The 144,179-nt window shown below is 38.3% G+C and overlaps 3 protein-coding genes and 1 long non-coding RNA gene across 5 annotated transcripts; 2 read left to right on the top strand and 2 right to left on the bottom strand.

The window, feature by feature from the left end:
- Nucleotides 1-29,978: 29,978 nt before the first annotated feature.
- Nucleotides 29,979-36,259, bottom strand: LOC104112101 (KH domain-containing protein At5g56140). 2 transcript variants are annotated; one of them, XM_009621937.4, is made up of 7 exons: nt 36,024-36,259; nt 34,735-34,820; nt 32,629-32,774; nt 31,718-31,837; nt 31,517-31,645; nt 30,734-30,877; nt 29,979-30,613 (listed from the first exon to the last, which is right to left on the bottom strand). In XM_009621937.4, exons 1-7 carry the CDS (start codon nt 36,128-36,130, stop codon nt 30,464-30,466), a joined length of 882 nt encoding a protein of 293 aa, XP_009620232.1. In that variant the 5' UTR covers nt 36,131-36,259; the 3' UTR covers nt 29,979-30,463. The 2 variants fall into 2 exon arrangements, with proteins under 2 accessions (XP_009620232.1, XP_009620233.1); XM_009621938.4 differs by having other exon boundaries at nt 31,517-31,633.
- A 31,778-nt stretch (nt 36,260-68,037) lies between these two features.
- On the top strand, nt 68,038-79,264 carry LOC138896497 (uncharacterized). Its single transcript, XR_011409705.1, has 2 exons — nt 68,038-68,247; nt 78,692-79,264. It is a non-coding gene; the product is annotated as an uncharacterized lncRNA (long non-coding RNA).
- Nucleotides 79,265-99,104: 19,840 nt separating this feature from the next.
- Nucleotides 99,105-105,553, top strand: LOC104114814 (THO complex subunit 3). Its single transcript, XM_009625347.3, has 11 exons — nt 99,105-99,304; nt 99,475-99,570; nt 102,273-102,402; nt 103,034-103,125; nt 103,470-103,538; nt 104,242-104,299; nt 104,380-104,479; nt 104,748-104,834; nt 104,917-104,995; nt 105,082-105,214; nt 105,287-105,553. Exons 1-11 carry the CDS (start codon nt 99,239-99,241, stop codon nt 105,319-105,321), a joined length of 945 nt encoding a protein of 314 aa, XP_009623642.1. The 5' UTR covers nt 99,105-99,238; the 3' UTR covers nt 105,322-105,553.
- On the bottom strand, nt 105,285-107,593 carry LOC104114813 (uncharacterized). The gene is made up of 2 exons (XM_009625346.4): nt 106,688-107,593; nt 105,285-106,479 (listed from the first exon to the last, which is right to left on the bottom strand). The coding sequence occupies exon 1, from the start codon at nt 107,398-107,400 to the stop codon at nt 106,744-106,746; it is 657 nt and encodes a 218-aa protein (XP_009623641.1). The 5' UTR covers nt 107,401-107,593; the 3' UTR covers nt 105,285-106,479; nt 106,688-106,743.
- Nucleotides 107,594-144,179: the final 36,586 nt, after the last annotated feature.

The raw sequence follows: 144,179 nt of genomic DNA, 5'->3' as shown, positions 1-144,179 counted from the left end.
TTATTATTTTAAATCATTTTTAGTGCACAAATAATATTTTTGTTATTTATTAATTACTTTTATAAATTATTTGTGATAAATTTTGAGTATTTAAACAACAGCCCAATTTTTAAACCAATTTCGGACCAAATGAATGGCCCAAACACTCAAATACCTAGCCCAATTACACCAGCCCAAAGCCAAACGACCGCTTAACCCAATACCCGGTCGCGACCCGCTTAATAACCTGCCCCGCTGCCCCGTTCAATCTTGGCCGTTGATCTTAAATGATCAACGGATAGTAATTAACCTACCCTTTCCTTATATCCCAAATACCCCAAACCCTAGAGGCAAAAATCCCCACCCCACCGCCTCTGTATCCTCACACGCTCTCATCTCTCAAACCTAAACTCTAGCCATCCTCACTCAAATCTCGGTTCCAATCCGACATTACATGGAAACCATCCACGATTCCTTTTCTTTCTTGCATACGCGGAGTTACTTACCATCTTTTGAACGCTACAAGTACTGGTTACTTGATTATTTATGGAAGCTAAGTCATTGTGTTTGTTTGATTCATATTATGTATCATCTTCATGTTTCTGACTTGATACATTAACTATCAGACCCTTTGGCTTCGATTCAGCGATATTTTGGCCATTTTTTGTTCCTCTTCTAAACTAGGGTTTACCCGTTTTCCCTCCTAAATTGATCTGAATTGATTTTGCATGCTTTCTTTCCTTATTTTGGGTTTTTATTTACTTTTTTTCCTTGTTTATTTGTCTAATTTTGCTACTATATAAACCCCTTCCCTTTCCCCTTTGAAGGAGACGGGAATCGATATACTTTCACTAAAAAATTGGAGCTTTGTTTCCCTCATTCTCTTGTTCTGTACTTCATTTTGGCCGGCTGAAAGCCAAGGCCACTGAGATTCTGTTATTTGAACTTTCCCTTGGTGCGAGCATTGCCCGGAGTTCTTTTGAAGCTCTTGGGAACCTTGACACATTGAGATTCTGGGTTCTTGTGGATTTTTTGTTCTTTGTTGTTGTCCGTTTAACTGGTAAGTCGCTTGATCTTTTGCAATTTCATTTTTATATGTCTCTGATTTGCATGTGTTCTCGCTTCTGAAATCTATGGCTTAATGTGTTTCTGGGCTACTTTTATGCATAACTCTGTTAGCTTTACACTCGTTTTAAATCTCTCTAGCATTTAACTCCTCCTAATGTTGCTAGTTTTGATATTGTCTATGTCTAACTTAGATAATCTGAACCTTCCCAAGCTCGTTTAGCTAGTGTATTGGTGTCTGAATGTTCATGAATATGCTTACCTGCTTTGTCCTGAATCTCTATAATGAATGCCTCACATCTGTAGTAACCTGTGTTAAGACCTTCCCTGTTAACTATGACTTGTTTCTCTGCTATTATGTCACTCAGCATGCTCACTTGATCTCATACCCCTTTAATGATGGTTTTAAATTATAGAATAGTTATCTCAACTTGTTTTCCCTACCATGTTTGAACTGTTTTAAGACGAATCCCTGGCATAACTTAGATTTTTCCTAGTTAAGTAGTCTACTGGTCAATACTTGAATGCCTACATTTGCCATTTGACATGAGTTTATTTTCACTCTATTCTGAACCTCTGCAATGATTATCTTGCATATGTAATGTGTTCTAATCCGTGTTAAGATTTTTTCTATCAATTATGACTTTGCTTCCCTGCTAATATGTCCCCCAACATGTCTTTGGCTCACTTAATTCCTTGTTCCTTCAGTGATTACTTGACTTGTCACAATGTGTGTTCCCCTATCATGTCTTAATGTTGTCTTGTTCCCTGATGAGAGTTAACATGTCTGTCTTATGACACTAGGATGTATACTTAGCATAATTTGGACCTTTTAGGTTTCAATTTGTTAGTATTATGCACTTGTGCATGATAATCTTTGTCAATCTTGCAAACTTGTTTCCCCCTAACTCTTTCAATATGTGGCCGTCTATGTGTTCTTTTACTAAGTGTTGAACTTGCTTCTAATTCCCTGCTGAACCTATGTTTAATTTTTGTGACCTGTTTGATTAGTTGCTTTGTGTTCTCATCCTTGCTATGTCCACTTTAAGTTATAAGTGTATTCCCTCAATTCTTGCCCCTCAACCATTGTCCACTCTCCCTCATTTGTTATCTATGCCATCTCTAACTTCTCATTCTTGGCCGGCTGAAAGACAAGGCCACTAAAGCTTTTCTCTATTAACCTCCCTAGTGTGAGCACTACTCGGGGTCCATTTTGAGACCCTTGTGAACACTGAAACACTAGGGCCTGAGGTTCTTTGGCCATTTTCCTCACTACCCAGTTCTGTCCTTCTTTCTGCCTGTTGAATGTGCAAATTGACTTGTGTAAATGGTTGTTTCCTGGAGCCTATGATCAAAACATGGTTGTTGGGTTTGGTTCGAGTTCTCCTATGATTTTTGGGCTATGTTGAGATCAGGGTGGAGAAAGAGTTTAGTTGAAGGCTTGTCAGTGTTGGGTATCTTTTGGGCCTATGTTTTGGCCTATTGTTATTGCTTGTACTACTTTGTAATTTATTCATTATTGGGCCTGTAATAATTCTGTAATAACAATTGGGGTGATAGTGGAATTGGGAAATGGACATCTCCTAATACTTGCATGAAAAAGGGTAGAAAGCATGTTTATAGGATTTGTGTGATCTATTTGCTATTCGACCTGTTATATGTGAATCTCTTTGTGCACTATTAGAAATCATGTCATTAGGGAATCACACACTCGCATAATTAGTATGTTGTCAATGCATGAGTATTCTATCTATTCTTATGTTTACTGCTATGTGTTGCTAGACAACATGCCTATAGGAAATAATTGCTAATGGCTGCTCCTTAATCTGTTCAATAGATATCATGCCCATAGGGTTTTAACTAATTAATTCCCTATTGCAATCTCCTCGAAAGCATGCCTATAGGAGCTAATTGTATGAGAATCAGTTCCAATCGCCAAGCTTTAGAAATCATGCCTATAGGACATCACTACTCGCTTTTCAAATGTTGTTCATCCACGTAACTATTAGGAAGCGTAATAATTTTGAGCACTTCTATTGAGTTTCACTGTTCCTTATTGTATAAATCACCTAGAAATCATGCCTATAGATTTGTCCACTGATAATCTGTAATAAGCCACTTAACAGCATCTGGCACTTACCAACTGGTAATTTAGAAATCTTAGGTCTAAAGTGGCTTGCACATCTGAATCAGATCATCTAGAAACCATGCCTATAGAGTTTAACAACTGCAATCCCTTCAATTCTGAAAACTACCTAATATGTAAAATCTGTTTGAGTGCATTTGTTTGCCTAATTGTGGAGGCTAATATGAGCCTTTAATTGGATTTAATTGCAGTCCTATTTGTTTTGAATTGTCGCTTAGTTTTAGCATTTTTGAGCAGCCTAAGTCAAGTCTAGAACCACCCAAAAAACAGAGGTCCAAATGCCTCCTGGACCATAGGCATGGGACGGGTAGTGCACGTATAAAGCACGATCTAGAATCAACGAGTGCGCTTTAGGTAATAACTTAAAGATAGTAATCGGGTAGCAGGAGATGATAGTTTGTGCCCGTTGAATAATACTAGTAACACCCCATCTCGAGGGAGTTACGGAGTATTATATATATTGCATGGGGTGATCCTTTAGGCTAAAAAACTTAGGACCCCCCATTTATCTTTGAATCAAGTGTTTGTATTTACTCAAGGCCATTGATAATCAAATTTCCCAAACTTCTTGGTTTCTCACTCTTTGTTTATCTGAATAATTCATATAATTCAAGTTCGGCCAGGACCTACAGTTGTGGACCTCGAAGAGTGCCTAACACCTTCTCTTCGAGGTAATTTCGAGCCCTTACCCGATCTTTGGTGATGCAAACTAGTCAAACCCGAGTCATATGCAAATAGGTGCCCTAACGCACCTTAAACCGTTAGGTAGCGACTCCCTTCTTTTAATACCTCCTTTAAAAGAGTTGTCACACGTCGAGTCCCGCTTCCGCCAGAAAAATGAGGGGAGACACTAACCACTAAGAAACAAGTCCAGAGACTAACAATTTGAATTGCTGCCTTGTCTAGATCATCTCGAGATCATCTGATAGGTGCCATATGTTCTTCAACATACTCAAAAAGGATAATGGCCTCGAATGGACGCTTGAATAGATATACGCGTTGAAGGAATTCACGGAATACCTATCATCACCAACCTTGCTCTCAAAGACCGAGCCCGGGGAACGTTTCCTCGTCTACCTCACTGTTTCAGAAGTAGTGGTAAGTGAAACCCTAGTTCAAAAAGACAAAGGTACGTAATCTCCAATTTATTATATCAATAAAACACTAATCGACGCGGAGACGAGGTATCCTCACCTAGAGAAATTAGCCCTGACCCTTGTCGTAGCTTCACGAAAGCTTAACAATACTTCCAGTTCCACCCAATCTCGGTCATCACCATATTTACTTGAAGAAGCATATTGCACAAACCAGAGATGTCGAGGAGGCTGGCCAAGCGGGCGATCGAATTAAGTGAACACGCCATCACTTATCATCCTCGCACAACAATAAAGTCAAAGGTTCTCGCCGACTTTGTTGCGGACTTTAGTGCCAAAGTGATACCCGAGGCTGAGAAGGAAACCACTCAAGCTTCTCACCTAATACAGGACCTCTGGGTCTTACATACTGATAGCGCATCTGACGCATGCGGGTCCGTATTGGGACTCATGATCGAAGTTCCCACCGGTGAAGTCATTAGCCAATCTATAAGGTGCCCAGATATAACTAACAAGTTACGTTGCGACTCTCAGCTCATTGTCAACCAAGTTACCAGGACTTTCCAGATCAAAGAATAGAGGTTGCAGAAATACCAAACCGAGATATGCAAATTGCTACCCAAATTCGACGAATGCTAGCTTGAACAAATTCTAAGAACTCAGAACGTCAAGGCGGATGGCCTCGCAAAATTGGCCGACGTAACAAAAAGCATAATTCCTGGAGATAGGCACGTGGTGCCTCTTCTAAACTAGGCATTATACCATATTGAGGTAAAATGTGTAAACCTAACCTGGGAATGGCATGATTATATTATAAACTATTTGCAGGACGGTACCCTCCCAAATGACAAAAGGAAGCCAGGAAGCTAAGAATGCAAGACGTCAGGTACAACCTCCTTTACAACGATTTGTATAAGAAAAGGTATGGCAACCCCTTAATAAACTGTTTGGGCGAATCTGTCATGACCCAAAATCCAACTAGTCGTGATGGTACCTAACTTAACCCACTAGGTAAGCCAATTAACAACTATCCAACTTAATGAGCTTCTAAGATATGAGACAAATGAATGATAAAATTACTTAACCTTTATACATTTCCCAAGGACTGGTAGTACAAATCATGAGCTTCTAAGATTTAAAATTTACATAGCTTGTATGAAATAAATACATCATCTATTTGAAATATACATGAACAGATTAAAAATTCTAAAGCTACCAAGGACATGAGGTAGCTATGACCGGGACGCAGGTACATCTTCAACTCCAGCTCCCGCCATACACAACAATATCAATATCCAACATCTGAACGTAAAGTACATAAGTGTAGTATGAGTACAACCGACCCTATGTACTCAATAAGTAACAAACTTAACCTTAGGTTGAAAGTAGTGACAAGCTTGGACAAGGGTCAGAGTCCAAAACAAATAGCCAGGAATAACTCATAACAATATAACTAAAGCGGTACAAGTAATAACTCAAAGATATAATGCTCAATTCGTTCACAGATCCAGAAAATAGGCATGTTTTTCAAGTATAATAGTAAAACCGAAATATTTTACCGAAATCACCAAAATATGAGTAAGTTTGTAAAATTGTGATTTTTCCCAAAAACTTTCAACAGGTAAATATTTCATTATCAGATGGCATGAGGAAAGTACATCTCTATGCCGACATGTCAATGTGTATGTGAAGTCATTAATGACACAATACCGTACAGAATGAGGAAAATACATCTTTACGCATGTATGTCAAGTGTGCATGTCGAGTGCAATGCAACACCATGATAAAACCATATGCATACTCTCAGAGTATCAATTCACTCAGTCCTCCCAGTCACTCAGTCCTTACAGTCACTCAGTTCTCCCAATCACTCGGCACTCGCTCTCGACACTCACACTCAATAGGTACGTGTGCGGATACCGGAGGGGCAGATCCAGCCCAAGCGCTATAATAATCCAATAATGGCATGAATAAATAATACATGTTGCGGCATTCAGCCCAATCCTATCATGAATCAATAATACATGTTGCGTCGTGCAACCCGATCCCATCAATATTCTCACAATCAGGCCCTCAGTCTCACTCAGTCATCAATTTCTCCAGTCTCTCGGGCTCACAATGTCATGAAAATCAGCCCAAAATGATGATGTGATGTATCAATAAATGGTAACAAAGACTGAGATATGATATGAAATGAATGCGTATGACTGAGTATGTAATTGCAATGTAAGCAAATAACTCAACATCTGAAATGACTTCAGTGGGTCCCAATAGGATACACATATAGCCTAGACATAGTTTCTAACATGGATCATACCTCAATTACTCTAGCACATAGAGATTTCATAGATACAAATAAGATTAGGTAACTACCCAGTACCACGGAATAACCGAGTCACAATTCACATGGTGCACGCCCACACGTCCGTCACCTAGCATGTGCGTCACCTCAACACCAAACACATATCACGTATATTCATGGGTTCATACCCTTAACACCAAGTTTAGAAGTGTTACTTACCTCAAACAAGCCAAATCCAATACCGAGCGAGCCAAACTATGCTCCAAAAATGCCATCCCGCGCGTACCGACCTCATAACGGCTCGAAACTAGCCAAAAGCAACTCAAAAATTCTAACATGGGCCCACACCTCGGAACCTGATGAAACTCACAAAATCCGATAACACATTCAATTACGATTCCAACCATACTAGTTTCACTCAAATCCGACTCCAAATCGACGTTCAAAACTCAAATATTCACTCTATGAAACTTTAGACGAAAACCCCAATTTTCTCTTTAAATTCATAATCCAATTACCAAAAACAAAGATAGATTCACGAAATATAATAACCACAGAGTTAAGAATTCTTACCCCAATTCGTGTGGTGAAATCCCTCTCCAACGCCGCCCAAGACCGAGCTCCAAATCTCATAAAAAGAACCAAGACCTCGAATAAAAATAGAATTTGTCTAGCCCTTTTGCTTCTCCGAATAATTGAGCCGCTTCTGTGATGTGAAGCCCGCTTCTGAGGAATAAGCTGGAAAAATGACCCTTCGTACCTGCGGAAAACATCGGCTCCTGCGTAATCGCAGGTGCAACAACTAAACACGCATATGTGCATAAGACCGCTCCTGCGCCCAAAGATTTCGCTTCTGCGCACACGCAGGTGCGCCTCTTCCTCCGTATCTGCGATGATCCCCTAGACAAGCCTATTTTATCTTCTGTGACCAATTGTCCGCATCTGCGTCCATTCTTTCGCAGATGCGGAAACACCAGAACCAACACTCCTTCAACAATGCAACATGGGACAAAATGATCGGAACCTTGTCCGAAACTCATCCGAGCCACTCGGGACCCCGTCCAAATATACCAGAAGTCCCATAACATAACACAAACCTACTCGAGGCCACAAATCATGCATAACAACATCAAAATGATGAATCGTGCCTCAAATCGAACTTAATGAACTTTTGAACTTTCAACTTCCAAAACTCGCACCAAAACATATCAAATCAATTAGGAATGAAATCAAATTTTGCGTATAAGTTTGAAATGACATAACTAAGATATTCCAATTCCCGGAACCACAATCTGAATCCAATATCCTCAAAGTTAACTCTCGGTCAAACTTATGAACTTTCCAAACCTTCAAATTTTTAACTTTCGCAAATTAGCGCCGAAACCTTCTAGAAATATTCAAATGCAAATCCGGGCATACGCCCGAATCCAAAATCACCATCTGGACCTAACAGAACCATTAAAACTCCAACTCGAGGTCAAATACTAAAAGGTCAAACTTGGTCAACTCTTCCAACCTTAAAGCTTCAATAATGAAATTCATTCTTCCAAATCAATTCCGAATAACCTAAAAACCAAAACCGACTATTCACCCCAGTCATAATACATCATACGGAGCTACTCATGCTCTCAAACTACGAAACGAAGTGCAAATGCTCAAAATGACCGATCGGGTCGTTACAGAATCATACCCAATGCATTCTCTAGAAAGTCCACGAAGGTCACTATGGCAGTCATCCCGGCAGCCGAGCACAAGTCAGATGCCTCATACGGGAGGGATACTATTGGCCCACCAGGAAAAGGATGCCCTACAATTCGTAAAGAAATGCGAGAAGTGCCAGAAGTACGCCCCGATAATCCACCAAACAGGTGAACACCTCCTCTGTCACATCCCCATGGCCATTCATTAAGTGGGGCATGGACATCGTAGGACCGCTTCCACCCGTATGAGGTAATGTTAAGTTCCTTTTAGTTTTAACTAACTATTTCTCTAAATGAGTGGAAGCAGGCATATTCGCCCAAGTTCGCGAGCAAGAGGTAATCACCTTTATTTAGAAAAACATCATCTGCCGATTCGGCCTGCCAAAAGAAATAAGCTGCGACAACGAACCTCAATTCACAGGAAAAAAATCCACCGAGTTCTTCAAAAAATGGCACATTAAAAGGATACTCTCAACCCTTTACCACCCAGCCGACAATATGCAAGTAGAGTCCTCCAAAAAGTCAATCTTAAACATCATGAAGAAGAGACTAGAAGAGGCCAAGGGACTGTGGTCGAAAATACTCTTTGGAGTATTGTGGGTGCATAGGACGACCCCAAAAACTAGCACATGAGAAACATCTTACTCCTTAGTCTACAGGACTGAAGTGGCCATACCATTTGAGGTAGGAGAACCCATCCTAAGATATAACAATGAGAGCGGCAACGATAATGACGAGAATAGAAGACAAGACCTCGACGAGGTCGATAAGCGAAGGGACATAGCGAATATATGAATGGTCGCACAAAAACAGCAATCAAAATGATACTACAGCAAAAATGCCAAGGTACGATTACTCACGATAGGGGACTACATGCTCAAAGCTAAGACCCTAGAAGAAAGAGACCTCCGAGAAGGCAAATTAGGAGCCAATTGGGACGGACTGTACAAAATCATAGGCAAGGTAGACAAGGGTTCATTTCAACTATAGACATATGAAGCAAAATCTCTTACCAAACAATTGGAACATCAACCATATCAAATACTTCAAATTTTGAGTAACAAGGAATGCCCGTAAGTTGTACTCATTTACCCTCACTTGAATTTTGTCCCACTTTTCTCAGGGAGGTTTTTAACGAGGCAATGGACAGTACATTTTGAGTTTTAGTATGTGAGAACAGACATATTTCATTGCCTAACTCCTCAATAATCTCCGAGCCAAACAATGAAGGGACTAGATATATTGAGACTAGGACTGGAATGCCAGTCGGCACCCAAAACTTATAATTGTCTCCAAAACGCCTCAGGGCGAAACGATGTAATCAATACAATGCTAGTGGAATAAATGAGACCCCTGTTTATTGAAATTGCTCTCCTAAGTCTCTTAACAAAAAGGTATGTTCGACTAGATCCAACATAACCTATCGGCCCTTAGCCACAACCTAACAAAAATGGAACGTTCGGCAAGCTCGAACAACATATATCGACCATTGGCCACAACTCAACTAAAAGGTACGTTCGACCAACTCAAACAACACCTATCGTCCCTCAGCCTCGACATAACAAAATTGTATGTTTGACCACCTCGAACAACACCTATCGGCCCTTGGCCATAACTTAACGAAATGGCACGTTCGACCAGCTCGAACAAACACCTATTGGCCCTCGGTCTCGCCTTAACTCAAAGGTACATTCAATCAGCTCGAACAACACCTATCGGCCCTTGGCCTCGAATTAATAAAATGGTATGTTCGACCAACTCGAACAACACCTATCGTCCCTTGGCCACAACTTAACAAAATGGTACGTTCGACCAGCTCGAACAAACATCTATTGGTCCTCAGTCTCGACTTAATGAGATGGTATGTTCGACCAGCTCGAACAAACACCTATAAGCTAACTAATTCGACCAAAGGCCGATATGACCCATCGCCACTCAACCCCATGGCTATCGCGACCTAAAGGATAACAACAAAGAAAGAAGGTGCAGAAGCAAAACACACAAGTACAGAAACAAGACATGCATATATAAGAAAGGTGCGTATAAAACAAAAACCAACTTTGATTGATAGATAAATTTTTTACGAAGGCACTCAAAGATGCCAACAAAAAGAAGAGTACAAGAAGTTAAACAAAAATAAAGGTAGAATATCTAGTGGTCATCACCAGCCTGGTCTCCGCCCTCTTCTCCATCCTAGCCTCGATCGTAGGCAGAGTCACACTAGGCACTGTCCTCGAGCTGGTCAAAGCCTCTTTCATCATCACCTTCAGCGTTAGGATGAGGCATGGTGGGGTCATAACCACAGGCCAACCGAGCTTCACGAGCTTTGACTCAGGCCTCCTCCATGGCCATCTCAAAGACAAATCCCGTCTGACCCAGCTCTCGAATCACTTCCACGCGGGCTTCAGTGAGGATTCACTCTTCGTACTTCTCTCGAGGAATGGTAGTAAACTCAGAGGCGTGAGATGTAGATGGGTGGTCGAGCGAGCATTCTCGCCCTCAATAGCATAAACTCATTCAGGAAGCTCGAAGTTCTCTTTCTCCAATTCGCCAATCCTCTCCTCGATCCTGGCCCTTGTGGCTTCAGCCGTCTACTGGACATTGTCCCGGACAATGCGAAGGGTTCTGTTCTCCAACTTTAAAAGAGAGGCCCTTTTTCGAGTCTCCATTTGGGAGGACCCCGCCCCCTCAAGCAGTTGTTGTTTGTCAGCGACCTCTCTCCTGAGCGCGTCCATTTTGAACTGACACCCATTCAACTGACCTTGAAGATGATCAACCTGGCTCTTAAGGTCATGGAATTGGGCCGTTACGCCCTTGCTCATCTCGAGCCTCCTCCTCCATTCTCTTCAACGCCCCCCTCGATAGAGTTGAGTCGCTCCATAAATGCAAGAAACTCTTCGTCATTCTTTCTCATCTCCTCCCTCAGGGAAGGCATGTCGCCCCTTTCGCGAAGCTGCCTATTAGCTTCCTTATACTTCCTGTGGAACTCATATTTCGTCCGTAACTTATGATAAATCTCTTTTCGCTTTTTCTCTCTCCGCACACTCTCGAGCTTTAGGATGATGGTTTGCAAACACAAGCAAAGGAAATAAGTAAAAGTAAGACTTGAAAAGTAGAACAAAAAAAAGAAAAAAGAGTGATAAAGGAAGGAAGAGGTTTACCCTGAGAACGAGGCCGGTGATGCCCTTGGACAAGTTGTTCTCATTCAGCTCCCTAAGAGTCCTATGCTCGGCGTCAGAGCAAAAAGAACCGAAGGCATGAATCACATCTTCAGTGTCCTTGAGAAGATAATGATTCACTGGAATAGTTATGGTCCTCGACCCTCCTTCTACCTTAACTTCGACCCGAGTAGTCCCACTATCAATCATCTCATGGCCCTCAGGGTCAAGGTCGGAGTCAGACTCATCGCTGACAAGTTCAACTCGCCCATCATGCTTCTCAACGGGCATCTTATTTTTCCCTTTATCAGCATGAGAGACATCCTGAGCCGGTTTAGAAGATGAGGCCTCCCCGTGCCTAGGATGCGTATAACTGTCACCAGAGGCATCCATGGCGGCCACCTCTTCTTCAGGTCGCAAAGGAGCGGCAACACCGATCTCTTCTAACCTAGGCTCCTCAGAGGATGCCCGAATTCCCTCCTCGATAAATATTGTCGTAGTTTCTCGTACCACAACCTCACCTTCAAGTAAGTCGGTTGTCGTGGGAACACCTGTTCCCACGTCGAAAACCTTCCTTTTACGAGGCCCCAAGTCCCGTCATATGGATAAACTTCCTTGTCTTCAACATGAGACGAAACTAATGAAGGAGCGAAGGCGAGGGTAAAGGAAACAACAACCCTCCCTCTCCTAAAGGAAGGCGTCGGTGCCATATTCCTCTTTGCCACCTCCTTGGCGAGTCCTAAAAAGAAACGTATAAAGATAAGCACAATAAAATGGGCGAGTACAAGCACAAAACCATCCAAAAAATAAGGTTACCTTTCGGGAGAGAAGTCGGCTTGTACTTTTGCCAAAACCTCGACTAGTCACATATCCCCGTAGTGCAAGGAAGGATTTGTCTAACCCAATCGGCGAAATACACCACTAACTGAAGAGGTCGAGGAGTAGCTGCAAAATGATAAGGGTTAATTTATGAGCTCGAAGTATATGACTGCGTAAAAGGGCAAAGGTAAACACGAATGCTTACGAGTATGATTTTAAGCTTCGGGAAAATCTGCGATGTCGGCCATGATGGCCTCGGTCTTGACAAAGCAAAAGTCAAGCCAGAACTGTCGGCTACCCTTATCGTCTATCTTGACGATGAGGGATTTGCTTCCCCAATGGTGAATTTTTAGCATCGTACCGCGATAGAAGATTGGAATAAACAAATGCACAATATGTCGAAGAGTGATCTCGACATTGGCCAACTCGTAAAACTTCGACAACATTTTGACCACCTTGTAAACCAAGGGTGCGAGCTGGGCCGGGCAGAGGCGGTAGTTGCAGTAAAACTCCTCCACCAAAGGCGGGAGAGGAACAGAGTAGCCTATGGTGAATGGGTAGGTGTAGAGGGCACAATATCCTGGATGGTGGGTATACACGTCGTCCTTGCCTGCGGGTACAAGCTCCACTTGGTCAGAGATGCCATACTTGGCCTTGAACTCTGTTAAACGAGTGGTCGTTAGAGAGGATCGGAAAATCTAGGCCACCACTACAAATCTGGTTTTGCGTTAGGGCTGCAAGGAATAATCTCTTCCACTGAGGGAAGAACCTCCGCTTCAACGGTGGAGATGGCGTCTCCTCCGCTAACAAAGGCTACAACAACCAATGGAACATCATGAATCTCCTCATAGGAATGAGAAGTTAAATTTGACATGATTGTAAAGTTTGAAGAACGTAAGAAGGAAAGAGTTGAGAAAATGGGAAACAAAGTTATAATATGATGAGCAAGAGAAGATAAACGAAAGCAAATGCAAGTTCAAATAGCAACAGTGACGGTAAAATTTTAATACTGATGATCATCTCACTTTTTGTGGAGGAGGAACCTCAAAATTGGAGCGGTTCACCATAATGGAAGCCAAAATCAAAATGACAGAACCAATTCAAAAGCCATTTGTGTCCTGACGCAACGTATCGGGAATACACATCATCATGACGAATGACGTCATGACATCATTTCCCATCCATGACACGCTTTCTCCAGAAGCCACCCAAGAAGATCAAGGGTTTAAAATACATGACTCTTAAAGCTCCATGTCATCCGCCTTTCACAACGACCATGACCATTATTATCCACTTATCAAGCCTGCCCATGAGGATGACCTTAACAAGTAGAGGGACTAACTCTATGGGGAAAAAACCTTATGTCATATGTTTGACCTGGTCAGCGGAGATACAAGCCTTCGAAGGTTACGCAGTACTGGTATTACGACGTATCAAAAGGTCGAGGTCACGTAATAAGGCAAATCATCATCGAGGTTGATGTGACTTAATGGGAGACGAGGATGAGGGTGAGCATTTGTCCTCGGTGTGCAGTAATGGCTAGTTTAGGGGTTTAGATTTCCTAGAGAATATTCTAGTGAATATTCTTTTCTGTTGTACTATCTAGGATTTTGTGGCCCATGTACCGTTATAAATAGGAAGAGATGTAGTTCTACGAAGGGGATTTGAACATTTTTGTAAAGAACAACATTGGCATTCTCTTTCAAGATTCTCTCTTTATTTAATACATACAAAGTTTCCCTCTACACCTTTTTCCCTCTATCTTTCTCTCTCGATACAAGAATAATCTATATATTCAATTGCTTATCATCATCCATCATTATCAAAAGGCTCAGTGGAAAATCTCACCCTTGCCGGGTGACCCTTGTTCCATTTATTACTTAAATGTCATTTATTGTAATCTTTCACATTCTTAAGCCCTTATTGATCCATAATTGCTTTAAGATTGTCATACCTAACATCATACGTTTAATATTCTTCATCAAATTACTATATCTTCTACTTGGATATTAATATTGACTTAGATTAACCCTTTTATCTATAAATCTAATTGTATAAAAATTTAGATCAAAATTTTGGATTATACAGATGCTGTAATGACCCGACCGATCATTTTGAGCTCTAGCGCGTATCTCGGTGGTTCGAGGTCTTGAGTAGTTCACTTCATGTTTTATGACTTGTACGCATAGTCAGAATCGAATTTCGGGAAGTTCAGAGTTGATTCGGATGGAAAATTCTAATTTCGGAAGCTTTAAGTTGGAAGAATTCACTAAGGTTTGAATTTTGCGTAAACGACCTCAGAATCGGGATTTGAAATTTCTAGTAGGTTCGTATGATGATTTTGGACTTGGGCGTATGTTCGGGTTGAGTATCGGATCGGGCGGCAGCATTTCGGCACTTATTATGGAAAGTTGGCATTTTGAAGGTTTTAAAATTTTCTAAGTTTGGTATGAGGTGGACTTTGGTGTTATCGATGTCCGTTTGGGGTTCTGAGCCTTGTATTAGGTTCGTATCGTAATTTGTGACTTGTACATAAAGTTTGGCATCATTCTGGAATGTTTTGATATGAATCGGACATGTTCGTCGAAGTTTGGATGTTTGAAAGTTTAAAGAAGGTTTCGACCATCGATTCATGATTTTGATATTGTTTGGTATGATTTAAGGCCTCTAGTAGGTTCATGTTATATTTGGGACTGGTTTGTGTGATTGGACGGGGTCCCGGGGACCTCGGGTGTGTTTCGTATGTGTTTGGATTGTGTCACGCTCTTATTTTATGTTTTGGCGTCGTTTCTTTGGTAATAAAGGGATCTATATTGAGAAAATGACCTTTTATTTTTTATTAGATTAAAATATAAGATTCGTATCGTAATTACAGAGCCATAGCAACAACAATTGCCGAATTCTGATGTCGTATGAGAGAGTTATGCCCATTTTCGTGTAGGACAGAATTGTTAGTTTCTGGTGCGAAGCTTTGTTCTTCGCGAATGCGGGGGAGGTTCCGCGAACGCGAAGAAGGATTTCTGGGTTGACCGGTCAATGCAAAAAATTGCTCTCCGCGAACGCGAAGGCGATGAATAAAAATCATCCGGACAATGTTTTAAACCGAGAATTTTAGTATTTTGGGCATATCTTGAGTTCTAGAGCTCCGTTTAAGGTGCTTTTCGCAGCATTGTTCTCGTCTCAACAAAGGGGTAAATATATTTCCTTTATTTGGATGTTTATCTATTATTATTTCTATTGTTTATTATTTTTATCCGTATTTGGATTGTAGAAACTGGGATTTTGATCCCCAAAGTTGAGAAATGGTAAATCCTTGATTTGAGGATTGATTCATGAACAAAATTGGATGATTTTCTGGATATAGACCATATGAGTTATGGGTAATATTTATTTTATTTAATTTTTGGAATTCGGGCACTTGGGCCCGAGAGTTGACTTTATTGACTTTTCGAACGGAGTTGGGAATTGTTATAAATAAATTAATTATGATGTTGGAGTATATTTTTATTGGGTTTTCATGATTGTTTAACTAGTTCGGATCGATGGGCATTTGGTTTGAGGAGTTAGAGAGGCGTTGGAGACGGTTATGAAACTTCGGAGAGATGTAAGTCTCATGTCTAACCTTGTGAGGGGAAAATTACCCTGTAAGTGTTGTATTCTTATGTGCTACATGTTGTGGGAGCTACGCACGTATGAGGTAACGAGTGTCCGTGCGTATGCTAGAATTCCTGATTATGTCTCGGTAGACTTAGGTTCACGCCATGCTATAATTATACTATTTGATTTATCTTTGCTTGTTTAAATTTCTTTATTTCGCGTTACGACTTGAGACTATACTTGCATAGGGTGATAGACTCGCTATTGTAGAGATGTGACGAGCTACTTGATATGTCACGACCCAATTTTACCTATAGGTCATGATGGTGCCCAACACTACAGCTAGGCAAGCCAACAAATAAATTAAACATATATCAATTATTTTCAGAATAATTTTCTAAGTAATTTTATTATTTTTCTAGAAATATTAAAGAAATTTGAAAAGATACTGATTAACTTAAATCCAAGAAAATAATACAATTCCAAATTCTACCAATGTGTGTGCCAAGACCTGGTGTCACAAGTGTATGAGCATCTAGTAGATTATACAAAACTCCAAATACTGTTTGAAATAAAAATAGACAGAATAAAATGCAAGAAGAGGCACTTGTAGCTGCAGAACGGCTCAGAAAGGCAGCTCACCACTACGCCTCTGGATAACGTGGATGTGCGATGATAGGTCCTCCACTAGTGCATGTCTCAGATCCTGCACTAAAAGTGCAGCAAGTGTAGTATGAGTACGTAAACAACGTATACCCAGTAAGTATCAAGCCTAATCTCGAAGTGGTAGAGACGAGATGGTCGACTTTGACACTCACTAAGGGTCAACAATATTAAATAGAATAAAACATAATTTATTTAACTCAACATGATTCACAAAGTCAAAAATAATTTTATTTAATTAGCAGAAATAATTAAATTCCCTAAAATGCAACAATTCTCAATATATTAATTAAATTCCTTCAATTCCAATAAATTTTTAATTTATCAAGTAGCTTTACAAGCTGCAATAAACTATCCAAATATCGTGCAATTATTATTTTTAGGCACGATTTCTGCCAAGGGACGTGCGGCGCGATCAATAGATGCATCTATCATGCCGAGGCGTTCGGCCCGCTCCACAAGAAAGGAGGACATTTTCATATGTACCTCCGGAAGGAGAGTATATTTATTATAAGATAAATTCGGGAGGAAGAACAATTTCTCTTAACAATTAATTAATTTAAACAGAAAATCAAGCATATGAGATTTCCATCCTTTAATATTTTTATCTAACAATTCACAATATATATATATATCAAATAATATTAATTAAACAAAGAATACAATTTACACAAGTAATTCATGCTTTGAGTCCTAAACTACCAGGACTTTAGTATTAATAGTAGCTACGCACGGACTCTCATCACCTCGTACGTACGTAGCCCCCACAATTAGAAACAATTATTACTCTAATTACCTATGGGGTAATTTTCCCCTCACAAGATTAGATAAGAGACTTACCTCGTCTTGCTCTAATTTAATCCACTAGTAGGCCTTTTTCTCCATTATTCAACTTTGATTGGCTCGAATCTAACCAAAAATAATTCGATATAGTCACCAAAAATTATAGAATCAATTTCATAAGAAAATACTACATTTGCAATAAAAATTCCAAAATTAATTAAAAATTCGTTCGTAGGGACCACGTCTCGGAATTCGGAGAAGTTACGAAATCTGACAACCCATTCAATTACGAGTCCAACCATACCAATTTCACTCAAATCCAACTCCGAATCGATACCGAAATCTCAAAAATTAGTTTCTATGAGATTTCAAAAATTTCCCAAATTTTAATCTCAAAACACTAATTAAATGGTTAAAACAATGATATATTCGTGTATATTGACCAAATCCGAGTTAGAATCACTTACCCCAATGTCTTTCCTTGAAAATCTATCAAAAATCGCCTCTGCTCAAGCTCCAATTTGTTAAAAATGGCGAATGGGACGAATGCCCTCCTTTATAATTCTACCCAAGCAACCCTCGATCAGGACCTCGATCGTGGCTTCGATCATGGCCCTCGAGCCTTTGCCTTCGATCATGATCCTCGAGCCCTGCCTTCGATCATGATCCTCGATCATGTCCTCGATCTTGGGTCTCGATCCTGGGCCTCGATCTTGGGCTCTATCACATCCCAGAATTTCTAGCAAAAGAAAAAAATTACAGCAGCTGTTTTAAGTCCAACTTTTGATCCGTTAACCATCCGAAACTCACCTGAGGCCCTCGGGACCTCAACCAAATATATCAACAAGTCTTAAAATATCATACGAATTATTTGAAACCTCAAATCACATAAAACGACGCTAAAACCACGAATCATGCTCCAATTCAAACTTAATGAAACTTAAAATTTCCAAGTTCTACATTCAATGTCGAAACCTATCAAATCAAGTCCGATTGACCTCAAATTTTGCACACAAGTCATAAATGACATAACGGAGCTATGGAAATTTTCAGAACTAGATTCCGACTCCGATATCAAAAAGTCAACTCCTGGTCAAACTTCCAAACTTAAATTCCTATTTTAGCCATTTCAAGCCTAATTTAACTACGGACTTCCAAATAAAATTTCGAACACGCTCCTAAGTCCAAAATCACCATACAGAGCTGTTGGAATCATCAAAATTCTATTTCGGGGTCATTTTTTTTAAATATTGACCGAAGACAAACTTGGCCTTTTAAAGCCAACTTAAGGAACCAAGTGTTCCGATTTCAACACAAACACTTCCAAATCCCGAACCAACCATCCCCGCAAGTCATAAATCATAAAAAGCACATACGGGAAGTTTCTTTTTTAGGGAATGGGTTCTAAAAGTCAAAATGACCGGTTGGGTCATTACATTCTCCACCTCTTAAACAAACGTTCGTCCTCGAACGGGTTTAGAATTATACGTGAAGTGCTGAATAAGTGTGGTTATCTGCTCCGCATGTTTTTCTCGGCCTCCCAAGTCGCTTCCTCGACTGGTTGGCCCCTCCATTGGACTTTTACTGTAGAAATCCTCTTGGACCTCAACTGGCAAACCCGTTTATCAACAATGGCAACTGGTTCTTCTTCATAGCCCAAACTATTATCTAGCTGAACTGTGCTGAAGTCTAACACATGTGATAGGTCGGCATGATACTTCCGAAGCATAGATACATGGAAAATAGGATGAACTCCCGATAGACTGGGAGGCAAATGGGCCTATAAAACTTGGGCTCAACTTGCCCTTCTTCCCGAATCTCATGATTCCCTTCATCGGCGAAACCTTCAAGAGAACTTTTTCACCCATCATAAAGGATAATTCACGCGCTTTCTGATCTGCGTAACTCTTCTGTCTGGACTACGCTGTACGAAGTCATTCCTAAATCAACTTTACCTTTTCCAAGGCATCCTTCACCAAATCAGTACCATATAACTTAGCCTCACCGGGCTCAAACCACCCGATGGGCGAACGACATCGCCGGCCATATAAAGCCTCAAATGGAGCCATCTCGATGCTGGATTGGTAACTGTTATTATAAGCAAACTCGGCCAAAGTTAAGAAACGATCCCACTGACCTCCAAAGTCAATCACACATGCCCTGAGCATATCCTCCAAAATCTGAATTGTCCGCTCTAACGGCCCATCGGTCTGCGGATGAAAAGCTATGCTGAGCTCTACCCGGGTCCCCAACTCACTCTGTACTGCTCTCCAGAAATGTGAAGTAAATTGAGGGCCTCTATCTGATATGATGGAAATTGGCACGCCGTGCAACCGAACTATCTCCTGAATATAAATCTGGGCCAACCTTTCTAAAGTATACGTAATCACAACCGGAATGAAGTGTGCCGACTTGGTCAACCTATCGACAATGACCCAAACTGCATCAAACTTCCGCAAGGTCCGCGGCAACCCAACTACAAAGTCCATAGTGATGCGTTCCTATTTCCACTCTGGTATAGTCATCTGCTGAAGTAAGCCACCTGGCCTCTGGTGCTCATATTTAACTTGTTGGCAATTTAGACACCTAGCTACATACTCAACTATGTCTTTTTTCATTCACCACCACCAATAATGCTACCTCAGGTCATGATACATCTTCGTAGCACCTGGATAAATAGAATACCGAGAACTGTGTGCCTCATCTAGGATCTTTTTCCTCATTCCATCCACATTAGGAACACATAGACGATCCTGGAGTCACATAACACCATCCGCTCCAATAGTAACTTCCTTGGCACTACCCCGTAGTACCGTTTCTCGAAGAACCATTAAGTGTGGATCATCATACTGGCAAGCCTTGATTTGTTCAAATAGTGAAGACTAAGCTACAACACATGTAAGAACTCGGCTGGGCTCTAAAATATAAAAACGCACAAGTCTGTTGGCCAAGGACTGAATATCCAAAGCTAATGGCCTCTCCTCTGCTGAAATGAATGCCAAACTACCCATACTCTCCGCCTTTCTACTCAAGGCGTCTACAACCACATTTGCTTTGCCTGGATGATATAGTATAGTAATATCATAATCTTTCAGTAACTCTAGCCATCTGCGCTGCCTCAAATTTAGGTCCCTCTGGTTGAACAATTGCTACAAACTGCGATGATCAGTGTAAACTTCACAAGACACTCCATAAAGATGATGCCTCCAAATCTTAAGAGCGCGAGCAATCGCAGCTAACTCCGAATTATGTACCGAATAATTCTTCTCGTGGGGCTTCAGCTAACGTGAAGCATATGCAATAACTCGCCCTTCCTGCATTAATACACAACCCAAACCAATGCGTGAAGCATCAAAATATACTGTATACATCCCCGAACTAGAAGGAAACACTAACACTACTGCTGTAGTCAATGTTGTCTTGAGCTTCTAAAAGCTCACCTCAAAATCATCGGACCATCGGAACGGAGCACCCTTCTGGGTTAATTTGGTCAAAGGTGCTGCAATAGACGAAAAACCCTCTACGAACCGACGATAATAACCTGCTAAACCCAGAAAACTCCTGATCTGAATCGCCAAAGTGGGACGATGCCAATTCTGAACTGCCTCAATCTTTTTGGGATCAACCTTAATGCCCTCGCCCGATACAATATGCCCCAAAAATGCTACAGACTCTAGCCAAAACTCACATTTAGAGAACTTAGCATATAGCTTTTGTTCCCGCAATGTCTAAAGCACCACTCTCATATGTTGCTCGTGCTCCTCCTTACTGCGTGAGTAGATCAAGATGTCATCAATGAAGACAATGACAAACGAATCAATATATGGCCTGAATACCCTATTCATCAAATCCAAGTTGGGGCATTAGTTAAATCGAAGGACATCACCAGAAACTCATAATGACCATATCTAGTCTGTAAAGAAGTCTTCGGAACATCTGAATCCCGAATCTTCAACTGATGGTACCGAGACCTCAAGTCGATCTTATAGAACACCCTAACACCATGCAACTGGTCAAATAGATTATCAATACACAGCAATGTGTACTTGTTCTTAATAGTGACTTTATTCAATTGGCGATAATCAATACACATCCGCATTGTTCAATCCTTCTTCTTCACAAATAATAATGGTGCACCCCAAGGCGATACACTCGTTCTGACGAACCCTTTGGCTAGTAACTCCTCAAGTTGTTCTTTCAATTCTTTCGGAGCCATGCAATACGGGGGGATAGATATATGCTGGGTATTTGGAGCCAAGTCAATACAGAAATCAATATCACGATCAGGTGGCATACCTAGAAGATCTGAAGGAAATACATCGGAGAACTCCCGAACTACATGCACTGAATCAATAGCCGGAGTCTCTGCAGTAGTATCCCGAACATAGGCTAGATAAGCCAAACAACCTTTATCAACCATGTGTTGAGCCTTTATAAAAGAAATAACTCGATTAAATGAACTAACAGACGAACCCTTCCACTCCAGCTTAGGTAATGCTGGAATAGCCAAGGTAACAGTCTTGGCATGACAATCTAGAATAGCATGATATGGAGATAACCAGTCCATACCCAGAATAATTTCAAAATTGGTCATCTCAAGCAATAAGAGATCTGCTCTAGTTTCATAACCACAGAATATAATAATATAGGACTGATAGATCGGGTTCATAACAACAAAATCGCCCACAGGAGTGGACACATAAACAGGAGTACTCAAGGGCTCACGAAAAACACCCAGGAATGGAGCAAACAGAGATGACACATATGAATACGTAGATCATGGATCAAATAATACTGAGGTATATTTGCCGCAAACAAATATAATACCTGTAATCACGGCATCTGAAGCCTCTGCATCTGGTTTGGCCGAAAAAGCATAAAACCGAGTTGGAGCGCCAACTGGCTGACCACCACCTCTAGGACGGCCCCTACCCACCTATCCTCCTCCTCTTGGTGGTCAGATAACTGGTCCGGTAATCATAGGCTGCTGACCCTGTTGCACTAGTTTACCCCAAATCCTAGGGTAGAATCTCCGTATGTGACTGGGATCCCCGCACTCGTAACAACTCTTTGGTGCGATGGGCTGCTGACTAAGAGTCTGGCCCTGGGGAACTGAATACCCACTGGGAGGACCCTGAATAACTGGTGGGCGATAAGAACTCTCTTGTATAACACTGAGATAGGGTCGCACTAGAGCACCTCGAGGAGGCGGTGGTGCTAGATATGGGGGTCTACTAGACTGCCCTATCACGAACTGACCTCTGCCCCCAGACAGAGCACCTCTGAACTCTCCAGAATACCTAAATCGCTTATCTCTCGTAATATGCTCTCGGCTCCGCTGACGCACACCCTCTATCCTCCGGGCTATCTCCATGACTTGCTCATAAGAAGTACTCATCTCAACCTCTCGAGCCATAGTGTCTTGAATGCTAATATGTAAACCCGCAACAAACCTCCGCACTCTCTCCTCCTCAGTAGGTAGTATCATAAGTGTATGATGAGATAACTCAGAGAACCTCGCCTCATAATCGGTCACTGACATCTGACCCTGCTGGAGCTGCTCAAACTGAAACCGCAACTCTTCCCTCTAAGAAGGTGGAATATACATGTCGAGGAAAATAAGGGTGAACCTGTCCCAAGTCATGGGAGGAGAATCTGTTGGTCTGCCAAGAACATAAGACTGTCACCATCTACGAGCTCTACCCTCTAGCTGAAAAGTAGCAAAGTCTACCCAATGAGACTCCAATATCCTCATGTTGTACAGTCTATCCTTACACTGATCAATGAAATCTTGGGGATCCTCATGTCGCTCACCCCCACAGATAGGAGGATGTAGTCTAGTCCATCTGTCCAATAGTTTCTAAGGATCAGCGACTGCAGCTGGCCTGGGCTCAGGTGTAGCTGCCGCCACTGGCTGGGCTCCACCCACGGGTAGTGCACCCTGGGTCTGATATACAGTAGCTACCTGTCCATGAGCATGTGCGATAGGGGTTTATGCTCTCCCGCCCGCCTGGGATGTGGCTGGGTCTGCCGGAAATAAACCGACCTGAGTCATATTGTCCATGAACCGCAACATACGACCCATAACATCCTGGAATCTCGGTGCAGATGTGAAATCCACCGGAGCTGGCTCTGCCACAGGAACCTCACCCTGTTCCTCAATAATGGGATTCTCCGCTGGACCCACTGGCGGCATAACTGGGACAGTCCTCGCCCTCTACCACGGGCTGGAGCCCTACCTCGGCCTCTAGCAACTGGGGGAGTAGCTCTTCCCTGGTCTGGAACCTCATTAGAGCGCGTTCTCACCATCTCTGAGAGAATAAGAGAAGGATATTTAGTACTACATCAATTTCACGATGGAATATGAAGAAAGTTAGTTTCCTAACACCCTATAGCCTCTCGAAGATAAGTACAGACATCTCTGTACCGATCCGCAATACTCTATTAGGTCTGCTCATAACTTGTGAGACCTACGTGAACTTAGTGTTCTGATATCATACTGTTACGACCCAATTTTACCTATAGGTCATGATGGCGCCCAACACTACAGCTAGGAAAGGCAACAAATAAATTAAACATATATCAATTATTTTCAGAATAATTTTCTAAGTAATTTTATTATTTTTCTAGAAATATTAAAGAAATTTGAAAAGATACTGATTAACTTAAATCCAAGAAAATAATACAATTCCAAATTCTACCAATGTGTGTGCCAAGATATGGTGTCACAAGTGTTGTTAAATTGTACAGGTTGATTTGTAGGTGCCTTGCCTTAGCCTCGTCACTACTTTATCGAGGTTAGGCTCGACACTTAACAGTACATGGGGTCGGTTGTACTGATACTGCACTCTGCACTTTCTGTGCAGATTTTGATACCGGCTCGGGTTGATCGAGATTTTGCTATTGGCCCGCTATCCGGAGACTCAAGGTAGATCTGTCGGTGTTCACAAACCTTGAAGTCCCCGTCTATCTTTTCTGTTCTACGATTTCTTTCATTCAGACAGTTGTATTTCTTTTAGACTATTACTTGTAGTAAATTCTAGAATGCTCATGAATTGTGACTTCAGATTCGGGTGGTAGTAATTAATACAGTTTTATGATATTTCGCACTTATTATATTTCATCTTAGTTAATTATTGTTAACTACTGAATGGAAATAAGGAATTGGTTTAATGATTTTCTAACGTTGGCTTGCCTAGTAAGTGAAATGTTAGGCGCCATCACGGTCCCATCGGTGGAAAATTCTGGGTCGTGACATATATACATCTTATATAGCTTATATAAGATGTATATATAGCTTATCGAATATAACTTATTATATATATATATATATATATATATACTATACTATACTATACTATACTATACTATATGTACATCATATATAGCTTATATACTATACACTTAGTGTGTGTGTGTGTGTGTGTGTGTATATATATATATATGTGTGTGTGTGTGTATGTGTGTGTGTGTCGAATATAGCTTATATATTACACACTTAGTATATATACTATATTATACTATATATACTATACTATATATACATCTTATATCGAATATAGCTTTATATATATATATATATATATTGAATATAGCTTATAGCTTATATACCAATTACTTAACCAATGTACGATATATTTAATCTTTTATTAAAAGTTTTCAAAAATTCCGACCGATTTCGGTGGAAAAATTTGAAATTATGCTATTGTCCCACATCGGCTGAAAGATGTGAGCTTTTCCATCTTATAAGTTGAGCTTTGATGCCATAGAGTCCAACAGTTGTGGACTAACAAAAAATAAGCAAATATAGAAAGGATTGTAGTTAGTGCTTAGTAATAAGATTTAATATTCTATATTTAGAATTATAATTCAATAAAATAATAATAATAATAATATATAATAGTACTAATTAGTAATATAGTAATAAGATATAATATAGTGGTGCTATGATATCTCGAGATGGGAAGTATACATGCGATACAAAAAAATATATATCTGGAAGATTTCTAAAATTATTATATATTTAAAATTCCGACCGATTTAGGTAGGTATTTGAAAAATAAATAAATAAATAATTAAATTAATACCTACCGATTTCGGTCAGTATTTGAAAAATAAATTAAAAAAATGTAATTAATACCGACCGATTTCGGCCAGTATTTGAAAAATAAAAATAAAAAATTAATTAATACCGACCAATTTCGGTCGGTATATGTAGTTTGGTTGTCAGTCAACGTATTGAAATAACCGACCGTTTTCAGTCGAGAAATTTCAACCGATTTCGGTCGCAACACCTTAGCGACAATCATTTTTCCGATTAATTAAAAGCGGTCGAAAATCAGTCATTTTTTCTCAAATTTCGACCGATTTTGATCGGTTTTTCTGGACGAAATTAGCCAGTTTTTTAGTAGTGTCACTTATTTTGGACCACAAAAAAGGCCAAAAATCACTTATTTTGGACCAGAGAGAGTATACTCTCTATGTTTCAATTTAGATGAGATTGTTTGATTCGTCAGGGAGTTTAAGAAAAAAAAAGACTTTTAAAACTTGTGTCCTAAACGCTTAAGGGGTAAAAGGATTTACAACTGGTATGATTTCTGCCAAGAAAATTGCATCTGAAATGAAAATCAAACCCGAACTTTGTAAGTAACGTGTGATATATAGAAAAAAATAATTTGACGTGAATATTGATATTAAAATCTCTTGAAGAGTCCTTCGAAGTTAATTACTATTTATACATAGTAGACAAGATTATTTTTTCACTTCAAAATAGATTTGAACAACTCGAAGCATATTAAAATATTTTTTGTTTTATATTTAGCGTAAAAAACTGAGATCACTAGATAATGGAAATTTGAAAAAAATACTGCCTTAATCTTGAGTGTTCCCTAAAGCATAATAATCAATCCGATATTGATGGTTTAGATTTATTTTCTGAATTAAAAGTGTTAAGAAAAATAGTACAATTAGAAGATAATAGTTTAATTGATATACTCAATCAAATAAAAAGATTTGATTCTTTTCCAAATGCCTATATTGCTTATAGAATAATGTTAATAACTCATGTTACCGTTACTTCAGCAAAAAGAAGTTTTTCGAAATTAAAATTGATAAAATCTTAACTAAGCTCAATAATGTCTGAAGAGAGGTTAAATAAATTAGCTATATTGTCAATTGAGAAAGAATTATTAAAAAAAAAATTGATTATAAAAAAATTATTAATAACTTTGCATCTAATCTAAAAAAACTAAAAAAAATGGACTTCAAATTAAAAAATAATAATTTAAAAAAAATTAAGACCCCTTATAAAATTTAGCTTTAGGCCACAAAATTCGTCGGGCGCCCAACTAATGTCGTAGCCAAACTAAACAAAAGGACCTGCAAATATGGAGCAAAAGTGACAGTGTGAAACTCATGAAGCGAAAGATAAATAAAAAGAGACAAATGTAAGTCAAATCAAATATAAAGGGCTAAAAGAGCTTTTGATATGTTTTGGTTAACCACACAAGAATCACGTGTCATTTGGTCACACTAAACTGACAAAGTCGATATTTAACTTTTTCGGAACTAACAATGCTCTTTTTGATAAATTTAAAGGACTAAAAACGTTTTGGGATATATTTAAAAAATAATTTTAGACCAATCCGGATGTTAAGTATGATTTGTTATTTTATCCGCGACTTTGAACATTATCACAAGCCGTTTGTCAAGATGTATTAGAAAATTTTATATATATATATATATATATATATATATATATATATATATATATATATATATACACACACTCTTGTTTGATAATATTTTTGAACCTATGTATAATTAGTTATACACCATTTTCAATACTGTGAGAATGCACGGCAGCACGGGAGAAAAATCTATTATTGATATTCTTGATGGGAGATGAAGGTATCTGATTAATCAAATAACAAGTTGTGAGAAATGCATCGTCCTAAAAACGCAATGGAATATGAGATTCAATAAGAAGTGTGCGAGCAGTCTCAATGAGGTGCATATTCTTTCCTCTGCAACCCCATTTTGCTGAAGGGTATACGGACATGATGTATGATGAATAATTTCTTGAGAAGTCATAAATTGCTGAAATTGAGAGGATAAATATTCTAAGTCATTATCACTACGAAAAGTGCGAATAGAAACACCAAATTAATTTTGATTTCAGCACAAAAAATTTAGGATATAGAAAACAACTCAAAACGATCTTTCATTAAGAAAAGTCAAGTACATCTTGAATAATCATCAATGAAACTAACAAAATAACGAAATCCTAAGGTTGAACTGACTCTACTAGGAACCCATATATCAGAATGAACTAAAGAGAAAACAGACTCTGCATGACTCTCAACACTACGCAGAAAGGAGGCTCAAGTATGTTTTCCAAGCTGACACGACTCACAATCTAATGTAGACAAACTAGACAAACTAGGCACCATCTTCTGAAGCTTAGATAAACTCGGAGGTCCTAAATGTCTTTGAATTAGGTCTGGGGGATATGTAACTAGATATGTTGTGAAGCGCTTGAGTCCATGACCCATGGTCCAAGAATACTAGACTAGGAAACACAAACAAAAGAATTACCAGCAACTGAAGTTACTTGTGGAGATGTCTGCTTACTTGCTCGATACTGAAGAAACTCATTATATTCCCCTTCAGATAAAGAAGATCCATGGTTACTTGTAGTCTCGGTCTGAACAACATAAGTATTTTTTGGCGGTCGACCATGTAAAGAATAGCACACTTCACAAGTGTGTCCAAGTTTATGACAGTAAGAATACTTGGGTATAGATCTTCCAAAACGACCTCCTTCTCGTTTATTCTCCATAGTTTGAGATGTCCAATTTTTCACTATCTGGGATGCAAGAACAGAGGAGTCAAGTGTCCGCGATGAGATCATTGGGTGACTTGGTGTTGCAACAAAGCGAAATAATCGAAAGAATAATTTATTAACTGTAGGGACAGTCGGACTAGCCAAAATCCGGCCATGTACTGAATCAAGGTCATTAGGAAATCTAGCGAGTGTAAGAACTAGAAACATCTTCTGTCGTTGCCCTTTTTGCTTTTTAATACTAGTAGAAACTGGCATTAACTTCTCAAATTCTTCCATGACTGTCTGTACTTGTCCCAAGTAAGTAGACATATCCAATTCCTGTTTCTTGTAGCTTGTCATTCGCGATATTACATCATAGAAATGAGATATGTCATTAGTGTATAAAGTACGAGCCTTTTCCTAGACTAAATAACATGTTTGGAATAGATGGAACAAGGGTATAAACTTGGAATGAATAAATCGCCACATGATACTACATAAATGAGCATTGAACTTCTCCCAAAGTGCTTTGGTCTTTTCATCTCCGTCCCTAGCCCTTTTTGTTAAATGATTTTGAACACCTTGACCTTTACACCATAACTCGACAGACGAAGCCCAAGCTAAGTTGTTTGAACTTCCCATTAAAGGTTCTGAGATAATCATAATACCGAAACTTTCAGAACCCGTCTTTTTAGACCCAAAAACATCAACTTCCTAAAACGTTATTGGATTGAAAAAAGGTCTAGCAAATTAGCACCAAATAAAACAAAGAACTAACTGTAGTTGCCGGAAAAAAAATATTGTAGCTGCCGAAAAACTACTGTAGTTGCCGGAAAAATTTCAAAGTGCTCGGAATCAAAAAATAAAATTACGGGTAGGCTCGGAATTACAAAGTGTCCGACTGCTTTGAAGAAGGTTTTTCAAAAAGTGACCGAAAAGGGCTCCACGCGCCGGCGCGTGGAGTAGATCTCGCCGGAAAAATATATCTCTAGTCGGCGCGTGAGACGTCAGCTACCGAAGGTGTTTGTTGGGGTTTGGTCGCCGACGCGCGGAGTAGATCTAGCCGAAAAAATATATCTCTAGTCGGCGCGTGAGACGTCAGCTACCGAAGGTATTTGTTGGGGTTTGGTCGTCGAGGGTAAGGAGATCTTGTGGTGGTGTTGGTTTTTGCACAATACCGATAAAAATTAATTTTTTACTTACGACAGACCTATGTTTGCCAGAAAAAGACTTCCGGTTGACTAATTTCTCTTCCCGGAGTCGCTGAAATTTATGCACTAACGATAAATTTCTCACGATTGATCTAATACCATGTGGTAAATATGACACAGAAAAGTTATATTATTGATATACATCAACTATAATACAAATATCCCTATTTATAATAATACACAATACCTACACTACTCATACTCCATGTAGTACTACCCTAATTTACATAACTAACTAACAAATACTATTCTTATACATAGCCAACCATAATTTTTAATACATAAATAAACATATATAAAAACAAAACTGCCCTTTCAAAAATCTTTTCCAAATCCTTCCCAAGTTTTTCAGAAGGTATTTTTGCAAGCAAATAATTTCAGAAGATTTTTCAATGCATGTTATTTTTAATACACCAAAACCAAACAGTCAATAAGAAATAATCTCAACACTACTAATACACCCTACTCAATACAATTCTTATAACCCTGCCAAACGACCCATCCTCAGAGTCTTCAACTAGTATCAAGATGAGAGCTAAACAAGAAGGCACCAATTACACAACCACGAGCGTATACACGCAGAAACTGAACACAAACAATAAATAAATGGTACCAAGTGCTTGATGTGCACATAACTAAGAAGAATGCTCCCCTAAAATAATACTAATAGATAATGTTCCAAAAGTAGTGCAGAAAAGGCACCAACTGCAGCGACTTGCAAATATTCACCCCACTTTTTTCTTTTTCTTCCCCCCCCCCCCCTGTTTCCCAGTACACACACGCCTCACTACCATTACAGGCATTCCAACACCATCAAATCACAAACTAGAAATAAATGGAATAATACAATGACGTTGGTAAGACAACGCTCTGGACAAACACCTGGCGACATCAAGCAAACCCCTAACCGGCCTACTATGAATTACTAAATCTTCCCCAACCAGAACATAAACACACTTCATATCATATAGAGACAAGTTAGAACTGGCACAGAACAGCACCAGTGCCCCGATGGCAGTGCGAGGCATCTTGACTTTATAGCAACACCTGTTGCATAGGACCTGCTGGTTAATGGTGTGTATCAATGCACAAGCTCCAAATCCCACTAGAGAAGGAATTGATCACCCCCTGGTTTTAGCCCTCTTCATCCCAAGACTGTTGTGGAAGGGGGAAACAGAACCAGACATTTGAGAACCTTCTTCACGAAGAGTACCATTAAGCATAGCAAGTTCACGTAGCTGCTGTTTTTTATAGAAATCCTGGGACTCATCCTGCATTTGGAGGAAGATGGAGAAATGACAATAGTGAACATCAAGTCTCCACTTTTGAAAATGTGTATAATACTAGACAAAAATGACAACTTGCAAATCTATGTTGAAAGTTGAAACTACCATAGGCTTGAGCAGATCTTCCAATATCTCATGTGCTTGCAATAGCCGAGCATCAATGATCTCCACTGGCAGTTCAGCCTCCACAATAACATGAAGAGGCTCATTCAGGTGTTCATACCCCGGCTTGCCCCTCATCATTTCTTCCTTCAAAGGTCAAAAATAAATTATCATGTTACATGTTGCTCTTCCATGGAAAACAAGAGTAATTACATCTTTTAACAGCATACCCACAACAGTTGAGAAAGATGATTCCAAGTGGCAAAATTGTACAAATTACAACCTGAGTACCACCTCAGACTACCCAATGACACTACCAGAGTTCCTGACAATTCTAATGACTGGATTCCAAATTTCACCTCAACCAAAATACTTTTAATACATCAATTTTGCACACCAACCTATGGAGTGTGGAAAGGCCCAACCTTAATCATCACAGATGAATCAACTGAATAAGCCTAAAAAAAGGCAAATTATCTCAAACTTTATCAAGCACTTCAAAACACATCATCAGCCAGTATGAATAGTACTGGAATACACACCTAGATAAGCAATACAAACTCTACGAGAAGATAATAGTCTTTGCAACGAGCTTCGGCTATTAACTAATGGCCAAAAAAGCGAACTGGTAGCTTCATTTACTACCATAGCTATCAGCCGGCAAAAAACATCCAACTCAGTCTAATTACCCTGGGACAAGACCAGGAGGAAAGGAGAAGGGAACAGAGGTCGCCTCTCATGCTTATTTCATGGGTTCTCAAATATTACAGCATTCCACAATATTACCTTTATTGGATCCTTGATGCTGCCGCGTCCTCTTATCAGAACCCGGCACTCGGTAGTAGCTTCCACTCGTTTTAGAGAGTTCCCTCTAGGGCCCAGGAGGCGCCCCACAAAATTGTACTGCAAATGTAACTAAAACACACACTCAACATGATGTAGCCAAAGCATGAATAACAGGATGGAAAAATAGATAATAATTCATACATTAGGATATTGGTCCACGGGTATATCAATTCTGAGTGTTCGCTTCACTATGAGGCCTGATGAGTTACTTTGAGTATTAAGCCAGCTTTGAGCAGATGGTGAGTGCATTAAACCTGATATCTGGACATCATAACCACAGAATTGGTTAAACAGTTTGTACTACACTACGGAGAACACCGGAAACCTCCTTATTTTAGACAACCAACCCTGAACCTCTTTAAGATTCAGTAGATTTAAGACATCCCAAAATCCAAGAGATACAAGAGGAATAATAAGAAAGCACATACTAGATGTATGCAAGTTTATAGAAAACAAATAAAGACAATAGACCCACTAATTACAAATGCAATTTTAACAAATAGACACACACTGAGACCCAACAGAACAGATCTTGATGAATTTGATCAACTAGGAAATAAAGTGCTGATGATTTTTCAAAAGCCAATAACCTGATTTTCCAATGTGTCACGTTGGATGAAAGCATCCTATAATATTTAGCAGAATTGAACGTAAAGAGTTTGTTAGTCCTAAAGCAATTGAATCGGGTTCTGCGTAACAAGCCCCGGACATTCTAATGAGAAAATTATTCAAATCAACACAGAGTAAGATGCTCCAGTGCTGTCATAGGCATCTACATCTCTTTCTAAAATTTAGCTGGACGTTAGTATATCAGAACAGTAAGACACCTAGTAACTAAAAGCAAAATTCTAAATCAAGATTCTGAGCTTAAACTAATATATCAGTGTCGCTGTGGTTAGCTTCAACTACCTGTCACGAGACAAGTGGAGATAGAAGTTAAAACACTTAATATGGAATCAAGTTAGCATGGAAAGTAAACTTTTGTCAAAAAAGCTTTTCAAAGATAAAGAATTAGATCTAAAAGATGTTATGTTAATAGTTAGTATCCATACTTCTGATTGAAATGGTGATGCCCATCTGTCCATATTAGCTCCTCCATTTGAATACATTCCTCCTGAAGCCAGGGGGCTAGCTTGTTCAAGCCCACTTTGATCTAAAACTGAAGCATTCCCCAACAGTGTAGTTACACGCAAAAGTTCTGCTTCAAAAATGTCAATTTCCAAGAATAAGACGTACCAGTTAGCAGTGGTTAATAAATCAGTTAGCAGCCACCACAATATGGACAACAAGACGATCCTTTATTGGTTAGTTATCTCACTGATTTTACAGGAAAAAATAATTTGTTAAAGCAACCAGTTAGCAGTGGTTAATAAATCAGTTAGCAGCCACCACAATATGGACAACAAGACGGATCCTTTATTGGTTAGTTATCTCACGGATTTTACAGGAAAAAATAATTTGTTAAAGCAATCAGTTAAATGGTATGGACAGAAGAGACTCCTAGGGTTGCTAATTTGCAGAAATCGAGCAGAGATCAATACTCTAGGTGGTTCTTCTAGACACCTGTTTTTTGAAATGCATAACGTCTTGTCAGATGAATGGCTGAAACCTCACACAATAATAAAAGGAAATGGAGAGGGAGGAGCATCTGCAATGAAGAGAGGAATAGTAGAGGTAGGAAGCATGGGGCGAAGAACCTAAGGCACAACAAGAATAAAAACCATCGCATTAGTAAAGGCACTTGAAGGCACCTTTTTTCAGGTGAAGATGCCAAACTGAGACATCAAGATATACAATCTTCTCAATAACAAATACTACCCCTGCCATTTCAAGTGATTCAGTATGACACTTCACAGCAATCAGAAGCAAAAAAAATTGTTTTCATAAAAATGAGTCCTGAAGAAGGAGAGGACGAAGAAGAAGGAGAAGAAGAAGGCATAACCTAACTGAAGAAGGGGCACATTATGCGGACAACAGCAAAAAATCACAACTAGGTTGAGACAGTCCTGGTTAGTTAGTTGTAATAAAAGAAAACTATTCCTTAATGGTCCAACTTGTCTTTGGCCATATCCTCCATCATTTCCTAGACATTTGAAAGTAGTTGTACGAAAAGAAAAATTATTCCTTATAGGTCTAACATGTCCATGGCATGCCATTCGCCATTTACAGACGCATTTACAAGAGGAATAACATGCCCAGTATGACCTCTTACTACGATACAGAAATACCCAAATGCAGGTCCATATCTCTAGCTTGAATGTTTCATCACACAACGAATCAATCCTTCCCTTAATACTGGACAAGCTCCAAAAAATGCACTTCATGCTTCTTCTATCTTAAGGACCAATTTTGAAGTCCTCATTTTAATCTTGTATACTACGAGTGTTGGACAATCGGTCATATTAAAGTTTCCAATTTTTCCTTTCATCAACTCCTTTAGACAGTCAGTGGCACATGCAGAAGTGCACGTTTCTTCTTTTCCGGATCAGTTACAGGCTACAGCACTAAATAGTACTAGAACAAAAGTGTAGGATACCAGGGACAATCAAGTATTATTTCCAACATATAGGAAATAAGCACTGATTCAACACCATGACTGTCTTAACCTCTTCTCTCTCTTGCTAGTGGGTGGTCACAACCTTATTTATAACAAATTTGTGACAAGCTCCGTCATTAGAATGTCCCATTCTCAAACTGAATTATTACGACACATCTTCTTTAATACACTCTCAATAAGCAGAAACGCCTCAGCAGACCATGGAAGAAGGAACGTTGAGATACTAATACCTATTTTATGGGCCAAATATATAGTCAATCATGAATAACAAAAAGACATTCATGGAATACACAAGTAGAGTTGTGAATCATCCAGAAAAAAGAGTGATGACCACCTTTACATAGAAGACTCAAAATTGAATTAAATTTACATCCAATTAGCAAAAAGAAGCATAAATGGGATTTACCATCTCATTATATTTTGATAAGAGGATTACCATCTTCAAAAAAAAAAAAAAAAAAACATGTACCTAGTAACTTAAAATGTTTTTCAGCCTCATTCTTTATCTTTTGACTTCTTATCGTGCTAAAGCAATAAAATTTACTTAATGATATCAGAAGCACAAGTGGCTAAAATAATCAAAATTCAACTTCCTACTCACCCTGATTCAGCAATCGATAACAATGAGGAAGGACAGGCACAAATGGGCTGAGCTTATGGCGTTCCGCAAGTAACTCTGAGAGATACCTGTTAACACAGGTTGACAAATTAAAGACTCGCAATAATTTACGGTATACGTACAAAACAAGAAGAAAATCATCCGTACATCTATCAAAATTTTCAGTTTATATTGCCAGGCTAGAGGCTCCAGATTCTAACAATTTTGAGTTATTATACCAATGAAAGGGATAATTGAATCCTTCAGATTAATGTTTAAGGAAATTCATTCTCATGATTCAGCATAGTAAAGCTTCCCATGAATAAATTTCACTAAAAATTTTTGAATCGGGATCTAGGGGGAAGGCTTTCACTAAAACATTCAAAACTAAGCTGTTCCAACCCAAATATATTACACGCACACAACTTTTTTGAAGATCGAAAAAAGCAATTTACATAGTGCAAGGGGGGTCTCCTTGTAAGTCTATCACTTAAAGTTTCTCCTTGTTAAGTCTATTACTTGACAGCAGTATAAGCAAAAATAAGCTCTAAATTTCAGTGAGTAGAACCAGAATGTAAATCAAAAGAACAGAATTTTAGTATTTGGTCAGTGGGTGCAACAGGTCGACCCACGTATGATAAGTTGCATAACCGCCACAAAGTAGTATTGGGTGTAGTGGTACTCCTCATCCACCAACTTAAAACCCCGGATCCACTTGGACTGATAAGTGCTGTAGAAGGGGAAAAAGGATCTTGGGAATTTGGATTATCAATGCCTGAGTAGTTCAAGCAAGGAGACTGAAACTATACTTTACAGCTGTTATTCTCTTAATTTCTTAGAAAAAGATTGGAAAAATGATGTGAAGGAAGGGGAAATCAATAATTATCAGCTTTCCATAGGGACAAAGCAACCAACTTTTCGAAGCAACAAACCTAATAAAAATATTGGAATGGGTGCAATAGCCAATCCTTGACCGTTTGGAATTGAGGCAGAGTTTATTGAACCTAAAACTGATGCTTTAAACTAAGGAAGAAACAGTTAAACCAGATCTTTCATTTTGGACAAAACAGACTACAAAAAGGAAAAGAAAAAAGAGGTCATAATCACAAAACATATTTAAAGCAGCATATAGAGGGAGGCAAAGGAGAAAAAAAAAACTAAAGATCGGATACAAGCTAATCAAGTTCAGCACGATCCACAAATAAGTATATAACCACATGAATCGGCAAAGACGAAGATTTGAAATTTATATATATAAAAGAGGAAGTTGTAGAGAAAAGGGGGAAACGCACTTTTCTTGGTCGGCGAGGGTAGAGGAAGCAGAGCGAAGACCACCGATGTGAGGAGAGTGAGGAGCAGAGGGAGATGGTGAGTAGGCCATGTACCTGCCGGACGACATATTTACCGGTGGCGGTGGAAAATTCTGACGACGACGACGACGGCCAGATTCACCCACTTTTCACTTTCCTAGAAGAGTCCCTCTCTTTCCCTCTTTTGGACTGGCAATGACCTGAAACTAGTACATTTTATAAGGCGTCGGTGGTTTGAGGGTGGTAAAAATTTGGTATATTTAGCTTTTGTATTATCACAGTCTGATAAAATAAGCTGCATCGGTTGTATTGTATTACTGCTACTTATATAAGCAGTGCAGAATTTTATACTAAAATTAATTTTTTATACACCAAACCAAACAACTTCTGCTTGCACAAAACATAGTAAGCGTATTGGTACATATTATCTTCAATATATTAACATCTTATTAGTAGACTGTGTTCATAAACAGAAAAATAGAAAACCAGAAACATTAGTTATAAAAATAGAAACGAAAATATTCTGAACCTATAAATTTTTTGTATGTACTTAAAAAATTTAATTTTTCACTGTTGTCAAAAATACTTGAATTAACTCCTTTCAGGATATAATAAAAAACTATTATGTAATAGCGATATTATAAATTATAAAATTTTGGCAAACTTAAATAGCATAACATATCATACTTGATACTTACTTTTTATTTAAAAAAATATAAAGAAATATATAAAAGAAAAGGAAAAATTTCTAGATTTTTGGCATATGAAAAATGAGGTCAAGCCTCTGAATTTATAGATAATAAAATGGTGAGATGAAAATATTTAATCCAAAATGTGTCTTTTCCTATTCACGCCTTAAAAAACCTAACAATACTAGTACTATTTATTAAGTTCAAAGACTTTTCAATTAAATTGTGTAGTAATAAAAATGTGATACAATAACAATAATTACATTAATTGAAATCGACGATATGAATCTTTAATATTTTAAACGTGGTAAAAATATGATACCACCTTAAAAAAGGAGGGGAGAACATAAGTGCTAAGGGGGAAAGGAAGAAAAAGTGGTTCAGTGCTTTTTACTGTAGAACCAAAGACCGTCCTTGTACTTCACACTTTGTGGATTTTGTGGTAGGTGGGCTGCTGGTCCTTTTGCTCTAATTCTCCCTTCTCTCCATTACTTTTCTTCCTCAATTCTCAACCATTTATATGACCGTAGGAATTTCGACTTTTGACCTAACAACCACTCTTCTATCCACCTTTTTGTGTACATCTTTTTAAACACTTTAATTAACGAGTATTTATCTCATAGTTTACAGTTTTAACTAACTTCAATTCTTTTGAATTTTGTTTAAAAAGTCTACATTTTAATCTATAGATAGACTGTTCTATATCCTTACTTAACATTATTTTATTGGATCCTGAACTGCAAAGTGACAACGAAGATAGTAGAGAATTAAGCTGCATAGTAAACCTTACAGATTGCATGCTTTTGTTTTCTTCAAGCAAAATAGATGCATACTTCCTCTGAAATACTTCAACTTTTTCAAAATAAATATACAAAAGAATAAAACAATTTATCCTATATGAATACCGTCTACAGTGATTCCTGTGAAATAAAACAATTCATCAAAAGAAAATGAACCATATATATGATTATGAAAGATCAATAAATGTAATGGAAGTAATGTCAAGGGAAAAAGTGATTTGATTATTAACTGCAGCTCAAACATTCTTATTAACCATCCCCCCCGCTCCCATCAGCCAGAAAAATAAGTTAGTTAATTTACTATTACCATATAAATAATAAATTAAATAAAAGCTCAATTATGAAACTGAACAAATAAGTTGTGTTCTTTTATATAATGGTTGGCGTTGAACATGTCATCCACGGATATGTTTACTCTCAGTGTAGTAAGCAACAGGTATATCCTCGTTGTTTAAATCCCATTGAAATGTTGTTATTCAAAAGAAATTACTTTTTTTTTAAAAAACAAATTATTACATAGGGGAGGGGAAGGGGAAATGGATTTGAAAGTAAAAAGTTCAACAGGTGAGTCAGCCCTTAACCTTGAAATTATTACTCTAAAATTGTATTAACTAGAAAAAAAATAGTGCCGTGAAGCCGAGAGAACAATCAATTGGTGGTCACATATAATTGGAAGATAGTAGTTGAAGTGTTATCTTTAGATAATCAACTAATCATAATACAAACTTCTATAATAAAATTAGTTTATGTTTTGTGCATAAATAATAACTAGTTTTTAGACCTTTATGTTAAAGTTGGCTTCCAATGACATATAACTTTTCATAATACGGTTTATGTGATAACTTAACAAAATAATTACTACCTGCAATAGTCGATTAAATTATAAAATACTATAAAAATTATTTATACATCTATAAACATAACTTAGATACTGATTAATATATTTGTAAGCATAAATGGGATAGGATTGGACCTTTTCTCTAGCATTCCCCCCGAAGTTGATCGAACCTTTTTCATTTTTCTATTTCCTTTTATATTCTTTAATTACTTTTTGGGTAGATGGGCAAGCCACTTCTTCAATTTTTATATATCTAATCCAATCACGTCCATTTGTTTCCAAAAAGATTGGGGAAAAAGTGATCTCAAACTTTTGAATTAAATAAAATCGTTGAAATGTTGTCATGCATAAAAGTCATAGTTCTACAGTACTTTTGCCAATTACATATGACGGGTAATATTTTGGCATATGTATTCCAATCTACGAACCAATTTGTTTTGAAGAGGACTTGACTTACGACTTACGAAACAAAAACTTTGTCAACTCGATGGTAAGTCTTAAGTAGGCGCTTGGATAATATCTTATTGAAGTTAACTAAAAAAAAGCCAAAGAAACTATGTACGGAGTAAGAGCTTTCCTTGCAAATAAGCAAGTACTGACCTGCAAATTAATAGCCTGCACACACGAAGATGGTGAGGGGAATGAAATAAGGGCGTGCTGTTGGATAAATATTATTTCTAAGGAAGGTTTGAGCGAAATAAAGAGAATGAATATTATATTATGGCTGCATGTATATGTCATTGGTTGCATATCTATAGTATATCAAAGAATATTTTGTCATGCCTTATAAAAAATTATTAAAGCGGAAAAGTAGAGCAGGAAAATGATCTTGCCGATAATGAGTTTGTATACGGGTAAAAATCGAGCTCATGATATACTCCGGCCTCCAACAGGGTAAAACGAGCTCGAGATATGATTGCGAAGGATCGGAATCGAGGCAAAGGTCTCATCGAGTCAGAGTCCGGGGGCCGATTGTCTGCCCTCAGGAATATGGGGGTCATGATTCAAGATCGATCCAAATCTTGAGAGACTTCAGAGAACATTGTCGGGCAATCATGCACGACCAACAGAAGGCAGTAATATCCGCGACCGGTCGGATATCACGGTGTGGATCTCGACACGTATCGATGTAGAACCAGCAATCAGTTAAACAGAAGATTTTTTTACCTTTTATAGAGTTGTACTTAGAATAGGATTCCCCTAGTATATAAAGGGGGGTCTGATAATTCATTAGACACGTTGTAACACGCATTCCAAAGCAGTATACTACTATTTTCACTGTTATTGTAAGCTTTTTTTCTTTCGTTCATCAATATTGTCCACTGTGAGCCTGGATCGAGGGTGAATATTTCAACAAGGTTGGAATCATCCTCCTCGCACGATTTGAATTTAATATATCTCTATTTGTCCATTCTAACCCAATTTATCATTTTGTATCAAATTAATCCACATATCCTTAAAACCACTTATAAATTTAATTGTTATCCGATTTTGAGGGTAAACAGTTTGGCGCTCACCGTGGGGTTAAGAATAATAATGGAAATTTGATACAAATTTCCATAACACGCCCTACTTCACACTTGTTCTTTGAAGTGTCTTTGATTTTAGGTCAACGTTTAAAATGCCGAACTCCCAATCTGCCCCTCTAAACACGGATGCTGAGTCTGGCCATCGTGGTGAGAACAACAACATGATGCCCGGTAACGAGGTACCCCTCGCCAATCCCAACGGAATTCCGACCGCAGACCCAATCGACGCCAACTCACATGTGGCCATCAACATGAACTTGCTTACCGATCTTGAGAACAGCATCTGCAGGGGAGTCCGATCGATAGCCCAAAATACTCATGACGGTGAAGGAGATGGAATCAACTTGCGGGTGATCTTCAAAATGATGCAGGCTCAGCAGGCAGCGATAGCCCAACTGCAGAACCAAAGCCGCGCTCCTAGTAGGGTTGAGCCCGAATCATCCCGGGAAAACACTCGCAGAAATGAACCAGCCGCAGATAGGCCAAATGAAGCTGAACCCGGGACCAACCCTGAGATAATAAAGATGCTCAAGGAATTGAAAAATTGGGTAGAAATGGGAGAAAAGAAAATCGAAGCCAACGACAAGAAGGTGGAGACCTATAACTCCAGGGTCGACCAAATCCCCGGAGCACTACCGATATTGAAGGGCCTAGACTCTAAAAAGTTTGTTCAGAAACCTTTTCCTTCGAGCGCAGCCCCGAAGCCGATACCAAAAAATTTTCGCATGCCTGAAATTCCTAAGTACAACGAACAATTGATCCAAATGAACATGTGAACTCGTACACATGCGCCATCAAGGGAAACGACTTAGAAGATGATGAGATCGAATATGTCCTGCTGAAAAAGTTCGAAGAGACCTTGTCAAAAAGAGCAATGATATGGTATCACAACTTACCCCCCAATTCTATTGACTCATTTGCCATGCTTGCAGATGCTTTTGTAAAAGCGCATGCCGGAGCCAACAAAGTTGAGACCAGGAAGTCGGACCTTTTCAAGGTAAAGCAAAGAGATAAGGAGATGCTCAGGGAGTTCGTGTCAAGGTTTCAAATGGAACGGGTGGACCTGCCGTCGGTGGCAGATGATTGGGTCATTCAGGCCTTCACCCAAGATCTCAATACTTGAAGCTTGTTGGCTTTGCAGCAGTTGAAGCAAAATCTGGTAGAATATCCAGCTATAACTTGGGCCGATGTGCATAATCGATATCAGTCAAAAATTAGGGTTGAAGATGATCAGTTTGGGGCCCCTTCCGGGTCTGCTTATCCCGTCTGAGCTAGTGACAGATTCAAAAGAGACATTGATCGAGAACCGAAGTCAAGTAGGGATCGGTATCAAGCGTACAACGGTGATCGTAGGGGTAATGGGTCTGGACGAAACCCTATGAGAAATTAAAGAAGAATCGATCGGAGTCAAAATAACCATGGACTCATGATCAAAAACGGTTTCGACAGGCCCATCGGGCCTAAGGAAGCGTCGAGGTTATCGGAGTACAACTTCAACGTCAATGTTGCTGCTATCGTATCTGCCATTGGACGCATCAAAGACACTAAGTGGCCTCGACCTCCACAGTCCGATCCAGCCCAAAGGGATCCCAACTTAATATGTAAATATCATGGAACACACGGCCACATAACAGAGGATTGCCGATAGTTGAGAGAGGAAGTGGCCTGGTTATTTAACAACGAACATCTCCGGGAGTTCGTGAGCGATCGAGCCAAAACTTATTTCAGGGATAGAGATTCTAGTAAGCAGATCAAGCAAGAGGAACCTCAGCACGTCATTAACATGATTATCGGTGGGGTCGGCGTTCCCAAGGGGTCGATGTTAAAGTGCAGCAAAGTATCCATCACAAGGGAAAACAGACTCGAGATTATGTACCAGAAGGAACCCTTTCTTTCAATGACGAGGACGATGAAGGCATCATGAAGCCCCATAACGATGCACTGGTAATATCTGTACTCATAAATAAATCTCGAGTTAAGCATGTGTTAATTGATCCAGGTAGCTCGACCAATATCATTAGATCGAGGGCCATGGAACAACTAGGTCTACAAGATCAAATCATGCCTGCAGTCAGGATTCTAAACGGATTCAACATGGCATGTGAAACCACTAAAGGGGAGATAATATTGCTAGTGAACACCGCTGGAACCATTCAGGAAACAAAGTTATGCGTGATCGAAGGATACATGAGGTGCAATGCTCTGTTCGAAAGACCACGGATTCACAACATGAGGGCAGTACCCTCGACGATGCACCAGGTACTGAAATTCCCGATGCCAGTAGGAATTAAAACAGTTTACGAAGAACAACTGGCCGCAAAGGAGATGTTTGCGATCAACGAGGTGATCCTGGTATCCATACTTTCAATATCGAATGGTCTGAGTCTGGTGGCCAAAGATGAAACCAAATAGCAATTACCGATACCAGCCTCGATGAAACCGGTGAAGCAGGGGATGGATGAGGATGACGACTACGGAGTTCCCAGGTATTTCATGGTCCCCGATAATTCCGACGCTACCAAATCAACAGTCGAAGAACTGGAGCAAGTCATATTGATTGAACACCTGCCCAATCGTAAGGTACACCTGGGCGCGGGGTTAAGTCCCGAGCTCAGGAAAAAAAACTCATTCAATTCCTTATGGCTAACATAAATTATTTCGCTTGGTCCCATCTCGATATGACAGGGATTCCGCTGGAGATAACTACTCATAAGCTAAGCCTAGATCTGAAGTTCCATCCGGTCAAGCAGAAAAAGAGACCTCAGTCCGAAGTCAAGCATGCATTCATCAAGGACAAGATATCTAAACTCCTAAAAATAGGGTCCATCCAGGAGGCTAAGTACCCGGATTGGTTAGCAAACATAGTAGTAGTCCTTAAAAGGGGGAATAAATTAAGAATGTGTGTAGACTATAAACACTTGAACAAAGCATGCCCCAAGGACTCTTTCCATCTTCCAAACATCGATCGCATGATCGATGCAACAGCCAGCCACGAGACCCTCAGTTTTCTCGATGCCTACTCCGGGTACAACCAAATTCGGATGGACCTGGACAACTAGGAAAAAACATCATTCATCACCAAATATGGTACCTACTGCTCTAACGTAATGTCATTTGGACTAAAAAATGCTGGAGCCACTTACCAACGCCTAGTAAATCGGATGTTCGAAGAGCAAATAGAAAAACCAATGGAGGTTTACATTGACGATATGTTGGTTAAGTACTTGCGAGCAGAGGACCATTTGAAACATTTGCAGGGAACCTTCAACATATTGAAGAAATACAATATGAAGCTAAACCTGGAGAAATGCGCATTCGAACTCGGGTCTGGGAAATTCCTTGGATTCATGGTGTCTAAAGGGGGAATCGAGATTAATCCCAATAAGATCAAGGCCATCGAGGACATCACCGTTGTGGATAATGTCAAGGTTGTTCAAAGGTTAACCGGACGCATAACCGCTTTGGGGCGATTCATCTCAAGGTCCTCCGACAAAAACCATCGGTTCTTTTCACTATTAAAGAAGAAGAATAACTTCTCATGGACCCCCGGAGTGCCAACAAGCCCTGGAGGAACTCAAGCGGTACCTCTCAAGCCCACATTTGCTTTATCCTCTGAAGGCAGACGAATAGTTGTACCTGTACATAGCCGTATCCAAGGTAGAGGTAAGTGGAGTCCTAGTCCGAGAAGAGGAAGGTACGCAATTTCCTATCTATTATGTTAGCAGAACTCTAGGTAAAGCCAAAACTAGGTATCCTTACCTAGAAAAATTTGTGCTTGCTTTGCTAAGCGCCTCTAGGAAACTAAAACCGTATTTCCAATATCATCTTGTGTGTTGTGACTACTTACCCCTTAAGAAATATAATGCATAAGCCCGATCTCTCGGGACGATTGGACAAATAGGCCGTGGAGATCAGCGGATACGACATCTAATATCGACCCCGAACCGCCATCAAATCTCAAATTTTGGCGGACTTCGTGGTCGACTTCACGCCGGCCCTAATTCCTGAGGTCGAGAAGGAGTTGTTATTGAACTTGGGGACCTCTTCCGGGATCTGGACCCTCTTTACGGACGGTGCCTCGAATGCAAAGGGGTTCGGACTTGGCATCGTGTTGAAACTACCGACGGGTAATGTAGTTAGGCAATCTATTAGAACTGTAAAATTGACTAACAACGAGGCCGAGTGTGAGGCCTTGATTGCAGGTCTTGAACTGGCTAAAATCCTGGGGGCCGAGGTGGTCGAAGCTAAGTGCGACTCTCTCCTTGTGGTGAACCAAGTCAATGGAACGTTCAAAGTCAAAGAGGAACGAATGGAAGATACCTGGATAAGCTACATGTAATGTGACATCGGTTCAGGGAATGGACTTTACTACATTTACCTCGGGATCAAAATAACGAGGCCGATGCTCTTGCTAACTTGGGATCGTGTCGACGGCAATGAATTCAACTCGAGAACGGTCGTACAACTTATGAAATCGATAGTGGAGGAAGGCCACGCCGAGATAAATTCGACAAGCTTAACTTGGGACTAGAGAAACAAATACATAGATTACCTGAAGACCAAAAAACTTTCCTCGGATCCTAAAGAATCGAGAGCTCTGCGTACGAAGGCGTCCCGGTTCAGCTTGTCCAAAGACGGTACCCTATTCAGAAGAGCATTTGATGGCCCACTCGCCATATGTTTGGGATCGGGAGACACCGAGTATGTTTTGAGGGAAGTCCGCGAGGGCACTCGCGGGAACCATTCAGGCGCCGAGTCATTAGTTCGGAAGATAATCAGAGTCGGCTTTTACTGGATCGATATGGAAAAAGAAGCAAAGGAGTTCGTGAGAAAATGTGATGAATGTCATAGGCATGCTCCGATGATCCATCAGCCCGGAGAACCACTGCATTGGGTCTTGTCACCCTGGCCGTTCATGATATGGGGAATGAACATCGTTGGTCCCCTGCCTTGGTCGCCCGGTAAGGCTCAATTTATCTTATTTATGAATGATTATTTTTCTAAGTGGGTAGAAGCCCAGACATTTGAGAAAGTCAGGGAGAAGGAGGTTATTGATTTCATATGGGACCACATAATATGCCGATTCAGAATGCCAGCCAAGATCGTGTGCGACAATGGGAAGCAGTTCATAGGCAACAAGGTGAGCAAGTTTTTCGAGGACTATAAGATCAAAAGGATCCTATCGACGCCCTATCACCCTAGTGGAAATGAGCAGGCAGAGTCCACAAACAAAACCATACTCCAAAATCTCAAAAAGAGGTTGACCGACGCCAAGGAAAAATGGAAGGAAATCTTGCCCGAAGTCCTATGGGAATATCGTACGACCTCAAAATCCAGTACCGGGGCCACCCCATTCTCGTTGGTCTATGGTGCCGAAGCTCTTATACCGATTAAAGTAGGAAAACCGAGTCTCAGGTTCCGATATGCGATCGAAAAATCAAATAACGAGGCCATGAGTATGAACCTAAAATTGTTAGACGAAAGGCGCGAGGCTGCCCACGTCCAGTTGGCCACCCAAAAGCAATGGATCGAAAGATTTTACAATCGAAGATCCAACCTTCGACACTTCAATATCAGGGACTTAGTGTTAAGAAAGGTGACATTGAACAGCCGGAACCCGAACGAAGGGAAGTTGGGACCGAATGGGGAAAGCCCATATTGAATTATTGAGGTCACCGGTAAAGGATCGTATAAACTTGAAACGGCGAACGGTGAGCGGCTACCAAACAACTAGAACATAACCCACTTAAAATGATACTACTGCTAAGGTATGACCCCATTCATTACCTTTCTTGAAATATATTACAAATTGGACTAACACTTGCAGGTGACGACCAATGAATGATGCAACTATTAGGCCTAAAAGCACGCGTTTCACTCTTTTTCCCTTGAACCGATTTTGTCCCAAATGGATTTTTCGGCAAGGTTTTTAACGAGGCAACAGTGGATCGTGCTAACGTAGAATTGAAGACCGACTATGAATCAGAGTCAAGGTTCGCATCAACAGTATCTGAGCCCTCTATAAGATTTTCCCCGAATATTGGGGGCCATGACCCTCGGGTAATAATTTTAGTAAGGAAGAAAACTTCATGCTCAAACAAGTCTGGGTTTGGTGGATAGGATTTGTTGTAAGGGCCAAACGGTCAAATGAACCGTACCCACATAGACTACTTAATCAATAACATGAAAATTGTACACATTCACAATCTTATATGTTGCACAGAAATAAAAGAAAATTTCTACCTTGCAGATACATATTTTGTCTCTTAAAAACTACTGTATTTTGTACCTTAAGGACATCGGGCCCAAGGGCCAACTCTGTCCGAATATAATAAATCACCCCCGCTCGGGGACTATCATCATGGGCAAGCCCGGAGGCACAAAACCTATTAGGTAGTGTCCGAACTTTAAAGGCTAGGGCCATCCCTATTTGGGAACTATTATCCCGGGCAAGTCCGGGTGGCTCGGGGTAATAAGCTCATTTGGCAACACCTGAACTTAAAAGGCTACGGCCATCCTAGAATAGCTCGGAGATGTCGGAGATGTGTAACGAAAACATAAGGCCTTCAAAATTTGTAAACCGGTTCGAAGGCTACCCTCGGCAAAATTATAAAAAAATCTAAGTAAATACTTCGGGGAAAGCTTCTATTCATACCAAGCCCCCAAGAGTCTTAAGCAAAATAATATCAAGAACGAACATTGTTCGAACCTCCGAACAAGACCTAATTATTACGTGCTCAGGCATCCGAAATAAGAAAAAAGCAAAATGAAACAGGCTTGAAATTTGCCGAAGGGAAAAAGTCTTGTATATATATAAATAAATTTTTACAAAGGCCAAACGGCCTCAACAAAATGCAAAAGTACAAAAGCAAAAAAATAAAATAAAAAATCTACAAGGTACCTAAGAAGCTTGATCTTCACCGTCGCCCACCTCGTCATCGGGGCCATCGGGGTCTTCCCAGTTCTTGGATCCGCCTGAACCCTCGAAATCTTACTCATCCTCAGGGTACGCCAATTTCTTGGCCTCGGCCTTACGCCTCTTAACAATTTTGAGCTCGGCCGATAAATCGAACCCCCGGGCATAAACCTCCTCGAGAGCCTCCCTTCGGGACTGCCATTTCATATATTTGACAACGTTCTTTAGGCGTTCCTGAGCTACCTCAGCATCGACTTTGTACTAGGCCACCATCTCTTCAGCGTCAGCCCTGGTTATTTTCGCTACTAGCTTGGCTTCTTCAAGCTCCCTGGCAAGGGTATCCCGTGCGGCAATGACCGAGCCCAGTTGATACTAGAGTTCTTTAATTTTTCGAGAACGGGTCTCAGCTTTCTCCTTCATCGATCGAAGTTAGGCCTCCGCCGAGGCCAGCTTCTCCCGGGCAGTATCCTTTTCTGAAGCCAATCGGTCCATCTTGCCCATCTACTCCTCGGCCATGTCCTTGACTTCATCCACCTCAGCCCGGAGTTGGTAGACCCGATAAATCTTCTGCTAGACCTGTGGAATCTGACCTTTAGACACCATGTCTAGCTCGCCATCACTAATTTCAAAGATTTTTACATATTCCAACAGGTCGGCGTGTTCTTTCTGAGCCGCGTCCAACTTGGCTCGGAGGCTCTTGACTTCTCCTTCACGTTGCTCTCTGAGAAGCTTATACATGCCTCTCTTCTCAACAAGATCTTTGACTTCGGCCTTGAGTTGGCTCAGCTCATCCCTGTATCAGAAGAAGGTTTCGTGGAGAAGCACCGAGGCCTGCAAATACGAGAAGAGATATTAGAACTATCAAGAATTAATTCAAATATTAGAAGAGATATTAGAATTATCGAGAATTATCAAGAATTACCCAGTTCAGCGCCTGTTGTGCTTCGTTGAATAGGCATGGCGCGTCTACCTCATTAATTTTGGCCCGGTCTTCTTCGGTTACCAGACACCGGAGCTAGCTAGCTATCCCTACTGGGGCGAAAAGTATCTGAGCATCCTCTGAAAAGGTGATAACGACAGTCCGCTTCCGACCAGGATCTGTGCTCAGAACGGGGAACCAATTGGTCAATCTCGGGCTCAAGCTCGTCCCGCCAGCCTCTGAGGGTGGTCTTTTTCTCGGCACCTCTAAGTCACCCAATCCGGTAAAATCCTCCGGGGTGGATGAGTCCACACCATCAAAGAAGCCTTGAAGGGGATCATCCACTCCATGGACCCCTTCATGGGATCTCTCCTTCGTCGTTCGGGCTTCATCGAACATTGATTCTGTGAACGAAGGCGACCTCAAAATATCAATAATGCCCGGCGGGGCAGGTCCGACGTCTTGCGAGTCCTCGGCCTTTACTTCGACATCAACCTCGTGAACTTGAGGGGGATTCACTTTCGTCGTTTCCCCTTAGCTGCCACCCGTTCTTTGGGGATAGATGGCTCATGGGCCACGAAGATTTCATCCTCCTCGGGCTCGTCTCTGAGCCGGAAGAGTGATTTTGAGTCAAGAACTCAGGAGCTGGAGGTTTCCTTTGGCTTAAGAACCAGCCTCCTTCTCGTTTTCTTTTTCTCCGGGCTCGGTGAATTCGGGCCCCTTTTTCTTTTCTTCTCCCCTACCGTGGCTCCGGGTTGTCCCGAAGCAGAAGATTCGGTAGGTAAGTCCTCGTCCCCAACCGAGGGCCTAAGCTCGATGGTCTTATGCAAACCTGCAAAAGAGAAGTAAATAAAAAGTAATAAGAACGTAATGCTATGAGAAGAAGCCTAACACAACCTACTCGGGAAAGGAATCTCACCATGGGAACGGGCCTCTCAACGGCCCTTCGAGAGTTTGCTCCACGAGTGCTCGGAGTAGGGCATCTCTGAGACAATACCTTCGACCCACTCCTTGAGTCGAAGGACTTCATTTGAAACTCGAGCGACAGCTGCGCCACCACGAATACCAATGAGAAAAGGAGAGATGAACACGAAATTAACATTCGAGGGAAAGTTTTACTTACGTGATGCATTCCATTTCTCGGGTAATGGCCTGAATTCGGCTGGGATCAAATCCGAGGTCCTCACCCGGACAAAACGACCCTGCCAGCCTCGATCCGGTCCTCGTCGATACTCGAAAATGGGGCTTTGCTGGCCCGGCGAACAAGCTTTATCAGCCCCCCCCGAAAGATTCGGGGACTGTATAAACAGAGCAGATGAACGATGGTAAAGGTGCACGAATCGATTTTATTCACAAAAAATCGGAGAAGGATCACGATCCTCCACAGGGAAGGGTGAATTTGGCCGAGACATACCTCGTACCTCTTGCAGAAATTTATGATTACCGGATTAACTGGGCCCAGCATAAAGGGATAAGTGTAGACACTTAGGTATCCCTCAACGTGTGTAGTAATGGCCTCCTCAGAGTCGTGGACCACTATGTATTTGTTTGCCCAGTTACAACCCTTTCGGACTAAGGGGAGATAGTCTTCAGTGATCGAGCAAATATATCTCGATGCCTCCTCATACCGATCCTGCACCGAAGAGGGTTTCTCGACCTTGAAGTCATCAACAACCGAACAACCCCCGGGAATGAACATCCTCAAGGGAGGTTCAGGAGCCAGTTCATTAATGACCACTGCAACGGATCTCCCGAGGTCGACTACATCGGAAGTGGTTTCATTGGTTTCGGTAGTCGTTTGGGAGGTAGAAACGACCTTTTCGGGAACAAATTTTGATGTTTTTGCCATTGTTATAAGGGAAAGCTTTAAGGAGATAGAAAAAAGTTAAAAGCTGGAAGCTTAGATGTGTTGGCTTGAGTGGATGATGAGTAAAAATTTCAAAGGAATCTCGAATAACAGAGGTAAAAATACTAGAATATGAAAAAGAGTAGTGAAATCCTGAGGGTACGAGGGTAAATGGTTTGATGTAAAGTAAAAAATGAACAAAAGAAGGGTTATTTATAGTGGTTCCGAGATGTTTCGCCTTCAGGGACAGCCGACCGGCGGTTGACGTGCATTTAATGCCATTATGACATGACTGACGAGACGTTTCGAGCTTTTTGTCGTTTATGTCACGGTGTATTAAAGAAGGAATCGGGATGCTCATGTCGTTTCTCGTCAGCTTGCTTTCCGAGAAACTAGGGGACTATCTGTATACGGGTAAAAATCAAACTTATGATACACTCCGGCCTCCAACAGGATAAAGCGAGCTCGAGATATGATTGCGAAGGATCGGAATCGAAGCAAAGGTCACATCGAGTCAGATTCCGGGGGCCGATTGTCTGCCCTCGAGAATATCGGGGACACGATTCGAGATCGATCCAAATCCTGAGAGACTTCGGAGAACATTGTCGGGCAATCATGCACGACCAATAGAAGGCCGTAATATCCGTGACCGGCCGGATATCACTGCGTAGATCTCGGCACGTATCGATGTAGAACCAGCGATCAGTTAAACAGAAGATTTTTTTATCTTTTATAGAGTTGTACTTAGAATAGGATTTCTCTACTTATAAAGGGGGTCTGATAATTCATTAGACACGTTATAACACGCATTCGAAAGTAGTATACTACTATTTTTACTGTTATTGTAAGCTATTTTTCTTTCGTTCATCAATATTATCCACCGTGAGCCCGGATCGAGGGTGAATATTTTAATAAGGCTGGAATCATCCTCCTAGCACGACTTGAATTTACTGTATCTCTATTTGTCCATTCTAACTCAATTTATCATTTTGTATCAAATTAATCCGTATATCCTTAAAACCACTTACAAATTGAATTGTTGTCCGATTTTGAGGGTAAACAGAGTTTGTCCAAGATTCTTGGAAACTAAAAGAACTTCTTTTTCAAAAAAAAAAATTGTAAAAATTTAAAGTGTTTGGCCACTAAGCAAAAGTGGTTTTGAGCAGAAGGAGAAACATTTTATCTGTTCTTGGAAAAAAGTTACAAATTTCTATTTCTTCCAATAAGGAGAGGCAGAAAACTAGTTTTTTCAAGATAAACATCCTTGTCATATATTTGTATTTACCATACCAAACTATTTCTCGCTAATTTAACCCATTTATCTTTTAATTATAAATACAATTTATTTTCTCCTTTCTCTCTTTGTTTGTACATTCCCTTTTCCTTTCTGGTTTTTAGGTTCTTTTTTCCTTTTCTTCTTTTACATGTCAAATGTAAGTATATATGCATTACTTTTGCTTTAATTTCACTATATTTTATATTGATTAAAAATTTGAGTATATATTTTTATTTTATGTTTTGAGTATATATTTTTTACTTTATGTTTTAACTAAAGTAAAAAACTTAATTTAGATCTTCATAATAAGTATTTAAAATTATTTTACTATTTAAATAATATTAATTGTAAACTAAACCTTGATATTTATCCCCTTTTTTTTTATAATTTGATACTCAAAAATATTTTCTGTAAAGATTGGCCAGATAAGATATGCTTATCAAATATTGAGAATAGTACTTCTGAGCTGAAATGTACTTCTCTAAAAAGCTATTTCAAAACAAGTGCTTTTGAAAATAAGTAATTTTTTTGCAGTTTGGACGAAGAAGCTCTAAGTAATGCATTTGATTCTTATTGTGTTCAAGTTTCAAGAGTTCCTCTCGTAAGTTCTCAAAAGAAAGAAAAAACGGAAAATGGTCAAATATGTCCTTATACTATTGAAAAAGGTCTAATATTACCCTTCGTTATACTATCAGTCCAAATATACCCCTAACATCATACTATCGGTCCAAATATACTCTTAACATTGTAAAAGTGATACAAACCTACCCTTCATCCGTTAACTACCTCCCCTATGTATACATTTTATTGCTACCTCACCATTTTACCCCATTTGTAACTACCAAGTTCAATGATTTTGAAGTTCTATCATTATTTTGAAAACTTCACTGCCTCAACTTCCTCTTGCTTTTCAAAATACCTATTGTTTCTCAGACCGACCCTAGAATTATCTTCCTTCCACTCATGGTTGTGTGAATGATGAGCTTGTACAGTTATCCGATGGCTTTGGAATGACTCTTGGCACGTTCGAAGACGAATACATATTTAAGTGGGGGAAGAATTTAACGACCCGATCAGTCGTATTGAGATTTAGTATCTTATTCGGCAATTTGAGACCTTGAGTAGCTTCATATGATGTATTGTTACTTGCTTATATGGTTGGTTTTGATGGTCGCAGGGTTCAAGATTGATTTGACAAAATAATTCTCAATTTAAAAGCTTAAGATCAGAAGAGTAGACCATTGTTTGACTTTTAAGTATATGACCTCAAAATTGGGATTTGATGGTATCAGTAGGTTTGTATGGTGATTTTGGACTCGAGCGTATGTTTATATTTGAATTTGGATGTTCCTAGAAAGTTTTGGCCCCATTTGTTAAAAGTTGACAATTTAAAGAATTGAAAAGTTCATAAGTTTGACCGGTAGTTGACATTGGTGCTATCAGACTCGGATTGTAGTTTTGAGACCTTGTATAGGTTCATTTAGTTGGTTGGAACTTGTGTACAAAGTTTGGTTGTGATTCGGAATGTCTAAGTGTGATTCAGACGAATACGGCAAAGTTTGAATGTTTGGAAGTTAGGAGAAGAATTTTGATCTTCGATTTGTAATTTTGATGTTATTTGTGGTATTTTTAGCCTTTAGATAAATTTGAATATTGTATTTAGACTTGTTGGTATGATGGGATGGGGTCTCGGGGGGTTCGGGTGTAAGTCAGGGTGATTTTAAAAAGTTTGGGTTGAGTTGCATTACTGGTTTTCTGATGCATCTGATGATCATCGTGATCGCGTAGTGTGTTTTGGCCGCTGATGACTTGTAATCACGAAGGAGAGTGCTGGGTAGATCTTTTAAGTTGGGGATTTCGGGATATCCCTAAACTCTGAGATGAGCAATTTTTCATGAGGATTTTCATACAAGTAAAGAGGGTAAGTGTTTTCTACCTATTTGTGATTATAATTCAAGGATCTACATGGATTTCTACATATTAACTATGGAATTTTGAAAGGGAATTTGGGGTTTTTGTCTATATTTTAAGAGAGTGTATTTTGGGGTTTTGAGTATTGGTTTAAAAACTAAATATATATTTGGACTCGACAGGTTATGGGTCATCAGCTTTTGGTATTGGTTTCAGATTTCAAGCACGCGGGCCTGAGTTGACTTTTGTTGACTTTTCTTCAAAGATTGAAACTTTATCAATTGGGATCGCTTTCTATAGTATTGTTTAACTTTATTGGATTATGTTTGTCTTGGATTTTCTTGTTTGGAGGGCTAGAGCGAGGTTTTGATGCGATTTTTGGTTGAAGCTAGCCCGGAAAGAGATAAGTCTCTTGGCTAACCTTGTTAAGAGAGAAACCCTTAGGATTTAACTTGATTGCTATGTGTTTAAGGTATTTGGGGTGGTGTATATACATGGTGGCGAGCGTATATGCATTTATCGAGGTCATATCATGATAAGGGTAGATTTGGAATATTGCATGCCTTGTTATGGCTATGTTCTCATTTGATTCATGATTTATTTGACTTATGAGACAATGTTTGCTCTTTTATTCATATTAGAAATCATGCCTAGATTTATGATTAATTGTGAAGACATGGGAACTCATTCTTGAGATGTTTAATTGGTTAATTATCCGTAGTCTCAGAGAGATTTTATGAGTACATATCTGTATGATTTTTATAAAGTCTTTGTGCACCTATTACATGTAGTTCTTGAGCATATGCATACATTTTGAATAAGGATACTTGATTTGGACTAAGAACTTTGGCACGAAAGGCAAAGCGTGCGGATGAGATATAGTTTTGGCACATTAGACATGATGATCAGATATTGATTTATGAGGGATTGCTATTATGCCCCTCTTTGCACTTTGATTTGGTACCGTCACTCCGGAGTCAGATGATTACCTATATTATTTTGGGTCCTGGGAGTGTGGTTAGTACATGGATTTTCTATCGGATCGATACATGGATTTTGTATCGAGTTATTGTGATACATGGATCTTGTATCGGGATACATAGATCTTGTACTGATTTGAGCATGCATTCATATTCTTGATTTATTTAGAGACATTCATTTAAATTCTAACTGTTGCATGCCATGTGTACTTGCTAGTTGGGAGTCTCGACTCCGTTGGTTGAAGCATGCCAGCCCTTCTTGCCATACTTGTGCATCGTTATGATTATCTGTTGAATTGGAAATGCATGCTTTAAGTCTTTCGACTAATTTATATCTTGATACATGTTGATCATGAGGATATTTATTGTCCCAACTCCAGGCTTGTTATTATCTCTATGTTGTAAGTATCCGTATGCATCTAGCCTCGCATTTACTTCTTCGAGGTTAGACTTGATACTTACTAGGTACCAATTGTAGTGTACTCATACTATGCTTCTGCATATTTTGTACAGGTTCTAAGACTGGTATATTGGTACCCTTCGAGCTGAGTAGGAGTGTGTTATTGGTGACTTCGTGGTAAGCTTCCATAATATTTCGATCTGCAGCATATGGAGTCATCGTCCTTATAAGTCTCTTGTCTATTTCTTTCTCACAGACAATTGTGATTATGTATTCAGACTTGTACTTACTCAGTAGTTTCTCATGTACTCACCTAGTTCTTAGGGGTTGTACTACTTTAGTCGTGTCTAGACCGTGTTATACTTGTATAAGATATTTTACTACTTTGAGATTGTTTGTGCTTTTATTATGATATAACTCTGTTAATTTAAGGAAATCGGACTTTATTCTATTTATTATGAGTTGGCTTACTAGCAAGTACGGCTAAGCTCCATCACGGCTTGAGATGGGATTTTGGGTCATGACACCTACTAAGTGTTGAACAACAAAGAAGGTTCAATACTATCATGAAAGAAGTAGTAAAGAAAGAAATTATCAAGTGTCTCGATACCAAAATTATTTTCTATTTTGGGCAGTAGTTGGGTTAGTCTAGTATAATGTGTTCCTAAAAAGGGTGGAATGACTGTTGAGGCAAATGAGTTGAATAAGTTAGTTCCGACTCGAACTATAACGGTGGTGACGGTGTACATTGACTATAGGAAGTTCAATAAAGCTACACGCAAGGATTATTTCCCTCTTCCCTTTTATTGATCAAATGTTGGATAGGCTAGCAAGTCATGGGTACTATTATTTCCTTGAAGGATACTAGGGTTACAAGCAAATTACCATAGATTCAAAAGATCGCGAGAAGATGATGTTTACATGCCTTTATGGTACCTTTTGATTTTAAGAGGACGTCATTCGAACTTTGCAATGCACACTTCCAAAGGTGCATGATGGTCATTTTTACCAATATGAAAAAAATATTTGTGAAAATCTTCACGGATGACTTTTCAGTTTTTGGGTCATCTTATGAAAAGTGCTTGAGAAACTTAGCAATGGTACTACAATGTGTGCAGAAATAAACTTAGTGCTATACTGGAAAAAATATCACTTTATAGTGCACGACATGATGTTGGGTCATAGAGTAGCTAAGAGTGGAATTGAAGTGGATAAAACAAATGTAGAGGTGGTTGAGAGGCTGCCACCACCGACTTATGTGAAGAGAGTCTGTAGCTTCTTGGGACACACATGTTTTTATAAATATTTAATCAAAGATTTCTCTAACATTGCTACTCCTTTGTGTTGATCGAGAAAGATATGGTGTTTCGCTTTGATGAAGCCTGTCTCAAGGCATTTGAAGAGCTAAAAAGGCAATTGATAGTTGCACTGATCATCGTAGCACTAGATTGGACCTTATGGTTCGATCTCATGTGTGATACTAATGATCATTCTATTGGAACAGTATTGGGCAAAGAAAAGATAAGGTGTTTCACTTTATTTATTATGCGAGTAAGACCCTTAATGACGCACAAATAAACTATACAACCACAAAAAAAGAGTTATTAGCGGTTGTGTCGGCATTCAATAAGTTTCGAGCCTAAGTGGGAACGAAATTCATAGTCCACGTCGATCACGAAACAATCTGGTATTTGTTTTCTAATAAAGAGTATAAGTCTAGACTAATGAGATGAGTTTTCTTATTGCGGGAATTTGACTTAGAGATATGAGATATAAAGGACATTAGAAAATAAAGTAGCTAATTGTCACAACCCAATTTTTTCTCCGTTGGGTATTGTGATGGTACCTAGTCTTATAGACTAAGTAAGCCTAACATTTACTAAATAACAATAATAATTAAAAAATATCTAACAATTTGAAATAGAAATCTCTTAAAATTTATAATTTCCAAAACCAGTAGTACAAATCATAAGCTTTACAGAGTTTGCTGCAAAGTTTTAAATATAACTGTTCAGAAATAAGAATAAACAGTGCAAAACGAAAACTTAAAGGTGACTCCGAAGCCTGCGAACGCAGCAGCAGGTTTACCTTGAGTCTCCACAGCAACGACCCGCAAAGATGCTAACGAACAAATACCTGTATCTGCACAAAAATATGCAGAAGTGTAGAATGAGCACACCACAGCGGTGCCCAGTAAGTATCAAGACTAACCTCGGTGGAGTAGTGACGAGGAACAGTCAAGATACCTACTGGTCTAATAAACTAAACAAGAATAAGTATATGAACAACAAAAATATGATATCTACTTAAAGACTATGCAATATGGCTCACAATAAAGTAATGGCAATAAGAAAGGAAACAACAAGTATCAGCGGAATACTATAAAAATAACTCAGAAAAATGAATGGAACACAACCTAAATCCGGAATCACAAATACAGTAAGGACAAGTAATAACTCAGCAAATACAACCGCTTTTACATAAGGTTTTAGTCAACAAACTCCACGAGGTATCGAACCTCGGACAAATTACAATTCACGGGTCTCACTACCTGAACCCTAACACTTGTCATCATGTGCCCTCATTACACTTCATAACCGCACTAACGACTCACGTGCCAATAGAGTCATTCTCACATAAAAGGCAAGTAAACAAGGGTGAGTATCTATGCTCAACAATATCAAGAACACCTCTTATCCGATAAGAGTACTTAACTACGTATATGCTTGTGCAAGTGTCCTAACATAGTCCATACCAACAATTAAGCATAAGGAAAAAGAACGGACAACACAGAGAAATTTTTCTCACAGCTTTCACAAGATAAAACTCACACAGGTAAGTGTACCACTACACAAATATCAACAACAAGAATGCCCCCATGCCATCACGAATCACCACAAATCAATCCCTAACATAGCCCACCTTGTCTCGCCACATATGCAATAATAAAGTAAGTGCCCGTCTTGTCTCGCCACACGTGCATAACAATGTTCCCACCTTGTCTCGCCACACATGCATAACAATGTTCCCACCATGTCTCGCCACATGCGCAACCCCGCCCTCCCCCCACATATATATATATGTCCCGCCTTGTCACGCCGCATGCGCAAATATCAGTAGTAACAATAGCACGACAGAAATCTCGTGCAACCCCATAACAACAACCGCATGGGAGAAATCTCGTGCATCACAATAACCACAACCGCACGACAAAAACCTCGTGCATCACAATAATAAATACAACAACAACAATGATAATAAGACAAGGATACGACAAATACGTCAACTCAGAAATTTCAGAACTCAAGGAAACGGAAGAACTAATTCACAAGGAGTATCCACGATAAAGAATGCTAGTCATAATAAGAACATCTCAACAAGAAAGGAAATATTATGTAACAACGGTCCACAATGTATAATTCGACAACGAGGGAGCTAACACAAGACGAAAAATTCCAAATAAGGACAAGTCAACTAAAATATAGGATATCTAACTTCTTTTAAGGTTGGAAAATTAAGAGAGAGATATAACAACTCCAATTAAGGATAGCAGTATAAGGATAATCATTTGCCTCAATTAAGGATGAACAATTATAGAAGAGATAATTATAATTTCAGATAAAGATAAGTATTTAGGAAAAAGACAACACGACAATAGAAGAGATATAATTTCAGTTAAGGCACATATGGATCAAATGAACAACAAGAGTGGATCATGAAGCAATTAATTCCAATTAAAGCAGGTGGAAGTGAAAATGGAAATTAAGAAACGTAATCATAATGAGAACAACTGCATATTTAGTGAATACAAGGACCTAAGAATCCCTAAAGGCAAATTTTTCACAAATACGTTTGGGCACGTACTCGTCACCTAGCGTACACGGACAATAATTAGCATAGAAAACTCAAATCCTAAGGGGTAGTTCCTCCATACGAAGTTATGCAAGATACTTACCTCAAAGAAAGACTGATACTCAAAAATAAACTTCTCGGGCGAAATGACCTCCGGACGGCTCAAATCTAACCAAAATAACTTCAAAGCACAAATAAAACTCATAAGAAACTATTCCGGACCATAAAGCCTCAATCTTTATCAAAATCTAAAAATCGGTCCAAAAGTCGACCCCCGGGCCCGCACCTCGAAAACAGACAAATTTTACAAAACCCGAACACCCATTCCGGTATAAGTTCAATCATACAAAAATTATCAAATTTCGATACCATTTCGTCCCACAAATAATGATTTTTCATTTTGAATTTTTTTTTCAAAAACCACTATTTTTCCCAACTCAAAACACAAATTAAATGATAAAAATAAATATAAAATCATGAAATATAATAAATTCTAGGTGAAGAACACTTACCCAATCGATTTGCTTGAAAACCCCACAACGAATCGCTCAAAACAGAGCTCCATAAATTAAGATATGATAAAAATGGACTAACCCTTGATTTGAAGATCTTATATTCTGCCCAGATGTTTATGCATCGCGAACGCGGAAGAGCATTCGCGTTCGCGAAGAAGGAAAATGAAAGCTGCCCAGTTATGCTTCGCGAACGCGATAACACGTTCACGAATGTGGAGAGGAAAAGTCTGATGGCCCAACGACTGTTCTTCGCGAACGCGTGAAGAAGTACGTGAACGCGAGGAGTGGAATGACATAGCTACGCGAACACGTGGGAACAGAAGCAAACGCGAAGAAGGAGAAAGCACACTTTCGTGATCGCGAACGTGATCATGAGAACGCGAAGAACAATGAATTACTCCTCCAAAATTACTCTTCGCGAACGCGAAGGAAGGGACGCGAACACGATTAAGGAAACCATATGACAGAAAACAGCAGTTCAAAAATAGAAGAAAATGGCCCGTAGCCCATCCGAAACACACCTGAGGCCCCCGGGACCCCGTCTAAACACACAAAGAAGTTCCATAACCTAACACGGACTCGCTCGGGGTCTCAAATCACATCAAACAATGTCGAAACTATGAATCACACCAAGAATCGAACTTATGAACTTTCAAAACTTCCAACTTCGAAAACTCATGCCGAAACTAATCAAACCAACCCAGAATGATATCAAATTTGGCAGGCAAATCCCAAATAACATAACGAAGCTGTTCTAACTCTCGGAATCACATTCCGACCCTGATATCAAAAAGTCCACTTCCGGTCCAAATCTCCAAAAATTCGACTTTCGCCATTTCAAGCCTAAATGAGCTACATACCTTCGAAACACAATCCGGACACGCTCCTAAGTCCAAAATCACCCAACGGCATTCCGGAGTCGTCTTCACACAGTTACTTCTACGGTCAAAATCCTAAGACTTAAGCTTCCGTTTTAGGGACCAAGTGTCCCAAAATCAATCCGAATCTTTCGGTAACTGAATTCAACCACGCACGCAAGTCAATACACATAATACGAAGCTGCTCAGGGCCTTATGCCGCCAGACGTGACTAAAATTCTAAAAACGGCCGACCGGTCATTACATCCTTCCCCTCTTAAATAAACGTTCGTCCTCGAACGTGACAAGAATTGCCTCGAAGTCTTCAGATCACCGAATGCACATATCCAACATACACTCACGGGTGATCCCGCGTCACCCCAATCCGCATAAGCTTGACGACACCATCCCAACTGTAATTCACCCTTTCTACCAACACCGATAAGCCTTAGAGTCAAAATTCTCACCTCTCATTTATCTTCAAAAGACCCGATTCTAAATCCATAACCGGTATCAGTCTCAACCAGCTATAACAACTCATGCCTACACCCACAAGTTACGACCACTCAATATGACACACTACACATAGGCCCATAATAACAATTCTGATCATAATAGATGTCCGAAATCAAAACCAGTGCCGACAATTAGCCTCATATCCGATAGGAAGCCGATTCAAACCTCCACAATACTGACAACGATGCAAGAAACATGAAGGCCCCTTCATTACACACTCGAATCAACAAGTCACAACTAACACCACCGGGCACACACCCCGCAAGCTAAAACTCAAGAAGCACAGAACGAAACTGACTGAATATGTAAAGAGAAACACATAAGAGAAATATCAAACAAGCCCGACAAGCACAACTCTCTAACAGTACCATACTACGAATCAATTCAAAAGGAAAAATCAAAGTGTATGAACAAATCATAAGGATCTTATCCTGGTATAACCTTCCATCGCGGCACGCAACCCGGCTCAAACATATCAAATCATATGGAATCGCGAGGGTCTCACCCTCAACTCTGAATCACAAGCCGAATACACATCATACCAATTGAAATCTTCCACTGACTCGGTTCTGCCAATAAAATCACAACACTTACTGAACTCTCACCCCGGTAGAGTATCAAATCACAAATCGTAACCAAATTACTCAAGAATCACATCAAACCTACCATGATGGATAACATGAATTCACTTCTAGTCTCGAAACTTTAAATAATGAATAGAAACAAATGATAGGAATGAGTTACCACTCATATAGTCTCCCAACAGGGGAAACACATATACATAATACTAAGTCACGAACTCACCCATAGGTGGAGCAACAAATAAGGGACTCACCCCGATAACCAGAACTGAAACAAAATACGAATGGTGCCCCTCTATAACAAATCAAAAGCATACCTGTATGGCATTATCTGGCGCAACGGCCTCAAGCCTACTATATGAAACACATCAACGGGTCGGGCCTTTCCCTCTTGAACGCCCCCTACTCACCTGAATACTCCGCTGTGACATACATGTCTAGAGTCTAGGACAATCTCTCACCCTGTGGATGGTATCTCCACACTCAAAGCAACCTCTCTGCTGACGTGGTTGTGGGAACTGTGCGGTACGGGTACTCTGAGACCCATGAGCACCTGAAACACTGTGCGAAGCCTGAAGTGCAAACTGAACTGGTTGACCTACAAAACTTCTACCATGTCTTAGCCTGCCTCCAAAATAAGGACCAGTAGATCTCTCTGGTCTACGAGGCCTCCTTGCCTCCCTGTCCTCTCTCTCTCTCCTGATCTCGCTTGTACTCTCTCTCATGGCCCCACCTGTCCTCTCTCTCCTGATCCCACATACCATCTACACAGCGAGCGATCCCTACCACCTGCTGAAACGAAATATCTGACTCTAACTCCCGAGCTATGCTGAACCGAATATCATGCCTGAGTCCCTCAATGAATCTACGGACACGCTCTCTAATTATAGCAACCAAAGCATGTGCATGTCTGGACAAATCACTAAATTTAACGGCATACTCTGACACTGACATAGTGCCCTGGCGTAGCTGCTTAAACTTCGCGCGCCATGCATCTCGAAGGGACTGAGGTACGAACTCTCTCAAGAACATCTCTGAAAACGGAACCCATGTAAGTGAAGCTAACTCGGCTGGGCTAACCAACTCATACGCCCGCCACCACTGATAAGTCGCTCCCTTAAGCTGGAACGTAGTAAAAGCAACCCCATTCGTCTCAACAATACCCATAGTGCGGAGAGTGTGATGGCACTCCTCCAGAAAACCTTGTGCACTCTCTGAAGCCAAACCACTGAATGTAGGAGGGTCATATTTCTTTAACCTTGCAAGTCTAAGTTGCTCTTCCTCAGATGCTGCTGCCCTAACCTTTGGCCGAACTGGGACCATATGATGTGTCGCCATGACACCTGGAGCCTGACCAACATGAACTCGTTGCTCTGGAGTGTGGGCGGCGGGAGTCTGAGCTCCTCCCCCGGTCTGTGAAATAGTTGGTGTAACCGAAATAAACCCCGCCTGAGACAATGTACCAAATATGCTCAGGAACTGTGCTAAGGTCTCCTGAAGTCCGGGGGTAATAACAGGCGCCTCCGGTACCTGCCCCCTCCCCCCCAACTTGAACTACTAACGTATCCTCACCTACTACTCTGGTAGGTGCCCTAGCTGCGGCACGTGCTCCTCGTCGGCCTCTGCCCCTAGCGACATCTGCTCCGGGGGTAACGTCATCAGTAACTGCAGCTCGTGTCCTCACCATCTGTGAGAGAATGGAATGATAAAAGTTTAAATTTCGAGATCAATGAACTCGTACGATAGGAATGAAGGAAGTGAAACTGTCCTAATAGTTCTATAGCCTCTCGAAGATAAGTACAGACGTCTCCGTATCGATCCGCAAGACTCTACTAAACTAGCTTATGACTCGTAGTACTTATGAACCTAGAGCTTTGATACCAACTTGTCACGACCCAATTTTTCCTCAGTTGGGTATCGTGATGGCACCTAGGCTTAGGGACTAGGTAAACCTAACATTTACTAAATAACAACAATAATTAAATAATAGCTAACAATTTGAAATAGAAATCTCTTAAAATTTACAATTTCCAAAACCGGTAGTACAAATCATAAGCTCTAAAGAGTTTGCTACATATTTCTAAATACAACTGTTCAGAAATAAGAATAAACAGTGCAAAATGAAAACTTGAAGGTGACTCCGAAGCCTGCGAACACAGCAGCAGGTTTACCTTGAGTCTCCATAGCAATGACCCGCACAACTGCTAACGAACAAATACCTGGATCTGCACAAATGTGCAGAAGTGTAGAATGATCACACCACAACGGTGCCCAGTAAGTATCAAAACTAACCTCAGTAGAGTAGTGACGAGGAACAGTCAAGACACCCACTGATCTAATAAACTGAACAAGTATAAATATCTGAACAACAAAAATATGATATCTACATAAAGACTATGCAATATGGCTCACAATACAGTAATGGCAATAATAAAGGAAACAACAAGTATCAGCGAAATACCATAAAGATAACTCAGAAAAATGAATGGAACACAACCTAAATCCGGAATCACAAATACAGCAAGGACAAGTAATAACTCAGCAACTACAACCGCTTTTACATAAGGTTTTAGTCAACAAACTCCACGAGGTACCGAACTTCGGACAAATCACAATTCACGGGTCTCAATACCTGAACCCTAACACTTAGCATCATGTGCCCTCATTACACTTCATAACCGCACTGACGACTCACGTGCCAATAGAGCCATTCTCACATAAAAGGCAAGTAAACAAGGGTGAGCATCTATGCTCAACAATATCAAGAACACCTCTTATCCTATAAGAGTGCTTAACTATGTGTATGCTTGTGCAAGTGTCCTAACATAGTCCATACCAGCAATTACGCATAAGGAAAAAGAACGGACAACACGTAGAATATTTTCTCACAGCTTTCACATGATAAAACTTAGATAGGTAAGTGTACCACTACACAAATATCAACAACAAGAATGCCCCCACGCCATCACGAATCATTACAAATCAATCCATGATATAGACACACACACACACACACACACACACACACACATATATATATATATATATATATATATATATATATATATATATATATATATATATATATCCCGCCTTGTCACGCCGCATGTGCAAATATCGATAGTAACACTAGCACGGCAGAAAACCTTTTGCAACCCCATAACAACAACCGCACGGCAAAAATCTCATGCATCACAATAACCACAACCGCACGGTAAAAACCTCGTGCATCACAATAATAAATACAACAGCAATAATGATAATAAGACAAGGATACGACAAATACGCCAACTCAGAAATTCCAGAACTCAAGGAAACAGAAGAACTAATTCACAAAGAGTATCCACAATAGAGAACGCTAGTCATAATAAGAACAACTCAACAAGAAAGTAAATATTATGTAACAACGGTCCACAATGTACAATTCGACAACAAGGGAGCTAACATAAGACGAAAAATTTCAAATAAGGTCAAGTTAACTAAAATATAGGATATCTAACTTCTTTTATGGTTGGGCAATTAAGAGAGAGATATAACAACTCCAATTAAGGATAAACAGTATAAGGATAATCATTTGCCTCAATTAAGAATGAACAATTATAGAAGAGATAATAATAATTTCAGATAAAGATAAGCAGTTAGGGAAAAGACAACACGACAATAGAAGAGATAAAATTTCAGTTAAGGAACATATGGATCAAATGAACAACAAGGGTGGATCATGAAGCAATTAATTCCAATTAAAGCATGTAGAAGTGAAACTGGAAATTAAAAAACGTAATCATAATGAGAACAACTGCATATTCGATGAATACAAGGACCTAAGAATCCCTAAAGGCCAATTTTCCACAAATAAGTCTGGGCACGTACTCGTCACCTCACGTACACGGACTACAATTAGCATAGAAGACTCAAATCCTAAGGGGTAGTTCCCCCACACGAAGTTAGGCAAGATACTTACCTCAAAGAAGACAGGCTGATACTCAAAAATGAACTTCTTGGGCGAAATGACCTTCGGACAGCAAAAATCTAACCAAATTAACTTCAAAGCACAAATAAAACTCATAAGAAACTATTCCGGACCATAAAGCCTCAATCTTCATCAAAATCTAAAAATCGGTCCAAAGGTCGACCCCCGGGATCGCACCTCGGAACCCGACAAATTTCACAAAACCCGAACACTCATTCCGGTATGAGTTCAACCATACAAAACTTATCAAATTCCGATACCATTTCATCCCTCAAATCATGATTTTTCATTCTGAAAATTTTCTTCAAAAACCACCATTTTTCCCAACTCAAGACACAAATTAAATGATAAAAATAAAGATAAAATCATGGAATATAATAAATTCTAGGTGAAGAATACTTACCTAATCGATTTGCTTGAAAACCCCACAACGAATCGCTCAAAATTGAGCTCTATAAGTCACGATATGATAAAAATGGCCTAACCCTTGATTTGAAGATCTTATATTCTGCCCGGGTGTTTATGCATCGCGAACGCGGAAGAGCATCCGCGTTCGCGAAGAAGCAAAATGAAAGCTGCCCAGTTATGCTTCGCGAACGCGACAACACATTCGCGAACGCGGAGAGAAAAAGTCTGATGCAACGACTGCTCTTCACGAACGCGTGAAGTAGTACGCGAACGCGAAGAGTGGAATGGCATAGCTACGCAAACGCGTGGGAACAGATGCGATTGCGAAGAAGGAGAAAGCATACTTTCGCGATCGTGAATGTGATCATGCGAACGCGAAGAACAATGAATTCCTCCTCCAAAATTACTCTTTGCGAACGCGAAGAAAGGGACGCGAACGCGATTAAGGAAACCAGATGACAATAAACAACAGTTCAAAAATAGAAGGAAATGGCCCGTAGCCCATCCGAAACACACTCGAGACCCCCGGGATCCCATCTAAACACACAAACAAGTTTCATAACATAACACGGACTCGCTCGGGGTCTCAAATCACATAAATCAACGTCGAAACTACGAATCACACCAAGAATCGAACTTATGAACTTTCAAAAGTTTCAACTTCGAAAACTCGTGCTGAAACCAATCAAACCAACTCGGAATGACGTCAAATTTTGCAGGCAAGTCCCAAATAACATAACGGAGTTGTTTTAACTCTCGAAATCGCATTCCGACTCTGATATCAAAAAGTTCACTTCCGGACCAAATCTCCAAAAATTCGACTTTCGTCATTTCAAGCCTAAATGAGCTACAAACCTCCGAAATACAATCCGGACACGCCCCTAAGTCCAAAATCACCCAACGGAGCTAACGGAACCGACGTAACTCCATTCTGGAGTCATATTTACACAGTTCCGACTACGATCAAAAACCTAAGACTTAAGCTTCCGTTTTAGGGATCAAATATCCCAAATCACTCTAAATCATCCGGTAACTGAATTCAACCAAGCACGCAAGTCAATACATATAATACAAAGCTGCTCATGGCCTTATGCTACCGGACGGGACTTAAATTATCAAAATGACTGAGCGGGTCGTTACACTAATCACTTGTCAAGGTTGGAGAACCATGAGCATGTTGAAGATGGGGAAAGATTAATGAGACATTTCTCAATGAGAAATTTTTTTCCATCACGCATGACCCCCCTATGGTATGCAAATTATGTGAACTTCATAGTGAGCGAAGTACTTCCACTAGAGGTATCGTTTGAGGTAGGAAGCGATTCCTTTATGATGTAAACTTTTACTTTTGGGACGAGCCATTTTTTATAAATAATATGTTGATCAGTTGATTAGAAGATGCATTTTGGAAAGAGAAGTGAAACAAATTCTATATGATTGTCATGTTTCCCCTTATGGTGCCATCACGGAGTAAATATAATGGATGTGAATGTATTGCAGTTTGGGTTCTATAGGCCAACTCTATTCAAGGACACTCATGTACTCGTGAAAAAAGTTTGACCAATGTCAGAGAACATGAATAATTATGAAAATGCATGAGTTGTCATTAACCAATATTCTGAAAGTTGAGTTATTTTATATTTAGGGTATAGACTTCATAGAACCATTCTCATTATCTCACGAGAATAAATATATATTGCTAGTGGTGGACTACTTGTCAAAGTGGGTAGAAGAAGTCGTTCTGCCTACTAGTAATACAAAGGTGGTAACTAACTTTGTGAAGATGAACATATTTTCGAGGTTTGGGACTCCACAGACTCTAATCAGTGATAACTTGATACACTTTTGTGATAGATTGTTTAATAACCTTTAATCAAAGTATGAAATTCGCCATAAGGTCGCAACTATATATCGCCCTTAGTCTAGTGGACAAGCTTAAGTGCCGAATAGAGAGGTAAAATTTTTTTTTGGAGAAGACTATAAGCACAAATAGAAAAAGATTAGGTTGCAAAGTAATTACATAATGTTATATGGGCATATATAACTGCGTATAAGACATCAATTGATACTTCACCTTACAAGCTTGTGTATGAGAAGCATGCCACTTACTTGTTGATTTGGAGCACAAGGCTTATTGGATGGTTCGGAAGTTGAACATGGATATGGAAGCAGCGGGTGATAAGAGGCTATTACAATTGAACGAGCTATATGAGTTTCGGTTGCATGTATACGAGAATTCCAAACTTTATAAAGAAAAAACTAAGAGATGGAATGATAAATGCATTCATCCCTTTCACTTTGAGTCAAGCCAAAAGGTGCTTTTATATGATTCGAGGCTCAAGTTTTTCTCAGGGAAATTGAAATTGAGATGGTCAGGTATGTTTGACGTAGTGCTAGTCACTCCGCATAAAGCAATAGAGTTGCATAAAGTGAATGGTGATAGAATATTTTTTGGTAATTGGATAGAGGGTAAAGCATTATTGGGGAGAGAAATTTGATCACAAGAAGACTAAGGTCTATCTTGCAAACGCTTAGATTATGAGTCTGCATCACGCTATGATGTTAAATGAAACGCTTATTAGGAGGTAAACTAATTTTATTGCTTTTTAGTAGATTTTAACTAGATGCTAGATGTTAGATTAGTTTTTCATGATTTTTGTGTTGTTCTGTGTGATGTTTGTATGTCGCTAAATCATAGGTAGTAGTTAAAAATATAAGGGGTCGTTTGGTAGGAGGTATTAGAAAAAATAATGTAAGCATTAGCTCTGTGCATTACTAATACCTTGTTTGGTATATTTTTTTAACCTGTGTATAACTAATACTTGCATTAGTTATACATCATACTTGGTATTAGCCTATGTATAAGTAATGCATAGAAAACCATGTCATTAGTAATACTAAGGCTATCAATGCATGCATTAGTATGGTTAAAGACAAAATTGTCCTTAAAGCCCCTTAAAGCTAGAGAATATGGAAGACATTTTTGTAAATAACTATTTTTCTAAAAAATTATGCAATGCATTATAATTTTTAATACACCACACCAAACAGTTTATAAGAAATAATATCTGCATAACTAATACTTGCATTACTAACCCATGTATTACTAATCCTTGCATTACTAATACACCATGCTTCGCACTATTCTTATACAGCTCCAAACGACCCCTAAGTGATCCAGCGTACGCAAAGGTTTGGGAAAAAATAATACAAAAGATCTGCAAAAAGTAGCACAATAGTCCCAGTGCCCAGACCATCATAACGCGCATCCCCTAGCACTGGAACTAGAAGAAAAGTTTGGTGTTGCCCAGACCATAACCTCCCCTGGTGTTGGATCCTAGAAATTGTCTGTTCCTATCATGACAGGTACCACGTCGCACCTCCCATGGTGTTGGAGCCCCAGGTAAGCCATTTTTAACCCATATTCTCTCCCTTTCTCCCATGATTGCTGAACCCCTTCCTAACCCCCTTAGGTTCAAGTGAATTGGTGCTTGATTCCTTATGTGAATTTTGTGACTTTAGTGTATTGAGAATTTGCTAATGACCTAATACGAGGTGCTAAACTAAAATTCACATCACCTTTTTAGTAGTGGGAGGGTAATCTGATTGACCCATTGTTCGAATACCTTGAACGAAGTTCTATGCACGCCAAATGTTCGATAAATATTTATAAGGTAAATTTGCTCGTTGGTGAAGTCTGAGTAGTCGAACGAATATGCTTAGGAATAAGTGTAGGGTGCTAGAGTGTGATTTGGAAATGCACCAGGGTTGTGTTGCCCGACTTCATATAATGCCATGCCATGAACGACTATTGAACGAATGTCGTGCGTACACGCACGAGTGTAGCTCGCGGAGACTGTGCCTGACAGCTCACCTACCTGTGATTGTACTGTTTTATGTCTTTTGAACAGTTTTAGATTTTTTTAGGTGAGTCATAGTGTATATTAATTAGTTTAGTATCGACTAAGGGCCCAAGTATATCATGACCACTTTATTATGGCTCGTGCTATGATCAAGTGCGTCGTTCGTATGCTAGAATATTATATGCTATGTGCAAATCGTGTTTGGTTGAAAAGGAAAAGTCCTGAGTACCCAACACACTTGACATTAGTCTATTGAGAGAAAATTGTGTTGTTAGATCGTTGATTCTTCAATGACACATATTCTTAAGTCTTAAGTGTAAGGTTGTTCCAACCCTAGCTTTTGTCTTTCGTTGATCTTATGATATATATCTAATGTGTTGCATTCCGTTTGTTGGTTTAGGTACAATGGATCGTGAGAAGCAAGGTAAGTGTTATTCCCGCCAATATTGCTGTATTTGTAAATAATAATTCTGCAAAATATAAGTTAACATTATGAAACAATAATAAATTCGAGCCCACTGAATTCACAGTGTTTCCTTAAGGAATTTAATCCCCTCCTAGTACCCAAGGTAATGGATTATTTCCTCCCAGGATAGAACGAATAACACACTGGTGTAGCGGTACTTCAAACCCCAGTGTTTCAGCGAACACAAAGTTCGGTAGCAAATCACACTTACAGTTACTTTGTTTGAAGTTAAAAACAATGTAGAACGAAGGAGTATAAACTCAGAAAATCGTATGGAAATGCTGAGAGGAAGGAGTGCAATGTATAGCCAATTTGTTAAGCGAATTGTATGTTGTGTGTTGAGTGTCTTTCTTCAACATCTGCTGCACATATATATAGCAGCAAAAATGTTGAAGAAGACCAAACGTCCACCCTCCATGGTGGAGCAAGCATTACATGTTTGTGGAGCAAGCACTTCATGGTGGGAAGAGCATTAGGCGGCTGCCAAATGGTCAATACACGGATTGGAAAATATCTGTTACAAATGCGGATAATCTTACGTTAATATTTACTATTAACAAATAAATTTGGTCTAAAAAATTAATCAATCAATCGATCATTTGACCAAATCCAAATCCAAATCCAAATCCAAATACAAATCCGAAGCCGAAGCCGAAGCCGAAGCCGAAGCCGTAGCCGTAGCCGAAGCCGAGCCGAGCGAGCGACGACGACGACGACGCGAGGCTTGCTTTCTTCTTAACTCTTTAAGAGCTACAAGAAGAGCAATTATATATATACCCACCAAAAATATCTTCCTCTTCCAATATGGGACAATGTCTCATTGTCAAGAGGGAAAACTTAAAATTTTACTCAAAATTTCATTTTTCCTCCATTTCCCATTCGCCCTCATTTTAAGAATATTTCATCTTAAAAACAAAACCTCAACAATCCCCCACATGAATGGGGAATGGCTATATCACGGAAGTATGCATGAAAAAACTGTGTGATTTACAAGTAAGGATTAATCGCATCTGGATAAGTAGGTTTCCCTTTGAACTTTCCGTAGTAAACTTATGTCGGATATACTCGGTCAATCGGTAGATTTGATATCTTTGAACCGTCGATCTTTGGTGTATACCTAGACAACCATAAGTCACACAATCAACCCTTAACCGTCTTTGGTTCTCATTGTTGTGTTCGTTTCAGCCATGAACACCGCCTGGTTTCATAAGTGCGTAGAGAACTGGCCTTACAAAGTTCTCCTTGAAGCGGCTAACACTTCACACTTACATAGGTGATTCCTAAACGTGTCATCCTGTAGATACACTATTTGATATACCCCGTATCAAATTTAGAAATCATTAAAAAACCTTAATGCTTTATCCTTGGTACTGAACATTGTCTCATCACGAGAACGGACTAAAATTTTATTTGACAATGTTGAACCGTCATTAATGACTTTGTTTGATCTCCTTGAACCTAGATCTTGGGATCTCCAGTCTTCTAGGTAGAGTTACCGCCACAATGACTTGTTCTCGGCCATAGCCCCATTCCCCTTGATGATTTCTCAACTACCTCTCTAGTTAGGCCTTTTGTAAGTGGATCCGACACATTATCACTTGACTTTACATAGTCAATCGTGATAATTCCTCTAGAGAGTAATTGCCTAACAGTTTTATGTCTTCGTCGTATATGACGAGATTTATCGTTATACATAACGCTCCCAGCCCTTCCAATTGCCGCTTGACTATCACAATGTATGCATATTGGTGCCAACGGTTTGGGCCAAAATGGAATGTCTTCCAAGAAATTCCGGAGCCATTCAGCTTCTTCACCGGCTTTATCTAAGGCTATGAATTCAGCCTCCATTGTAGAGCGGGCAATACATGTTTGTTTGGACGACTTCCAAGATACCGCTCCTCCACCAATAGTGAATACATATCCACTCGTGGACTTAGAATCAGTTGAACCGGTGATCCAATTTGCATCACAGTATCCCTCAATCACCGCAGGGAAATTACTGTAGTGCAATTCAAAGTTCTGGGTATGTTCTAAATATCCCAAAACTCGTTTCATTGCCATCCAATGAGATTGGCCTGGATTGCTCGTATATCGACTCAGTTTACTTATAGCACAAGCTATATCTGGTCGTGTACAATTCATGATATACATTAAGCATCCCAACACACGAGCATAATCCAATTGTGATATGCTTTGGCCTTTGTTCTTTGCTAATGCAAGATTCACGTCAATTGGAGTTTTTGCAACTTTAAAGCCCAAGTGCTTGAATTTTTCAAGTACTGTCTTAATATAATGAGATTGTGACAATGCCAGACCTTGAGGAGTCTTATGGATCTTAATTCCCAGAATTAAATCAGCAACTCCCAAGTCTTTCATATCAAACTTGCTATTGAGCATACGCTTAGTAGCATTTATGTTGGCAATGTCATTACTCATTATCAGCATATCATCCACATATAGGCAAACAATGACTATGTGATTTGGAACATTTTTAATGTACACACATTTATCACATTCATTTATCTTAAAACCATTTGACAACATTGTTTGGTCAAATTTCGCATGCCATTGTTTGGGTGCTTGTTTTAGTCCGTAAAGAGACTTAACAAGTCTACATACCTTCTTTTCTTTACCTGGAACCACAAACTCTTCAGGTTGTTCCATGTAAATTTCTTCCTCCAACTCTCCATTCAAGAAGGCAGTCTTAACATCCATTTGATGAATTTCAAGACCATACACTGCAGCTAATGCTACCAACATTCGTATGGACGTAATTCTTGTAACTGGAGAGTATGTATCAAAGTAGTCTAGACCTTCTCGTTGTCTATACCCTTTGACTACGAGCCTTGCCTTGAATTTATCAATAGTGCCATCATCTTTGATTTTTCTCTTAAAAATCCATTTAGAACCCAAAGGTTTATTTCCAGGAGGAAGATCAATCAATTCCCATGTATGGTTGTTCAATATGGATTCTATTTCACTATTGACTGCCTCTTTCCAAAACAATGATTCCGAAGAAGTCATAGCTTCTTTAAATGTTTGAGGCTCATTCTCCAATAAGAAAGTCACAAAATCTGGTCCAAATGAAGTAGACGTTCTTTGACGTTTACTACGTCTTGGATTCTCCTGATTACATGTACTTTCTTTTGTTTCTTCCCGAGGTCGTTTAGATCCTTCACCAAACGACTCACATTCCTTTTTATACGGATATATATTTTCAAAAAACTCAGCATTATCTGATTCTATAACCGTATTATTATGAATGTCGGGATTTTCTGATTTATGAACCAGAAATCGATATGCTTTACTATTTGTCGCATATCCTATGAAAACACAATCAACGGTTTTCGGTCCTATCTTTACCCTTTTGGGTTTAGGAACTTGCACTTTTGCCAAACACCCCCACACTTTAAAGTAATTCAAGTTGGGCTTCCTTCCTTTCCATTTTTCATATGGAATGGATTGTGTTTTGCTATGGGGCACTCGATTTAATATTCGATTAGCCGTAAGAATGGCTTCCCCCACAAGTTCTGTGGCAAACCAGAACTTATCAACAACGCATTCATCATCTCCTTTTAATGTGCGATTCTTTCTTTCCGCAATCCCATTAGATTGGGGCGTGTAAGGGCTGTTGTTTGATGAATAATTCCATATTCTAAACATATTTCTTCAAAAGGAGATTCATATTCACCACCCCTATCACTTCTTATCATTTTTACTTTCTTGTTAAGTTGCGTTTCAACTTTATTTTTGTATTGCCTGAATGCGTCTATTGCTTCATCTTTACTATTCAGTAAGTAAACATAGCAATATCGAGTACCATCGTCAATAAAAGTTATGAAATACTTCTTTCCACCGCGAGATGGTATTGACTTCATGTCACAAATATCTGTGTGAATTAAGTCTAAAGGATTTGAATTCCTTTCAACTGACTTATAAGGATGTTTAACATACTTAGATTCCACACATGTTTGACATTTTGATTTTTCGCATTCAAACTTGGGCAGTACTTCCAAGTTAATCATTTTCCGCAAGGTTTTATAATTGACATGACCCAAACGTACATGCCATAAATTATTTGACTCAAGTAAGTAAGAAGAAGCTAAAATATTATTATTATTTTCCACAACCATTACATTTAGGTTGAAAAGGCCCGAGGTAACCTTTTCCTACAAATATTTCATTCTTACTAATTACAACCTTGTTTGACACAAAAACGCACTTAAAACCGTGCTTAACAAGAAGTCCAGTAGAGACTAAATTCTTTCTCATTTCGGGAACATGAAGGACATTGTTCAAAGTCATGACCTTGCCAGAAGTCATTTTCAGAAATATCTTTCCATATCCTTCAACTTTTGCTGTTGAAGCATTTTCCATATAAACTGTCTCTCCGGGTTCAGCAAGAGCATAGGTAGCAAAAGCTTCTCTAACTCCACAAACATGGCGAGTGGCTCCTGAATCAAACCACCACAGTTTAGGATTTCCCACCAAGTTACATTCAGAAAGCATGGCACACAAGTTATCAACATCATCATGGTTTACTACCATGTTTGCTTGACCCCTTTTCTTGTCTTTCTTCGGAGCACGACACTCCGTAGATTTGTGTCCGGTTTTCCCACAATTGTAGCAGTTTCCACTGAACCGCTTCTTGGTTGGGTTGTATTTCGGACCAGAAGCCTTCTTCCTCTTTTTGTTAGCTTCAACAATATTTGCTCCCATTATTGTTGAATTTCCACGGCCTCTCCTTTCAGCAGCTTTATTGTCCTCTTCGATTCTCAACCGAACAATGAGATCTTCAAGGGACATTTCCTTTCGTTTGTGTTTCAAATAATTTTTGAAGTCCTTCCACAACGGAGGCAACTTCTCAATCATTGCTGCTACTTGGAATGCTTCGTTGATGACAAGACCTTCAGCAAGTAGATCATGAATAATCACTTGCAATTCCTGGACTTGGGTAATAACAGATTTGCTATCTACCATTTTGTAGTCCAAAAATTTTGCGGCAACGAATTTCTTCATCCCGGCATCTTCAGTTTTATATTTCTTTTCAAGCGCATTCCACAATTCTTTTGACGTCTCCATGCTACTGTATACATTATACAGATTATCATCCAGTCCGCTAAGAATATAATTCTTGCATAAAAAATCAGAATGCTTCCACGCTTCAATCACGAGAAAGCGTTCATTCTCTGGAGTTTTATCTGGCAGATCAGGAACATCTTCCTTGATGAACTTCTGTAGACATAACGTAGTTAAGTAGAAGAACATCTTCTGCTGCCAGCGCTTGAAATCAATCCCGGAAAATTTTCCGGGTTTTTCTGCCGGTGCCAACGCCGGTGTTCGGCTTGTCGATGCGTTGGCAGTCGCCATCGGAACAGCTTGGTTTTCGTTTTCAGTCATCATCTTTTCTGTAAAAGAATGACACAAACAAACGTTTAATACACGTTTTCAAACTGGAGTAAAAATCACGTAGATTTTAATATCCAACAAAACGCCACGAAGGCTTAACTCTCCAAAACGGGAGTACACAAACCACAAAGGTTTTAGTTTGCAGAATAATAAGAATAACACAAATACAGAAATAAATATTAAATTCCTTAAGATTGTTATTCCCGCCAATATTGCTGTTACTTCAAACCCCAGTGTTTCAGCGAACACAAAGTTCGGTAGCAAATCACACTTACAGTTGCTTTGTTTGAAGTTAAAAACAATGCAGAACAAATTTGGAATCAATCGATCATTTGACCGAATCCGAATCCGAAGCCGAGCGAGCGACGACGACGACGGCGCGAGGCTTGCTTTCTTCTTAACTCTTTAAGAGTTACAAGAAGAGCAATTATATATATACCCACCAAAAATGTCTTCCTCTTCCAATATGGGACAATGTCTCATTGTCAAGAGGGGGAAACTTAAAATTTTACTCAAAATTTCATTTTCCCTCCATTTCTCATTCACCCTCATTTTAAGAATATTTCATCTTAAAAACAAAACATCAACAGTAAGTCCCAGGCTACTACAAAGCTTTCCGCTGCTGCACATTGAACGGAGAAATCTACTCATAGTAAGGCTATTTCGAGTAAATAATCTAAGGGAAAACAAGTGGCCGAAGCTCAGCTAGACCACCAAAGAGGCCTTGTTCGACTGTGGGATTTAATAGTGCTGGCGCAAGGGCTGGTACCATAGCTTCGAGCCACATGACAGGTACATCTATGAGAGAGGTATCAATAAAGCTACTCTAGAAGAGGATTATCCTAAGCTCTTGGCACAAATAAAGATAATGAAGCTAGATCGCTTATTGAAGTCACCTAGCCATGCCAACCTGAGCATGGTATATGAATTATATGAAAACTGGAATTGCAGTCATGACCATGCTGATGTGCGAGAGGGAAAAGGGTGTACCTATCAAGAGTGGATCTGTGCAACTACTTAAGGATTAACAATTATGACCCGAGGATTCTCCAAAAGTTCATCTGCAGTCCTACCTACCCTGCCATCCATCATACACTTTGCGGAGTGAATTTCAATGCTAAGCGGACCCGCACTTTAGGGAGGAAGCATCTTGAGATGATCCGGAAAAACTTCTGCAAGCTAGCTCAAGTTTGGCAAAACTTTTTCCAAACCCGCATTATGCCAGGCGAGCACACCTCAAAGTGTATGCTATCACGTGTGTGTTTGATATATTTTCTGACAGGGAAACTTGCCAATATTGGGCAGCTTATGCTTAATGAAAAGGCTCGCACCAAGTTTGGGCACAAGACCAAGAGGTTCTTCTTTGGAAATATTCTTACAAAATACATGTTGTCCTGAGACATACCTGAATAAGGACAGCGATGATATTGAGCCAGCTATTAAGGGTCTCTTGGACATCACAACATTGGCGGAAAGAATAAAGAAGCTGAGTACTACTGCAATAGATGCGAAGAATGAGAAATTTAATCGCCATATTTGTGGCATGTTGAACTTGATCATGCAGCATGTTGGGGTGATAGAGGAAGAGAAGTTGCAGCTGCTTACAGCGTACCCCCTATCAGGCGCAACAAAGGAGATATTGGAACTTGCACCTAGCAGTCCACTTCACTCATCTGAGGATGATAACACGATTCCTGGATCCCCTCTTGCTGGTGATGTTGGTGATAGTGAACAGGTTGATAGACCGCTAGCAATTGAGCGAGTTGTCGAGGTTGTAGCTATGGTGGGGACGGAGTCCGATGAGGACAGTGATGATGGAGATAATGCTACTACAGAGCCTGCCAAATGTTCAGGCAGTGCAAGGTTGAAGACAAGACTTTGGAGTATAACCCAGAGGGGTTAGAGTAACAGAGAGTCCCTTTTTCTACCCTTTGTGTTTTATTTTTATTATGTGCATTGGGGATAATTCACAATCTAAGCGTGGGTGGGGGGAAATTTTCTGCTTCTTTTTATGGATGATTGTATTGATACTATTTGCATATTTTCGTTTAGTCACTTGACGTTATTTTGATTTATTTCTTGATTTCGTAGTTTTGTATATTAGCTTAATATAGTATTAGTTTAGTAGTTAGTTAATCGATTGAAATTTTTTTGACTTTTTTCGAAGATGAACTTCTTAGAGGGGTTAAAGTCTAAAAAAATAAAAAATAAGAATAACACAAAAAATATTTTTTTGCTTAAATAGTTAGTTTTAGTTTAGTTCAGTAGGTAACAATCCCCCTTGGTTTTTCTTTGGGCATCGGTTCTTTTTAGTGTTGTAACTTATATGGAGTATTTTTATTTTTTACCCCAAGAGCAAGGTGAGGAGTTCTTGGAGGGAGGGAGCCAAGGGTCTATCGGAAACAGTCTCTCTACCCTAGGTAGGGGTAAGGTCTGCGTACACACTACCCTCCCCAGACCCCACTAGTGAGATTATACTGAGTTGTTGATAGAAATGAAGGAAAAAAATTGAATTGCTCCTAGATCCCTTTTGACCGGTTTGACGCTAACATATTTAGGCCTTGGCGTGCAAATTGCTTTCCTGGCAATTTTTGAAAATTTGATGCCTTAGGAAACTTGAGTAGCCTGTTTTGTGATGCATTCTCTCAGTTTCTTGACTTGTATATTCACCTGGTGCTGGTTGCTTAATACATCTTGGTATATATGATAGCTTGCTTTGACTTTAGTGTTGAACCAAAATCGTCCTTAATGGGTCATGTGCTTGTGTGTTAAGAGGTAGAAAAAATATATTCTGTGATATCTCGTGCTAGTATAGAACTTGTCCCATGTATGGGACAAAGCAAAATAAGTGATCTTGTTGAATCTAGGAGATAATTTAGGCATTTCGTTGATTATCCTATTGAGTCTTAATTGCCTACAATTGTTAATGTTTTCCATAGTGAGCCCTTTGAGCCTACAAATTTTTCCTTTGGCACCCGTATTACAAACCAACACCCTTTTTCGTAATTAAACTTTTTGATTGAACCTTGATATCTGAAGATGCTTAGTTGCAAAAATATCGAGGAATGTCTCCTTGATCTTTCCTCCATCTTTAACATACCCATGGTTGCTACACAATTTTGCAAAAATCTTATACAAAATGAGGTGGCTTTTGAGTGAAATCATAGAAGGAAAGAAATGTAAACTTGTGTAAACAAAGAACCACTAGCAAAAATTGCAATCATGTAGAGAGTGTTAGAAAAAAGGCAAAAACAAAACAAGAAAAAAGAAGAAAAAAAGAGAAGAAAACATAACACATCTCCCTATTATACCTTATCCTTGCTATTGAGTTGCCAATATGTGAAGTGCTTAAAGAAATAGGGTCTATCCTTGACATGATGTTGTATTATGGCGTTTGAAGCTGGGTTATGATAAGTATGTACCCGAATTGAATATTGTATTGTATTAAAATGCTTAGAAGGGTTAGTCATTTTTACCCATATGTATCCTACATGTCCCTTAGTCTACATTATAACCCGTAAAGTCTTATTTGATCCTAGAGTTGGCAGAACTAGATTAGTCGAGTTCTACACTACGGGCAAGCCTATAGTATGATTTTGGGAGGTACATGAATTTTTTTGTGAGAGCAAGTGGATTCATATTCTCATGTGTGGGTCCTTAAATTACATTTTAACTCTTGATTTGAACGTATGGACTATCTCTTCTCTTATTTTGTGATAAGGGATGCTATTAGACTTCTCTTGTTAGGGTGGGTATGCAAGTTGAGATTGCTTAGTGATGACAAGTTGGTCTTTGAGGTGAGGTGGTTATAGGCGGGTAATTTGAATGCACTGAATTGCTTAATTATATTTTGGCATGTAAAAATTAGAAAGTGTAGAGGTGCGTATACAAGGGCTTAATTGTTGGTATCAATTATGATCATAGGTGCAGTGCGCGTAATTGCTCTATGCTCCAGCGCGTAGTGGCGTCTTGGGTTGCATTATTGAGATAGTCAAGTTTTATGTTGTTCGAGGACAAATAAAAGCTTAAGTGTGAGGTGTTGATATTTGACTAAAAATGTATATTTTTGCATGAAAATTGCCTCAGTTCTTGTTCTACTATTTCTGTAGGAACAGATTGAAAGTGAAATAAAGTGAATGCATGCGAATTTAGATTAAAATGGAAGACAAATGAAGGAAGTATAATTTCATTGCCCAGGCCACTGCATTGTGATACCCGGGGCGCTAAAAACAGAAGAAAAAAAGAAGGTCTCAAGGCCAACCCAGGCCAGCACATTACGGTACTTATGGCGCGGAAGGTAGAAGTTTCAAAAGGTTAGCACCCAGGGTAGTGCACCGCGGTGCCAGCACTTCCGAAATTTTTCCTACCACGACATGGAGAAGATCTTTTTACTCTTGCACGTCCCTAACTAGTATAAAAAGATTTTAAACCTAATTTTTGGGGAGTTAGACTTTTGGAGGCATAAAGCACACGCCTGGAGCAATTGCGGAGCAAGGATCATCGAGTTTTTTTCTCTTTATCTTTTCTTGGTAACCTTATGCTTCAAAATTCTTATGTAATATGTGTCGTGACTATGTGTGGCTAAGTTCTATAATTCTAGGATTGTGGTTAGCCATAACATTGATGTTTGATTGTTATTTTCTCTTTTAATATGAAACTCGATATTATGGTTGCATCTTTAACTTTGTGCATAATAGCTTGATTGTTTGGCCAACAATCAGGTTCTATCAACTATCTCTAATATGCTTGGGAAAGCCGTTCTTATATTAGAGAAGAGTTAAAGAGAGCATGATCTTACCCCTATAGTTGGACGTAAATTTTTGGTGAGGATAGAAATATACCTAGGCATCGCGCTTAATTAAATATTGATGTATTTTTGGTAGATTAATTTTATAAGAATATAAGCGTTGATCTATTTTGGATAGGCAAGTAGTAATTCAGGAGAATATTACGAGTAAAGATAATCCGGTTAATTAGAAATCATAAAAAATTTAAGTGGAAGGAGAATTACCTAGAATTCAAAAGGATTGGTGAACCAGTCACGATCCTAGAATATTCATCTCTACTGAAGTAAATCTTAACAATAATTCTCTGTCGTAGTTTAATTTACATCATGCAAAAGTAGTTTACTAAAAAAATAAATCAATCTTGGCAACTTGATTAGATTATTAAATTTTAGTTGAAATAGTAGGTAGTTAGCGACAAGTCACTATGGGTTAGACCCTCTGTTGCATCACTTTATTACTCATTGATCACGTATACTTAGCATGTGCATATGAGAGCAACAAAAGTACATATTAGTAATACTGGATGAAATATAAGTATATGTTTCAGCAATACGAGATTAAAGTATTTTAAAGGCAAATGCCCTTAAAGTAAGTAATTTTTGCATAATAATTATTGGAGTATTATTTATCATCGTATAGCAGTCTTTATATTTATTAATTACTGCATATATAAAAATTTATTCATTATTACTCATGGCATAAACAATTTATGTTTTATAATTCTCACATAACTAACATGCAAATTAAACGATCATTAAACCTTGGTTTACCGGCCATGATTATAATTCATAGATTTTTTTGGCGACTACTTATATAAGCAAAACATTTTCAAACTAGCCACTAACTCAAATCATCTTTGGACCAGTGTGATTAAAAGTACGTATGCTCAAGATTAAACATATCAAACTAGTGGCCTAAGCAAAATGCACGTATCTTTTTCTATGAAAAGTTATTCTAAGCTTTAGGTGTTTCGCATTAACAATTTGGTTGAGCAAGCTTTTAAAATATTAAAAATGCTTATTTTAGTTAAAAATAACATTTGCTTTAGAAAAATAAGTCATTCGTGAAGGTCATTGCAGACAACAAAATTATGTTTGAAATCTCTACTTGAAATCTCGACGAATTAAGGAAAAAAGCATTTATCTAGCATTTTTTTCGTTATAAAATCTCCTTTTCACAATTATGAATCAAACTCCACCCCTCATTTATATCTTCTCAAACTCCGGCCCTTTTTTCTGGGAAAAGGGCCAAATATGCCACTATACTATTGAAAAAGGTCTAATATTGTCCTCCGTTATACTATCAGTTCAAATATACCCCTAACATTATACTATCGGTCCAAATATATCCCTGACATCATAAAAGTGGTACAAACCTACCCTTCCTCCGTTAACTGCCTCCCTATGACCACATTTCATTGCCACCTCACCATTCTACTCTCATTTTCATCCCTTCCCCACAACCTTTCTTTCCCATTCATTTGAAGAAAAATCACAGATCATAGATATACAAACAAACTATACCAAAAGAAATGCTAACAACTAAAGATAATATGAAACAATATGAACCGAGAAAATTCTTATTTTCCTATTCACAATTCATGCTTATACGAACGAAAATACATTTTTTTTAATGTAAAAACCAAGCAAAGGTACATGCAAACTAGTTTAAGGTTTCAAAATTGACCATGGTGAGAAAGAAAAATAACCTAGACACGAGAGTTAACTTTTTTTTTTTGTTTCTTTCTCTTCAACCACGTTTCTAGAAGGTTACTATTTTTCTCTCTTTATGTTTTATGTTAATATAAAAGTGCTACTAAATTTTCTCTAAACAGGTCTTACAAATTCAGCGACAACAGAACGAAATGCAAAATAAAACACAAAATTGTACCTATTCACATGACTCTAGTAGATCTGCTTGTGACTCGTGAAAACTACCACAGGTGTAATATCGCCACAAATCGTTGGATATCAACTGATATCAAGTACTCAATATTGCGTACGAACAAGTATGGGGGGAACTGAAGATATATACTTCAAGCCAAGATAAAGTCACACGATAAGAAATCAAGAAAGGAAAATTTCCTAACATCTCGTAGCCTCTCGAAGATAAATACAGACATTTATGTACCTATCCACAAGACTCTACTAGATCTGCTTATAACTCGTGAAAACTATATGAACCTAGAGATTTTATATCAACTTGTTACGACCAAAAATCCCACCTCAGACCTTGATGACGCCTAGATGTACTTGCTAGAAAGCCAACTCACATTCAGCAGAATAAAGTCTAATTTTCTTTAATTAATAGAGTTATATCATAATAAAAGTAAAAGTAATCTCAAAGCAGTAAAATATCTTATATAAGTGTAACACGGTCTAGACACGACTAAAGCAGTACAATCCCCAAGAACTAGGTGACACGAGTACATGAGCAACTACTGAGTAAGTACAAGTATGAATACATAATCACAACTGTTCATGAGAATGAAAATAGATAAGAGATAAATGAGGACAGGGACTTCATGTGCTGCAGATCGAAATAGTATGGCAATTAACCGCGAAGTCTCCAATAACATACTCCTACTTAGCTCGAAGGGTACCACAATACTAGTCTCAGAATCTGCACAAATATGGCAGAAGCGTAGAATAATACACCACAGTCGGTACCCAGTAAGTATCATGTCTAACCTCGAAGAAGTTGTAGTGAGGGTAGATGCATTTGAATACTTACAACACATAAATAATAACAAGCCTGGAGCAAGAACAGTAAATACCCTCATGATTAACAGGTATTAAGATATATATATCAATCGAAAGATCTAAAGCATGCTTTTTCAATTTAACAGATAATCATAATGCTGCTCAAGCAGGGGCGGATTTAGGGGGCGGAAGGGGTTCATCCAAACTCCCTTCGCTGGAAAATTACACTGTTTATGTAGGGGTAATTTATTTTATATATATATATATATATTGAACCCTCTTGACACAAGCCAAAAGCTTCACATAGCGGTCAAGGAGGTTCACATTTTGTATAAGGTCGCAGGTTCAATTCTCGTCAAGTACAATCTTATTCTTTTCACTTCAGGATCTTTTTCTTTAAAAACAAAATAAAACTGTGTCGTTTCTGTTTTAATATGTCTTTCCCCAAAAAACGTGACTGATTGAGATTTGGGTTATAAAATCCCTAACTCTCTCTCTCTCTCTCTCTCTCTCTCTCTCTCTCTCTCTCTCTCTCTCTCTCTCTCTCTCTCTCTCTCTCTTCATTGCCTCAATCTATCTGCCACTCCCCCTCTCTCTCTTCGTTACCTCACGCCACTAATCTCATCTGTTTGCCTCGCCGTATTCTTCTCTCAGTTGCCTTGTCGGTCGCCTGTGCTTCTTCAATCATGGCTTCCCAGGTAATTTCCTTTCTCTTTCTAACTTTTTAAAGAATTTTATTATTGTTTTATTAACGAATATTGATTCTTAATTTAGTTTAATGACTCTTGTTTGTCGTTTCTTAATTCTTGATTCTGTAGAATTTAGTACTATAAATTATTGAATTTTCTAGTGCATTTGCTTTGATAAACTTATGAAAAATAATTGCTGTTTTTTTAATAGAATTGAGATACGTTTGACTCGATCATGGAGGCTAAAAGCTTCTTTATAGATATTTGTTATTCTTATTGCATTCGTGATGTTATTGAGAATGACTCTTAAAGTTTTGGCACCGTCAAATTCCCTGCTATTGCACCAAATGGGGTTGTTTACTGAAGTTGTGTATCTCATTCTTGGGATCACTGACTGATGAACTTGAAGATGATGCCTCTGCTTTCTTGAGTTCTTGAAGTCTTTGGTGAATTACATGAACATTAGGTTGAGCACTTACGTTGAGAAAGTCATTAGTATTATTAGACACCTGAAGAAAGATCATAAAATCAGTCAACAAATCATTTATACTCTCCTACAATGTGACATAAACAGTCAACTTATTTCAACCTTATTTACCTTCTCAATCACAACACTTTCATTGACACCAGCGTTTTTGGCTATTAACTTCATAGGGTACCTCGAAGCTTTGTTGACAATATTAGCTCCAATCTGCAGTGTTTATGAAAACCGAATTAGTGTCATCTGCCTACATACTAAAGCAATTGAGGTGACATTAGACTAAAGAAAATTAAGATGATACTAAACTAAAGAAAATTGAGTATTGGAACAATATTTTCTTCTAGTTGAATCTTTTTTTGAATTTATACTTTTATTAGTTTATGTTGAAGCTAACCCTTCTTTAAGCTTAGTTCGATACAATATTCATATAATAATTTTTCTAACTACATTCCTACTTTATAATTCAATCTCAAAATTTACCGAAGAGGTATTTTACCAAAGCACCAAAATCAAATTTGGCTTTTCATACTCAACCTATCCAAGAAGAGAATATCAACCATTTAGAAGTAGCATATTATGATGAATTTGATTTGAATTCTTTAAAGTTTGATCCAGCAGAAAGAACCTAAATCTTGCACTTTCATCCAAATCATCGTGATGTTATTAGAAGAGAATACCTTCGATAAGGTCCTTGTCAACCTCGACTTCATAACTTTCCTAAAATTATTTTTTCTGGATCAATTGTCGGTTTAATCCTAAAAGCTTTGATGATGAATATCATGATTGGTTGGAGTCCAGTATAAGTAAAGATACAACCTATTATTTGTGTTGTTATCTATTTAAAGATAATAATATCTATCAAGGTGGAAGTAATGTATTTTCAAGTATAGGGTTTAAGAGTCAGCATAAAAAGAAAAGTTTTGATAAACATATTGGTAAGTCGAGTAGCATTCACAATCAGTCAAAAACGAAATGTCAAGTTTTGCGGCAACGTCTATTCAATCTTCATTTGAGAGGTAATCTAATCAAATTAAGCATGAGTATTGGGTCCGCTTAACTACTTCAGTTATTGTAGTAAGACTTCTTATAACTCATGGATTAACATTTCGAGGTCATGATATATCAAAGTCATCACTTAGTAGGGGTAATTTTATTCAAACCCTCTCATAATATGCCAAAGTGTGTGATAACATTCGTAATTGTGTACTGAACATGCTCCTCAAAATGATCAAATGACTTCTCCAATAATTCAGAAAGACATTGTTACTGCATGTAAGATAGAAACAACTAAAGCTATCATTGAGGAACTAAATAGTGATTACTTTACCTTGCTAGTTGATGAATCTTTTGATACATCACGCAAGGAGAAAATTGATATTGTCTTACGGTATGTTGATAGAATGGGATTTTTGATGGAGTGACTTATTGATGTTGTTCATGTTCAAAATACCAGTGCTTCATCTCTGAAGAGTGCAATTGTTAATTTACTTTTCCAACACTCATTAAGTCTATCATATATGTGTGGACAATGTTAGGATGGGGCAAGCTATATACAAGGTGAGATTAATCGTCTTAAAATATTGATTAAGCGAGAAAGTAGATCGGCTCATCCTATTCATTGTTTTGCTCATCAACTTCAACTTACCCTTGTTGCGATTTCTAAGATATATCTTCAAGTGGGAGAACTTGTAGTATTGGTTTAAAATATTTTGAATATATTGAAATCTTCTTTTAAGCGTATGGATGAATTTTGAGAATCTCAAAAAGAAAGAATTCAAGAGGCATTAGATATGGTTGAGCTTACAACCGGTAGGTGCTTGAATCAAAAACTTGGTCTTTCAAGAGCATGTGATACTTGTTGGGGATATCACTTTAAATCTTTTAATAATTTTATTCTGATATTTGGCTCTATTCTTGATGTTCTTGAATCGCTTATTTTTTATGCACATTCTACAGATGAAAGAGCCAAGGCAGTGGGATATATCAGGGCTTGTCAAACATTTGAGAATTATTATCGAGTTGAAGTATTTATCAAAATTATTGATTGGCAAATTCAAGAGCTTAATGAATGTTTTGATGAAGTGACGACTTATTTGCTTCATGGAATTGTTTGTTTGAATATAATTAACTCATTTTCAGGTTTTGACATTAGGAAAATAATGAGAATGACTAAGTTATATCTTAATGACTTTGATGAATTTAGTATGGGTGCTCTTGAGAATTAGCTTGCAAGTTATATTATTGATGTTCGTGATATTGATAAAAGATTCTTCGACCTACATGGGCTTTGTGATCTTTCAAAAATATTAGTTCAGATAAAGAAGCATTCAAATTATCCTCCATATTTCGCTTAGTGAAACTTGCTTTGCTTCTGCCAGTTGTTATTGCATCCGTTGAAAGAGATTTTTTGTCGATGAAGTTTATCAAGAATGACTTACGAATTCAAATAAATGATGAATTCTTTAGCGGTTGTCTGGTGCCTTATGTAAAAAAAAATGTGTTTGATAGTATTTCTAATGATACTATTATTAAAACATTTCAAGATATGAAACCTCGTCGAGTGCAGTTGTAATAATGTGCATAGTTATTTTTTGTTGATCTCATTAGTCATTAGGTCCTTGTAACTAACACAAGACGTATTTTTTATTTTCTCTTTTAAAAGTCTTGTTATTGTGATATGTTTATCTTAGCACTATCTTTGTGTTGAGAACTTCTCTTTCTATTAATGAAATCGGTTACCATCTAATATTTTTTTTGTTTTGGTTGGCTTTATTATTTATTTTATTTTTAAAATTTTTGAATCCCCTTCGCAAATATCCTGCTTCTACCACTGTGCTCAAGCATGGAAAGAAGGGCGGGCATGCTTCAATCAACAGAGTCGAGGATCCCAACTAGCAAGTATACATGGCATGCAATAGTTAGCATTTAAATGTATGCCTCTAAATAAATTAAGAATATGAATGCATGCTCAAACCGGTACAAGATCCGTGTATCCGGTACAAAATTCATTTATCACAATAACCCGATATGAAATCCATGTATTGACCCGATACAAAATCCATATACGGACCATGCTCACTGGGCTCAAAGTAACATAGAAAATCACCTGAATCCAGAGGAACGGTACCAAATCCAAGCGCAAAGAGGGCATAATAGCAATCCTTCATAAATCAATATTCGATCATCATGTCCAATGTGTTATAACTGTATTTCATCTGCATGCTTTACCTTTCGTGCCAAAGTTCTAAGTCCAAATCAAGTATCCTTATTCAAAATGTATGCATATGCTAAAAAATTACAATTAATAGGTGCACAACAGCTTAATAAAAATTATACGGATATGTGCTCATACAATCTTTATGTAACTACAGATAATTAACTAATTTAATATATCAAGAATAAGTTCCAATGCCTTCACAATTAATCATAAATATAGGCATGACTTCGAACATGAATAAGAGAGCAAACGTAGTCACATAAGTCAAATAAATTATGAATCAAATGAGCACATAGACAAAAGAAGGCATGCAATATTTCAAATCTATCCTGGTCATGATATTTATACGGTAAGTGCATATACGCTCGCCACCACATATATACACAACCCCTATACCTTAAACGCATAGCAATCAAATCAAATCCTATGGGTTTTTCTCTTAACAAGGTTAGCCAAGAGATTTACCTCTTTCCGGGCTAGCTTCAACCATAAAGTGCATCAAAACCTCGCTATAGCCCTCCAAACACATAAATCCAAGTCAAACATCATCCAAGGAAGTCAAACAATGCTATAGGAAGCGATCCCAATTCGTAAAACATCGATCTTTGAGGAATTTCAAAGGGTCAACAAAAGTCAACCCGGGACTACATGCCCGAAACTTGAAACCAATACCAAAATCTAATAACCCATAACCGCTGAGTTCAAATATATAATTAGTTTTCAAATTCGTATCCAAATCGATGGTCAAAACCCCCAAAATAAAATCTTTTAAAGTGTAGACAAAAATCCCAAATTCCCTTTCTAAATTCCATGTTTAACATGTAGAAATCCTTGTAGATCGTTGTGATATAATCACAAATAGATAGAAATCACTTACCCTCTTTCCTTGTATGAAAATCCCCATGAAAAATTGTCCCTCTCCAAGTCTAGGGCTCAAAATATGAAAGAATGGATAAAATCCTGAAATTCCCAACTTAGAGGTCTGCCTAGCACTCCCCTTCGCGATAGCGAAGCTCAATTATACAACTGCCTAGAAAGCCTACGTTGAGAATGCGTGATAAGCATCACGAACGCGATGACCAAGTACCACTCTCCTACGTGAACGTGGACAACCCACCGCGAACGCGAAGACACGACCCCCAGCTCTAATCTCTTCATCGTGAATGCGTATCTCCTCACGCGAATGCACTCACAAATTCACTCATGCCCATATCTCCTCTCCACGAACGCAAACAACCCATCGCAAATGCAATTCATAAGTCGTCAGCAATCAAAACGCACTACGCGATCAGGAAGATCCTTCTGCAATCTCTATGATCATCAGATGCATAAGAAAATCAGCAATGCAACTCAACCAAAAATTGTCTGAAACCACCTCGAACCATACCCGAGTCCCTTGGGACCACGTCCCATCATACCAACAAGTCCAAATACGATATTCAAACTTATTCAAATCTCAAAATACCGCAAATAACATCAAAAATATGAATCAAAGATCAAAATCCTTCTCTTAACTTCCAAACATATAAATTTCGCCAAACTCGCCCGAATCATACTTAGACATTCTAGATCACAATCAAACTTTGCACACAAGATTCAATAAACTAAATGAACCTATAAAAAGGTTTCAAAATCACAATCCGAATCCGATAGCACCAAAGTCAACTCCCGATCAAACTTATGAACTTTTCCAATTCTTCAAATTGCCAACTTTAAATAAATGGAGCTAAAACCTTCTAGGAATATCTGAATTCAAATCCGAACATGCGCTCAAGTCCAAAATCATCATCCGAACATATTAAAACTAATCAAATCTCAATTTCGAGGTTATTTACTCAAAAGTCAAAGCTTGATCAACTATTCCAATCTTAAGCTTCCAAATTCAGAATTATTCTAACAAATCAATCTTGAACCCTGCGAACATCAAATCAACTATATATACAAGTCATAATATATCATATAAAGCTAGCTAAGGTCTCAAACTGCTGAACAAAATGGTAAAACTCAAAAAAAATAGTCGAATCATTACAGCAAGTGCTCTTCCATCAAACTTTTATGCAAACAAAACAAAAGGTTAATCCCCTTAATATCCACAATAGTCCACCTTATTGTCACGATCCAAAATCCCACCACATGTGCCGTGATGACACTTAGTTTCTAAGACTAGGTAAGCTGATTATAATTACATTTCGAGCTATTTTTTTTTTGAAATAGATAATCGAAACTCACAGCGGAAATAATAATAACAACCTCCCAAGACTGGTAATACTGAGTCAGGAACTCTAACTGAATACATGTAATGATCACAAGGATCGAATATACAATATTGTTCGAATAAGAGTTGACAGTACAATAAAATGGAAAGATTCCAAGGGACTGTGACGACCAAGCAGCTCTACCTTGAATCCTTGCGATCAATACACTAACTTTGTCCGAGTCTGATATCTCCAATACCTGACTCTGCACAAAAATGTGAAGAAGTGTAGTATGAGTACACCACAGTCGGTACCCAGTAAGTATCAAGACTAACCTCAGTGGAGTAGTGACGAGGTACAGTCAAGACACTCACTAGTCTAATAATCTGTGCAATATAGTATACAAAAATAATAGAAAATAAATAGTAGTGATAGCAGCAATAATCAACTAGTGATGTAAATAATAAGGCACCAAGAACACTATAATTATTATTCAGACGAATAGTAAGCACAAGTACAACCAATTAAACAAGTCCCTCAAATATAAATCTTTCACATATAATTATTCTTATCTCAAAATTATAAAAATACGGGTCTCAACCCCCTTTCATATTCTCACGGCACCTCGTACCCATATCTCTATCATAACCGCACGGACAACTCTCGTGCCAAATATATCAATACATAAAATCTGTATGATCAATTTATTTTCAATAAAGTAAGGATACAATTATTTTTGTAAATCAAGTAAGAATTTAACAAAGAAATGAGTTTATTTTAGAAATAGTTTGAGTGAAGAAAATGATATTAAAATTAAAATAAAGCATCAGATAAGCTACTGACTTGGATGTAAAACTTATTAAATTAAAACATAATAGTAATTTTTTTTATTTAAAACAACTCAATCATTAAGAATAAGTACAAACCAGAAATACAAATCCTCAGAGTCTCATACGAAAAAATCAAAGCCAACACAATACAACAAGAAATACAAAACACCTAATATTAAGTAAAATAATACATCACGTAGAACACAATAATTAACATATTACGGAAAAACAAAATAACCAAAGGCAAGTGCAGCCATAGAGAAATATCGACAAAAGGGCACTCCTGAGGTACTGCCTCGTAGTCCCAAATCATAAATATCAACAACAACAATGCCCCCAGGCCATCACAGGTCATCACAAATTAATCCCCGACATATCCCACCTTGTCTCGTCACGTGCGTAATAATAAAGTAAATGTCCGCCTTGTCTCGCCGCACGCGCATAATAATATTCTCACTTTGTCTCGCCACATGCGCAAACCCACATATGTAACCCACCTTATCACGCCGCATGTGCATATATCAATAGTAACAATAGCACGGCAGAAACCTCATGCAAACACCCGAACAAACCTCCCAACAATATCACGTGCCAATATTACAACATCTCATAAATCGCACCTCAAGTGTTCAAATATTATAACATATCACAAATTGCACATCAAGTGCTCAAATATTACAACTTGCCACAAAAATCAACAATACATTATTTTTCACAATAAGGAGCCCATGGCTCGACCATAATGTGCACAAAATCTTAACAAAAATATCCGGGAGTGAACAACTCAACAGAAAAATATTTCACAATTCAACACTGAATATGATCACAATAACACAATACAATAATTCATATCACAATTTGCCCATAGGCCACAACCAATCCCAAAGATATAACAAAATCAATAAATTTCTCAACAAATACCCCAAGGCTCCACATAACCTATATAAAACCTCAAAACAATAACAAAGATGGAAAAGTAACCCAGCATAGGACAACGCCTTCTTTAATCCAAAATTTTAATAAATATATATTAATGCCTCATTTTAAACTTATTTAATAGTTACTTGCAGATAAGGAATCCATAATGAATTTAATTCCAAAAGAATATCAAATCAACAAACACACGGAGTTCGCATAAAATCCAAGTGATAATCACACCAAATTATCATATAAAATACAAACTCGGCAGACAAGGAATGAGGCATAACAATTCAAGGATTTACTATGTTCCAACAATTTTCAATTACATAAGGGCGTCTACGAATTTCAACCGATATAATTTGCACATATAAACCAAGAATGTACTCGTCTCCTTGCGTACATGGTTTTCAATTATACAATTTTCACATAAGACTCAATGCCTAAGGGGTATTTCTCCCACTCAAGGTTAGGCAAGATACTTACCTCAAACCGTAAAATTCTTTACTCCGCTTTGCCTTTGCTTCCCGAATTGGCCTCCGAAAGCCTCGTATCTTATAACAATTAATTCGATTCAGTCAATATAAATTATTGGAATTAATTCCATATGAAAATACTAACTTTCCAACAAAATCAAAAATTTAACTCAAAAATCGCTCATGGGGCCCACTTCTCGGAACCCGACAAAAGTTACAAAATATGAACGCCCATTTAACCACCAGTCCAACCACATAAATTTTATCAAATTCCGACAATAACTCGACCTCTAAATCTACATTTTTCATTTTCGGAATATTTCATAATTTTTCTCAATTTCTTCAATTAAATCCTAAATAAATGATGAATATAACCATGGATTTATGAAATATAATCACTTTAGGATATAGAACACTTACCCAAGTTAAGGTCGTGAAGAACTCCTCCAAAATCACCCAAAAACCGAGCTTCAAACTCCAAAAACGAAATGAAGAAAATGACCATTTTTGGTCCTAAATGTTCTGTCCAGTTTCGCTTTTGCGGAACAAATTTGCGCTTATGCGAGCTCGCTTTTGCAAGAAAAACCTCGCATCTGTGAAGTGCACTGCGCAGATGATTCATCACACCTGCGGCACAATGTCTGCTTCTGTGCAATCGCAAGTGCGAGCAGCCCATCGTTTCTGCGCTTTCACCGCTTTTGCGAAGCCAATTTTCGCTTCTGCGAGGCCGTTGAAGCGTGCCATGTTACGCTTCTGCGAAGCCCCCCTCCAGTCCATCCATCCTCACTTCTGCAATGCAAGGTGTCACTTCTGCGACGTCGTACCTGCGCCCAAAATTTTGCAGGTGCGATTACAGTTGCTGCCCAGAAACAACTTCCTCCAACAGAAATTCCAGCAGCTTCAACAAGTCCAAATTCGATCCGAACCTCGTACGAAACTCATCCGAGCTACCCGGGACCTTAACCAAATATACCAACACGTCTTAAACTACAATATGAATTTAGTCGAGGCCTCAAACCACGTCAAACAATGCTGAAATTATAAACCACGCCTCGAATCAAATATGAGTTTTCAAAGTTTCCAACTTCTATAATTTGCACCGAAATGTATCAATTCAATCCGGAATGACTTTAAATTTTGTACATGAGTCATAAATGACATAATGGAGCAGTTCTAATTTTCGGAAGTGAAATCCGACCTCGTTATCAAACAATCGACTTATGGCCAAATTTATGAATATTTCAAAAACTTCATTTTCTAACTTTTCGCCGAATTGTCCTACGGACTTTCAAATCAAATTTCGGACATACGCCTAAGTCCAAAATTACCATACGAAGCTATTGACATCATCAAAATTCTATTTCGGCTTCTAAAATAAGAATTATTCTTTTAATTTGATCCCGAATCATCCGAAAATCAAACTCGACCACACACACAAGTCATAATATGCTTTACAAAGCTGCACGAGATCTTAAGTCGCCGAACGAGACATAAATTCTTAAAACGACAAGTAGGGTCGTTACATTTATAGCTCTTTTATGCATTCTACAAACTCAGAACAACTTGTCTTCATGCAACTGAGATATGTGAGATTAGATAATGACTAATAAAGTTTTCAAATTTCCCAAGTAAGCATAGTGCAAGCGCGATGGTAAAGGCTTGAGTTCCTATTTTGGAGCTTCTTCAATAGATGGATTTGGAGTGGCAAAGCTAATGGCATGTCAATTTCTTCAAACCTTCAAGACCATGCACATACTTACATATCATGTTAAGGACTTGCTCAATTTCCTCATGAGCTCATTTTTACTCTCCTCTTTATCATCCATCAAAGATCTTTTGAGGGGGTCTTCGCGAGTCATGTATGATATCACCGTGGTCATATTATCTTCCACGACTGAAATCATGACCAAGTCTTCATAGTGGGATGGCAAATTGAGTGCTCTATACCCATTGAATACTTCTAATCTATCACCTACTCTCATAGCCATTTGCCCTTCAAGAAAATCAATGATAGCTCAGCATGTGGCTAAAAATAATCGCCCCAAAATAAATGGGACTTTCTGATCAGGTTCATAATCCAGAAGAATCTAGTGATTAGGAAATATGAATGACCCCCCACTTAAACTAACAGGTCTTCAATCACACCTTCCGGGCTAGCTGGAGAATGCTCTGCCAACGGTATGATTACTTTTATGGGTCAAGGAACACCCAACCTCAACTATCTCAATACGGACAAGGGCATCAAGTTGATACTCACCCCAATACGTATAAAGCTCTCTCAACTACATGTTTACCGATCAAAAATCTGAATAGTGAAGCTCCCTAAGTCCTTTAATTTCTGAGGTAGCTTACTTTGAATTCTTGAACTATATTCTTTCGTGAGTGCAACAGTTTCGAACTCAGGCAACCTTCACTTATTTGCTATAATCTCCTTGCATTATGTCTACTAATTGAATGTTAATTTTCACTTGTTTTAGAATATCCAGGAACTTCTTAAATGTAGCATTATCTTTCAACTTCTGCAATCTTTGCACGAAAGGGGTGATGGCTTGGTCACTATAGGTGGTGGTGGCATTGCCACAACATCTTTCTCTGACTTCTCTGGTTCACTTGCAACTTTTTGTTTTATCTTCGAAATGAACTTATGTTTTAGCAAAAGTCACTTGCTTTCTCTTCTGGGATGCAGCTTCCACTAACTCTATCTCGTTCTTCAACATCACAATATTAACATGAGACTTAGAATTTGCCTCAGTTTCACTATGAAGTTCCCTAGTTAGTTGGATATTTTGGGCGCTAACTAGTTGTCCGATTTGTCTCTTCAAATTACAGATAGCAGTAGCTTGATTCTGATTATCAACCATTTGAAAAAGGGTCATACTTATCCTGTTATCATAAAAAATAAGCTATATTTACCCTCCATTTTACTTTTTACATATTCTTACCCTTACCGTTCTACTTTGAGTTTAAAATTAATTCCACTCATCAGAACTTTAAAAAGATACATGGCACTCTCTGGTTGCCCAAAAAAATACCCACCCTACTTCCTATTATTTCTAACTGACCCAAGGTTAAGACCTACCCGACCCACCCGAACCCCTTCACGTAACCCCCCAACACATTCTCTTATTCTTCATCCCATACCCAAAATCATCCTTAAACCACCTAAAATCATTATTGAGCTTTTTGTGTACTATTTATAGCCCATCAAGGATGGATCAACTTGCTTCTTCAATCCCCTTCTAGATGAACTTCTCAACAGTGGCGACGGCTGAAAAGTGCACGACGGATGTGAAATTTGTAGGTGATGGAATAATGAAGTCTTTGCTTCTTTCGGCATCGGATATACGATGGTGAAAGTATTGGTGAAAAACCAACGGTTGCATGGTGTAACTTTACTAAACCCTGGCTTGTTCTTCCAAGAAAAGGGTATATTCCCTTTGGAATGGACCTTATAATTCCATTAGCAAGGGGAACAAAACTTATAATTCTTATAATTAAAGCTACTCATCTTGCAATAAACAAAAATTAAATAAAGTGATATGATATAACTAAAGTATATATAGAGAGACCTGAACGTCAGTTATGGAATTATAAAGGGACTTTCATGTACTCCATGCTCTCTAGCCGCGAATCTTTCCTATGGATGAAGCAAATAAAAACTGAAGAATAAAAGTGACTAAACATACATAAAGATTTGATGCTGAAAAATATTTAATATTTAGATGTTGGAACTGTGGGTTAGTGTTGGGGGATTTAAGTGGGAGGTTCGTGTGGGTCGGGTAGGGTCTTAAGCTTGGGTCGGTTAGAAATAATAGGAAATATGGTGGGTATTTTTTGAGCAACTAGAGGGTGCCACATGTCTTTTTAAAGTTTTGATGAGTGAATTAACGACCTGGGGGTAATTTTAAACCCAAAGTAGAACGATAGGGATAAGAATATGCAAAAAGTAAAATGGAGGGTAAATATAACTTATTTATAAAAGTAGAGGGATAAATATGACCCTTGTTCATATATTTTTTAGCATCCCCTCATGATTACCAGATCGAATTGGTGGACTGGTTAGCCTGTGGTGGTCGAAACTATTGTTTTTGAGCCTCTGGTCTATGCTGATTTTGAGTTCCCTGATTTTTACCTCATTAGAAATTTGGGTGGTTCCTCTAGTTGGATTATAAGTGTTACCATATTAATTCGCTTGGCCTCTATTAGCATTACTCATAAATTATGTAAGACTAGGAACTCAAAGTTTTAGTTAAATTTTGCATTCAAATTACAGTACTTTATTTGTGTTTGAGCCTAATCGATAATGACTTGTGCTTATTACGTATGTTATGCTTTATAGGATGTGATATCGCATTAGGAAGAACTTTTGGAGTTAAAATGGACATATTGGAGTTTTGAAGGCTGAGTAGAAGCCCAAAGAAGAAAACCGAGATCACGTTTAGGGGTCGAGGACCAAGTCTGAATGTTAAAAGTTAGAAAAATTCCGGAGCAAAGAAAATTGCACTACCACGCCTCATGGGGCACCACAAGGCGCGGCTTGGTGGTGTAGAAATAGCATGCCTGACATATAATTGCCCCTCTGATAAATCCCACAAGCGCGGTGCATGGGACACCGTGAGACCCATCACGCCTGTGTATTTTGGAAGCCCAGTTTTCCCACTTCGGCTTGAAAAGGGGATTTTCGCCCGGACCCATTCATGTATGGTATAAATACATCAAAAATATGATTTTTAAAGGACTTTGGACCTACGAAGGAATTGAGGGGCCTAGGCAAGGAGACACATTATTTCATCAAGGCTTCAACCAACAATCGATGCAATACGGGAGTTTGTATTGAATCATTAACGTTGATGTTACCTATATCTTTGAACCATTTTAAGATGATTTTTTCTACTGTTATGAAGTAGTTTATCGTAATTTTTGACGGATATGGTGTTTTGATTGTTAATTATAGATTTAACTCTGATTTAGTTGTTTGAATGCATGCTGGAGCTTTGAATTGATTGCAGCTTTGTTCACCGGTTCTTTTAATCGAAAGAGGAAATATTTTGGTGATTAATTTTGCATTATTTTTTTGGTTTTATTTAGTGATTCTTCTAAGTAATCGAAAGAGCTTTTTGAATTATTGATTAAACCAAGTTAAGAGAATATTTGAGAGTCGTTTTTCAAAAGACTAGTCCATTAACGTGTTCGTACATATCTTCACAGTACTTTATATTAGTTTACCTTATTGAGTTCAAATTTAATCGAGAGAGAAGTCTTGACTTTATGATTGAACTAATCATCGAGTAAATATGTGATAATCATTAGAACATTCAAAGTGAATTTAATCAGAGTTAGATCCCGAATAGCTATTTTACACATATCTTCTTGTAATCCTTATTTCACATATTGCTTACAATCCGTTTTAGCTCAACCCTCTCATTCTCTATGATCAAGTCTACTTAGTCGTAATTTTTAATTTAGTAGTTAATTGTAGTTAGAAATTACCTCAAATCAAAGTGTTGATCATCCTGAATAGCAATAAACCATAATTTATTTGAACATTGTTTAAATCCAATCCCTGTGGAGAGGATAATTTTACTATACTATCTTTGACTAGCGAGCATAAGTTTTCTTGTGTGTTTGCGATCATCAATAAAATAGACCAACTCTAGATTAACTGTGGATAGATCACTTGTGTGGCTTTCTCCACGTACTTCACAAAATGATTGTACTTGGTGTATCGGTTAGACCTACTATTTATTCATAACCATAGATATTTTGTTGAATTGATTCGCCAACAAAGACACTTGTATTGATAGTGCTGAAACAACATGCAACTCAAGTACCCCGCAACCTTATGAATTGTGTGTCTACTTGCTTCTCATTGTCAGTATGGATTACTCTTAGAGAACTTATTCAGGAGTGTGTAGATCTCATCAAAACACTTTTCCAATATTTGACCTCCTACTGCAGCATCTACCATAATCTTTGTCTCCGAATGAAGACCCTAGATAAAAGTGTGAGCAAGACCTCACTAGTCTGATTATGATGTGGACAATCCCGAAGTAGTCTATTGGACCTCTTGAAAGTGGAATAAAGCGACTCGTCCTCTTTCTGTTTAAAGACGGCTATTTCACTTTGGATCTTTGCAGTTTTAGTGTTCTAAAAGATGGAGAAAATCTCGCCAAGAACTTACGAGCTCATTCCATGATATAATAGAGTTCACTAGTTCATCCTTCAACCATTTCTTATCCTCACCCAATAAAGAGAAAGGAAATCGTGTGAGTCATACATAGTCCGATATGACTCCATTTGTGATGTAAGCATCGCTGATCTCCAGGAAGATAAGAATGTGTTGTTAGGGATCCTCATATGGCAACCTCTGTTTAAACTCAAAGTGCCAGTGATCCTGGGATTAACGATACTAAAGATGACATTAACAATGCTAGAAATAGCCACCTCTTGTACCGGTAGTGATTGTGCATACGCCATCTCAACAAGTAGTTGAATGAGTGTTTGAACATTGTTAGCTGCTCTTGCCTCCCTCAACCCTCTGCAAAATGCTCTCTCGGGTTCTGGGTTAAAGTTTTGAAGTATGTCTTGGCTTCTAACCCGCTGCATTCAAACAAAATTGCTGAGAAGTAGACACGCAATCAAAAGAAGAATTAGACTTGACTAAACACGTAATAAAAGCTAAAACTAGTAAATCAAATAATTCTGAAATTTCCAGCAACGGTGCCAAAAATATATTGCTCTCAAATGCACACACAAGTATACGTGGTGAACAAGTAATAAAGTGATGAATAGAGTGTCGAGCCCACAGAGACTTAACATTAACTACCTACTATTTTAACTAAAATTTTTGTAATCTAATCGAGTTACCAAGATTGAATATTTGCTACTAAACTACTTTTGCAGGATGTAAATTAACAAATAAAACTACTACAACAAAGAATTATTCTTAAGATTCACTTCAGTAGAGATAAATATTCTAGAGTTGTGGTTGGTTTACCGATCCTTGAATTTTCTATAATTACTAATTAACTGGATTATCTTTACTAATAGTATTTATCGAATTACTTCTTGCCTACCCAAGATAAATCAACGTCTATATTCCTATAGAATGCATTATGATCACAATATTTAATTAAGCACATTGACTAGGTATATTCTTATCCTAACCACAAAAATCCCCCCCTAAACCTAGGGGTAAGATCACACTCTCTTTAACTCTTCTTTATTCTAAAAATGGCTTTCTCAAGCATATTAGAGATAGTTGATATAACCTAATTGTTGGCCAAACAATCAAGTAATTATGCACAAAGGAGAAAATAACAATGAAACATCAATATTCACGGCTAACTACAATCCTAAAATTATAGAACTTAGCCACAGAGTCATGGCACAATTACACAAGAGTTTTGAAGCATGAAGTTACTAAGAAAAGATTAAGAGAAGAAAACTTGATGATCCTTGCTCTAGCAATTGCTCCAAGCATGTGTTTTGTGCCTCTAAAGTCTAACTCCTCAAAAATTAGGTTTAGAAATATTTTTATACGAGTCAGCACGTTCAAGTTGCGGTAGAAAAAATCCCAGAAGTGAGTGGCATGGGCACTGCAGTGCTCTATCGTGGACGCTGGCCTTTTTCGCAATGCGTGGGCCTGGACGCTAGTCTTGAGCCCTTCTCTTTTTCTTTTGTCTTCGGCGTCCCAAGCATTGCAATGCGTTGGCCTGTACGCTAGCCTTAAGCCCTTCTCTTTTTCTGTGTCTTCGGCGCCCCAACCACTGCAATGCGGTAGCATAGGCATTGTACTTCCTTCATTTGTCTTTCATTTTAACCTCAATTCGTGCACATTTACTTTATTTCACTTCTAATCGATTCCTATATATGTAAACACCAAAATTAAATTCAGCTCGTCACAACACACATTAAAATCAACAATAGAAGAACAAGATGCAAAGCAATTCTCATGCAAAAATATACACTTTTAGCCGAACATCAATCATGGGTGAAGCTACACTTTGATTAGGGTGGTCAATTGACCAACCTTTATCGAAAAAATTATACTACATATACAGGTAAAATATCAATTTTAGAGGTACAAAATATATATTGAATACCTTTTATCTAATTTTTTTTTTTACTCTCTCTCTAAGTTTGAACCTCTTTGAGAAAACTCGTTGCTTCGCCGCTACATAACTCTTTACTCGTATAACATTTCACATTTTATTCGGCATAAAATATTATACATATTCTTGTAGTGGACAAGGCTAGCAAGTAAACGACTATAGTGGATGTCGTCTCCTATGTCTTCTTAGAAACGGAAAAGAAAGAAATCCGAGCGAAGTGAAGCGACCGTAGCAACTGAGCAGAGTAATGGGCGAAACAACAATACCCTTCAAAAACCTCCATAGCAGAGAATATCAGGGACACAAGAAGAAGGTTTTATCTCTCTCCGTTTTCTCTCTCCAAGCATTTCATTGTTAACAGCAAGAACCCCAACTTCACTTGTCCTATTTCTGAAATTGGGGTTCCTTAAAATTATAAATGATTTGACTATGTGATATCTTCTATATTTTTTTTCTTAAAATCTTTATTTGAATGGAATAAAGGTGCATTCGGTGGCATGGAACTGCAGTGGCACCAAACTTGCCTCAGGTTCTGTGGATCAAACTGCTCGTATTTGGCATATTGAGCCCCATGGCCACGTAAGCTTCTTGACTTCATTTTTTTTTGTTTTCATTCAACTTTACAAATTGCAGAAAAGTCTACTTTATGTTATTGTTGCCTTTTTTGCCAATCTTCTCTGCTTTTGGACTATTCTACTTGTTTTAGGACCTGATTTCATTATCAATAATTTGAAATGTGAAGCTGGGTGTGTTCAAACTGACAAACTTCAGATGAATTTAGGCGACGGGGAACATTTAAATCAGTTAAGATGAGATTATTTACTTTGTTTAGAGTGCAGAACTTGTGTTTTCACTCCCGTCACATCTGTCAATGTTTGGTTTGATTTGGTGAAAGTGAGGAAAGACTGGATAGTACAGCTATGCAAGATAAAAGTCTTTGCCCTCTTGATCACTTCATTAAGTATGCCAGTGCATGATTGAACATATATGATTACGTGTAGAAGAAGTCCAATTCCAATGTCAAGGCTAATGATACATAGAGTGGGGTTTGATGATAAATAAAAATGAAGCAGCTGTGAAAAGGTATAAAGAAATATTTTTAGCAAAAGGAGTTCCAATTTTCTTGAATTCAATCTAGGAACTTAGGCTGACACTGACCCAGTCTTACATCGAATTTCCATATAATTTCGATACATGTGTTCCATATAATTTCCATGCCAATTTCTGTTTAAGTGGAAAGTTCTGGAGACAAAACTTGTTTGAGATTGACAACTATTTGCTGTTTTTAGAGGTGGGATTGATTACAAGAAACACACAAGGTCTTTCAAATTGGTTTCAGCCTCACCTCTGTTTTTTTCTCCTGTGATAGACAATTTCCTTCTATTAAAGGGTGTTATATATCAGCATAATTTAGATTTAGGTATGCAATTGGGTAACAGACTAAAGTGTCAAACTTAGACAGAGTAGCTTTTTGTGCCTTGCATCAAATGGGAAAGTAATGAAGGAAAAAATGATAAGAAGTTGAAGCTAAAGAAAAGAATTTTGGTTACTTCACTTTGTTTCTTGATTGCGAGGTCTTCTCTTAAGTTGGAATACCACAAATAGTTTTATGGGGAAAAGGTATTTTTGAGGTTTCTCCAGAGCCATCTGCAACTTTTGCACATTCAACTTGCATTACAAATTCTTCTGGCAAAAACAATAATATAGAGGGTACCAAAAGTTCGAGATTAATTGGTGCTTTATTTGTAGAAGCAGGGGCAGATTTTATTGCAAATTAATAGGCTTGCTCGCTCTCTCTTTCTCTATTCATTGTTTTTTCTTAATAAGCATGTTCATCTCTCTTTCATTTGGATGAAAAAGTTTTTGTACAACATTGAATCTGCTCTGAGAAGTTGATACATGCCTGCTTAGGAAAGATGCGAGGAGGTTGTACAAAATTACTCGCCCATTACGGTACAAACATCAATTTGAAAAAGGAGCAGAATGGTCTAACATGGTTGAAAGTTAATCTTTTGGTATCAAGAAAATTGTACTGAATACTAATTGAAAGGATCATTTGTATTTAGGGACACACAAGGAATTTTCAGTTGATATTTGCAGAAAATTATGAGGATAGAAAGAGTGAAGAGTTATCAAGACAAGTGATGAATTGGCCAGGCAGTAGTTGAACTTCTTTTATGATGCGACCGTACATGTAGATAGACTTGATGGAAGATACATGCTAAAATTGTTATCCTCTTCCTGATGTGGCCAATTCTACGAAGTTGTTGCCATGAAGTTTGAAGACATAATGCAGTTTTTGCGTGAACATTTGCTCCAACACATATAGCAAGGGTAATCTTGAACTAGATCAATGTTGTTTGTAGTTGACCTATTGGATATGACTTGATGAATTTCTTATTAGGGCTAGTGAGAAGGTATTCATGGTCATGTGACTTCAATGTTTTAGATATGCAGAGACTCTTGAATTGGAGGAAATTGGAGAATGGGTGAAAAGATGCAGAAATGCTCCGGACTACACGAGGGAAAAATATTGCTAAAGTAGAAAATTGAAAAAAAGTTTAAGATGGGTTTTCGTGGGAAGATCTCTCCCGTAGGTTATCATACTATGCACTTGCAAATGGAATGCTTTTTTTCACTCATTTAGGAAGAAGGAGGTAAGGCTGTACTTATTGTCAATAGAAAACCACAGATACCATGTTAGTGCTCACAAGCCAAAAACTCTATACACACACACAGTGACAGATATATATATATATATATATATATATATATATATATATATAGAGAGAGAGAGAGAGAGAGAGAGAGAGTTTGCAAGACTGGATAAACTTATACTATGTTAGTGCATGCAAGCTAGAACGTCTATGCAACAAATTCGAGTACCATATAACTCTAATTAGGGAGGGAGTGAGGGAGGGAGGGAGGATAAACTTACATACTATGATAGTGCATGCAAGAATTCGAGTACCATATAACTCTAATGAGAACATGTCTCATTTCTCTGTATCAAGGCTATAAACTTACTTTTATCTTGTTTCATAGTCACAAATTCTAAGTTACTCAATTTTGGAATTCGCTGAAAAATTGTACGATATTTTGCCTTTGCTTGCAAAAACCTAGAGCTTTAATAGCTTGTCATCATACAAATGACTACCCTAAAATCGCTGCTCCCTCTTTATGTTTCATTGCAATATTCTAGTCATTTCTATTTCCTGGGATGTGGAGTATGAAACCTATTATGTCCGAGTACCCTCCAAGTCTCTGATAGCTCTTTGCAGGGTAAGGTGAAAGATGTTGAATTAAAGGGTCACTCTGACAGTGTGGACCAGTTGTGTTGGGATCCCAAACATGCGGAATTGATAGCTACAGCATCTGGTGACAAGACAGTTCGATTATGGGATGCTCGTAGTAAGTTTATTATTCATATTATTCTACACCAGCATTAATCAACTGCTCAAGAGTACTGTATGAAATAATGAGATATTGGAATTTCAAAATGCAGTGGTATAAGAGCCTATGTCTGTTTGTTAGCCTAGAAGGTGTAACCTTTAGTATCTGCTTATGTTTTTCCCCATAATATTACTCCTTCCGTTTAAAAAAGAATGAAGGGGTCTTGAGTATGATGGCCAAACCTTTCTAATTTTGTCTTAATTCAGACCTCAATTTTGTAATATTTTGGGGAAAAATTTAACATGATCATAAAATAGATAAAAAGTACGATAAATTACAATTTTTAATAAATAAAAATGTTTAAAAAGTATATGAAAAATTTGACTCCTCAAATACAACCCAGTATAATCTCACTAGTGGGGTATGGGGAGGGTAGTATGTACGCAGACCTTACCCCTACCCTGGGGTAGAGAGGCTGTTTCCGATAGACCCTCGACTCCCTCCCTCCAAGAACTCCTCAAATAGTATTACTGTAAGGTTGAGGGGGGGGCTATGAATTAAGTAACTCTTCGTGAACTTTCACAGCCTTGTTTTCTGTCAAATTGCGAGGGTGTTGCAGATGCTAACACATTTGGTCTCCAATTGGCAGGTGGGAAATGCTCACAGCAAGTTGAGCTTAGCGGGGAAAATATCAATATCACTTACAAGCCTGATGGGACACATGTAGCTGTTGGGAACAGGGTACTCATTATTTCTCTTATCACTTATTAATGCCTAAAATCAGCAACTGCGTCTTGCTTCTATCATCTTAAGTTTTAACTGCTTCTAGATATTTATGTAGTCAGAATGAGTGTGCAGACACAGAAATTCCCTTTTTTTTTTTGAGAAAGGTATGGTGATATTATAAAAACTCCAGCACAAAGACTGCTGGGAATACAGATATGCTACATAAGTAACTCTTCGTCTCGTTCTATTGCCTGTACTTATATCATTCATATTTTATGATGAGTTTTGTTGGTGAATTCTATGGAGTTCCCTATTATTTACGTATCACAGAAATCAATTTGGTGAATTATGTGGTGCAGGATGATGAGCTAACAATATTGGATGTTCGCAAGTTTAAGCCTATTCATAAGCGCAAGTTTAATTACGAGGTAGTCTCTCCCCCAACTAAGCTTAAGCCTATTTATAAGCCCATGTAGTAGGTTATCAAAAGTTATTATAACTTGACTTGTGATGTGCTGGTATAAAGGCTATTGCGTTTGGTCCATCTCTGTCTCTTACTGTTGGCTTTTCCTTTGTGTTGCAAGTGTTTCAAATTGAATCGAATTTCTCAGATGTGTTGCTGCAAGTTTTGACTCTGCTGTAGTATAACTAAGAGTCGGAGTATCTGCTGGACATTCTAAAAGAAGACTTGAAGTCACACAGCATCAATTTTTCTTCTTTTTAGGTCTCATCTTCTCTTCCCCTCCAAGGGGGTATTGACAATTACTTTATGTAGAAAAATCATGTAGGTGCATGTATTTGTCTCCTAACTTGCTGTTCTTGTGGTATGAATAAATAACCATTTCCTCTTAAATTTAGAGATGCTCTTCAAGCATGGGCAAATAAATGCTTCTTCTTCTCAGGACAAGTCTTTAACTCTAATTTGCTGAAGCTCATTATCTCTGTTCGTTTCATGCTTGCTTCCTTTACCATGTAACGGGCCTTTTTTCTTGAAGTAATTAGTTGCAAAGAGTAGTTGCTTGATGCATTGGGTCATATTCCTACTCGGTCAATTGGCGTGATGTATTCCATATTGTTACACTTTTGTGAGTTCCCCAGAGTTCCAATTCTTTAACACTTTTGCCTCATCAGGTAAATGAGATTGCATGGAACATGAGTGGCGATATGTTCTTTCTTACAACTGGAAATGGTGAGTACAAATTATTGAGATGGCTTTGCTGGCATTCAATATGAACTCTTCTCAATAAAGTTTTCCTGCTTGTCATACAGGAACTGTGGAAGTCTTATCTTATCCGACTCTACAACCTGTTGACACACTTATGGCTCACACAGCTGGTTGTTACTGCATTGCAATTGACCCGCTAGGAAGGTGTGCCTGATACTTTGCAAGTAAATTTGCATGCTATCTTTGTGCTATGGTTTAAATGAAAATTAATGAGGTCTCAGACAACCCTAGTAGCTACTATAGCACTATGATGTCAATAAGCCTTTTTTTGAAGGAGCATGCATATGGCTCGCACTATGATGTCAATAAGGCTCTTGTTGAAGACTTGAAGGACCATGCGCATGATTTTCAGACCATGAGTTAGGAATTTTCCTCTAAACTAATTATACCGTCTTTTGATTCAATATTACAGATATTTTGCTGTTGGAAGTGCTGATTCATTGGTCAGCCTTTGGGACATTAAGGACATGCTCTGTCTTCGAACATTTACAAAACTTGAGTAAGTTCTCCTCAAGTAAGCTATTCGTCCTGATTATTACACAGGAGTTTCCGACAACAGGCGGCTGATTTTTGTTATTCAGGTGTCCAGTTAGGACAATAAGTTTCAATAACACAGGAGACTACATTGCCTCTGCTAGTGAAGATTTGTTTATTGACATTGTATGTACTCGAGAACCAGTTATTGTCTCTTCTGCATAGTGATTCTCTTTTGACCTTCTCAGCAACTTAGCCATTATTTGCCACAGGCTAATGTCCAAACTGGACGGTCTGTTCACCAGATTCCATGTCGTGCTGCTATGAACAGTGTGGAATGGAATCCGAAATGCAACTTGCTTGCCTATGCTGGGGATGACAAAAATAAGTACCAGGCTGATGAAGGTGTGCCTTTTCTGGCTTAAGAAAGTTTTGACCTTTTTCTTTGAGGCTGATAATTTTATTTCTTCCATGTAGGTGTGTTTCGCATATTTGGCTTTGAGAGTGCGTAGAGCAAGGAAAAATCTTTTTTTTTCTCTTCTTTTAAGATGAAAGAGACGTCAGAGCACTGGAACCTTACACCTTGTATTCCCAGTTCCAGTGAAAGTCTCTATTTAATCCTCATATGTATTTTTGTTTATTTACTTGAAACTCAAGTAGTCCTTACACCTCCTGATATTCCCAGATCTACCGATCAATAAAGGATATTGCTGTATGCATCTGCAAGTAAAGATTGCTCTTAAACTCTGGAAGTAGGCTCATATTACAAGCACTCAACAGAGCTGGGCCCTTCTCTGTTGATCACTGTCACAATTTTGCAGTTCGACAGTGAGCAAGTTCTTACACTAATGTCATTGCAGCACGATCGAATAGTGGTGAAAAAGCATATGTAGGGTTCCGATGGCTGGTACTTGTTCTATTAAGAAATTAGGGGCGTAGTTTGTTCATGTTGTAAGTTAAGTAAAAAAATTGTTATAGCAGCACCATCTGAGGCAGAACATGATGTCAAAGAGAAACATTCCTCTTAAAAATGACCAACAAAAATACGTGGCAATCAGAACTATTGTTGGGATTTTAAATGTATGGCAGAAATGAAGTACATAGAGAGGGGGAACTATGCCTTACCTCACAAAAGAGTGCTAATGTTATATAGTTAGGATCTAACTTAGAAGTCCTTTACAGTTTATAAAAAACCCTTCTCTAGGTCTGAATGTGATCTTGAAGATGGCCCATTTCCCTCAATGTGGCTTTAACTAACAATATGTGCAGGCCATCCTCTTTGAGGTCGGGCTTCATCTTGATTATGATGATCATGGAAGTCAAATTCAACCAAAAACATTCAATCATGCTCTATGCACCATTTCATTCTCCTGCAGTAGGCAGTGAGCCTGATATTCCAAGCACTAGCATAGGTTCAGCAGCCAATGTTTTCTTCTTTCGACCACTGCTAGCTAGTTACTAGTTAGTAGTACCCTTCCTTGTAGTAATATGCAATTAAGGGCCCTTCCTTAAAACTTCCCATCTCCATCTATTGTGAAGACCAATCAGTTCTTGCCATGTGATGCTTTTGGATTCTTTTTCCAGCCAGTCCACTCTGTATGTAGGAGATGGGACTTCTCAATCTTACATTTGCAGAAACCTTGCTGGGACTTCTCAATCTATCTATCCCCCTGAAAAAAACCAGAAACAAACAAAGGTAAGAATGAAATAGATAACACACTTTGCTATGAGCAGGACACATACTATGAAACTATAGGGGATCTGCTTTGGTCTCTAAATCATAAAGCTGGAGGTATTGGTACCTAAAATTAGCTGAAATATGAAAGGTGGGTGAGACTTTTTCCAACCAAAAGTTAATGGAAAGAATAAAATTTTTACCATTTCTTTTTTCTGCCCGAGCAAGGAGCAACTTTTCTAGAGTCCAAATTGCTGATTTAAGCGCAGAGGACGAGCCTAGAAGCTGGGAACACCAATCCTGTGAAACAAATAAGACAAATGGTTACTACATATTGAGATAACCAAGTTAAAGGCTTCCATTTGATCTCCACACTAGAGCTCTTCATTTTATTCCCAATCTGTGGTTCTTTTGACAGATCAAAACTCGCCCCTTTCATTCTCAATTCTTGAATGCACCTCGTCAGTGCTCTACCATCCCCTCTCTCCCTTTGCAACTGTTTCGACACTTTCCAAAACCTGTAAAGTTTCAACTGTACCAAAAACACAATAAAAAATGAAGTGCAAACTGATACCACTGATGGGATCCACCATTTGTGGCACGCGACATTATTATGGTGGTTGTCTTCGGAAATAGATGTGAATAAAATTGTAAAGAAAAGTGCATGAAATATAAAGAAGAAACAACAAAGTTGAAATATTTCTCTTCGAATGCTGTCCATTCGGGTCTCTTTGGCCGCAATTCTGCGGCCAGAGAGATCCTCTTCTCTTTGCCAAAGCTTGAGAAGTAAGAGATGACCTGGGCTTTTTGAGATTTCCGTTAACGGGTGATGTTGAATTGCACAAACAAGTTTATTTTGATGCTCTTCGTCTACTGGGATTTCGACGATAACGTGGCATTCCTTTGTTTCTGCCATTTGATGGAAAATGATTTCTTGGGAAAAATGGAAAATGAAACTAATTGTAACAGTAATTGAAAAAACACTAGCAATAAGAAAAATAAAGAAAGCTTTCAGAATGATCTGTGAGCAAATAGATAAATTAGAGAGCTTTGAACCAATTGCAGTTAGAGCGCAAGAAGATTGTGATAAGTTTTGATGTCCGAAATAGAGGGAGATATCTAGATATTTAAACTAATGTGGAATATCTGAGGGTTGCAACGGTCACTTTTTTTGGTCATCGGTGGCAACCCCAACGGTCGGATCATTGGGAGATTTTTCTTTTCTTTTCTGGATCATGGAGAGATAATTAGATAAATGGAAATACAATAGGATTTAAGGTTTTTTTTTCAGGATTTAGGATATGTTTATATATTATAATGCTAACATTGTAGTTTAAGTTGTGATAGTAGGCTAATTAGTATTTTTATCATGTTACCAATTGTAATATTTATCACAAAGATTAGTTGTAAATTTGTAATTACTTTATAAGTGATATGATTGTATAAAGACTTTTTTACACTATCAATGCGTAAAATATAAACTTAATAAAATAATCAATAGTTATGAAATATATTTTTTAGCTTAAGTTCTATGCACCGACGTTATAAAAAGGTATTTAGACAATCAAATCACTTATTAAGTAATTATACATAAATTTCTTGATAATCATTAATTGATAATTTAATTAAAATAATAACTAATCTACTATCACATTTTAAAATTCGCATAAACTAACTTTAATCCATATAATTCGCTTATTGATGTCAATTTTGGTGGAAAAAGGTATCGAGGGTCAATTTGATTTTGAAGTAAATAGAATGTATGTAGCTGTAAATTTTAAATTTCTCATATCAAAATGATAGTAGAATATAACGTTTAAAAGTATAAGCCAAAGAAAACTTTTTCTTACTTTCAAGGATCTAAATATGACAACCACTTCATGATAATAATAAAAAAGTCTAATATACTAATAAAAAGTCTAATAAAAAAGTCTATTATTCTTGAATGAGAAGAAAGTCACCAAGTTTGAACCGAACCATTAAAATAAATAAAGTTGTCTCAAAATGATGTTATTTTGAGGTCAGGGTTATAAATAATTTAAGAAAAGGAAAATACATAAGTTCCACCCTAAACTTGTCCCAAAAACTCGGTCACACGCCTGAACTTTAAGGGCGTACTTTTACCCTCTTATTTTTGATCGAAGTGCATTAATTATCTCCCAAAAAATAAAGAATCACTTTTGTACTAGGCAATGTTACACATGCTCCTGCCACGTCAGAACCATGTAGATGCCATAACTTTTTTTCTCTCTTTTTTCCTTTGTTTTTCCTTTTGTATTTTTCCCTTTCATCTTCCATCATTCCTCCCTTTTCTATAGCACCCACCATCATTCATATTCCGCCATTAAATACCAAAGCTCAAACTGCCTAAGAAAACTTTATTCCGTTACTTTCCTTCTCTCTAATATAATTTTTTACATCAAGATATTAAAATTATTAAATTTGAATGTCAAAATTAGAGACTCAACTGCCCCTTCATTCCACACTATGTGAGAATTCTTATGTTTCTTCCTCTTCCAAATCTCCAACATCTCACCATCCTCTATTTCTCTAAATTAATTTGACCACAACATAACACATAATATACACCAGTAGTGGGACCTTCATCACACACTCAACACATATCCTCTCTAAAGTGACATTCATCCATGGTCAAATCCCAAATCAAGATCCACTTGATTTTCTTTCTATATCTTAAATTTTAATCTTTGTAAATGGATTTATGTGAGACTATTTCAGTTTTTGCTAACAGTCTTTTAGCGAAAGTTTCCGCCAAACCCAATTGCTTTACTTTTTCTTTTCTTTTCCTTCCCGTTTTGTCTCTTCCTCTTTTTTCTGTCAAAACCTTCTAACTTAACATCAACGATGTTGTCAGATATAGCTATTGTATTAACAATAGAATTTTGTAGCTTTCACCAGTTGAATGTCGTACCCATTTTTTATTGCTACTCAAGATTCTTCTCATCTATCAAATACTACTTAAAAGGGAGTTTCAAACAGATTCAGAACAACAAAGGTCTGTTTAAAAAAATATGATAGAGGTGATTTTTGTTGTTGCCTTCCTAGTTCATAAAGTTAGGTCATTTTTAATTGCAGGGAAGAAGAAAAGGAAGAAAGTGAAAGAGTAGAGAGGAAAAACGAATAAAAAATAAAACGAAAAGATTAAGAAAAACTTAAATTTAATTAAAAATGATATTTGTAAGATTTAATTTATTTTACTTATTTTTTTGCCAGCCACGCTCGATCAGGAAAGTGTAACCACTCTTTCTGCCACACCAGCTCTAAGGTGGATAATTAATGGACTTCAATCAAAAATAAGGGGTAAAAGGACGCCCGTAAAGTTCAAGTGTGTAATCGTATTTTTAGGACAAGTTTAGGGTGGAACTTATGTATTTTTCCTTTAAGAAAAGAAAAGGGATATAGTCAAAACTCACTTGTACAAAATTTTAAGCCCACTGCTGAAGTGTTGCAACATATAATGTTCATAGTAATTTAAAGGCAGAATACCTAAAAAACCTAAATTTTGCACGGATTATTAGTTACACCCTAAACTATTCGTGGTCTTAATTAACCTCTCAACTTGGCCTTTTGAGAGCCATTGCCTCCCTGGACATTGATGTGGAACGCGTGGGAGTGAAGAAAAATTAAAAAATCAGCATTCAAATAGGTTATTTTTTAACTTTTAATTGTCATATAATCATATACAACTATGTATTTCTTCTTGCTCCATCTTAACATACAATATGGACTTTACTCGAACTTTTATTCTTTTTAATTTTTTTCTAAGATATAATGTCTATTTGTTCCAACTGCATTTTTTTTTTGGACGAATTTTAAAATGTTTGTTAGGGCCAAATAAAAAACTTTTAGCAAAAATAATGGAGTACCAGTTGTGTATATTTCCTATTTTTTTCTTTATATATAATGTCTATTTATTTTAATTATGTATTTTTATTTTCAAGTCAAATCAATAAAAAATATAGCTCCATTGTTTTTTACCAAATAAAAAAGTATAGCCAAAATAATGAACTTGCAATTGTACGCTGTTTTTAATTTCTTCTCTTGATGCAATGACTATTTATTTCAACTGTGTATTTTTAATTTTTCAGGTAAAATATATAAAAAAAAAACATATTTTTAGAGCATCATAATTTAGAAATATATAAAAAATTATAGCCAAAATAATAAAGTTCAAACTATGTATTTTTTATAACTTTTTAGATGCCTTGACTATTTATTTCAATTATATAAATCTTTATTTTCAGGTCAAATTCAGAAAAGAATAACTATAACTTTATTTTTTTTAGCCAAATAAAAAAAATTAGCCTAAATAATGTAGTTCTAGTCATATTTTCTTATAAATTTTATTCGAAAAAAATATTTAAAAAGTAACATACTTAAAAAGGAAAAATTATATTTTATTTTTCAAAAACAAATGTCACAGACAGAAAAATTCATGTGGCAGGCGAGTGCATGCCACTTTCCTGGGATGAGATCGTCCAAAGGGGTAACATTTATCGAATAACCAAGTATAGGGGGTAATTAAGACCATAGATAGTTCAAGGATATAACAAATAATGCGTGCCAAATTTAGGGGGATTTAAAGATATTTTGCCTAATTTAAATGAATACATGATACAGAGTTTGAGTATATAGAAATAGCAACTTGAAGGAGAATTGAAATGCAGAAAGCTAATGGGAAATATTTTGGTGATATGACTCTGTTTACGCATAGACCCAGTTCTATCGTAGAGTATATTTATCCGTAAAACGGTACAGTTAAATTTATACGTGGTTTCTAGATAAGTGAATTAATTTAATCCTGATATAATAGAAGAATTAGATAAATATGCAATACTTAGCCTTGAGATAGAGACGAAATAACATAGATATAGTTTAGAGAGCAGTGCTTCTGGGCATAACAACAATGAAATCAAAAAGTAAGAAGATAAAATTATATTAAACTTTGAATAGAGAGTAGCGTAAGTTTTTCAGAAAATTTGTATCACTTACAATGATAATAGAGCCCACTATTTATAGTTGCACCTAGGGAACAAGGTCCTAGGATCAAGCCCTTCTTTAATATCAATTAAAAGGGTCATTAAAGAATGTGTAAAGGCGGGCATGAATGCCATATTCTTTATAACGGGCAGTGTACTTAATGTTGCATAATATTCTTTATTAAATGCTACGGGGGCAAGCATTTAATTCATCTTTATGAGTATCATTCTCTCAGGTGTCAGACGAGATCGTTGCCTTCGGTTTCAGCTATCCTCTATTTTCGGCTCCATGTGTCACTTCCTCATGCGATCATTTAATATAACATATTTTACCCTATACAGATAGTCCCCCTTCTTTCTGTTGGCATAACTTTGTGTCACCGGGAAGTTGGTAAAAATATTTTTTTGGCGAAAATTTTACTGACCCCCTCTGAAAAGTTTCTGACGCTTTAGTAGATACACGTCTCTCCGCATTTAATGCCCCGAACACGCGTAATAATTTTTGCCGGCTATCGAGGTAATTATGACTACGAGTTTAGCCGCCTAAACCGATACTTATACGCATCAACCTCCTTTATTCACATTTCATAATTCTCCAAACTCTCTCAAACTCTCTTAATTCAACTTGTACTTTGTTCTTCAATCTCTCTTTAATTTTCTTCATAAGAGAAAAGCTTTTCCTTCTTCTCTAACATAAAATGGCTTCTTCTTCTAAAAACCTTAGTTTCTTAAAGAACAAAAGCAAAGCCGATGAAGCTGCTCTTCCTACAGTGAGCACCATTATCCCAGAAGTCTCGTCACAACTAAAGATTTCGAAGAGAAATTTCTTTCTGCTAACCCCCGTACATGGGCCGTTGGCAGATACCCTTCTTTCATCCATCCTTCCAGTATTCGGGTTGTGAAGGAAGATTGCCATTACCAGGATTTAGACATTATTACTCCTGATATGGTGTAGCGGGTAACCTTACCCAAGAAAGGTTTTACGTATCTCTTCACTTTGGGGACGTTTTCTCTGAGTGGAGAGCTTGACTCTGTTATTGTGAAGTTCTGCCTCCACTACCAATTGTGTTTGGCACAAGTGAGTCCTTCCGTGTGGAGGACGATTGCTTGTCTTATGTGCATGTGCCAAGAAACGGGAGATGGGTTATCCTTATCTCAAGTGATAAACCTTTATTCCCCCAAAATCTTCTGTGGGGGAATGATTAACTTCAGCAAGCGAGGCCATCATGCAGTGGTATCCAGCATGGATGATGATAACGACTATGGATGGATGGAATGGTTCGTTTCAGTCACCACCAGTGATATCATCCCGAACTCGGCTACGTCTTTCCCGGAATTATGGAACCGCACTCGTAAGTATATTATCATTTTCTTCATCTTCTGTTAAAGACTATTCTTCATCATTATTGACTTTTCTTACTTTACCTGTCTCAAGGACTAGGTGGGTTCCCCCTAGGGTTGAGGGCTTGGACCAATGGGTTTAGAAAATTTTGGACGTTACTACGCCCGGAACCCGCACGTGAAAAGAGTTATCCTTGAAATACGGGTGGAAGGCCAAAGATCATGGTAAGTTGAACTTATCTTGTCTTTACCTTTTCTCATGAGGAAGTTGTTTGATCCTTCTCTCCTGTTGAATATAGGTCTACCCCAGGGCTCAGTTGTCATCCCCGAGGAGGATGTTTTGGTTGATCCTGCTGATGCGGCGAGGCTGCTGCTGAAGGCTTTTTCACATACAGGTATTTCCGGGTCTGCTTCTGGTGCGAGTGCTTCTTTCTGGAGTCCCCAGCCGGAGAACAAGCAACCAAAAAGAAGGCGTTCCTTCGCAGCCGGGGGAAAGAATAAGAGGGCGAATAATGCTGCCCCCGAGTCATCTCCGGATGTCATGGTGATGAGCCCTTTGCCCGGGCTGGTCATAGATACCGTGATGATTGATGATGATGGAGAAGCCAGTGAGGAGGGGTCTTCTCTACATGGAAGATAACGACATTCCTCAACTCAACAGACTGCTCAATCTGTTGAGTTAGTTACACCAACCGAGGACGATGCCTCAGCGCTCTAGGGGGAGTTTGAGATGGTGGAAAATTCCAACTCCCATTTCGGTTGACGAGCACCCAACAACCAGCACTGCATTTGCCGCAGTTACTTCTCACCCTTTAACGCCCTCAACTTTATCTCCTTCTTCACCAACTCTTCCATCAGCAACTGCAACATCATCTCCACCAGCCGCATCTGTCCGAGAAGAGGATGTTTCTCTCTCTCAATTCCCAGTTCATGGGAATTTGAGGCAAAATTATGTTGCCCACTTAGAATATCCACAAAGGAGGAGGAATGTTACTCTCTCGGTCTCTACCTAATGAAATTTGTTGTCCCGGTCGGTGGAACTTGCTAACTATTTGAAGCCTTTGGCTTCAGAAAAAGATTGGGAAAAGATACAGGCTCTCTCGAGAGAATGCTTGTTGAATAACGCTATGCACTACGCCGCAGCGGTATACTCTTCACTTCCTTTGTCATTTCTTCTATCTTTGATTTAGTAGTATTTTGAGTTTTCCTTTCTTGTTTCGCAAGCCAATTTCCTTGCTTACGAGGGCCTGCAAAGGTTGATTTGGGAAAAGGAAAAACTTACCTCCGAGAAGGATCAACTTTTGGCTGAGCGGGACCAAACTGATGCTCCCCTCTCAGAACTGGAAGCCAAAACTGTTGAGGCAGTTGTGTTGGAGGCTCGTTTGCAACAAAACGAGCAAGAAATAGAGACTCTTAGCCAAGAGATCACCCCACTGATGGTTCAATTTGAAGAGGATAGGTTCAAATGGGCTAAAATCCATAGTGTCGTTCTTACTGCATCTGATCGCGAGGCTGCCTCCACTGAAAGATGACTAGTTTGGAGGTAGCCTTGAACTCCAAAACTGAAGAGCTTGCTGCTTCCAGGGCAAAATATGTCCAATTGGAGGAGAAGTATAAGAAGACCATTGAACATAATAGACTTTTCAGTGCTACTGTCTGCAAACTCGACGTTAGCCTCAAGTCCGTTAGATCCGCCCGGGAAAACCTTTCTCCCAAGGTTGACCAACTTAAAGAAGAACTCAAGCGTCGAGCGACTTCCCTTGTTGTTGAAAAAACATATGTTATGTACAACATGAGGACAAAAACCTTAGAAGAGTCTAACGCGGGTGTTATTGACTTTGATGCCGAAATCGCTAAAGCCCGTGAGCTTGGAGTCAGCTGCTAAAAGGGGTCTCCTGGCCAGGACTGATGCTTTCGATTCTTTTGGTTCTGAATCCTCGGGAACTGAAGAGGAACCGGAAGGTGAATATGTTGAGGGACAAAATGATGAGGGTCAAGATATCGAGCCGGCGATGGATCTAACCATTTCCCTCGGGGCGCGGATGCTTCTCTTCCTCCGGGTTCCGGATATGCAACAGCTTAGCTTTTAATTTCTTTTCCCAACTTTTGTACTTGTGTCGCTTTGGCACATTCATTGTGAATAAAAACGTCTTTTTCTCAAGTATTGCATGAGTCTTTCTGGGTTCTTATGTTTGAATATTTATGCTAGTTTTAATCTTTCTGTTCTTTTATGCTTAAGTATTTTGCGCAAGTTTTACTGTTTGCGTCTGATTATGCAAGGATTTGGGTGTATTTTTCCCTGAAAGAATTTGGATTTCGGGCATAAGTTCTTCCGAAATCAACCCTTTATCGTGAGGGTTTTCATAAGAGAGGGCCCTCTTATGTTTACGATGCTCTTGAAGAGGACGTCTCATATTTATTACTGTACTAGCATTTGAAGTACTTGTTTAACTTTCAAATTACAAAATTAATTCATCGTTCAAACAAGAAACAAGATAGAAATAAAAGTACTTCACTTTATTCCTTCCATTTTTAAAAATTACATAATCATTCGTTATGCTAAAAAGAAATTGCCATTTCTTGTGGCTATTTGTACAACTTATTTCTACGGGGCTGGTCGCGCAGTCCCCGGTTCCGATGATACAACTATGTTTTCGATTTTCATATTTCGATCGACGTGGCAGTCATTATTGTCGTATCCTCATATCATTCCCCTCCAGTGTTCGAATGCGAAGAATGTGAATCTGAACACTGTAAGTTTTGCACCTTCGAGGATACCACTAATGAATTGCTAGATAATCTTCAGTTCGGTAACAAACATCACTTCCCCCTAGGAATTTATTCTATCGAGCCAAAGACTATCTAACAATCCCTTATTGGCTTTCACTTGTGAATGTTCGGGTAACCTTTGTTCGGTAGCAAACTTAACTTCCCGGTGGGAACTTTGCTACCGAGCAAAAGATTATCTAACCGTTTCGGAGTGGTTCTTCACTTGTGTACCTTGTTATTAGAAGGTCTTATTACTTCTTTTGAAACCTTTCTTCGTAGTATGCTTTCTGTTGCTGCCTTATTAAATACCTTGCCAAAAAACCCAATTGGGACAAAAATTAGACGAAAGGGAAAAGAGTGCTACACATACTTCCAATATAGGTGATATTCTTCAGCAATAGTATTTCTTGAGGTGTGCCATGTTCCAATTGCTTGACAACTTTTCTTATCACGACCCAAAATCCAGTTAGTCGTGATGGCACCTAACCCAACCCGTTAGGTAAGCTAATTTGTAAAACTCCAATTTAATGAAATTTACTGATAAAATAAGTGACGAAATAACCGATTTTAACACATTTCCCAAGGACTGGTAGTACAAATTATGAGCTTCTAAGATTTAGTATTTACAAAGTTGGTATGAAATAAAATACAACATTTGTTTGAAATATACATGAACAGATTAAAAATTCTAAAGCTACTATGAACAAGAGGCAGCTATAACCGGAACACAGGTACATCTTTAGATCTAGCTTCCGACGTATGTAGCTACATCAACATCTAACATCTGCACGCAAGGTGCAGAAGTGTAGTATAAGTACATCGACCATATGTACTTAATAAGTAACAAACCTAACCTTAGGTTGAAAGTAGTGATGAGCTTGGACAAAAGTCAGAGTCCATCATCAATAGTCAGGAAACAGTTTATAATAACATAAATAAAACAATACAAGTAATAACCCAAGATATGATGTTCTGTTCGTTCATAATTTTCGGAAAAAATATACATTATTTTTCAAAGATGACAATAAAACTCTATTATTTTCACTAATCACCAAAATATGTGTAAATTTGAAAACTGTGATTTTTCCCCAAAAAAACTTTCTTCCATAATAAAGAATTTCATTATCAAATGACATGAGGAAAGTAGATCTCTATGCCTACATGCCAAGTATGCATGTCAAATAAATGATTTCACGATGATATTCCCAGACACTCTCGCCCTCGACATACTCAAGTTGTTTTCCTCAAATGCCCATTTCATCACACACATACACACACACAAATTCACTCAGCACTGTGTGGGTGCCTCGCTCATAAGTCCCTCACCTAAGCATGTGTATATATTTATATCTCATCGTGTCTGCGCTCACTATTGGTATGTCAGACTCCGGAGGGGCAGATCCTGCCCAAGCGCTAATATAAGTCAATCTGGCCTGATGTGGCGTGCAGACCGATCCCATAACAATAAAGCCTATAAGGCATGCTGTGGCATGCAGCCCTGATCTATAAATTACGCATATATATATATATATATATATATATATATATATATATATATATATATATATATATATAAAGGCATGTTGCGGCGTGCAACTCGATCCCATAAATACCCTCACAACTGGATGAACATGGCTAAGTAAATACTTCAACAGCAATACGATCTTTGTGTGTCTCAATAATACCGCCATATAGCCTCAGCATGATTTTTAAGATGATTCTCAGCTCAATTTCTTTAACACATGATAGTACATGGATAATGCCAAGATTATTTTACTATAAATTCCACGGAATCAATTACGTCATAATTTCTATGGTGCACGCCCACACGCCTGTCACCTAGTATGTGTGTCACCTCCAATCAAATTACATAACACGTATATTCAGGGTTCATACTCTCAGCTCCAAGTTTAGAAATGTTACTTACCTCAAACAGTGAAATTCTTTATTCCAATATGCCATTGCCTCGCGAATTGACCTCTAAACGCCTCGAATCTAGTCACAATTAATTCTATACAATCAACACAAAGTATAGGAATCAATCCCATATAAAATACGAGTGATTTCCTAATTAAATATGAAAGTCAACTCAAACGTTAATAGTGGGGCTCACATCATAGATTCCAACCATACCAAAATTAATCAAATTCGACCACAACTCGACCTTCAAATCCTCCATTAAAGTCTATGAATATTTTTACCATTTTTAACCCAAAACACTAATTTAATGATAAAAATAACAATGTATTCGTGTAATTCAACCAAAACCGAGTTAGAATCACTTACCCCAATCCTCATGGTGAAACTCCTCTCCAAAGTCACCTAATCCGAACTCCAACGTCCAAAAATGGGTAAAAATATCGAACCCTCGAACTTAAGGCATTCTGCCCAGTTTTTCTCACATTTGCGGTCACCTTGTCGCATCAGCAGTATAAATCTCGCTTATGCGAGAACAGCTTGGCACAATACTCCCACCTGCGGACATTCGTCCGCTTCTGCACAACCGCAGGTGTGAATGGCAAAATCGTTTATGCGCTCCAGTTCCTTATGCGACCATAATACCGTCTCTACAAAGCCGCAGAAGCGTGCAAATTTCCCGCACCTGCGAAGTCTCCCCGGCTCAACTTTCCTCGCCTCTGCACCTTCTTATTCGCATCTGCGCCATACCAGTCACAGGTGTGGAACACCAGAACGAGTAGCTATAGAACTTCAACTTAGTCCAAAAGTTATCTGAACCTCATCCAAAACTTACCCGAGTCTCTCGGGACCCCGTCTGAATATACCAACAAGTTCTATAACATCACACGGATCTACTCGAGGCCTCAAATTACACATAATAACATCAAAACGACGAATCGTACCATGATTCAAACTTAATGAACTTTAAATTTTCAACTTCCAAATCCCGGGCCGAAACATATCAAATCAATGCGGAATGAACTCAAATTTTGCGTACAAGTCATAAATGACATAACGAAGCTACTAAAATTTTCGGAATCACAATCCGGACTCGATATCATAAAAGTCAACTTCCGGTTAAACATATGAACATTCAAACCTTAAATTTCTTACTTTCGCCATTTCAAGCCAAATTCAACTACGGATTTCAAAATAAATGTTCATACACATTCCTAAGTCCAAAATCACTATACGGGGCTATTGGAACCATCAAAACTCCATTCCGAAGTCATTTGCATAAAAGTCAAACTCCGGTCAACCCTTTTCAACTTAAGGTTTCAAACATGAACTTCATCCTTCTGAACAAATTCCTAAACACCTGAAAAACAAAACCGATGATTCACACACGTCATGATACATCATATGAAACTATTCAAAACTTCAAATAGTTGAACGAGATGTAAATTCTCAAAATGGCAAGTCGGGTCATTACATTTCTCCATCTTGATTCTCCAACTTATATGAACCTTTCCAAGTGACAGTTGAAATCCTGTAAGGGCATTTCCATGTTGGACCTAGCTTTCCTGCGTTGAGTTCTCGGGTGTTTTGAGTTACTTTCCTTAGAACCAAGTATCCCACTTTGAAATAACATAGGTTGGCTCTTCGATTATAATATCTTTCTATTCTCTGCTTTTGAGTTGCCATCCTTATATGCGCCATGTCCTTGCGTTCATCGAGTAAATCCAAATTGACTAACATTGATACGTTGTTTGCCTCTTCATTTTCCTGGAAATATATCAAGGTAGGCTCCCCTACTTCCACTGGGATCAAGGTTTCTGCTCTGTACACAAGGTAGAAAAGAGTCTCTCCTGTGCTCGATTTGGCCGTTGTTCGTACGCCCATAGTACTCCACGCAGTTCCTCGGCCATTTACCTTTAGATGCTTCCAATCTCTTTTTGATATTTTGTATAATCACTCTATTCGTTGATTTCGCTTGACCATTTGAGCTCGGATGATAGGGTGAAAAGGTGATCCAATTGATTTTCAAGTCTTTAAGGAATTTTGTTGTCACAACCCAGACCGCAGGGCCGCGACGGGTACCTGGTGCCTTACACAACCGAGTACCAACGTAATATATCTTTCTTATCATACCGTCATGGGTAAGTGGGCCAGAAGGGCCGTCAAGAGATAACGGGAATAAACATAAGGGAATACTAGACATAGGACAACCCAATATGATATAAAAATTTATACATGTGACATACGGTCCTATAAGGCCGACATGATCATTTGTATATTCAAAACATAGGTCGATAAGGCCATATAAGTATCCATATACATGATATTTGTCTAAAAGCCTCTATGAGTTCATAAATGTCATAAAGGTCGAGACATGGACCTACCATACTAATCAATACATGACCAAATCATACTGAACAAATAGGTAACTCCGGAGAAAGTGGAGTGCACAAACACTTTCCGTTGAGCTGATAGCCTACTTGGAGAACTCTCAACCTGTCTATCGGGACCTGCGGGAATGAAACGCAGCGTCCCCACGCAAAAGGGATGTCAATACAAATAAAGTACCGAGTATGTAATGCATGAAAGTAGTATATAAAAGACATGAAAGAAACATGGAGTAAAGAACTCAACATGTAATTCTGAATAGCTTTGTGAATCATGAAAAACTTATAATGTCATGCATGTGTGTATAAATGTCATACCATGCATAGGTATATGTGTACATAACATCATCAAATATCTAAGGGCATCCCATCATATCATTTCAGCCACTATGGGTGAAATCATCAACGTATACCAGCTGATCAAGTGGTGGTGTGTATATAATGCCATAACCTTTCCTCATATCTCATATACATATAATATACGTGTATATAACGCCATATGGTCACGGGTCAATGTACATGTATAAATGGATGCAATGCATAATGAAGTAAGTCAATAAGATATCTCGGAATGTCATAAGATCAATATGCCTTCGGATAAACTTTAGCAACTTACTTATTTTTCTGATACCCATGAATAAAAGATATAATAATAGGACACATGGGTAATCAAGACATAGGCACCCCTAGTACTTCTAAGAATAGAATTATTTATGAAAGTTGCGTACTTGCTTATTTCGTTTGTATCATATGGATCATGCCAAAGAGAAAGAAGGGACAGCCTTAACATACCTCAAGTCTTCAATGCAACTCAACAACAAGCTTATGACATCTAGCGTGCCAACCCTATAACAAAGAAATACGTGTACAACTTAGATGGCGGTGGTATATCACGTATCTCAAATGATAACTCGATTCTAAAATAAAACGAGCAGCATTTCCCCTGATTTCACTGCTCCCTCAAGCCTACTATAGGTTAGATACAAACACAATGCAATCAGCAACTCAAAAACAACCCAACTACAATTTGGGACCTTCAATACAACAAAACCCTCAAATATACCATAACACACCAAATCAATTAGCCTAAAATTGCAATGACAAGCGACCAACCTACTACCCTATCACATATGGCATTTATCCATGCCCTTTTTATCCTTCCAAACACCATAAATCAGCAGCACAATAGGCCAAGATGAGTTGACTACAAAATAATCCACTAAAAGTGGAATAAGTCGAACTCACGGCTTCCGATCACTGTCCCGTGAGTTCTAACTATTAGGAAACTAATTTATCAACCTTCCTTGATATTTAAAGATTAAATACAAAAAGAACAAGTTTTCTTAACTATTAAGTACCTTCCAAAACTCAAACAATAAAGAAAAAGAGAGGCGATATAGCGCTACTTACGTCGTAGGGATCGTTTTAATGTTATCGCTTCTTGATTTCGTACCCGGGATGTGAATCTCCTTTGAAACCCTAGAAGAGAGCTTATAGATATGTTTATAGATGTTCTCAAGTCGTGTTATATGGTAAAATAAAGATAAACACGGTCTAAGACTTATATATATCAAATTTGGAAAAGTCAAAGAGGTGCTAGCTTGGCACCCTCTCATTAGCCCATCTTCCGATGCTTATATCTTTTTATCTGGATGTCATATGAATGAACGGTTAAGAGCATTGGAAATTACATTACAAGACCTTCAATTTTGTATATAATATTTCCCAAAAGAGGCCCAATATAGCAAACTAAATGTATTTCTCAAAAAGCTTTGTTACAAGGTAAATCCTTTATCGGTTTTTCCGCAACTTAAATCCGACTTTTCCCAAACTTTATATTTTCTATACCAACATCATATATAGTCATATTATGAATTTAAACCTATTTAAATCATGATTAACAAGTCTCATATTCATTATACATCACTTTGGGATGCACAGGGTGAAACAATCCCCCCCTAGAAACATTCGTCATCAAATGTTAAACTCCCAGAGATCTTTAGAAATATTTGGCAGAGTCTCTTCTATAACGGTTCTACTTCCAACCTATCAGATAGAAAACCCAACTACACAAAGCCACACAGGGCCACAATCATCAATAACACCAATGGCCTTACCCGACCAATGATAATAACTAACATAAGCATCAAATACCATATACGTACCTAAAGGTTGTGATGTCTTAGTCTGATCCTCCTCCGGAAGCGGAAACAAGTGAGGATACCTAGAATTCATGTCTTCTTTAGCTTCCCAAGTCATCTCCTCCACATTCCTCCAAAGTACTTTAACTGAAACTAAGTCCTTAGTTCTCAATCTCCAAACTTATTTGTCTAGTGTAGCAATGGGAGCTTCCTCATATGATAGTTGCTCTGTGACCTAAACATCGTCAACTGGAATGGCTCTAGAAGGATATCCAATACACTTGTGGAACATAGACACGTGAAAAACTGGATGTACTGACTCCAAGTTCGAAGGCAAGTCTAACTCATGTACTACCTGGCCTACTCTGCGTATGATCTTATAAGGTTCAATGTACCGAGGGCTAAGCTTTCCTTTCTTACCGAATCTCATAATGCCTTTCGTCGATGATACCTTTAGGAATACCCAGTCATCTACCTGAAACTCCAAGTTTTATCGTCGATTATCTGCATAGGACTTCTGACGACTCTGAGCTGCTAATAGCCTTTCCTATATAATCTTCTCAACTGTATGTTGTACCAACTCTGGTCCTACTAACTTAGTTTCCCCAACCTCGAACCATTCGATAGGTGACCTACACGTCCGTCCGTAAAGAGCTTCATATGGAGCCATCTGGATGCTTGAATGATAGCTATTATTATATGCGAACTCAATAAGTGGAAGATGATCATCCCAGCTACCACTGAATTCCATCACAAAAGCCCGTAACATATCCTCCAGTGTCTGAATAGTTCGCTCCACCTCACTATTATTGGTTCCCCAAGTACACGCAAGTATACGTGGTCGTCAAGTAATAAAGTGACTCGAAAGTCGGATGTCGAACCCACAGAGACTTAGATCAATTTTCAACTAAGCAAACTAAAATCAACTTACTGTCCAAGATGATCAAAAGTTTAACTATTCTATTACAACTACTATTGCAAAATTCAAACACGTAACCAAGGGAGATATAGATTCCAGGGTTGTGGTCGGTTTATCAATCCTATTGAGTTCGTAATTACACCTGTTAATCCAAATTATCTATGATTGCTAGTTGACCGGATCGTTTATATAAATAACATGTTACCACAGTACTATTCGTCTATCCATAATATATCAGTCCTATATTCCTATGGTCTTGAATCTATCATGAATGAATATAATACGATATTCAACTCAGCAAGACTGTTACGTATATTCCTATCCTAACCGCGAAATCTTTTCCTGAGTCACGGGTTCAGAAACAAGCTCTCTCCAATTCTACTCTAATCTAAACACGACTTTCCCAAGCATAGCATAGATAGTAAATAGAACTCAATTACTGGCCAAACAATTAAGCAATTATGCACATAATTAGAGAAACAACCAAAGATGATAATTTGAATTAACGGTAATATAATTAATAAACTTTAATATTCATGACAACCACAACCCTAGAATGCGAAATTTAGCTCCACGTAGCCATGGTAGTAAAACAACAAATCATCAAGAAAAAAGTAAAGATTACTAAGTTTGATAAAAGAAAGATGGAATCTGATGAATTTCGGCCTCCACGGTAGCTTCGTGCTCTCTCTTTGTCTAAAGTCCCAAAATTCCCCTTAAAATGGTGTTTAATGACTATTTATATGTGTAGAAAAAAAGACTTAGATGAAAATAACTAAGTCCAAAACAAAAAATGAGACAAAATAACTTTAAACGCGAACACCTCATGACAGGCCTCGCGGCGCAACCTCTCCAGCGCGCCTCCTCTCGCTATATCCCTCACGGCGCCATCTCTATAGCGAGCAAAATGCCTCGCCTCGCCTTCTCTATAGCGAGCAACAAGGCTCGTGTCGCCTTCTTTGTTTCTGCTTCGTTTAAAATGTTGATTTGCTTTGCTTCAGTTTTTCTTCTGTTTCCTTATCTTTTCGTTTCACGTTTTTTTTTAATTTCTTTTTCAATTGTTTTTTTCATGTTCTTTTGATTTGTCTTTGCAATCATTGCTCCATAATATCATTATAATATTTCCAATCAATAAATGATCATGAACCATTCTTGTAGTGTATAAACTACACATAAAATCTCTACTTTGCTCCCAATTTTATTTTCAACGTACCTACACATAAAATAAACTCAATTAAGCACAAATATAATATAGTTTAGTATTAAAGCACCAAAATATAAGGTAAGTAATGCCCTAAAAATATGAAATTATAGCCAAACATCACTATCCCACACTTAAACGTTGCTTGTCCTCGAGCCAACCAACAATTCACACTATCCTTGAGCACTTTATTTTTACACAATTTAGGCACACTACACCAATGACCATGGTTTATAGAAACAATTAAACTTTAGCATGTGCAATCATATACACTTCCCTTTTCTTATGCCATACTTCACTAGTATTCACAACAAATACAACATGCTCATACTCCTAGCCTCAAAAATCAACTAAATGTCACAATGCACTCATAGCTTAAACACTCAACATAGAGAAGTCTAATAACGTTACAAATCCCTCGTGAAACCATGTGCCCTCACAACAAGAACAAGAGAGTAAGTTAAATCCACATATTCGAATTATATGATCAAATATAATTTAAGGACTCACATACATCGAATAAAATCTCTCACTCTCACAAAAGAAGTCACATGCATGCAATTGGTACCATAGGCTTGCCCTTAATGTAAATCTCTACTAATGCAGGCTCACTCAGTCTAAAATCAATTAGGACTTTTTTAATGGTTGTAATGTGGGCTAAGGGACGGGAATAATATATTTAGGAATAATGGCTAACCCTCCTAAGCACTTCAACACATCACAAATCAACTGTAAGCGCAAATTCTTCTATCGCAATTTTAATTTCACAACTAAAATCATCCCTAACAATGTTCCCTCTTTCTTTAAGTACTACTTTAATTCATTTTCACTAGCAAGAACAAAATATCAATTCATCTACTATTTTTTTCTTTTTCTTTTTTTAGATTTTTCTTCTTTTTTTTCTTTATCAATTTTCGCTAGTGGTGTATTATTTTACAAAATAAGTGCACCCTTCTTTATTTTATTGGTTTCACTCAAAAGTCACCCCACACTTAGTCCCTTCTTACTTCTTTTAGCGCTCATTTTATAATTAAAGTGCCTTAAGAGGTAAAAGATCAAAATAAAGTCAATTAAGAATAAAAAGGGGTATAAGCTTGTAATGTGGGTGCCAAATAACAACATATAGGCTCAAAGAGGTTAACTAGGGATAGATTTTATTTATGATGAGCATTAAACTCAAAAAGAACAAAGATAGCCTAAAATCATTTTTCAAACCGAGTATCACCTAAAATTTCGCTTCGACTCACATACTAGGCAAGTCCTAGACACAATTACAATAACATGGACTATACAAAAATCTCACCACACATGACACGTGACTCACTAAGGACGGTTTCATTCCGACTCTCAAATTAATGCAAGTATTCACGGAGCCACGAGATGTTAAGCATTAAGCACAAAGTGAACATAAGTCAAGAAAATGAGACATAAGCGTCACAAAATATGCTATCCAAATAACCAAGGTATCATAAGAACTTTTAGCACATAGGGAAGATACTACGCATGCTAAAGACTAAATATGCTACTATCAAAAAAGTCAAGGGCGCTTAGGAATCTCATCTTTCTTCCTCTATTTATTCCCTAATTTCTAATCTACTCTAAAAATAAAAAAAAATAAAAGGAAAAACTACTACCATGTTCAAACTACATCCCATGTAAAAGAACTGAGGCACAAAGAAAAATCACAGGGGATTATTACTACCTAAGGAAAGCTAAAAGACATATTTTTGAATTTTTGTTTAGACTTCAATCCCTCAAGAAATCTGTCTAGGAGATCCATCTCGGGAAAAGTCTAATTTTTCTACCTTTTTCGATTTTTTTCTTCTTATTTTCCACATCTTAAAAAAATAAATTAAGCTACTAAAATACTACACAACTACGAAAACAAAAATAAGAAGCTAAAATCAAAATAAGAAGTTAACATTTTCTAACATACTACTACTAATTATCTAGAGGAATTCTCCCACCTCACACTTAAAGGAGTGCAATGTGCCCAATGCACAAATAAAGCAAAATAATAACGAGGGTGGACAAGAAACTCCCTAAAAGGCCAAAGGCCGAAGCAATAACGGCTCACGGGTACTCATACTTCCCCCAGGCATGGTCCTTTGTGTGGTCACTCCACACTTAGTTCTCACCATCTAGCTCGTTTTTGCACTATTCCAATGGCTTTGCCTCCTATGCTTATAATCCTACAAAACAAAATCAAACATTACAACAATAATAAGATAAAAATAAAAATAAAAGACAGCAATAAAGCTGAGTTGCCTCCCAACAAGCGCCTGATTTAACATCAAGGCACGACTTGTAGCACTTTTTGTCTTCATCTCGAACTTATGAATTGAGCCCCCAATAGGGCATCCAGTCTATGGCTATACTCTGTCAGTAAGGCTAAAAGAAAACCAGGCCAAGTAATAAAATTTTCACTCTACATCTCTTGACCTTTAGATGAGGAATGTAATTTTTGCTTTTTGGCACAACAAATTCAAGAATATAGGCACCCCGTTCCTCGTCCAATGGCTCCTCCAAAGGCTCAGATGACTCGATTTTCATGTCATAATCCAAACACAATGTTGAAAAATGTATAGAATGAGGATCAATACGTCCTAACTCTAGAATTGTATTACTCTTTACATCCCCATATGTACACACACTAGCGTCTTCAAATATAATATTATCTACTTACTCACATGACTTTAGAACACTCCTCTAAGCATTAGCATCCTCAAGAAAAATATGATCTAATGCTTGGTATTCTCGTTTTAGCTCCTCGATTTGGTCTAGAAGATTTTTTTTTATTTTCACACAACTCATCATTAAATTGTTGGGCGTTAGATGCAATAACCTTTGCATTCAATTGAGCTTCCAAGTCGTGAATAGTAGTGCCAAATTTTTTGATCTCTTGTCCCAGTTCAGCTCTTCCTTTTATTAAGTCTTTTATCCCATCTGTAATTTTCTCATGTTGAGCTTCATATATTTCTAATCGTTCAGCTTGTTCCATTAGCCAAGTTTGGCTCAAAATCTCATCTTCTTCAAAAATTTCCTCTTGCTGGAACTCACTCTATTCTCCAATTTTAAGCTCTTCCTGACTATCAACTAAGGTTGCAGCTTGTTGATCATCGAATGTTTCAACCCATTCTTCTACTTTGGCCTTCATTCTCTTCATTGTGGCCTTGAGATTTTCCATCTCTTTTCGACGTTCATGAGTTTGCTCCATTAAAAATTGAGTTTGCTCCATTATTTGCCTCAACAGGTCCATAGTCTGAGAATCATATTCCACATTCTCCACTTTGTTCCTATTAAACTCACAAACGTTATTAGAAACATCACAATAAGGGCTCGAAGAAGGATAAAAACAATTAGGACAGTCATTCCAATGGACACCTTGACCACCACACATACTATAAATATTCCACTCATAAGATTGAGATGGTGCACCGAACTCGCTCTCGGGAATATTTTAACAATTTTTTCACCAGTGGGGTCCTCCACAATATGGACAAGGATCATCATAGTAAGAATAACCATCATTCGAACAATTTTCATTCCAAGATGCCATGTGAAAATAAGTTTAAAAACAAAGAATACTAACTAAATAAGAAAATTAAAAACTTGAACAAAAATCAACTAAAAGCTAAACTTAGATAAACAATCAATAACTAAGTCCCCGAAAACGGCGCCAAAAACTTGTTGGTTCCCCAAGTACACGCAAGTATACGTGGCTGTCAAGTAATAAAGTGACTCAAAAGTCGGATGTCGAACCCACAGAGACTTAGATCAATTGTCAACTAAGCAAACTAAAATTAACTTACTGTCCAAAATGATCAAAAGTTTAACTTTTTTATTACAACTACTATTGCAAAATCCAAACACGTAACCAAGGGAGATTGGATTGTTTATATAAATAGAATATTTCTACAATAATATCCGTCTATCCATAATATATCAACCCTATATTCCAATGGTCTTGAATTTATCATGAATGAATATAATACGGTATTCAACTAAGCAAGACTGTTAGGTATATTCCTATCCTAATCGCGAAATCTTTCCCCGAGCCATGGGTTCAGAAACAAGCTCTCTCCAATTCTACTCTAATCTAAATACGGCTTTCCTAAGCATAGCATAGATAGTAAATAAAACTCAACTGCTGGCCAAATAATTAAGCAATTATGCACAAAATTAGAGAAACAACTAAAGACGATAACTCGAATTAACAATAATATAATTAATAAACTTCAATATTCATGACAACCACAACCCTAGAACGCGAAATTTAGCTCCACATAGTCATGGTAGCAAAACAATAAATCATCAAGAAAAAAGTAAAGATTACTAAGTTTGATGGAAGAAAGATGGAATCTGATGAATTCCGGCCTCCACGACGGCTCTGTGCTCTCCCTTTATTTAAAGTCCTGAAATCCCCCCTTAAAATGGTGTTTAATGACTATTTATATGTATAGAAAAAAGACCTAGACAAAAATAACTAAGTCCAAAACAAAAAAGGAGACAAAATAACTTTAAACGCGAACACCTCGTGACAAGCATCGTTGCGCAACCTCTCCAGCGCGCCTCCTCTCGCTATATCTCTCACAGTGCCAGCTCTATAGCGAGCAAAATGCCTCGCCTCATCTGCTCTATAGCGAGCAACAAGGCTCTCGTCGCCTGCTTTGTTTCTGCTTCGTTTAAAATGTTGATTTGCTTTGCTTTAGTTTTCCTTCTATTTCCTTATCTTTCCGTTTCACGTTCTTTGTTTCTTTTTCAATTGTTCTTTTCATCTTCTTTTGATTTTTCTCTTCAATCATTGCTCTGTAATATCATTATAATATTTTCAATCAATAAATGATCATGAACCATTCTTGTAGTGTATAAACTACACATAAAATCTGTACTTTGCTCCCAATTTCGTCTTTAACGTACCTACACATAAAATAAACCCAATTAAGCCCAAATATAATGCAGTTTAGCATTAAAGCATCAAAATATAAGGTAAGTAATGCACTAAAAATATGAAATTATTGCCAAACATCAACTATTTGTCCGGGGATGAAATGTTGTACTAAGACTTACTTGAGTCCCCAATCCTTTTTGGAAGGACCTCCAGAAATTAGCTATAAACTGAGCACCTCTATCTTCGATAATAGATATAGGGATAGCGTGAAGTCGTATTATCTCCTTAATGTAAAGCCTTGCATAATCCTCTGCTGAATATGTAGTCCTGACAGGCAGAAAATGAGTTGATTTTGTAAGTCTATCAACAATAACCTATATAGAATCAAACTTACGTTGGGTACGAGATAAGCTTATGATGAAATTCATATTAATCACTTCCCATTTCCAAGTCGGAATCTCTATAGCCTGCAATAATCCATCGGGTTTCTGACGCTCAATCTTAACGTGCTAACAATTAGGGCATTGAGCAACAAACTCTGCTATATCCTTCTTCATTCTGTCCCACCAGTATATTCCCTTGATATCATGATACATCTTTGTCGCTCGTGGATAAATAGAATAACGAGAATAGTGAGCTTCTCCCATAACCTGTTGGCGCAACCCTGCCACATTAGGAACACATAACCGACCTCGATATCTGAGGACTCCATCTCCTGTAATCTCATATGATATCAAATATCAACTTTTGATTTTTTTTCTTCCCGTTCATTAGCCACGATAGGTGAAACTTTCTTATGGAGTGCATACAATGTTGTAGTGAGACTGTTATTACAGGACCATTTTTTTCTTTATGTCACTATGCTTAAGTTGAAGCCTTCTTCCTTATTACCTCAGCTAGTCTTTCTTTGTAGACTTTGGGGGGGACCATTTGACACCTGTAAAGCTGCAAGCTTATTACATCGTATACTCGAAAGAATTTTTGATATTCTTACTCGCCTATAATTATCCTTCATTACTTACCTCCGCGTCCTTGTACTCATAAGGTTGCTTCTGAACTGAAATTTTTGACTGTCTTCCCAGTGGCACTTTCTTTTATTTCCATAATACTTATACGGTACCTATAATTACCCCAACTCCTATTTGAATATTTCTCAAGGGTTACGACATCATATCTGCGAGACTGAATTCACTATGTTGGGGTTCACTACGTTTATCTTGCACAATTTGCTGATTTGTCTATATCCTCTTATCTAGCCATGACTAGGCTCTTCCTGAATCAACTACTAACTACTCGTTGGTCCATTCTTATATCTATATTCTGCGTAATCTCTCTTGGGTTGTATCCTTTGTCTTAACTTACCCCGCATACTGGCTCTTTATGTATCAAGTGTTCATTTGCACTTATTTATCAATAACATCTAGCGACGAAACCCTTACTGCCTCTCCCCGTCATCATGCTTACATAATTTTCTGGAGTCGTATCATATCTGTAGGATCTGAATAAATGCAATCTCATTCCTTTCGCCTTTCTACCACATTCTTCCTTTACTATTCCACAGTTATCTGCACCACATAACTCCGACTTAATACCATATCACATTATTTTCCCCCTTTAGGGGAGTACTAACATTTAATGCTATGGAGATTTACCTATAAATTTTTTACCTCTTCATCTTTGGCGTCTTTTCATATTTTCGCGAACTTTTACTTTCCTTGTGGTAACCTTTTTTGTACCATGGATAACTGAATTTCATACGCATGAAGGTAACACCTAGTGTGACCGGCACACTTAGTCCCTTAAACTTAACTCTTCTCTCAGTTCTTGCTTTAGGGAAGCGTCTTCCTTAATGACCTTTAAAGGTTATTCTTTTGTTGTCCATTCTATTATGCCGAAAGTGATCTCTGAAATTCTCACGATGTCGACTATTATCAAATCCTTTAGTCCCGAATTTATGTCTAGTTTATCTTATTCACTATCCTATACTAATTTCTATTACTCCGAGGGTCTAACTTTTCCTTATGGTAATCACGTACGAGTCACCAACTCATTTCTCGAAATGAGGACATGACTTTATGGCTTATACTCTTTTATTGTCTCGAGGCCTGTAACCTCTTGTCTTTTCCTTCACTTGACTATAGAATCTGTAGTCCTGTCATATTTTAATTTACCGATATCATTCATTTATCATATCTTACTCATAATGCTTCATTTATTTTCTTCTTATTCTCCTGTTAATATTTCTGTCTATCAACTTATTATGAAAACTTCAACAAAATATTCTTTCACTTTTAAGCCCCCCTTGATTCACCTTACTGGCTCTTCGGGTTGCCTAACACTCTCTTTACTAGGGACGGGAGCCATACAAAGGTAAATATTTATCCCTTCTAGGATTTAAATGCCAATCTTCTGAAATATTTGAACATTCTAGTATTCATATTTGATTGTACGATTCTAGAGTGCACCATCTGGGTGTCTCATAAGGAGAACTATTATCACGTTTGCAATATCCTTCGTAAATGTGAGCTAATGATAACAATCCATCCACATTTTTTGGTTACTCTAACCCTAGTTGGATGCTGATATCCCATCCTTCTCTTAAATTATATCTGTTAGGTCCCACAGGACATAACTGAAATAGTATTGTCAAGTAAATATATCTTTGTTATTGTTGAATGTAACTCAGAATGCTTATATTTCTCTACATGAATTGTAAATACAAATAATCTTCACTAACTAGGTACCCATATCCTTATTCACCTAACTTCTTTTACTTGTTGAAACTTGTAAATACCTTCTGCTTCTCTCATTGCTTTTTACCATAGGTATGAGGTGGATAGATATTCATGCCTTGGAGCTCCTTATCAAGAAGTTTACACGTCGTAGTACACACATAATCTACTGAAGACCTTAAATTTACTCATCATAAGCATGATGCAAAATCGAGGTCCTCTAACTCAACTCATCCACAACCACATTCAATCTCTTACCAACTGACTTTCTGGATGTAGATGTCATTGTATAACGAATAAAATAGAATTTAGGAGTTTGAATTTCTTACAACTAAGCTCTACCACATGATCTAGAGTAAGAAGAAAGAGTGACAGTCCTAAATGCCATGTAGACACGACTTGTAGACTCCCTAGGACATAACTGCTCTAATACCATATCGGTCACGACCCAGACCGCAGGGCCGCGATGGTCACCCGGTGCCTTACCGAGTACCAACGTAACATATCTTTCTTATAATACCATCATGGGTAAGTGGGCCAGAATGGTCGTCATGAGATAACGGGAATAAAACATAAGGGAATAATAGACATAGGATGACTCAACATGATATATAAACTTATACATGTGACATACGCGCCTATAAGGCTGACATGATCATTTGTATACTCAAAACATAGGCCGATAAGGCCATACAAGTATCCATATACATGACATTTGTCTACAAGCCTCTATGAGTACATAAATGTCATAAAGATCGGGATAGGTCCCCGCCATACCAATCAATACATGTCTAAATCATACTGACCAAATAGGCAACTTTGGAGAAAGTAGAGTGTACAAACACATTTCGCTGAGCTGATAGCCTACTAGGAGAACTCTCAACCTGTCTACCGGGACCTGCGGGTATGAAATACAACGTCCCCACACAAAAGAGACATCAGTACAAATAAAGTACCGAATATGTAAGGCATGAAAGTAGTATATAAAAGACATGAAAGAAACATGGAGTAAAGAACAAAACCTGTAATTCTGAATAGTTTTGTGAATCATGAAAAATTTATAATGTCATGCATGTGTGTATAAATGTCATACCATGCATAGGTATATGCGTACATAACATCATCAAGCCTCTGAGGGCATCACATCATATCATCTCAGCCACTGTGGCAGAAATCATTAACGTATACCAGCTGATCAGGTGGTGGTGCGTATATAACGCCATAACCTTTCCCCATACCCCATATACATATAATATACATGTATATAACACCATCTGGTCATGGGTCAATGTACATGTATAAATGGATGCAATGCATAATGAAGTAAGTCAATAAGATTTCTCGGAATGTCATAAGATCAATATGACTTTGGATAAACTTTAGCAACTTACATATTTTTCTGATACCCATGAACAAAATATATAATAATAGTACATGTGGTGAATCAAGACATAGGCACCCCTAGTACTTCTAAGAATAGAATCATTTATGAAAGTTGCATGCTTGCTTGTTTCGTTTGTATCATATGGATCATGCCAAAATAAAATAAGGGATAGCCTTAACATACCTCAAGTCATCAATGCAACTCAACAATAAGCTTTTAACAACTAGCGTGTCAACCCTATAACAAATAAATACGTGTACAACTTAGATGGCGGTGGTATATCACGTGTCTCAAATGATAACTCGATTCTAAAATAAAACAGGAAGCACTTCCCCTGATTTCACTGCTCCCTCAAGCCTACTATAGGCGAGATACAAACACAATACAATCAGCAACTAAAAAATAACCCAACTACAATTCGGGACCTTCAATACAACAAAACCCTTAAATATACCATAACACACCCAATCAATAAGTTATCAATTAGCCTGAAATTGCAACGACGAGCAACCAACCTACTACCCTACCACATGTGGAGGTTATCCACGCCCTTTTTATCCTTCCAAACATCATAAATCAGCAGCACAATAGGCCAAGATGAGTGGACTACAAAACAGTCCACTAAAAGTGGAATAAGTCGAACGCACGGCTTCCGATCACCGTCCCGTGTGTTCTAACTATTAGAAAACCAATTTATCAACCTTCCTTGATATTTAAAGCTTAAATACAGAAAGTAAATGTTTTATTAACTATGAATTATATTCCAAAATTCAAACAACAAAGAAAAAGAGAGGCGATATAGCGATACTTACGTCGTAGGGATCGTTTTAATATTATCGCTTCTTGATTTCGTACCCGGGATATGAATCTCCTTTGAAACCCTAGAAGAGAGCTTATAGATATGTTTATGTATGTTCTCAGGTCGTGTTCTATGGTAAAATAAAGATAAACACGTCCTAAGACCTATATATATCAAGTTTGGAAAAATCAAAGAGGTGCTAGCTTGGCACCCTCTCATTGGCCCATCTTCTGACACTTATATCTTTTTATCCGGATGTCGTATGAACGAAATGTTAAGAGCATTGGAAACTAAATTACAAGACCTTAAATTTTGTATATAATATGTCTCAAAAGATACCCCATATATCACACGAAATGTGTTTCTCAAAAAGCTCTATTACAGGCAAATCCTTTGTCGGTTTTTCCGCAACTTAAATCTGACTATTCCCAAACTTTATATTTTCTATCCCAACATCATATATAGTCATATTATGACTTTAATACTATTTAAATTATGATTATCAAGTTTTATATTCATTATACATTACCTAGGGACGCATAAGGTGTAACATTTGTGACCTTTGCACCTATAAACTATGGCCCGTTATCACAGGCTATCTATTTTGGTATTCCAAATCTACAAATTATGTTCTCCCACAAGAAATCCACCACTTCACATTCGTCGATCTTCTGATAAGGACTTGCTTCAACCCACATAGAAAAATAGTTAGTTAAAATCAAAAGAAATCTTACTTTACCAGGGGCCGGTGGCAGCGATCCGATGATGTTCATCCCCTAATTCATGAATGGCCATGGAGATAAAACCGAGTGCAATGGTTCTACTGGTTGATGTACTGATGGTGCGTAGCGTTGACACTTATCACATTTTTGTACAAAAGCTTTGGCGTCTTGTTCCATTCGGGGCCAATAATACCATGCCCTTAACCAATTTTAATACTAAGGAATCTACGCCCGAATGATTTCCACAGATCCCTTTGTGGACTTCTCGCATAACATAATTAGCTTCTGAGGCTTCCAAACATCGGGCCAACGGGCCTTGGAAAGATTCATGTACAATTGGCCTCATTTGAAACTATACCGCACTGCTTTGGCACGTAGCGCCCGAGATGCCTTGGGATCTTCAGGCAACTTTCTGTGCTCGAGGTAATAGATGATTTCTTTCCTTCAGTCCCGGACCAAATTAGCCGCATTTACCTCGTAATAATTTTCTGCATCCAGAACTGAGTGCATAAGTTTTACGATCGTACCAGAGTCGGATCCCTTCATTTCCGTCAATGATCTAAGGTTAGCTAATGTCCGCTTCTGCATTTTCTTCCCTCGAGATACGCATAATTGGCTACTCCTGGAAGTGAGCAAGCAGAGCCTGAACCTTCATTACATATTGTTGCATGCGCTCCTCTTTGGCTTCGAAAATCCCGTTGACCTGATTTACCACCACCTGGGAGTCGCATTTGATTTTTATGATCGCGAAATCTAGTCCCCTGGCCAATTCGAGTCCTGCAATCAAAGCTTTATACTCCACCTCATTGTTAGTTAAAGAAACCGTTCTTATGGCTTGCCTTAGGGTTTCTCCCGAAGGCGTGATTAATACTATGCCAAACCTGAACCCCTTTACATTGAAGGCTCCATTCGTAAATAGGGTCCAAACTCCTCATGTCGATTCTGACACCATCACTGCTTCTTTGGTTGCCAGAGACAGCAATCCTGGACTAAAATCGGCCACAAAGTCGGCCAAAACCTATGACTTAATCGTAGTCCTAGGTTTATATTCTATGTCAAATTCACTCATTTCGATGGCCCATTTGGCTAGCCTACCCAAAATTTCGGGCTTATGAAGGATATTCTACAGGGGAAAAGTGGTCACCACATCAATCGGGTGATATTGGAAGTAAGGCCTTAGCTTTCAAGCGACGACTACGAGAGCTAAGGCCAACTTCTCCAAATGTTGGTAGCGAGTTTCTGCTCCTGTTAAAATTCTACTAACATGATAAAATGGGAGATTGCATACCTTCGTCCTCACAGACTAAAACGGCGCTTACCGCTACTTACGAGACTGCTAGGTAGATTAACAATTTTTCGCCTTCTCCGACTTCAAAAGTAACAGAGGGCTTGACAAGTACCTTTTCAAATCCCTCAAAGCTTGCTGGCATTCCTGGGTCCATTCGAAGTCGTTCTTATTTTTGAGTAGCGCGAAGAAACAGTGACATTTAGATGATGATCGGGAAATGAACCTGCTCAAAGCGGCCAATCTCCCTGTGAGCCTTTGAACTTCTTTTACGCTTGATAGCTGGTCCGGGATGTCTTCAATGGCTTTGATTTTATGGGGGTTTGACACCAAAAATCCTAAGAACTTGCCGGAGCTGACCCGAACGCGCATTTCTCGAGGTTATGCTTTATGTTATGCTTCCTTAGGATGTCAAAAGTTTCTTGCAAAGTGCTTAAGATGAACATCTGCGTTCAAAGACTTAACAATCATACAGTCTATATAAACTTCCATGGTTTTCCCTATTTGTTTTTCAAACATCTTGTTTACGAGCCGCTGATAAGTGGCTCTGGCGTTCTTTAGCCCGAAGGGCATCTCATTATAGCACTATTTGCCAAAATTAGTTATGAATGAAGTTTTTTCCTGATTCTCCAAGTTCATCTTAATTTGGTTATACTCGGAATAAGCATCAAGGAAACTTATTAACTCATGCCCGGCTGTTACATCAATCATTTGATTGATGTTTGGCAGTAGGAACGAGTCCTTTGGGCACACCTTATTTAAGTCCTTATAGTCTACGCACATGCAAAATTTATTGTTCTTCTTAAGAACTTCTACTACGTTAGCTAACCAGTCCAAATACTTTACCTCTTGGATCAAACCGATATGAAGTAGGCGAGTTACCTCTTCTTTGACTAATTTATTTCTGGCATCGGTAATAGGACATTTCTTTTGTCTTGCCGGAAGGATGTTGGGATCCAAGCTTAGCTTGTGTACGACCACTTCCGTTGGGATACCTGTCATATCTGCATGTGACCACGTAAAATAATTGGAATTAAATTTAAGAAATTCAATAAATCCACACCTGAGTTCGGGGTGCAGTCCTTTCCCAAAGTGGAATTTCCTCTCTAAGAACTTTTCAAACAATGCGACTTGTTCAAGCTCTTCTACTATGGACTTCGTTGCATCCGTATCTTCTGGTAATTGGAAATATCTTGGCACTTGATAAGATTCTGACACCTCTTCCCCTCAGTTGACTTCACTCGATTTGGGTGCAGGCGCCGGTTCTTGTAATTGCTATGTCGCATGCTCCTTCCCATTACTACTGGAGACCGAAATCACATTCATCTCCCTTATTGTCAGTTGATCGCCTTTAATCTATTTGATCCCCTTGGGAGTTGGGAATTTCAGTAACTGATGATACATTGATGGTACAACTTTCATCTCGTGCAACCATGATCTTCCCACGATAATGTTGTAACCCATATCACCGTCCAAAATCTCGAAAAGGTCGCCTTCATCACCCCCTCGGCATTTGTGGGCAACATGATCTCTCCTCGGGTTGTCACGCTTGCGAGGTTGAACCCAATGAGGAGTTTGTGACCGGAATGATGCTTCATGTAAGTTTGGCTTGTTCCAATACCCTCCATTGTATAATATTGGCCAAAATCCCTGGATCCACCAGAACACGTTGATTTTAAAATCTAATACATTTAAAGAAATTACCAATGCATCATTGTGCGGTAGCAACAATCCGTCTGCATCTTCCTCCGTGAAAGTGATGTCGTCTTCAGCGACTTCCCAGAGCCTCTTGTTATGGGTTACTGATAACTTCGTCTTTTTGTTGTCGGAAAGGTAGCCCTGTTAATCTCGTTCCCCCCGAAAATCATGTTGATCGTCTGGCACGGGGGCTCTTCTCCTGCTTTTGAGGGCTCCGTGTTATCACGATTGCGACCGTAATTATTTTTGGCCCGGTTACTTAAGAATTCCCTGAGATGGCCATTTTTCAGTAGTGTCACCACCTCTTTATGTAGATATCGATAGTCCCCAGTTTGGTGGCCGTTCGTCCCATGGTATTCGCGCCACAAATTTGGATCCCTCTGGCTGGGATCAGACCTCATCGATTTCGAGAACCGTGCTTCTTTAATGTTCCTCATAGCCAACGCCAACTCTACTACACTGACATTGAAGTTGTATTCTGAAAGTCTGGGATAGGAAGGATCTCGAGGACCTAAAGTTTCCTTGTCCTATAGCGATCTGTTGTTTCGGCTGCGATCAGTTCTACTATTGGTAGCGAACCTATCTGCCAACCAGAGACTTCTGTCGCGTCCTTCGACCCGTTCATAGGGTAAAACTGGCCCTTCGAAGATCACCTATATGTGTCAAAAATCGTCTTTTGATTTCTTTTTATTCCTCTCCCGACCTTTAACGACGTTGGGAAGTCGAGCTGATCATCCTCAATCCTTATCTTGGACTCGTACCGGTTGTGAACATCCGCCCAAGTCGTTGCTTGGAACTCGAGCAAGCTTTCCTTCATTTTTCGGGAAGCATCGAAACTTCTCGGATTCAAACCCTTGGTGAATGCTTCAGCCGCCCATTTATCCGGAACAGTCAAAAGCAACATCCTTTACTTCTGGAACCGAGTTACGAATTCCCACAGCAACTCAAACTCTCCTTGCGCAATTTTGAATAAATCGGGCTTCCGTGCCTGCACCTTTCTGGCCCCGATATGAGCCTTAATGAAAGAATCTGCGAGCATCTCAAAGGAATCTATGGAATGCTCGGGTAGCAGCGAATACCACGTCAAGACTCCCCTCGTGAGAGTCTCTCCGAATTTCTTCAGCAAAACTAATTCGATCTTATGGGGAACTAAATCGTTCCCCTTCACATCCATTGTATATGTGGTAATATGCTCCCGAGGGTCTGAAGTCCCATCATATTTTGGCACGTCGGCCATTTTAAACTTCGGGATCAATTCTGGTGCCGAGCTCGGTTTGTACGGCAATTGAGTGTACTTCTTTGAGTCGAGTCCTTTCAGCACTGGTGGTGCACTCGGGATTTGGTCCCGGTGGGCGTTCACTTCCCTTATAAATTGTGTGAATTCGTTTTTGAAGGGATCACTCTTATTGTTGTGACCGGATCCGCTCCCCCCGGCCCCAATGAAGCCGACCTCGCCTCTCGGGGTGTTGTTGTCGACCCTTTGCGTTATTTGATTTGCAGGAGCACCGGGAGGAACTGGACCTCATCCATTCGCGTTATTAGAAGCGCCCTGTAACGTGTGCTTTAGTTTTGTCATAACCTTATCCTGCCGTGTGATATAGCCAAGAATGACCTTCTATTGCTCCTGCAGGACCCTTATCGCTTCAATGACATGCTCCTCTTCAGCATCATCAGGAGTCGCCTCCCGAACATATCGCGGGTACCGCCTGTCGTGGACCGGCGTGACATCGTCCCCCTCATTACGGGTATCACTTATTGAATCCTCGTGTTAGGGCTGGTTTCCTTGAGCCTCAAAATTGTGTGTGTTGTTAACACCATTATCTGTCATTTTCTACTATTTTTGCTAAGAAAAAATAACCAAAGCACGTTAGTAAAAGAGGCAAGGACCAACTTAATCGCACGACCGTCTAGGCCCCACGGTGGGCGCTAAACTATTTACCCGTAAAACGGTACAGTTAAATTTATACGTGATTTCTAGACAAGTGAATTAATTTAATTCTGAGATAATAGAAGAATTAGATAAATATGCAATACTTAGCCTTTATATGGAGATAAAATAGCAGAAACAGTAGTTCCGAGAGTAGGGCTTCTGAGCACAACATCAATGAAATTAAAAGGCAAGAAGATAAAATTATATTAAGTTTTGAATAGAATGTAGCGTAAGTTTTCCATAAAATTCGTATCGTTTACAATGACAATAGAGCTCACTATTTATAGGTGCACCTAGGGGACAAGGTCCTAAGATCAATCCCTTCTTTAATGTCAATTAAAATGGCCATTGAAAAATGTGTAACAACGGGAATGAATGCCATATTCTTTGTAATGCGCAGTGTACTTAATGTTGCACAATATTCTCCATTAAATGCTACCGGGGGCAGGCTTTTACTTCATCTTTATGAGTATCATTCTCTCCGGTATCAGACGAGATCGTTGCCTTCGATTTCAGTTATCCTCTATCTTCGAATTCAGGTGTTACTTCCTCATGCGATCATTTAATAAAACATATTTTACCCTATACAAGGAAGTCGCCCCTTTGTTTATGTAGTGGGCATCGAATTGAAGAATTTGAATAAAAGTTCCAAATGTGGCAAGGTACCTTCTTTTTTATTTACTTTATAAAATCAATAAGTTGCAATATCATATATTTATGAGTGTGGTTCACAATCAAAAGTTCACTTTGTGGAGAAAAGATGTTATATATTTACGCGTGACTAAAATTTCAATTCTTAGTTCTTTGATTCGACCCAGATCTGAAACAGTGGTCGATCTATATACAAAATTTGGGTGCTTTACCACCCATTAACCTTAACATAGGGTATATAATATAGAATATTTTAGGAATTTGATATGATAAGCCAGTAAGCACCCAGAAAATAAGAAGCTTGATGGGTGCTTTAGTTAAGGAAGGATGTTAGATGCTCTAATGAAGTGAGGGGACAAAGTTCAAATCTCAATCGTAACAGGCATATATTTATTTTCTTCCTTTTTAGGTGTTCTTTTTATTTTATTAAGTACACTTTTTGACCCAATACTACTTTTTTTTGTCTACCGAAAACAACCTCTCTACCTGCATATGGTAGGGGTAAGGCTGCGTACATAATACCCTCCCCAGACTCTCCATTTGTGGGATACACTAGGTTTGTTGTTGTACTACTATATTTATTTTTAGACTATATTAATCTGAATTTGTTTTACCTTTTTAATTTTTAACTTTCCACTTCTGTTTTACCTAATAATTCTCTATAGCAAAAAAAAAAAAACACAATCTTCTAAGTTCGACCCCTTCTAAAAATGAACTCTTCCTCTAGAGCGGCAAAGTCCATCAAATGTTTTCACTAACTTTTTCACCGTCATGTTCAATAGTTATGCACTTATACTATGTGATCGGTAGTAAAAAAAAAAATTAAGCATCCACGAACCCAAAATCTTGGATCTGCCTTGTATAGGGTACAATATGTTCATATTAAATGCTCACACGATGAAGCGATATGTGGAGTCGAAGACAGAAAGCAATCAGGTCCAAAGGCAATGATCTCGTTGGTTCCCGAAAGGAATGGTGTTCATGAAGGTGGAATAAATGCCTACCACCTGGTAGCATTTAATAGAGAATATTCTATAATGTTAAGTATATAGTCCGTTACAGGAGAATGACATTCACTGCGTACCGTTACACACTCTTTAGTGACCCTAATAATTGTCATTTAAGAGGTGCTTGATCCTAGGACCTTGTTCCCTAGGTGCAATTATAAATAGAGAGCTCAACAACCAATGTAAAGGGGAAGATTTTTTTGACAAACTTATGTTATACACTGCTCAAAGCTTAAATAAATTTTATCTTCTTGCTTATTAATATTATTACTGCTACCTCCGGAAGCTCTTCTCCCGAAAACAAGATTTCAGCTGTCTTATCTTGATTTCAACGCTAAGTCTTACATTCTTGTTTAATTCATTTATCTTTCTAGGATCAAATCGATTCACTTGTCTATAAACCACGTATAAATTCAACTGTACCATTTTACTGGTAAACACACCTCTGATCTGAAACCCTCACATTTGCATAGTACAAGAAGAAACATCATTAATATAGCTAGTGTGGTTCCACAAGTGAAGTTTGGGGAGCATATAATGCATGCAGACCTTATCCCTACCTTATATGAGGTAGAGAATTTATTTCTGATAGACTCTCGGCTAAAAAATATATTATTAAAACATATTTTAAAAATATAACAGTAAAGACGCTATGATGAAAATACTATAAAAAAAAGTATTGGTAGCAAAAATAGTAAGATATTCCAATCAAAGGAATAACAGTAGTAGTAGTAGTGAAATTGAAGAATAAAATAATAATATGATAATAAGGGGCCGTTTGGTACATGTACTAAATTATCCCGGGATTATAGTCCTGAAATTATAATCTCTAGAGTAATTTAATTCAGGTGGGATAAAATAATACCAAATTTAATTGGATAAGATGTGATATCCATGATTAAGTATGAGACTAAGTTTATCACACTTTATCCCACCTTATTCCGCGTACCAAATGACCCATGATAATAATAATATTAATTAGGAGAAGAGGAGACATATAATGTGCTCTATACTAGAACCACATCCTCCCAAAGAAAAGAGAAAAAATGTCGATTACCTATTAACCTTCTACTCTAATACTCGACCTACATACTCTCCTATTCATGTCCTCGATAAGCTGAAGATATGCCATGTCCTGTCTAATCGCCTTTCTCCAATTCTGTTTCGGCCTACATCTGCCTTTTCTTAAATTCTCGCTCCTACTCGTTTAAAAACTATAGATGATTTAGTTTTTAAATTAATTTAAACAAAATATATCAAAAATAACTTGAGAAGAGTTATGTGTTTGGATTAGTTTTTGAAAACAAATGTTTTGGATAACATTTAGTGGTGGTGAACAAAAAAGTTCTCTTTGTTCCATTGTCCAACAACAATAACAACCCAATTGAATTCTATAAATGGCATATGGGAAAGGTAGTGTGTACGCATGCCCTACCCTTAAACTAAGAAGGTAGAGAGGTTATTTCCGATAGACCCCCGACTCAAGAACAAAAAAAGAAATAGCGAAAACACCTAGCATCAATAAATAGGTCAGAAAGATAGTAACAACAATCTCAAAGTTAAAAATAGATGGAAAGAAGCGGTAGCAACAATAAACAGTAACAACAACAGAGTACTAAGAGACCGAAGCAGAAGAAAATAGGAAAACAACATGAAATAATACCAATCTAAGACAAAAAAACTACCATACTAACCCTAATACCTCGGTCCGTAACAGAAACATGCTCAACTACCTACTAATCTTCTACCCTAATTCTTGACCTCTACACCCTCATATCAAGAGCCATGTCCTTGGTAAGATGAAGCCGCGCTATGTTCTACCTGACCGCCTCTCCCCAATACTTCTTAAGCCTCCCTCTACCTCTTCTTATACCCACATGCCCGAACCATCTCAGTCTCGCTTCCCTCATTTTTTCCTCCAGGGGGCTACGCCTACCTTTAGACAGATATCTTCGTTCCTAATGCTATCCAACCTGGTATGATCACACATCTATCTCAACATCCTCATCTCTGCTACTATCATCTTCTGGATATCAGAGTTCTTGATTGGCTAACATTTTACCCCGTACAACATAGTTGGGCTAACCCCCACTTTGTAGAACCTACCTTTAAGTCTCAGTGGCACATTCTTATCACACAAGACACCATAAGCTAGCCTCAATTTCATTCAGCTCACTCTGATACGGTGTGTGACATCCTCGTCTATCTCCATATTCCCTTAGATAACATGCCCGAGATCTTTGTAACTTCCTCTCTTGGGAATGACTTGTGAGCCGAGCCTCACATCCATGTATACTTCATTCGTTGCCACACTGAACCTACATTCCAAATATTTTATTTTCGTCCTGCTCAGCTTGTAATCCTTTGACTCCAGGGTCTGTCTCCAAACCTCTAACTTCTTGTTAACACCGCCTTGCGTCTGTCAATCAATACAATATCATGTGCGAATAGCATATATCATGGCACCTCCCCTTGAATGTGGCGTGTCAGTGTGTCCACCGCCAATGCAAATAGAAATAGGGTAAGCATAGATCCCTGGTGTAACTCCATAAAATGATCCGAGTCTCCTCCCATTGTCTTCATCTGAGTCTTAACTCCATCATAAATGTCACGAATCATTCTAGTGTACGCTACAGGAACAACCCTAGCCTCTAAACATCTCCAAAGAACCTCCTTTATGACTTTATCATATGCTTTCTCAAGGTCAATAGATATTATATGCAAATCCTTCATCCTCTCCTTGTACGGTTTCTCTTTTGTTCCATTATATGTGAGATTTTTCCCTCTTTAATTTATTAAACTTTAATTTTTATCATTTGATCTCTTATAGGCATACACATGTCATGACATGTTACCTCATTAAATTTTACGAATACTCTTTTATGTGCCAATAGTCATTATTTATTTTATTTTTAAACTTC

This window comes from Nicotiana tomentosiformis, chromosome 7 (genome assembly GCF_000390325.3).
Source record: "Nicotiana tomentosiformis chromosome 7, ASM39032v3, whole genome shotgun sequence".
NCBI lineage: Eukaryota > Viridiplantae > Streptophyta > Magnoliopsida > Solanales > Solanaceae > Nicotiana > Nicotiana tomentosiformis.
This window is presented reverse-complemented; position numbering and strand designations above follow the sequence as displayed.

Excerpts from the sequence above, each read along its gene's own strand:
- LOC104112101 (XM_009621937.4), bottom strand. The coding sequence starts at position 36,130 with ATGTCGTCCGGCAGGTACATGGCCTACTCACCATCTCCCTCTGCTCCT. Across the intron at positions 32,775-34,734 it reads TTATCGATTGCTGAATCAGG|AACTTTTGCGTGTAACTACA; the intron begins GTGAGTAGGAAG and ends TTTTTGAAGCAG. Across the intron at positions 31,838-32,628 it reads CATCACCATTTCAATCAGAA|ATATCAGGTTTAATGCACTC; the intron begins GTATGGATACTA and ends TATGATGTCCAG.
- LOC104114814 (XM_009625347.3), top strand. The coding sequence starts at position 99,239 with ATGGGCGAAACAACAATACCCTTCAAAAACCTCCATAGCAGAGAATAT. Across the intron at positions 99,571-102,272 it reads ATATTGAGCCCCATGGCCAC|GGTAAGGTGAAAGATGTTGA; the intron begins GTAAGCTTCTTG and ends AGCTCTTTGCAG. Across the intron at positions 104,480-104,747 it reads GCAATTGACCCGCTAGGAAG|ATATTTTGCTGTTGGAAGTG; the intron begins GTGTGCCTGATA and ends TCAATATTACAG.
- LOC104114813 (XM_009625346.4), bottom strand. The coding sequence starts at position 107,400 with ATGGCAGAAACAAAGGAATGCCACGTTATCGTCGAAATCCCAGTAGAC.